Genomic DNA, 144179 nt, shown 5'->3' on the forward strand with positions numbered 1-144179 from the left:
TCTCAATAAATCCTCTACTTAAAGAAGTTGAAGCGTGAGCCAAAGCATCTCCCTCCCAAAAGCACAAAGCAGTCAGTTTCGAAAAACTTCTAATTAGAGAAATTGAAAGATTCAGCTGGATTTTTAAAAGCACTCCAGATATTTAGGAACAGGGCTTCCACCAGATGCCATTGATTCTCATAAATCAGTAAAAAGGTAAAGAAAAGCCCATTTCCTATCCTTCCCTATTGTGTAAGTCACATGACAGAGACCACAGATTTTTGCTTTCTAGAATAGACTTAAAATTCCAATTATTACACAGAATGTCACTGAAATGCATAAGTTAATTAAGCTTCATTTTCAGTCAATCCAAAAAGCACTGCAGATCTAAACCCACTGAAGTTAGTACCTCTCTGTCATCAAGGTAGCAAAATTTAAGTCTCATCTCCATAGTAAACATAATTAGTCATTAAGAGTTTAAATAGAAAATCAATAAATTCTTTATTCTGCTCAAAACGTGGTTAGAAACCCACACTTCCATTTCTGTGATAGACTTGTATGAGCTCATTTGCACCATTCAGCCAAGAGAGACAAGAAATATCAAACCCTGGGATATGGCATCCAGTCCTGGTAGATACATTAAAATAGGCCTCCTTTTTCCCCAGGGCAGATTACAGTGTCGATTCCTTTGGTAAAATTAAAGGGTGAATTAGTGGTAGGCTCTCTTTACAGAAGTGAATTCCATACACAACCAGGAGCCACACTCAGCTGCCCCATGAGCTCCTTGTTCTCTCAGTATCAATGGTTAAAGCTGATTAATGAAGACTTTAGGCCAAGCACTGTGTCTTCTTGACTCTGCATTCAACAAAACAAGTATGTGATGTGATATGACAAGATCAGAAAAGTGTGTTTGCATATTTGCTTTACCTGTTACTGATTTGGCCAGCAATGCCAAAGTGGTGCTATTGTTTTGTTTAAGAAAGTACTTGACTAAAATATTAAAGAAAGCATAAATATTTTTTTAATGTATGAAAATGACAATTACATAGGTATGGTTATTAAAATAGAAATAAAACTAGCCATAACTTTTCAACTTTTTGTCACTCAGAAAACAGCAAAGTAATCTTATAGCAATGCAGATGGGGCAGGAATAAGAGTCAAAATGCCACAAAACTTCATAGACTTTAAATGAAATTCTGAACCTTTACTCCAATCAGAAATTCAGATGAAGAAAATTGTTAGAAGTCAGGGAACAACAGATATGACTGAAAGCCTTTCAGATTATGTGAGTCCTGTATCATAACAGATTTTTAAGCCACACTCTAGCCTGAAATCAGTGTAGAGTTTGGCTTGGTCAGTGGCATGATATGATTGAGATTTTCACTGAGCACCCATTTTTATAGTTTTACCCCATTACTTTCTCACTCATGGCACATAATCCAAAACTTAATGTCTTAAAACCTGCAAAAGATGCAAGCACATCTGAATTTAACAAGGAATGAAAAAAAATATTCCTTACAGGAAATTGATGGTTTTTCAATTCTCACCAGTTCTAAATTGTGAGAAAAAGTTGAAATATATGGCTAACAGTCTGTGAATTTTTTTTTTTATTATTACTTTATGTGGTCACTATGAACATCCTTATGTGCAAAAATTCACATTTCTTTTTTTTTTTGTTTTGAAATTATGCTAAGTTAAGCCCAAAAAGAGATTCTTGGAACCTATAGGCCAGATAGAATACTTATGTTGTTCTGATGAATCAATATATTTAAAACATTTTATTTTTAGTCTGAAAAGGAATAGTAATAATTTATTTGGGAGGTCTGCTTATACTGGTCCCTCTTTTTAGGATACTGGTCAGTGGAAATAAGTCTTCCAAATACCCAACTTCCAATCAAAACCAACATTTATTCCTCCGCCCACCAAATCTAGTTAAAACACTATTGCAACATAATTTTGTTGTTTGTCTATTTGTTTGGGAGGGTTGTTTTGCTTTGATTCCCTTTGTTTTGATTCCAGGGGCGAGGGGTAAGGATGAGGAGATGAGGCTTTTGAGTGATTTTTTTCTCTTGGGTACAATCTGCATAAAATAAAGAATTTTTCTTAATGAGATTACTAATTATCCAATTTATGTGTGGAAGCAGCATTCAGTAAAGCAACTAGATTAAATTTGTCTTGAAAGAAGGAAAAAAAGATTTGAACACAAAGTTTTTACCCATTCTACTCCTACACTAGACATTTTGCTTCTGACAGCATTGGAATATTCTACTGGACTATAAATGCCCAAACACACAGTATCTGATATATAGAAATCTTTTTTTTTTACACCAAAGGCGTTATGGGAATGTTTGAAATTTGATTACATGTCACACAGCATAGAGATATCATTGTAGCAGAGACCAAAATGAGCAGGATCTCCCTGATGCTTACATTAGGAAACCTTATACTAGTTGCAGAAAGGGTGTATGTGTGTATATATACACATATATAGACACATGTATGTATATATGTGTATATATAGGCAATGTTACAGTGTGTGCATGTCTATGTGCATGTGTGTGTGCACGTGTATATTATGCTTTTCTTTTTGCTGTCAAGTAAAATTTGAAATGCTTGCTTTTTTCTCTTCAAGTCTTATGGGTTATATTCAGTAATCCAACTGGAATCTAATTTTAGAAGAACATTGTGTAACATGGATGTCACAATTTAGATCCTGTCTTTGTTTTTCCTACCTAAAGACCAGATATTTAAACCATAAGACACCTCTTCATTGTCATCAGGCAAATATATTTATCTGTTTAGATACAGATAAAAAAAATACTAACTCTGAGGGCCATATTATGAAAACCTTTATTAAAATTTTATCTTTTATGTCATTTTTCTCCATAAAATTTCTATTAAGTGTGATATTTTTAGGTGTAAGCATCTCTTCAAAGTAAGAATATTGGGTAATATAAACAGAGCAGAATGAAAATTTCTGTTATCACCTCAACTATTAATTTTTCATTTATGTTTTTTGTAAGAATAATTTATCCCTCTCTACAGCACCCTTAACTATATCAGAAGTGGAAAAGGCTTAGCAAATTCCTATATCCCAGATTATTTATAGTAATTCTTGACTTTTTGTGTTCTTCAGTAACTCTTTATTTTGCCAGCTTGGCTCACAAAAGTCATAAAAAGCACCAATGTGATACTTCTGCTGCTAAACATTCTTTCCCACAAGTACTTAACATACACCCACCTAAAATATCTACATATTCAAACTTTCTTGAGGTTCTTAAGAAACAAAACAAATACCATTGAAAGATCAACTTTTCCCACCATTCTTCAACTAAATCAAAGGCATTGCATTTTATTGTATTTTCCATTCATTAGTATAATTTCATTCCTCTAAAGCAGCAACAAAATACCTGCAGAACAAAAAGGACTCTATCATGACAAATAGGATCGTGCTTCATGTACTCATTTTACAGAAAAAGGTTTAGCCAAATAACTATATACACAACTGATTAAATGAAACTCATATTTTGTAGTGAAGTATTTAACTTCATAAATTTAAAAATCAAATGAATGTTCTACTCTTCCTGGTACACTGGCATTAACCTGACTTATGGTGTGAAAAAACCCTCACTTTAACAATGATCAAAGAGACAAAGGATCCAAAACCAACAGACTGAAGTGTTATCAATAGAGGTAAAATGTCCTTATTTTGTGCACAGTGATGAATTCTATCCTATTTTTTTACATTAGAATTTCAAATGAAATTGATACAAATACTGCAAAAGAATTATGGTTCTCTTCATTATTTCCACCTAGAGACAAGTTTGAATATAATAAAGTACATGCAAGTGACAGTGCATGATACAGTATATAAATCATACCTTTTCATTTATTACCATTTCTAAGGAATTAGTCCAACAGAATTCTATAGAAATCCTGTGCAAGGTGAAAAAATAATTGTCAAAAGTGTATAACGATAATAGTTGCCTGATTAAACTGAGTCTCATCAGACATGAGTCATAAAACACTCCACTGAAAGCATACTGGTACTTCATAATGTTCTGAACAGTTTCACCTGTAGTCTGACACCTCACGTTGCTTTTATCAGAATGCGATGATTCTGTTTCACAGTTTCTTAATCCTTGGAGTCTTTGGGTTGAATATTAAACATGTTTATCAAGACTGAGGATTTCAGGAAACAAAATGAAAGTATAAGAAGCAGCACCACCTGCTGCTGATAATCAAATTGTGTATAAGCTTTCTTTTCTTCCAAATTACTGCAAAGCCACCCAGAATGCTCAATGAAGAGATTAATAGCTCTTGGTTTTCAGGACAGCCTTTCCATAAGGAGTAACTGTCCTCCCTTTCTTCAGTGTTGGACCTCAGTTGGTATCTTGACTAAAACTGGGGTTCCCATGATGCAAAGCATGAATGTGGATACATGAATTTCTGATTTCACTACTGAATAATCCTACTATTAACATTTCAAGTCATTATAACCAAACAGTGACAAGTGTTAAGTGTTCATTTACTAGAAACCATTTAAATATCTATTAGAGTTCTAACTGGATTTATTCTTTCTTTTTTATTTTCTTGTGCTTACTCATAATACAATGTCACTACTTGATGACAAATAATATTTCATACTGTGTATGTAACATCATTGTGTTGCAGAATCCCCCAAATACCTCAACAATGTCTTTGTTGCGCTATTCTCCCCATTTAGCACTTACAAGCTTTTCTAGTAACAACCAATAAATCAAAAAAACGGAGCTCTTGATATGTACAAATATAAAAAAATTTCAAGAAGTTTTGCTAGTTTGCAGTTCATGTAATGCCATCTTGACCATTCTATTCCCCTCTCTCTATGAGCTGTCTAGAGCAGTAAACGTTGCTCCATAAATAATAGTGTATTCATGCTTTTAAAGGCTTTTATATGCATTTATGGTAGGTAAAGGTTGGAAGAGGTAGTTGACTGATTTTCACTTTTATCTACTTTGATTTCAGTAAAGGGCTTTGTCACTCTGTATACATAAAGGCTAATGCACCCTTTGGTTTGTAGAATGTACTGAAATGTTTGCAACCCTCTTGGTATCAGGTCCAAAATGTGAAGCATTACTGTTAAGAGGGTATCTTTCTAATGTATTTGTATGTATAGTTTACACCTCTGTGAGGTCTAATAAAGGATTATGGTTAATAAAAAATGCGTTGAAAATTCATCATCCATGCAGATTTTGCACCAATTTGCATTCTTCCTTTTTCTTCCCTGGCATATATATTTCAATTTTCTCAGAATACACCAAAATCAGGACATACCTTAGCAGGATGAGCAGGCTTCATTCATCCTAAAATAGAACTGACATGGAAAGTGGCCCAAGAGCCTCGATGAAAGGAAGTGTCAGCAGATGAAATTATGGAACCTATAGATAAAATGGATAGAAGTGAATTACCAGGAACTGTGTTCATGCACAAAGGAACATGACTGAACTCTGGGATACAGAGGTCTCTCAAAAGTTCCTTGCCTCAACAGAACAAAGTTGTAGCCAGTGGATATAGACTATTTAAAAAATATCCAAGGGACATTTAAGGAAGTACAAAATACTGTGCCTTGTCTCTCTATCCTTCTGTTCTCAAGAACAGAATCTGTGGGTAGGTGAATAAATACTACATGATAAATATGGTATCTTGCAGGAAAAGGAAGATGGTTGTTGTGAAGTTAAGCCTCAGAAATCTATTGGGAGTTCTTTGAAAAAAAAAGAATGAGAACTTAGTCAAGGAAGATCAGGGTGATCTTGTATTCTCTAAATGTTTGTAAATTAGGACCCTCATCCAAAGTTCTTTGAAACACTAAACTGTCATGAAAAGGGGCAAGTTCTTCATACCTGCACACTGCTGATTGAAAAGCAAGAGAGACATCAGCAAGAATGGCCAGTAGATAGGTGGAGTGGCACCATATGTGAAATCTTGCTGCAGTCTGTTCCAGAACCCCCACTGTTCAGCCTTTCCCTAAATGAGCAGGAGAAGGGGTAGACAGTAAGAACACAGTTTATTGGTGATATTAAGGCAATCAGACTGATTAGGCACGATGAGGGCAAATCTATGCAGACTGTTCCCAGTTGTCAACTTGTCCTTCATGTGCTTCAAAATAGCTTTCAGGAAGATACTTTTCTATAATTTTCCAGGTACTGAGGCCAACTTGCACCTCCACAGATCATGGCCCTCTTGGGTGGGTGCAGCATTTGCCTTTTCCAGTCACTAAACTCACACACTTTCCTTAATCTTTCTAATATGATAGAGAACAGCCTCACAACAGCACTGTGCATCTCCCTTACCTCCCTCCTATGTATCCACGTTGTCCCAAATGCTTGTGTATCTCCATTTGGCTGAAGTGCTTCATAATTCCATCTGCTTTAGTTGTGGGAAATGTTTCTCTCTGCCAGTGTACTTTGGTCCTGGAAGGCCTGAGGACAGCCTTAACACTGCAAAAACAGACTAAAAAAATGCCTCTGGCCCAGGAAGACCCTGAATTGTGAATCAGTGGAGGGTAGGAGCTTCACTACATGCTGCCTTGTTCTAGTATTTTTCCCCTAGATACTGATTTTGGCTAAAGAGCAAAACAATCTCCTGGATTGGTTACCCCATATTATCTTTACTCTGACTCCTTGTGTTTGTATCTTGCTGTCATAGTAGACATTATAGATTCTAAATGCACAATCTCTAAGTGTACAATCCCTGAAGTAGTGTTCTTCATACAAAATTCTCTATATTTAAATATTTACAGGCAATAATGCTTAAACCCACACTGTCTTATTGTAATACTTGAGCAATTTAGGGAGATTTTGGTTTAAAAATAATCACTCAACAATATTCAACAAATTTTCATTTCATGCAATTAATAGAGATCACAAATTGTGAGTTTGGCAATGTAGCCAAGGAAAAGTTAAAAAATTCATTAATTTGTAATCTTAATCACAGTTTTTTAAGGTTGTTAATAATACATATTGCATTACCACAAGTTTTTAATCTTACATCAGCAACCTGTTATTAAATACGACTGGATGGTAAGCTATGCTAACACAAGCAAAATAAGATTTTTCTTATTGATACATGCATAAATATACATTCCCTCTATCCACAGGGATTGAGGGAACATATAAGAAATTACTAGCAGTTCAGAAAATATAAAAACTACTGTGTTCAGCTTCTTTCTTCAATTGTGTACTTCGTCAGATGCAGAGAATTTAAATTACAGGAATTTTGATCTAAGAGTTGCTGCATATTAACCAAGGCTGGATATTGACTTACTTGAAAATCATCTTATTTACTGCCCTAACTTGAAACAGTTTTTGGATCACAACTAAAGAGAAAAATCAGTCTAGAAATCCACTGCTACATGAAGACCAGCAGGACTTGTGGAAACTTAGCAAAAATTAGGACTATCAACACCAGCAGTTAATAACGTCATGGAAGACTTTCTTATTTTATTAGTGCAAAGTTTACACTGAATATAGAGAATTAAACTGATTTTTTTTATACATGTACAACTTCATTAAGCTATGTGTGGTTTTGTCCTATGTTTTCATACTGCTCTACACTCGGTTAAAAATACCAATTATTCTCACATTATTGCCTAAATTTTGGCTCTTAGAACTTTATCTAAAAAGTGTATACAAGAGATACAATAAGTAAAAATATGAAGTCGATTAGTGGTGGTTTTAAGCCAGTGATTCATCTCTGTGAAAAGGAGTTACCTCTGACAAGTGTTTTCCCAACTGAGAGGGTGACAGAGCCATTAACATTCTCCACGGTTCACACATGTTGCGCGATGCACCAGCCATACACAGATTTTCTGCCGGCTTTCTGCAAAGAAGTCATTTGTCATCTCTGTATTTTGACAACCAAAAGGCTGAGAAGAAATTGAACAGACCAGGAAGAGAAGTGTTAGTCAAACTGAGATAAAACAAAGATTAAAGCGGGATTTTCAGATTACCACTGGGCTGGTTTTGTTTGTTTGGGGCATGCTTGGACTTAATCTTTAATAAAACAACCATTTCAATTACAATGCACTGTCTCTGTACCAGACTCCAGGTTCTCCAGGACTTGCTTCTCAGTATGTGCTCTCTCCACTAAGTAATGTTTTCATTCTTTTTGTTTGCTTTTTCCTTCTGTTCCATATACCACCTATTCTTGCTACATGGTGACCCGATGCAATAAGGAAAATGGCAAATATCTTCCCAGTCCTTGCGACGAAAAAAGCTGGTAAGTCTACTGATTTGGGCATGCTGGGAGATAAAGATTTGAAAGCCATCAGGCTGAACACGGAATGAAACCACATTTCCCATTCATTCTAGACACACCACAATTAGCTTAAAATCTGGGGGAGAAGGAGGCAAAGCCACAATGCCAGAATTTTTGGGGTTCCCAGTGCTACAGCATTAAGCATGCCCTCAGCAACTCATGGCACATAACACAACTGTAATCACTTGAAGATATTTTGGGTTCAAAAGCAGATGGAGCAGGGAAAACCAGTTATTTCTACCATTAACAGACCACAGAGAAGCTGCCAATTTTTTTTCAGTTTTTGTCTAGGCTTTAGTATTCCAGATACAATTTTCCTTAATTCTTTCAAATTATTCAAGTTTCAGTCACATCCATCATTTTTATTCTAATTCAAATTACAGAGAATCAGTCTCTTACCTGTGCTTGAATTCACATGGTTTTTATTAAAACTACCTGCCTGCAGAATCCCTACCAGATTGGTATTCACATATTGTGCAAGGGGGAGATTTTCTTCATTTCACATTCTTCAAATCCTTCCTTTTCAAATAATGCTTTATATCATTGCCTTTCCTGCATATCTTCATCTGGATATTGTTATCATTGTTGGTATTTCCCAGCTTCAAATATTTTTTTGTACACAACTCCTAGAGGCAAATCAGTCAGTAAATTTCTTGGTAATTTAACATGCTGAAAACAATCCTGTACTTCTTTAAGCACATTCTGTTGTTGTTTTAGTAATCAATAAATGAGCAATTGACTTCAGACAAAACACTTAAAGTAGCCTTTTCTGCAAATAAATCTTGCTATCAAACACATTTCCCGCTGTTCTTTTTTTAAACAGCATTTATCTTTTGTTATCCATCTTTTAATCTTCATTCCAATATTACAATATTCTCTGCTATGCCAGCCAGAACCACTGTACCAGTTAATATTCAAACATGTCTTCCTACACTTAATATCCCTTTTTGCTCTACCTATTTCACCATCCATACTGTTTCTAATCTCAAAATCAAGATAATTTAATGGCTGAACTTGCAGCATGCTAACCCTATCCAGGGCCTCCCATGAGTCAAGTAATTTCACCATCATCCTACAAACTTAGATCTCACGTTCAAATGTGGACACTTCTACTGCCCTCAGAAGTAACCACTGACATCTAGGGTTTTCATTTATATCAGTTCATAGCTTGTATTTTTGTACCCTGTAGCATGCCAGTGGCCAGCAAGTCTGGCTCTGAATACTTCTTTAATTTTGAGGATAAAGTCAACCCTCTTTCTAACCATTCTATTTTGAGATAGACTGGAACTCTCCTGGGCACTAAATAAAGAAAACCCCTGGTTTGAATGATTTCTCTTTTAGTCTTTCTGCATTTCTATTTCCTTTCTAAAAGGAAACAGACTGGTTCTTTAAACTCACTTATTCTAAGCTCCAGTGCAGTAACAGAATTATCAGGATAAAAATGCCATCCAAGTCTTTGGCCAAGACTCAGTAATGTATTTTAATCGATACATAAATATATATCATAAGTGGGTTCATTTTAAGAATCTTTCCCAATAATGAAAGTGATATTGATAAAATTATTAAAATTCTTACTCCAGAAGTATTTTTCCCTGTAATAAAAGTCTATTAGTATAGATGTATTAAAATATTTTTTGTGTATTTGTTGTGCTGCTTCAACAGAAGGCTTTGCAATGAATTTTATTCTTTTTTAATGTCTCTCTTCTTTTTTCTTCCTTCACTGACATTCTTCAACAATATCCAATATATGGTACATTTAAACAGTATTTCATTTAAGGCTTTTAAATTACTATATGCCTTTCAGATAAATTACAAATTATAAACTTCAGGCTTCCTATATTTCATATAGCTCAAAGTTTTTTCCCTGCCAGAGTACAAATCCTTTAACTAGATTTTGCTTGGCTATTTTCCATTTATGCTCACTTTTCTCTGTTCCTTTTCTTTCTTCTATTCCCTTGTTCAATGCAAAAACAAGAAAAAAAAACAAACCCAAATCCACATATGCTCTTTCATTTTTGCAAGAGGATTCTCAAAGAGTAAGGTTATTCACTGACTCCTAGAAACACAGATTTTTAATTTCCTTACAGCCTCTGTTTAACTTATGCAAGTGGATTTTTACTTTTCAGGTAACATTGTTGATTGAGGAGCTGTCCCCACCATTTGCTGAAGTCAGCTTCCTAGAAAGTGTCTCTATAGTCACATGAAGCTAATACAATATAGAACCATATAATATTCTGAATTGGAAGGGTCATCAAAGTTCAGCTCCTGAGCCGGCACAGGACAACACCAAGAATCACATCACGAGTCTGACAGCATTGTCCAAAAGCTTTTTGAACTCTGATGACCACTCCCCTGGGGAGCCTGTTCCAGTGCCCTTCCACCCTCTGGGTGATAAACCTTTTCCTGATCTCCAGCCTAAGCCTCCCCTGGCACAATTTCATGGAGTTCCCTTAGGCCCTGTCACCAGAGAGAAGAGAACAGTGTCTGCTCCTCCTCTTCCCCTCGTGAGGAAGCTGTAGACTGCATGAAAAGAACACTCTGTAAATGTGTGTTTGAATTTTCATCTGCAAGTAATTTTCCAGTACCTTAACAAATACTGCTTCAGAAAATGCCATTTATTATGTATCTTGTTCTGAAACTATCCTTGCTGGCATTATCTTTAGCATTCATCAGTACTGGAAGCACTTTCTTTTTTACTCTCTGCTTCTTTTTCAACTGTTGCATTCTGTGTGAACAAGTTTCTTCGTACAAAAAAATATCAGCACTAAACATCCCATCCCTCATGTTCTAATAATTATACATCCAGAGAATCTCTCAGAAAACATTTACCACACTATATGCCTTCTGTGTGAGATTAAATCTAGGCCATGAGCAAGAAACTTTGTCTTTCTCTTTGCAATGCTTACTATTTCTTCAAGCTTCCCAGCAACAAATAAACACAGTAATTTATTTACTTAAAGCTGAAAATTTCCAAATAATATTTAATAAACCTCCTTCATTATGCCTCTTACATTCCCATATGTGAGAAATGAATCATACAGTTTTCATTTTGTTATGGATTGGATGGAATAACTTCCCAATATCACTCAGCACAATAGTGTCAGATACAGGTAAATTGTCCCTGGGACCTTGATTAAAAAAATCAGAATTTAACCCATGACACCACAGTGCTTTTCCAGTATCTTGTGATTTCTTCCTGACTTGTTACATCAGTTTCTTAAACTCTCCAAGCACCAGAAAGACCAAGAATCATTAGATGTATGCAGCACATGCTTGTGCAGATGAGAGATTCTCCAGCTGCACAAAAAGCTGACTTAATGTACAATATATGATTTGAAAAGGGTTATCAATCTATCTGTGCAAACACTGGAACAAACAAATGCAATTTTTATTTGGAATGTCTCCTCCATTCTAAAAAATTTTGTTCAATATTTGGCTGAAAAGAATCCTCGATAATTTATAATAATACAGAGGATTCTTTCCTATCCAGTTTGCCCCCTTATGCAGAAATGTCTATTATTTGCCCAATTTCAGAATGTTCATACCATTACAGATGCTGCTCAGGAAGAGAATAAACATGAAAAACTTTAACTTAAAAAGTTTCAGGAAACTGAAAGGCCAAATGTAAAAATGTAAAAGCTAAAACATAACAGTAAATACAAAATACTCTATGATAAAAGCCCCTCTAAGACACTCAGTTTAGAAATGTGTCATATGGCACCTCAGATTACTTAAGCCTGAACACATTATCAAGGTGATATGCCATATAATTTGAACATAACAAAAAAGTTGACAGTAACTAGTACAGATAATTACGTTATGAGATCATGGAGGAATAATTCTTTCTACTTCTGGAACTTATCACAGTGTTTTTTCAGAAGAAAATGAAGCAAAATTATCTTCATTTTGCATCAGACAAAAGGGAAAGACCAAATTCTAGCTAATTTGCTAAAAACCAGATAATTAATAACAAAACCAAGAGCAGCACTCAAGAATTCCAAGACTGGTTTTATATTCACTGTTAAAACCAAATATTTTGCTGCAGCCATTCTACTAGTCCCAATTTGGGAAATAGAGCATCAAGTGTAGGATAGACCTGAGGAGAAAGGTACTGAAATCAGGAGGAAGTGCTGTAAAGGCCTTTGACATTTTTACAATGTCTGTCCAGTTACAAAGAGATTATCTATCTCTATATGTCATGGGACAAGGCCAGTTCACACATTTAAATTCGTTGCTTGTGTCTTTAAGATTGCCACCTTTGTTTGCTGAAGAAATTATCTGTGTACTAAAACACTTACATAAAGTCAGCCCAGGCTTTTAAGAGTAACTTCAAAGAAAAATAAAGCTATTGTATTCATTTGAACATGGTGTTAGATAAACATATCAGATGTGTGTGTGTATATACAGATATGGAATATATTTATCTCACCTATAACATCCTACAAGTATGAAAGTCTCAGCCACTGGAATCTACCAGACTGCAAATTCAGAAGGTGACAGTAAGCTGCTGTCCTGACATGAGCCTAGAAATCTCACTGCAAACACCACATAGCACCATCTTCGGGTATCACCGAGCCCTTCTGAACAGGCCTGTAAACAAAAACATACATAGTTTTCTACAACCATTGTAAACACTTACCATGCACCAGTTTCAATTGAAATCTGAACTATATAGCTACCCATAACAGGTTCCTTTTTATTATTCTTCTGCCAAAACATAGTCTCATTGGTCTCCTCAAAAAACATAGATAGAAATTCAGCTACAAAGAAATGGTAAGGGGATTTTGTCTCTCTCTAATAGTCATTTGAGAAATCTATGTCGAGATGGGATCAAAACAGGAACTTAAATCATGAAAGTAATCAGGTGATACTAAATTAGGAGAAATCAGCAATGGCTACATATTTCTCAACTCTTTCTTTGTCAGTAGGGCTGCACAACAGAGATTATGCTGTCAAAATGGCAAAAATTTTCAAAAGAGACAAAAAACCCCATGATAGTTCAAGAAAATAAACCAATACTTATTGAATTGCTAACAGAGACCCCTCTTCTGACCATCTGGTCAGTAAGATTATAAGAATCATGTATAAGGGAAGCAAGATCTTCAGCCAAGCAAGCTGTAACAAGTACACTCTAATTTACCCACTGATTAAAGTTTTCAAGCTCAATTGAAAAAGAATGCTTAAATAAAATCTTATTGTGAATACAATTCCTCCAGTCTCTGGAGAATAAAACTTTATTCATATAAGAGGAAAGACTAACATGCACTTTAAAAATGACTTATCAAAACCAAATGGAGACAATGAAAATGTGAATATACATGAATATTCCTATTGGAATTCACAGAGGGTTTTTATGCTTAATCAGATGAGATTTGGGCAGTTTTTGAATATGGAAAAGTCAATACACTAAATTCACGTAATTATTTGTCATGTTCTCTGCTCAGAGGAAGACTGAGATTTTGCTTATTTTAAAGGCTTAGTAATGACATCTCTGTTTACATACTGGGTCAAGAAGAAAGCAGTAAGAACATGGAAGCATATCATTATAGATTGAAGAGAAACATTCACAGAATCATGAAATGGCTTGGGTTGGAAGGACCTTAGAAACCGTCTGGTCCCAACCCCCCTGCCATGGGCAGGGACACCTTCCAGTAGACCAGGTTTCTCAAAGCCCCATCCAGCCTGGCCTTGAACACTTTCAAAGATGGGGCATCCAAAGCTTCTTTGGGCAACCCGTGCTTGTGCCTCACCACCCTCACAGTACAGTATTTCTTCCTAAAATCTAATCTAAATCCACCCTCTTTCATTTTAAGGCCATTCATCTCACCTTAAGTTCAAGATCTGAAGATCAAATTTACAACTAAGGAATTATAGTCCAAATTTTCAGATGGCTGTCTCAAACTTATATTTGGAAAATACACTACAGACTATTTCAAGAATTTAAACTTATCCTTTAAAAAAATGTTTTGCTATAGAAGATCAAGTGTGCAGTTTACATGTTGGCAAAGCAGCATTTTGAAGTGGAAACATTTGTCTCAAACTTCTCATTTCATTGTTCTAGAGCAAGCAGAGGACTTCATCCAAGGCAGAAACTTGAAAAAAGAATGTCAGCTGACCCAGTTACAGCTTTAGAGTAAAACAATTAATTTGGTTATCTATATAAACAAATACACACCTATCTCTGTAGCATTTTAGACATCATGAAGCACTGAGCAAGTGATTTCTGATTTCCACTAACTTTAACTTCCAGCTTTAGCTTAGCATCTGCTTGATTCACAATAGGAAAAAAAGAGAGGAATTTCCAAGAAATTTCTATCTTTCTCCCCTGTGCATTTGCACTCATCTACCACAACTACTTGTAACTCCTGAAAATTTTAGTTTTCAGGCCTTGCTCTTAAAGCAGTAGAAAAAAATGTCCTCTGAAAGTATCATGAACTTATTCTGCCATGGATAGGATGAGGTATTTTAAATATTAATGCTTTGCCTATTAGACCAAAATCTAGGCCTGAGAAATCGTGACAAGGCTTCCCATACAACAACTTATCGCACGTGTAACATCATGCTATAGATTCAAAATTACAACCCCCATGTGAAAATGTCACACATCCTAATACAAAAACACCACAGTGAAGAAAAAAAATGAAAAAGGCTCTCATGTTTTGCACATAAATTTCATTAAATAAGGAGAAAAATTCTTCATCTTTAGCAAAATAAATTTACTTAACTATTTATTTCATTTCCAGTGGAGCCAATTCAGAGTAAAACGCATATTCAAAACTAGGGAAGGAAGAATAGAAGATAGAATTTCAGAAGCATTAAGGCTTCCACTGGAATGCTGTACTCAGTTTTTGCATCAAAGTCCATAAACTGCATCAAATGGAAAGTACCAAAGGGATGCAAAACTGACCACTGATCTGGGAAACATGACATACAACAAAACATGAAAAGCTTGGGTTCTTTCAGTCTTGGAAAGAGATGTCAGAGTAAATGAAACACATTAAAAGACTGCTGCCTTCCATTAAATGCATTGTCTGACAGGCAAGTGATATCAATGAACCTATACAGCACAGAAGCACTATTAAACACTTAGCAGAATATTACAGATATGCATAAACTTGAGTTCAAAATTCAGATTCTGCACATTTTTTTTAATTCTTCAAGGAAGATGTTTAAATCTGCTTTTGGTATGAATTTTTAATTCCTTTATGAACACAGCATTATGAAAAGCTATGTAATTTACGGAAAATTAGAAATAATCTGCCTACAAATTTTTTAAAAATATTAACTCTACATGTATGTGACACAGAAAGCTTTATTTTACATCTGACAAACAAGAAAATATTTCCTTTGTGCAAAACCAATAGCTGAAATTTGAAGCAGGCAGAGATTTCATATTCATACAGTATCCTTTCTATGGCTATATTATTTTAGGTTCTGTCTCTGGAGCAAATTGTCGGCAGAGACTCAGGGCTATGCAAGGCATGAAAAATGTTTGGCTCTCTAAAATAAAAAATTTTCTTGAAAATGTATGGTTTTGGTGACTTTCTATCTTTCAGTAACACAAAAATCAAGGCAAGTTCCCTACCTCCATAGCAATGGAAATCCTAGGAGTTTATACACACTTATCAGAGTGTCAGTGTGAAGATATTTACAGTTAGTAGGGTATTTCACTGTTATATTTTTTATTGATTAGAAAAAAAAATTGATTTCTCCCCTTGGAATTCCACAGATATAAAGCAGCCAAAAGTGAAAATTTCTGCATAATACAGAATTAGAGAAAACCAGACAGGAAAGGAAAAATCAAACATACCAAGAGGAAACCTACAAATGAGAAAGCCTCAGCCTGCTCTGAGCAAGAAAGAGGAGCAGTGGCACCAAGGAGGAAACAGCCTGAGCAACTGAAGCACAGGGAACATTTGCCTGGGATGACTGATCAGGCTATCTCTAAGGAAGCTTAAGCAGCACACATTTGGTTTCTCTGCCCCTTGATTTTAACAAATTCTTTTTTGCTTGCTTGCTTGCTTTCAGCCCTGCCTTTTTATTCCTCTTCTACCTCACACTACCCCTGTTTGCTCCTTAGCTTTACTTCTCTAACTTCTTGCAGCAATTTTAGCCTCACTAAATTCAGTGAGCTTCACTGAATTTGGCACTCACCTGATGATTTAATATGACAGACACAGAACCTTAAGAAGGTTTTGAGAGAAGCTGCAGCAGCTCCCTGACTTCAGTATAGCTCAGTGTATGACAGTTCAAATGTGCTGCAATTCTGACTAATGGAGTAATACCACTCATATGTTATGTGCAGTAGATGACAGCAGCTCGGAATATTTCAATTATACATCCCTTATATTAAAAACCTAAAAATAGTTCAGCTATAAGCCTGCCTAAGAGCCTCATCCAAAATAAAGTATGATCAGTTGAAACCTCTCCTATTAGTGGAACCAAAGAATGATTTCAGGTTGACTGGTGTTTGGTTTTGTTTGTTTTACTAGAAAGACATAGAGCATGACTATTCTGCAAAGCAAATATTTTTACAGTCCATCAAACTTGTAACAGATAAGTGAAAACACAAGTTGGGGAAAAACAGCTACAATCATTGTGAATGTATTCATGGCATTCAATTCAGCGAGGAAATCAAGACTTTCAGCTTTGATGTCTTGTTTTGAGACTGGTTAACCGAACACATAGTGGCTTTCTGTACATTACCAGCTACAGGTTTAGCTCCTACATATAACAACTGGTGAAGGCACTGTTAAAAGAAAAATCCTGAGTCTGTGCACAAGAATAAACTGGAAACTTATCCTTCCCAACATTATGAAAAACACACTCATGATATGGCACTGAGCTTTAGAGTGCTAACATTCCAAGGCTCATGCACCAGGCAACATTCCTGTCAGCCAATTTTACATGCCAGATGTCTTAGAGGAAATGAGATCCTGGAAGGGAGAAACCAATAGAAAAGAATACTAGATTTATTTCATGAAAACATGATCAAGTTCTTTTAGTACAGAGAAAACTATAGACCAAATTCTGAAGGTCTTAAACTGAGCAAAAATCCCACTACAGTCAAGAAATTTACTGATCATAAATCATAGATTTTGGCTTGATATGATTGATGCAAAACAAGACCTGTAGTATCATGCAGCTAATGAAAAATGTTATCTGGATAATATAACATTTCTCACAGTCACTAAGCTCATAAACACATAGGAAATGGGATTTTAATCATTATCTTACGTGGGTTTCTAAATGAAGCTGTATTGATAAATGAAAATGTTGCCTGAAAGTTAATATGAAGAAGAGCACATGGGACCAACCAATAAGATAGAACACCCCCCCCCCCCCCCCCCCATTTCCATAGCTAATCATAGAAGGGTTTGGGTTGGAAGGGACCTTAAAGATAATCTGGTTCCAACCCCCTGCCAAGGGCAGGGACACCTTCCACTAGACCAGGTAGCTCGAGGCCCAACCCAACCAGGCCTTGAACACTTCCAGGTATGGGACATCCACAACTTCCCTGGACAACCTGTTCCAGTGCTTCACCACCCTCAATGAAGAATTTCTTCTTAATATCTAAATGGGGTTCATGCATCTCCATTCTCAAACCAATCTAAAAAAAAAGTGAGGATGCTGTATCCCTGATCCTGAATACTTGATCAGTACCTTGATATATTTCAGAGTAAGGTGTTTTATTACTTATTTTTATATCCTGCTATTTTTATGAAATTGTGATTCTTGTACGTCATACTTCAATGGAAAAAAAGGTGTTCTACTATTGATTCTTCTGCTGTTTTCGTTTGTGTGTGTAAAATTTTGCAGGAAGGAGACTGAAAGCCTTCCACACATTTCTGCAGAATGAGATGCCAAGATGCTTGACCAGAGTGAGATGTCTCCAAGTAAGAACCTGAACTAGAGTAAAAAATCTTAACATTTAGCACTTGTTACTCTATGCAAGCCCCATGAAAAGAATTTTGCCTGATCTGTTTCATTTGAGGTCACATTTCCTGTCCCTCACTGACCTTTCTCTATTGAAAGTGCATAGAGAAGAAGAGACATTAGTGCAAATTTGCAACTGGAAAATATCTAACACCTTAAAAGTTAAAAATGAATCATGGGGAAAGAAATTTTGGAGAAGAAAGAGTCATAAGAAATGATAAGTGTTACTGAAAAAAGCTAGGAAAAACCACAGATACTGTCAGTGGTTTTGCAGTTTAGAAAGGTTAGATTGGAGATTTTTTATTTTTTATTTTCTGAGGTAATGCAGACATGCTGGAAAAGGCAGAGGGAGAAAATGCTTCTCAGTCATTTTGAGGAAGTGAAGAACAGACTATCAACCAAAAGGAAATGATTGTATGAACAGGGTGAGCCAATATAAGTTTTTCTAGTGCTGTTTATGTGAAAGGACACACACCTCCTAGTCAGAGAAATCAAAATACCTTTTAAATAAGTGTACTTTAGTACACCACAGTATTAGTTACAACCACTGCACCTTAAACATTACACAACTGCAGACACTTACTGTATTTTTTTTCATTTTTTAAACCATAATGAGAAATATTTAATGATTTTACACACTTTGCACACTAAAATGACACGTAGAGGTCCTAGGAGAGATTTTAATAGAGAGGGGCAAAGAATGTGGTGGTTTTAGGATCAGCATATCTATAATAAAATTATTAGGAATAACAAAAATACATCAATAAGGAAGTTGGGATAAACTTTAGAATTGTATTAAAAAGATTTAAAATATGGTTTCCTCACCTAAATAAAAATAATTTCCAATTTTTGACATATGAGGAAAGGGTGAGAGAACTAGGACCACTCAGCCATGAGAAGAAAGATTCAGGGGAGAACATGTATAAATCTCAGATGCAAGGCGGTAAGGAAGACAGAGCCAGGCAATTTTCAATAGTAACCATTGAAAGTTAAAGAGGCAACATAACATAATGGAAGTTGCTGCCATATTTAATAAAAATCCTTTTTTACTGTCAGAGAGTTGAACACCAGAACAGGTTGCCCAGAGAAGCTGTGAAGTCTTCACCCCTGGAGATGTTCAAGCCCACCTGCAAATTGACGTGAACAACGTGCTGTAGTTGGCTCTACTTTGAGCAAGGAAGTTGATCCCTTCCCACCTCGATGATTCTATGATTTTGTAACAACAGAATAGAATAAATTAGGTTCTTTGGGAAAAATTATAGTATCTAATTAATGACTTGAATTTATACTTACCAAACGAAGTGCAATAGAAGTACAGATACTTTAGCAAGAAGTGGATTGGTGGACAAATCCAGACAGCAAAGTTTGTTGTGTCTCTTTCCAAAATGACTAGCCTCACTAATTCTAAAAGGACTATGAAAGCAAGAATTATTTTGAATTTCTAGGTCTAACAAGTAGCACCAAGATGTCATCTTATAGTATGTTCAAAGCAATTTAGCTGTATAATTAATGGTATTCAACATCAAGTGCAATGTGTTTGGCTTAGCTACATTAAAAATATGACAGAGCACTGAGATAATCTAACATTCTTCTGTCCCATAAGGTCTTTATTACAGTTTCTTACCTATTTTAAAGCATTAAGTGTTGACAATTCTGTATCTGAACTTCCCCAAGTTTATGCTGGTTTGTTGTTAAAAAGAGGTTACTGATTAGCTAAAACAGCAACTGCCTCTTCATGATACCTATCTTGATAGCTTTGCCATAAAAATGGAATCCCATTTTCATGTAAGAACAAACAAGCAAGGGAAGTGCCAACAGTGTGATGCCTTCTAAATGGAAATGTCCAGATCTTTTTGGTTTTACTACCAAACTTCACAGAAGTGCAATGTAGCCTGGTGGCTATCAATTAAGCACGATTTTTAGATGTTCCCCATTGCAGAAGAATTACAGGTGGCTACAATATGCCAAGATGTCTCTTTGAAGAAGATTTGCTTGTGTTAGACCCACATAAATCCCTGGAGTGAAGTGTATCAAATGTAGACATTTTATGTCAACATGAAGATTTAAAGGGACCAATTTTATTTCTAGTATCCCTAGCAAAATAAAAGGTAATTATAAAGAAGAAAACTAAAACTATCAAAATAATGGAGAATCATCAAAATTACAAGAAGAATATTCCATTGCTTCCAAGAAGATGTTCCATATTTGGATTAACACACACATTCCCACAGTGGATGAGCCTTCCCCAACATTTTTTAACATCTTACTTGACCTACATTTAAAACCAACACTCAAATTCTCACATTCCCGTGTTTGCAAATTAATAAAATTCTCCTAGAAGTTTCTAGTCCAATGTCCTTGAAAGCACTTTGATGATGAAGAAAGCAGTAACCAGCTGCTGCTTCACAGATGCTGAAAACGCATGGAACAAATGATACTGATTGTAATGATATGTTGCAAAAGCAATAGCAGTGGAGCACTTCTGTTGAAGACAGCCTTCCTGTTAAACAGAAGACCAAGCACAGACTCTTCCTCTTGTTCTGTATAATATGACTGCTACAGATTGCAAATCTCTTAAAAAGCCAACAGGGTTTCTGACTAAAATTGAAAAGAAATGAGAAGAAATCCAGCTAAGGGCCAAACAATATGAGCTGAGACTCCAGTGTTAGTGGAAATTATATAAAGCTTTCAGTTAGCTTGTAGGAAATGGGAATTGCAATCAGACAACATCCAAGTACAGATTTCCTAAATTTAAGTTAATTTACTAAAGTTATTTTATTTTCTTTAACTTTTGCTTGAGACTCATTTCTACTGACAGCTACAAATCTTACTTACTTTCCTGTGTTCTGAAAGATATATCAATTTTTCTTAAAACATTCAAGGATATTTGATTGAAAACTGGAGGTTTTCTGCTGCCCAAAAAATGCCAACACCAAAAAAAAAGCCCAAAAAACCAAACCACCCAACCAAAAAACCAGGAAAATAAAAACCCAAGGAAAAAACAATATAAGTACCAATTAAGAATTAACTACACAAGATTTCAGTTTTCCAGTAGAGAAAAAAGTGTTCTTACATAGTGTTTGTTGGCCCAGACTAAAAACATAATCTGAAATGGTGCAGAATGAAGTCATACTAAAATCTTGGAGGACACACAAGATGTTAGCCATCTTAGGAGAAACAAGTAATTCAATCTGTTTGCCAAGTTTAACACATTTAGAAATACTGACACTGACAATAACACTTAACATCTTTTAAAAAACATTGCATATGCTGAAGTAAACTCCTTTGTGGAGTCTTTCAAAATTTATCACATTTGTACAGTGAAGGTAAACATGCAAACAGTTATTACCATTGCTGCTATAAGTGACAGTTCTCTGAATATGTAACTTATAAACTGGGAATGGTGAATTGTTAAACACCGATCTTACCTTCTGTACAAAGGAAAATGAAGTTTTGGAATTGATTGAGTGGTAGGTAAATAGTTTTATAGAAAAGAAATTCATCTTCCTTGCTGAGAGACGATTCCAAAGTTTGCACCGTCTCTGAATAGTCTAAGACCATTGGCTAAACTACAAAGAAACACATTTAATAACAAAAAGGGAGGGCAAAAAGTGGGAATAAGTGAACACTTATTTCAGACAAATTCAGATCACCAAGAACAAAATCATGTCACCAAAGGGCATGTAAAGAATTTATCTCCCTATCACTTGGGCTCCTAGAACTTTAATACAAACTACAGCTGGCATTTTTCATTTCTGAACCCATATTTAATGCAGTTGATATTCACAAACCTGACGGGATCAGCTGCATGACTGAGCAACATCCTCACTGGGTCTAACCTTTTTAAGGGGAATCAATCTGATAAGAAGGTAAGAGCAACATTTTCTGTCAAAAAACCCCGGTTTTGAGATTACTGACAAACCCAACAGGTAGTCTTCCTAAAGGTTATTGGGAAGTCCAAGATGCAGTTACTGTAGTAGTTGAATGCCAAATCAAGAAAAATCTCTCCAACCTTGTTGTGACTGAGTTATGACACAGCTGGGGCAGTTTCAATCTCTTAATTCACTGACTGATAACAGGTAAAAAAGAGAGACCCCTTGGGGTGAAACTGTACTGCTTATTCCTGAGAGAAATATCACCTCTCTGTGCTGTCTGTGCCTGGTTTTGGATAGGTCATACTGTATGAACCTCCCAAAACTAGTTTTGGTGGGCATGCAGGTATACTTCTATTATCAACAAGGCCAAAAGTGCTGCCAGACTTTATACAGAACTTGACAGAGGCAGGCAGAAGGTGAGCCTTGATTTAAGGTCTTTTAAGTTTCTTCTGCTTCTAAGTTTTAAGGGCTGTACTTGGCCATCGTACTGCACTAGATACTCTTTGATAGGGCTCACTTGACCTTATGTTTCTCCTCTTTTCCTGACAATCTTTTTCTTCAATTTGCTGACTGTATATGAGATGCAGTAAAACTTCAGTGACCTTAAATAATTTTGCTTCACTCAGGAAAATTCCACCTTGGTAGCTACATATACCCACCAGCTGAAGGGTTCCAAAGCACAAGCTTCATCTTGCTGACTTAGCTGTTCACAGGGGGAAGTTGCTTCCTAAATTCTAAAAGAAAAACAGCTGATTAAAAAAAAATGAACCCTGGTTTTTAAACCCATTGCCTGCTTTCCATAATTTAATTGACATTTCCACAGGATTCTCTCTGACATGTATTTTAACTGCAGAGCTTGCCTCTTGCCTCGGGACCCAAATCCCCATGCTGCCATCCAAAATCAGATCATGCAGTAGAAGCAGGTGGCTCTCAGCACAAAGAACTACTCTGACAAAGTTCTACACTGTAACTCTTCAAAAGAAACTGTCAAAGGTAGTTGTTTTTCCCTTATGACGGTCAATTTAAAATGCTATAAAATATTTCCTCCAATTGCAAGTTTCTTACTACATTTTCATTAAAATCAAGATTTCAATTAAAAAATCTCACTCTTTATATATATATACACACATGACTAATTCTTACTGCATCTCGAATTTCTAACTGCTTTAATAGATTCTTTAAATTTTTAGGACATTTGCTTAGTAAAGGTTATTGTGGGCAGATGAGACAGACTTCTAATGCCTGTATCTAAAATTTAAAAAAAGAGGACATAATGAGTCAGAATTGTGAAATAATAAAAGAAACTAAATCTAGTAGTTGGGTCTACGTTTAACTAGAGTTATTTGAATTATTTTTGGCAATATAAAATATAAATATAGCTATTTTTGGCAATATAAAATACAAAATATGGCTAAATATATTATTTATTAATTGTCATAACAATGCATTCATCTGGAAGAGAGATATAAATGTCTCTGGGCCAAAAAAATTCAAAATCTAAGACAATCCTTCCCCTACAATCTTTTTCAGTGTTTTCCTATCACACTGAAATTCACATTACTCCAAGAAAAAAAATATATTATTCTACTAAGTACAAAATAGCCACACTCAGTGCAAAAGTCAGCTCTTCTGACTAGCTCTTTGTTGTTAAATAGAAAAAAGTTTAGATCTCAACAACAAAAAAAAAAAAGGAAAGAAAACAAACCTGTCTTACTTTCAATTACCAAATTAAATAAATTTTTCATCATCATTAAATAAATAAAATGCTCATCTTTGTTGCTATCAAAATGCTACCATGACAAATGGAAAACTTAAGTGATAAGAAGCAAAAAAAATAGTCCATGAAGAAAAGTAGCTTCATCTCGCAGATCAAGTAGTCTCACAGTCATAAGTTATACATAAAAAAAAATAACTGCTGTGGATTTTCTATTTCGGCAGCTATTAATCTGAAAAACTCAGTAGTTCGAGTATGCTTTTTACTTTTTTAGATTTCTAGTAACTTTCTAGATTTTTGACAGTCATCCAAATTCAGCAGTATGTAGCAGCAGCAAGTAGCTGCAGAGACATTAATATCCTTTCTTGTAAAAGTAATACATTTAAAAGTCATAGTAACTTCAGCAGGAGTAATTATTTGTGCTTCCAAGTACTGTGAGTTTACACAAGTTTCAAAGACATATTTTTGGACTATACTTGAACACTTTTAAACAAGATTTGGAGCCCAGTTTTGATCCAGTCTAAATTTACTTTTAAGCAGCTCTGGCCCACCCAAGGTACACTGATCCCGGCTGATTCAGTAAAGGTTGGCTTTTTGGGGGTTGGGTTACAATTTTTGTTTTCCTGTTTAACGAATTAAAATTGTTTTTAAAATAAACCAGCATATAAGCATGTTGTAAGAGATGTTAGAATAGTATAACTTCTTGTGTTTTAAGTGTCTAGGCTAAGACAAAAAAGCTGATATATTCCTTCTATTTCATGCTCTATATGGCTGCAAGCATAAGAAGTCTCCAGGAAAAAAAGAACAAACCATGACAGTGTTGTGAACACTGGGCAGAAGAAGTGTTTGTGAAGTTTGGAGTAGAAAGAACTGAGGGGTTAAAATTGGTGTTGGGGATATCCTTTCAGTTTTTCACCAGACGTGTATAAGAAATATATTCATATGTAACAGCCTTCAGTAAACAAAACTCTAGATGTAACTTTATCTATATTCATGATCCTGAACTATCTGCTGCTAAATCACGTTCATATCTATTTATGCTGACTATTTCCCATCTACAAAAAAATCATAATATATAGGGCTGTAGCATCAATTTCAGTGTAGGATAATCAAAACTTATAACTTTGCCAAAAGATTTTGTTTTATCTGTATTTGGCCAAAGTATTGCAACTTACTCAATTTTCAGAAAGTATATTTCCATGGGATGGACTCTAATTTTTCTTTTTGTTCCCTATGAATGAAATTACAGTCTCTTTCACTTCTTTACTTCCAAATTAATGCTTGCTTTCTTCCTTTTAAATTATCTTACATGAAAAACTATATACACAGTGAATTCAAGGGAAAGACCTGTGTATATCAGAAAGCAATGGAGGTTACACGTCTCATATTCCCAGCTAAGACTGCCTAAAAGTCAGAAATGGAGGTATGCCCAGTGTCCTTAAAATTTTGTCTTGCCACTTAAAGGAATGCAGGGTTAGCTTTATTTAACCACCGCTAATATTGCCATTATCATCATATCAGTCCATTTAGCCCATTAAAGCAACAAAAAATGAAAAAGTGAACTCTGACACAGCAGCAGTAGAGGCACCACTGTGTCCTACTGACCATGGGAACACATGACAACTTCAACTTGCAACCCAACCCAGAAGCTGATGTGCATCTGTCACTGATCTAAAGCCATATTCAAGGTATAGGACTGAGCTGCAGGAGGAAGATCAGAGTCCTGCTGCCTGTGCTACATCTGTTCACAGACACAAATTGCTGCTGCCTGTGCTGTGTCTGTTCAAGGACAGAGGAAAAGTTTCAAAACTGAGTCAGGACCTTTTACCAGCACTAAATTCATGTTTTGAAAAACAAGACATAAAAAGGCAATGATTATAATATACTAAATGAGAGAACAGTACTCTAGGCCAACCATTATTTTTTCCTTCAGGCTGCAATTCTTTATGCCACTAAGCTTCTGGTGACTCACACCACCATATTGTACCAAAAATGCTCTCAAAATGTAAATTGCTAACGACTTCTTTTAGCCCAATACAAAACTAGGAAACAAGTGCAATTCAATGCAGTATTTCCAGTAGCATCATAAACATCTTTCCACGCAAGTTTAAACTAATGGCACTCAAAGTTTTATCTCCTGCCTAAAGCTATTGTCATACTTTGAATAGCTATGATATAATATTTGGAAAAGAGTAGCATTCTTGCATATGGCACACTGCTTCACAGAGTTAACATACCTTTTATGTACTTGAATGGGTATCATTGGAACAAAAAAAGTGCTTTCCCTTCTTAAATATATTTCTATTATTTTTATGACTCTACTATTTTAAAGTATTTGCCTTATTGTGAGCAACAATTTCTGGGAAATCAGTACTCTGATACCTGTTGAATTGGGAATAAGCATGAGGAATTAAGAGATCTGTGTGCAGTTGCAGGACCATGATACTGTTATGATCATAGAGACATGGTATGATGGATCATATATCCATAGAGTTGAAACAGATGGAAACAGGCTCTTTACAGAAAACAAGCCACAAAGATGAAGCAGTGAAGTTGTCCTTTATGTGACAGAATATTTGGAATGCATGGAGACAACTGAGAGGACTAAAGGGCAGCCTGGCATGGGTGACATTACATTGGATATCTGCTCTAGGCTACCTGGCAAGGAAAAACAAGCAGATGAGACCTTCTGCAGACAGGTAGAACAGGAACTCTGATCAGGTGTACTATTTTCACTCAGTGAAAAGTAAAATATGTTCCTACAAAACTATAAAGCATGCAGATCACCTGACCCTTGGGCCACAGGCAGAAGACTAGCATCACATTAATTTTGTGCCTTTTCCCCACTATTTTCAGATCAGACAATGTTAGGTAATAAATTCAGTTTCTATTCAGATACCATGTTAAACCACAAGTACATTTCTCAGTGAATAATCTGCAGGTGAATAAAATACTTGGGTCTAGTGAGGCACATGTAAAATATGCAGTGCAAATGTGCTCGCTTCTCATCAGTTTCTGAAGCCAGACAGATATAAACCTAAGAACTGAACAGGATGGTGGGTGTCAGAGAGAAGTACTTGTTCCCCAGCCTTCTGCTAAACAATGGGGTTTTTTGCAAATCAGATGTTAGATAGTATTACATTAATGTAATTTTTTCTTTTGAGGGTAAAATCAAATGCCAGTGACAAGAACCACTATTCACCATCATTGTACTAAATTTCCCTGATTACATATGAAATCATTGAACTGGAACAGGAAAAGACTTGTTATTATGTTGCTGGCAATAGTAGTATACTACCTGTCCCAACTATGCAACAGCAGCTGATGAACAGATATACAAAAAAAAAACCTTTTTTAGGAGCTTTGATGGAAATAGAGCAGTGTAATCATTGTAACATAGAGTGTTAACACAGCACCACTGCTGCAAAATCACAAGAGTCACCAGAGTTAATCACTGGTTCTACTGTTGACATGAATAAGTTAGAAATGGGGTTAAGTGCTTTGTTGATATAAATCCACTTTACTTTTTATTCTCTAAACAGGATGAACCAAATGTGATTATTTACCGTCTCATTTACAGCAGTTCATTGTCACCCATTTCATAAATAGCATTTCTGCTACTGCAGTTTCTCTCTTTCAGAAGCACTTAGCACAAATACACTTCAACAGAATAAATTCTTTACAAAAAAATATTTTTCTGGCTGTGTTTATATGTACTTTACATGAAAGGTCACACTGTAGCAAGTGTTCTAGTTAAAATCTGATAATTGTACATCTGTGAGTGCTTCAGACAGACCTTATTTTGATTCTTTTGTTTAGTGCTTAACTAACACATTCAACTTCTGAAAGTGACAAATGAACCCCGACAATAAATTACACAAAACCCAGTCACCTTATTTACCTCACCCAAGCCACTGTACACATCAGGGAAGTGAACAATAAAAGAATGAAGTTACATGATTAAGCTCAAAGCTTCTCTTATTAGCTAAGTACAGGCTCAGTTCCTCTTTTAAACTTTGCCACTCATAGTTTCAACTCCTACCACTGAATTACTCATTGCCTTATTAGTTTAGAAGGCATAATGCTCCAAACTCAGAATATTTTCAAGGACTGCAAATACATTATGTGGTAGATAAATGAATTTAAAAATGAATAAAATGTGTTCTATAATTTCCTAATGTTTCTCTTTGTCAAAATTATCCCCCCAAATCCCTTTTTAACCTATTTTAATTCCTCATTTTAAAATTATCTTAGGTTAAATTTGTAACCTCTTCCTTTAGCTTAAAAACAGGTATTGTATATATAGGCAACTATAAAACCTGGTGTTTCTTCACTAGCCTAAAACTAAAACAATCTAACCCATATTTTAACATTTTTGAAAGTGAATTTGAAATATGCTAGAATAATGGCAAATTACTAGAACAGATACAGAAATTACTTAGAGAATTTTACAAGCTTTATTACACACGGAGAAAAAAACTCCAAACAAAACTGCCAGAAATTATCAGGAAACCTTAAAACTACAATGCTTCTTATGAAAAATGCAAGAATGCTGCATTGGAGAGATAATTCCAATTCTATGAATACACTATATAGAAGCAGTGGAGCATGTTACACTAATGAAAAAATGACCATAGATGTAAAGAAAGTTCAAGCTGTAGAAGTGAAAGAATGGATCTTTGCATCTGGAAACATAATTTTGTACGTCACATGCCAGAAATAAAATTAAATGTAATACCTCTTGCATACCCACCTATGGCAGATGAAAAAATAGCAGAGTTCTGTTAAACTTTAAAATTTAAAAACATAGCCTCTATTCTCTTCACTCCAAAGAGTTTTGCTAATATAAAAAAAAAAAAATCAAATACTGGGCTGCAGCCACACTCTCAGATATGTTGTGCATGAACCTAATCACCTTTGCAGGTATTTCATCTGTTTACAGGACACATTTTCCAATGGGTGAATATGCAGCCAGTCATGCTAAAAGAGGATTGTTAGGCAACTACTATGCAAGTCAGCTTCTTGCTTTAGTGTAGCCACTGAGATGCTTCACTACCCAAACACAGGGACTGCACAGACTGAAGAGGGTTGATTTCTCATTAGTTTTGTGACTATCAAGAACCATGTGAAAAACTGTATATAACATACTTCATGCTGACCCAAGCTTTATATGGAAAAATAGAGAAAATAAAATATATTTCTGCATTTACTTTTATTTCAGGCATTAAAGTTGATTTGCAAATTAAATTTCCTTCCTAACTGGAAAACCTACAGGAACAGAAAGTGCCTAATTTACCATAGGTGTCTATATGAACCTTTGATTAAACTTTGACTTATCTATCAAAGAAAGAACTGATATCTCACCTATTCCCAAAAGCATAGGACCATTAACCCACAGAGTTCACTTCCATGAACTTCCAGAGTTATCTTGCATTTTCAACTCAATGCCAGTTTGAAAAGTGCATTTCTTTCCTAGGTTCTGCAAACAATATAATTAAACAAGATACAGTTCCAGCAATCTTGATTTTAATTTACAGAAGAGCCAGAAATATTAGGGAAGGGGACACCATTTAAAAGCAAGCCATGTTTCTAAGAAAACATTACAGAAAAATAAAGGAGGAGGAGGATAATTTTTGTGAAGGTGAAGAAGAAAGGAGCCATGGTCCTCTTTGCAGCTGCAAAATGATGTTAGACATGCAGGTACACAAGGTACTATGAGTAAGTAGAGAGAGCTTCTGTTTGCTCAGTATGCAGGGGTCACATCAAGAAAGGACTTAGAGATGAACAGAAAAAATTAGCAGTTATGAAAGGAACTCAAACAACAACAACAACAAAAAAACCAAACAAAAAAAGCACTCTTCTCCAAATAGGGTACAGCGTAAGATCAGCTTGAAGGGGAAAAAGTCACATTTACTTCACAGCACAACCTTTCCTCATCAGCAAGACCTACAAGCCTCTAAATCACAAAGTAACTCCTACAAGCTCCTGACTTGGTGCTTTCCCACAGTACCAGCTGGCAGAAGTGATCTTCTAGGCCTTCCCTTTGGAAGCCTTCAAGGACATGTGTTCTTCTGCCCGGAGTAGTGAGCACAACCCTTTCCTACAAACTAGAGTGCTCACAATTACAGTCAATACTTACATGCTTATCTTACATCTTACTCTTAGAAAAGAAGCCAGCTGTCTCCAAGATCCAGTATTACCAGACATTCAAAGGGGATGCAATGTAACAAAATTTATCACTGACCTTTGACTGCATTATCTATCTTTTGACACCCTTTGTCAACACTAACATGCTCAGCACTTGGGGATTCCAATAACTGCTGCTAATAATTTCATAAACCACATAATAACCACTAAATTTCATAAACCACATGACATTTCTCCATGTGAATTTCCCCCCAAATATTCTGACTCTAGCCTGAGTTCTATTCAGTCATATGCCAACAACATTTGTTTTTTAAGCTTGTGACATTTTAACGTGAAAGATGAGATATTTCATTCTCTGGCTAAACTAGAAATGTTAAGGCAAAAAATCTCAATGAGACTCATCTTTCAGTCCTGGAATACTCAAAGAAAACTAATGTTACTATGTTTTTAATATGTGTACTTGTACACAGTCAGTTTTACCTTAATGAAAAGCTATTGCTGGTCAGTACCGGAAGTATTTTGGATTTATATTCGTTTTCTACCTACAAGGTCTTTTGGACTACTACTATTTAAATATTGTGTCTGCTTTTTTGACCAAAGAATGCAAAAAAGATGCATTCAGACCTTTTAATTCTTAAAACAATTGCTCTATAGCAGATGGTATACAGGGAATGCATTCAGTGACCCTACTTATGTACGTCATAGATTTGACATTTGTGAGACCCGCCTCCAACACATGAAATTTCTATATAACAGAGACACCCCATATTTGCAAATTATTGTAAATCTTGGCACATACAGGTTACAAAACACTGCGTTTTCATTTGCAGACTTAGTTCAACATCTAACATACTTTTCAAAATAAACAATGGAGTACATTATCCACATAAATTTCTTATATTTGTATTTTAAACTATAATTCACAATTACTTTTAGTATCAATAAACCCTACTATTTCTCTACTTTTTCACTATTCTAGTTCAATATCTCATGATATTGAACTAGAATAATGAAAATAAATAAAATTCTGTTGCTTCCTAGAACAGGTATATGTTTTACAATTATATAATTGTAAGTTTAACTTCAGTCATCTCTTCTGGTTGATAAAATGCCTACTGATTTGACAAGCTTCATCTCTAAATTATTTTGAGAAGAAACAAGTTAGTGTTTAAAATGGGAGGAAATGTTACTCAGCTTCTCTTGATAATTAAAACCAATTTTTCATTAAGCACTACAGCTCTCACAAAAATATGTAAAGTTTATGACAATACCTAGCAAAATGTAGAGCTTGATTATTTCTAATGAAAAATTATGTAAAGAACTGCAATTAAGTCATCGGAAGCATGATTTTGCATAATCATCATGTGGAAAATACTGCAGGGATGATCTTATTCAATATAATCAATGTCATATGTAACTGTTTAGCTTTTGTACCCATTTTAGGATGCTGATGATAAACAATTTCCTTACCATTCTAGAAATGTTTGCCTGTTTATGAAAGAAAATTCGACAACAGGAAAAAATCTAGATGATTGCAGTTGACACATATTCCTAACATAAAAACACTGTTGGGTTTTTAGATTATCCATTACTTCATTTACAAAAATACTCAAGAGATTATGTAACCAGAAATAATGGTGCAAGGAGAGTGCCAAAAAAGGTCTAATACGTAATTGCACTTAAGCAGCAGCTTACTATCAAAATATCATAATAATGGTTTGCTACAATGGTTAGAAACCTTTTTTTTTCTCTTTCAACTTACATATGCAAGGAGGCAAATAAAAGAGCTTGGCATCTAACCTGGACATTTTCATCTCTTACCCCAGAGCTCTTAACATATTACTCCATGACCTTGAGAACAAAAACATTCAGTTTAAAGACAATATTAGATATTATATATAAATCAGAAATAAAGTCAGATTCAGAAGTCAATTATGGCATATTCTTTGTACAAAATTGCCCAGAAGCATAGACCTATACCACATCAGTTAAATTCTCTTTATTTTCTTCAACTTCTGTTTCTATGCATGCTCAGCAACTCCACAGAATGTAATAAATATGAACTTGTTGCACATTCATCAAATATGAAATGAAAAAAAAGCTCCTCACCACTTTTCACCCATGAATATATGGCTAAATATGTGGCACTTCATCATTTCCCACTAACAAATATAATGTTTCCATAGTCAAAAGTCTTGTGTTATATTTTCTGGAATGTTCCATGGCTTTATTAAATATAGTAACATAAAATATGCGAATGCAATTACATTTTAAAAGAAACATCATGATAAATGTGTATGAATTAGAACCCACAAATATAAATACTGAGAAGAGTTGTTAATGGTTAAAACTCTTCATGCAGAAAGCAGTGATATTGCAACAGATTTTTTACTTGGAAGACAAAGTACAAGTTTATCACTTCATGTTAAAAATACTTATGCTAAATGTTAAACTCAGACATTCATTCATTAAGTAAATGAACAAGAATAATTTTCACACAAAAGATCAGAAAGAAAACCAATTCATCCTGATCACTTACAGATCATGTTATTAAACTTGTTTCTACTCACTTTTACACCCTGAAGAAAGTGTTTTTGTTGAATATTACAGATTATTTGCTAGATGAACTAATAAATCAGGTAGGCAATGCAAATTAAATATACATCTGCTGAAGGAGGAGATATAAATGAAAAGAAAGTTAAACTAAAAGCATATTAATAATTAGGAAAACCTAAATTTAGTGAACATATTCCTCTGCGGTGTAAAAGTGAATTCAGGATTTTAAATTGGGTGAGGTTGGATTGGACCTCATGATCTTCTAGTCCAAGACACTGCTCAAAGCAGAGACATTTCCCTTATGTATGGCCAGTTTGTTTGAAGGCTCCCCAGTTCGATCCTCCTCTACTGAGGAAAGTTCTCACTACTCTGGATGCTCCCTCTGGACTCAGGAGTGTGGCATCCTTGCAAGCAAATCTTACCAATAGAGACTGAGGCTCTATCAGATTTTCCAGATTTTCTATCCCAGATTTTCTATATCCTTTGGTGCCCAGCACCCTGCACCCATTCAGCAGCAGACACACATTTTCCAAATTCTTTCATTTTTTTCTGCTGGTAAAACTGTAGAACTCACTTTTGCCCTTCACATCCCTCACCAGCTTCAGCTCCATCTAGTCTTGGCTTTTTCTAAGCCAGTCCCCACACCCGCAGGCAGTGTTTCTCTCTTGTCTCCTAAGTCCCTACTTCCACATCCTATATGGTTGTGACTGAGCTTTCTTATGAGCTTTCCATCAATTAACACAGGTCTCCCATCAGCTTCCCTTGACATTCAGATGAACAAATCTTGAGTTTAGTGGAGGTGATCCAGCAATTCTGGATCCCTCTTCTCTCCAGAACAATCACATGGGTTTGCCCCAAGCAAAACTCTAACCAGAGCAAAGTTTATTCCTCTGAAATTCAAAGCTGTGATCTTATTTCCCCTGGTCTTTTCTTCCAGGGCTCTGAACACCATCATTTTATGGCCACTGCATACAAAGCTAAGACAACCTTCATACCCAGCTCCTAATTACTGACACCAGGTCCACTAGAGTGCTTTGCCTCATCAGGTCTTCAGTCAGCCTGTGTCAAGGAGTCATCCTCAGTGCACTCCAGATGTCTCCTGGAATGCTTGTGACCTGCTTTGTTGTCCTTGCAGCAGGAAGGAATTTATAGATTTTATGATTAAATCCAATCTTAAAACCTGATTGTTCCTCACCAGAAATTGCCTAACGTGTTTATTTAAAATTAATGTTTGCAATTATAGATGGCAACTCTGAACCAACAGGTAGTGGTCACCAAATCTGATCGTGACTGCATATTAGTAACATCTTAGAAATTGTAAACTAGTCCAACTGAATCCAATCTTAGCAGTTCAGAAATACACCTAAAGGCTGAAAATTCAATAAACACCAATGTTTATGCATGAAACCTATGAAATTATTAATAGCTCAAGTTTCCACGTATTTTTACTTTGACGTGGGTAAGCAATGGGTAAATGTAACCTCTGCCTCACATTTTGGTCAAGAAAAGCATTTGTCAAAAACATACATGAGATTTCAAGATTGTACCTACGTAATATATCCCTACATAATTAAGACAGTGGTGGGCATGGTTTTTTACCCCTCAACAGTCCCATTATTTTGAAGGGCTAGCTGGTTTACAGTGTGATACAGTGAAAAAGGATTCAATACATGGTAAGGAACATTCAGATACTAAGTAGAACGACACAGGCAAATCACTATAGATCCAGAAAGAACTACTATCCATGCAAAGTAGCAACAAGTCTTCTGGCTGAAGCTGTAATCCTTGTTGGCTCTATTCTTTGCATACATGTAGCACTTTCGCTTATAAAAAGCGATCTCACACAGAACTATCATAAGTACTCAGCTGCCTCATCCCCATATGCAGAGCACAAAGGGCAGGAACCCTTGCTCACTTAAAAGTCACTTACAACTCAATGTCCACAGCAGGCAGTGCCAGTCAAAATGAAAACAGTATGATATGGGAAGTGTGCTGATAACATCTCAGAGGATCCGACACGCTGTCAGCAAATAATTATTCCTTGCATGAGAGTCAATGTGGATGCAACTATGAATGGCAGACAGCATCCACCAAATTTGTGAGAGAGAATAATTTCAGCTCCAAACAATACTTCTTACCAAAACTTGGCTACTAAATGAATGACCAAGTTGAAGTCATAATGTTTGGCAAAAGTCATTGCAGCAGTACATTTATCAAAGAAGGTAGTTGCTGATTGCCTTTGGGAAAATGACACTTAATATTTTAAATATGACGTACGCAAAACAAGTGCTAAACACAGGAATATCCTAGGCTAACTATTTTAATATATTTCTTGGAAATAACTGAGTCTGATAAAATACAAAACTCTGGCTAAGGTAAAACCTTTCATGATCCTATAGCAGTGCAAATGATGATTGATATTTCACTGACAGCAGTGCTATCTTCCATAAAAGCCATCTCTGATTGAAACAGCATTAGATCATAACTAGAATAAGATAATTTGAAAGCAGGTTGGTTTTGCTTCTAATTAAATAATGTCTGGGATAAGTCTTTACCTTGTGGTATTGTTCTTTGTAGACCTTGATGCTTGTCTGTCCAGTGGACTGCTGCCACAGCTAACAGTCCTGGCGCCAGTGTATATAGACTTGTTCAAAGCCTGCAGAAAGCACTGGATAACAATCCACCCATCTGGATTGTCAACACTAAAGCAGCAGACATCTGCCAGAGTAATTTGGCTGACTCTGACAGGCCCTCATTTATGGGAATTACCAGGCATGCTGGCATAGAGGGATGTAGTATGTCCAGAAACTTAGTTGATTTCTCCTGGACAGCTTCCATCAGAATCTCCAGTGTGACTCCCATTCTGTGCAGGAGCTCTTGAGAGCTTTTATAAGTATCTGGCTGTACTTTTGAGTATCAGTGGTAGCACAGTCTCTTCTGCAGACAAAGGTAATACACAGTAGAAACCGTATGATTAACAGCCTGCAATTTCTCTTCCTCAGAGTCTGTAAGACAGATGTTTCAATCATAGACAAAGTTCACATACTTGGGATGAAAAAGACCTGACTGGAATTGATATAACAGAAGCAGGTACAATTTGGTTACATTTCTGGCATAGATAATAAAGAAAATATGTTCAAGGATACGAGATTCACTAAATCATAACGTCACTCCTAGTCCTTGGATAGCAACCACAAGCATTGCAGTAATTAGGAGAACACATACTGTAATGTTCTGTACACCATTGTGCTAATACCACATGAGTAGCACCACAGAACAGTTTGGGTTGGAAAGGACCTTAAAGATCATCTGGTTTAACCCCTTGTTGCTAGAGTAAACAGTAGAACAGCCAAAATCACAGACTGGTATGGCAAACCAAAGAGAGAATACCTGGTGGATCTTTCGTAGGTTTTACATTTTACTTCACAATAACAGAATTAAAAGATAACTGATTCTTTTTCCAGACTGCAGGAAGAAAAACTCAGACCCCACCTTAGGTATATAGGTCAGCTTACCATGTGAAAACATACTAGAGCATTTCTGTGTATAAACACCTCTGACTTTTGTGTTTATTTAAAGAATAACTTACAAAATAGCATATCTCAAAAACGTACCTGACATCCAAAACAGTGTAAAAATATTTCATGGACTCATAATGCAACATTATTGTGCAATAACTACCAAGACTCCAAACAACTGAGGCTTATACTCTATCATGAGAAAAAAGCATTAGTAGAAACAATTCAGACGAAATTCAATTGTACTTAGAGTATGAAATGCAAAAAAAAAAAAAAAAAAAACAAACCAAAAACTGAAGAAAAACAAACAAACCCCCAACAACAACAAAAAAACTTAAATAAAAATTGACACTATTGGTAAAAAAAAAAAAAAAAAACAAAAACAACAGGCGACAAACAGTAAATTATTTGGATTTTGATGAAGTGTCAATTTACTGAACACTTGCTCTGCAAAAAAGGAATTGTGGTAGAGTTGGTTTCATTCTTCTTATGTCTCCACGACAGCAGCATGTCAACTCTCATCACACAAATTGACTCAGATGAGTCAGCTCAGTAAGAGAACCTGAACTGACATGTGTGGAACACAACTACATCATCAATAGGATCCAAGAACAATATTGATAATATTCCTTTAACTTAGCCAGACCCCTTTCGTACAATAGCAAAGAAAGAACTGCTGCTCCTCTCAAACACCAGCTGTGGTCAGTCTTAGAATTGCTGTGTACCATCCAGAACACTCACTGCCCTTTAGGGGGCTTAATCCACCAATGGTTCCAGCACCATTGCTAAAGGACTTTCAAGAGTCAACATTTCTAGAAAAGTTCTCCTGCCTTAGTGTTAGTTATGCAAAACAAATTACCTCAGCACTATCAAAACCATATGAACAGTAATGGTGAAGAGTAGAAATCACAGGAATTTTAGAAGGCATGCACTGGATAGCCAGCTTCAAAGCCTCTCACAGACATCCTGGGCTCAAATGAAGCTCAAAATTGCAGTTGCACCTCCTGCTCTTTTCCTGTACTTTTTTCTTGGCTGAAATCCTCTCATCTGCCTGCAAAGGAAAGAGGCCCTGTCTTTCTTATCCTCTTTAGTGTTCTCATAAGGAAGTTCCTGCTGTTGGTTGGTTACAGAATAATTGACTGTGGCTTGTCCACAACAGTTTTGTGGACTTCTCTCAGAAACGCAGATTTTTACATGAAAAGAGAATATGCCAGTATCACCTCTGGTTTTTTCCTTAATTAAGATGCTACTACTGCTTGAGGAATCTTCCTTCCACTTTTCCTCTTTCCACTTTATTGATTAATTGGGCATCATTAACAGACTTGCATATGGACAGTTCTGCAAAAGGTCCTTCAGAAGGAGAAACTTAGTTGTTGGGGGGGGGGGTTAATTTGTTTTTAAACAGTGAAAGGAACAGCTCAGTTAATTCTAAACATAGCATTCTGGCAAATTATTCCTACAAGAACAGACCATTTTATACAACAAAAATAATTCTAAAAAAGGACAGACACAGTAACCAATATGCTTATCACTAACTTTGCTAGAAGAAACTATGCATAAATTATTCTCTTCTGCTGCTGCACAATTCCTTAAGAAATATTTACATTTCTATGCACTTCCTGCAACTGAAATTCTGAAATGCCTTTCAAAACAAACAGCAGAAAACATTTTGAAGTCTTTCCAACTATGAAATTAATTTATAACAAACAAATGTAACATTTCATTCTATAAATATACATACTATAATTCAACAGAGGACTGAAATGGATATCCTGGATCTTGGGCAGAAATTTGGTAAAAGTCATCTTATTTGTGGGGTTTCACCCCCACCCTTTTTTTGTACATTCTCCTGACAAATTTATAGAAGATAAGTTTTAAGTTCCCCAAATATTTAGAGCTGTGCTTCTGCAGAAGTCCAGATCTGTCCTGTTAAATGCAGAATTGTGCCTATTTCATGGTAAATCAATTTACTGATTCTAGGTGACTACGAATTCAGCAGGAGGAACAACAACACAGTGCTAGGCAAGAGTCTTAATTTCCTACAGTCAATAATGAAGTGTGCTAATTACCTCTTATCTGCCCTGTGAACTGCTGATACACTCTTTCCATTATTAGCACAGAGAATCTCCACTTCAACACCTGCTCGTTGGGTTTGGTGGGAGGGGCTTGGAACTAAAACACTGAGGTATTTAGACTAATACACAAGAAGGGATTAGTATTTTCACAACTCAGACTAAAATACAGCTGTTTGTATAAAATGTACAAGATTCAAACTAAAAATAAAACAAATAAACCAACCTCCACAAATCACCTTTTAAAATCAGAAGTAAGCCACTGGGCAAATTAACATTTATTTTTGTGCTATTTTAAGATTCAATAAATGATTTATTAAAATGATTTATTAAGGTCGCTTAAATAGCTTCTCTTGCATTGTGAAGCTTTTCAATTCTAATAGAATATAATTGACTTTATACAATACATACCTGCTTTATTTACTCTTCAGTCAATACTAGGCATTAGGTTCAAGCCTTTGTACATGGCAGTTACAGTAGTTACAAGATTAAATGATACTATTACAATTGTTATGTAACCCATTCCAAGAAGAATTCAAAATGAGTATAAGAGAAATTCCAGGCATGTTATCACCTAGATTTTATTTACTTCCATATACCACATGAGAGTTCAGATGTTAAGAGTTCATATTTTGTTGTAACTAGATGCAAAGTAGATGCTAGAAGAATTTCTCAAAATAATTGTTATTATTCTGAAAGCAGTACTGGGTTAATATTTTCCATTTAAGAATTAAAAAAAAGTCACAAATAATGGTAAAATATAGAGGCTGATGTATCAGAACATTTTACATTTTTACTAAAATTGAAAGTTGTGGGATGAAGAAATAGAAGTGTAGATATCAGAGTGCTAGGATTCCCCAAGGTATTATGAAGAGCTGTACACAACACACACATTGCAAATCTGCAGGCGTACAAATGTTTTCTGCCTGTTCAGAGCAGTTGATAAGTCACTGAATTTACAAACATGTGCTCTGGATTTCTTGATACCCTAGTTAGAAGTTTCTACTCATCACTAGAATCACCTTGGATCTTCAACAAACCTTAAAAATGAACAACTAGTTCAACAAACAGTAGAAGATCCTGGGCCAAGTACCATAAGTTTGCCTTGATTTCGTATTCTTTCACAGACATCAGCTTGTGTCTCATAGTAGACAATTAGACAGATGCTGTAGATGGACTTTGTGAATGACTCAGGTCAGTTGTACTCATTGTAGCTGTGCCTTGTATTAAATGACAGAGGCATTTGAAAGTGAGCCCCATGTGAGATGCTGCACACTTGTGGGTGCCAGAGCTTCAGAGAAGCAGAAGCTCCAGCCACCTACCCAATTACTGGGTTGATAGCTTGTTCTCCAACCTTTAATTGACAGACCAACATATAAAAAGCAAACCTTGCTGCCGACACAGCTCCAAAGCACTCCTCCTGTTCTGCCAAGACTGAGCTAAATGAAAAGTACCTGGAACAGAGCATACATGGATTTTGCTTTATTAATTGAACAAAACTGTACAAATACTTAATGTGAGGGAAAAATACAAATTAGCAAACAGAGATTGGATGAGAAGTATTAAACCATGTACAATCAACACTCAAATTTGTCTCCTCTGTAGCCAGGCAATTAAAGTCAAAGAAAAGAAAACACTTAATTGCTCAGAGGCAAATACAGGCTCTATGGCAAGGAAATGAAAATAATAAGAAGAAACAATTCTGTTTGTGAGAGAGGCTTTGCCCGGAAAGGATTAAATGCACTTTCTTCATTTGGAGAAAAGTGGGTACACCAAAAATTTTCCTTAGTCAAAATTTGCTTAGTCCAGCATGACATTTTCCTATGAAACATCTTACCAAGAAGTTACTTTGGCAAGGTAGGTGGTTTTCCAGGAAGTTTAGCAGTGAACAGTGGCCAATTCCCTAGTGCTTTGCCTTGAATGGCAGCATGCTTAGTGCCCTGCACTAACCTAAAGGAAAAAACAAACATGAAGTAAGAGGCACACAGCCACTGAATGTGTGGTTTCCATCACTGACATTAAGAGATTAGCTAAATTTCAGCTGGCCCTATTTGCTTTCCAGATAAGGCAAAAAACCCCAAACCAAAACAAACAAAACCAGCCAACAACAAAAAACCCAGACCCAGACAACAACAACAAAATGACAGTATGCAGACACCTCTACCTTTTCTTCCACAGGATAACAGACACATTTCATTTTTTAAATGAAAAACTGAAGTTTAGTTTTCTTTCTACATTCTTAGCAATCATATTTGACTATGTTATATTTGTAGCTGAGAAAAGTCCACTTTCGGTAAGAAAATACAGGCAAACATAGTTAATTAGGAATTAATAAATATTTCTAGCCATTAACTGTATAATGCAACTTGACATAATAGACATGAAAATACATATTAATTATTTCAACTTTAACACAATAGCAGTTTAAGCTATCATCAAATTTCAAGAATTTCAACTCTTTAGTGAATCCAGTTTTGATCAAAAGAGGTGATACATCACACCTTTACAGCAATCCTGCTTACTTATGTAGATGAGTTCTTCTTTGTAAATTGCCTTAATCAGAGGTAAGGCTTTATAAACGACACAAATGGACATTACTTTTTCTGGTTTTCTGTGAACTTTGTTATACTAATCCACCAAAAGGAACTAATCTGTTCTAAAAGCATACAAAGAAACAAATTATCCATGACAAAGAAATGTTTTAGTTCTAAACAGCTGGGATTAGATGGATTATTGAAAAGGTTACTCTTTAATATGAGTCATTTTAAAAGAATGAACTCATCAGCCATTGAAGTAGTTTCCATTCAACCCACAGAATATATAAAGTGTGCCATTCCAGAAATGGAAAACAATTATTTACCACTGGAAAAGCTCTCTTAGAATTTCAGAAGTACCAAACCTCTTAAGTTAAATAACTAAAAATGTGCATCACATCATACATCCTAATTCTCTCTCTTCTCTCTCTCTTTTCTCAAGGTTTTCTACTCTCAGTTTCAAAATCTCTGCAAGAAGTAGATGAAGATATATTGCTAGCTGCATTAAATCTAGGAAAAACTCTACGAAATGGAGATAGAACTATGAACAGGGGAGTGATACCTTTGCTGAAGCACTACAAGACTGAAGACAGCACCGTTTTCAATGAAAAGAATGCTGGAAAAATGAAGTTTTTGGTGAGTTCAGCTTTACATTTTGGCTTAATTGTAAAATTGAAACTAATTTATACCCTTTTAGAAAACAAGTACAACGATTTAAAGCAATAACCATGTAAATATACAAAAAATATCAGTTTAACATAACATAGTCAAGAAAAAGAAATTCAACTCTATGTATCTAATGCCAAGATTCTAAATGTGTAACTTGGACAGTTGAATTAAATCTGATTTTTACCAATAGTAGCCAAAACTTGGAGGATGGGCAGGGGGGGAACCTATATTTATATTTGATGCTTGTCCCTATATGCAGCAACAGGTTTTTAACTTTGCTGAACATGACACCCACTATTTAATTACGTCCATTAAACCATTTTGGCCAGAGATGTAAAGGAGGCATTACTTTCAAGATATGATCTTGAAACAAAAAATAACTGCACTGTTGAAGTATAAAGTACCAAATGTGAACACAACTCACTTTAAAGATAAACCTCTTGTCTTCCCTCAAAACAGGACAGAGGTTCCAGACATGATTTCTTCAATCATGTTATGCCAATCAACTTAGGTAGAAAACAACTACCTTATCCTGCACTGAAGGGAGCCATGGCTTTTCCAGCTGACACTGAAATTCAAAATATTCAGTCAACACAGGAAAGAGAGACCACAGATGAAGAAAATTCAGCTAAATTCCCTATAGGAAGAAGAGATTTTGACAGTAAATATATTTTATTTTTACACAAAAGATTATTTCATTCTGGTAAATTACAGTGCAATGTCAATATAGCAATTTGATAAATGTTCATTTAGAAGCTCCATGTCTGTTATGATTCGGTGCACAGGGGAGGGAGCATTTTGTTAAATAAATATTTCCAGAGGCCATAAGAATTCTAGTTCTTTGATGATATAAACTTTCAGACTTTTTTTTTTTTTTCTCCTGTAGTCCTCAGGTGTATGCTGGGAAGAGTCTATCGACCTTGTTGGCAAGTGTGAAAACTACTGATCTCCACCACGTTCTTTGAAGATTAAACATTTTATTCTGAATTTAATGTAATTTGAAGTTACTGAGTGTTAGTGTGGTTGTACATATGCATCAAAAAATAATTTCCCATCAAATTGTAGAGGGATACATAATTCATTACCAAAAATAAGTGTAATTATTAACAACGCATTGTTACTAAAAAATAAAAGACTTCAGCATAATCCAGACTTGTAAGCAGTTGTCTAATACAATACACAAGATACTTTCAATTACTTACATATGAAACGAATTAATTCATGAATTTCACCTGTTTTCTTGCAAAATTTTACAACTGTCAACATACCACGTACATGAAAACAAAAACTTAGAGTTGAAAAAAGCGAGTTAATTTTGCCTGACCAGCAATCAACTTATTCTTACTTGCAGTTTTCGTCTGTTTTCTTTTTTTACCAATTTTGCTGTCCAATTCCTTCTGAGAGCTGTTTGAAGTCTTAAGTCTTTTAGTATTTTTTTGCAAAGATGGTTCACTTTCCTTGTCACAGATTATTTTGTCGTTATTCAAATCCATCTGTTCATTCTTGGAGTTCTTGTTCCTTGGCTGACAACTCAGCTTTCCCATTTCTGTATAACTTCTAGTCTGGTGAACACTTTCAGAAATAGTTCCAAGCACTGGTACATCAAGACATGAATTTGTACCTTCTGTCATGTAAGAATATCAAAAACATATGTGAAGAAATAAAAAGTTACCTGGGAATATACATCCTTTTTCTATAAGGACTACCATGTTATTTTTTTTCTTTTAAATCAAAACTAATGTATTACCAATAAAACTAAGCTATGCTGGTCATTGCTATTACATTTGCTATGTGTTCATAAGTGCATTGCCAATTTAAAATTACACTGCTCAAAACATGTGATAACTGACTTAGGAAAGTGGATTTATAACTTTAAGATATTGGAAGAAAGGGTTAAAGGGCATAGAAATTTTATATATTGTATAGTTTATAGTGCAGTAAAACATTTCCCCCCATTTAATGTCAAAAATACAGATTTCACTTGGATTACTTTTGTAGAATAACAACAAATATGTCATATATGCAACATATATTTTTTTTTTTACCTCAAGATGCATCAACACATTTTTCAAACATTTCTATTTTCAAAGCATTGACATTACAGTTTTATTGCAAAAAGATTTAACTGGCATATGAGACATTGAGAACAATGAGATGTTTTTGTTCTTTTTGTTGAAAACATTTATACTGAGTTCTACTAAAGGCTTTTCGGACAGCATTTAAAATATTACCTATCACATTTATTTATTCAACCCTACCACAGCTTACCTGTGCATTTTCCATCTTTTGAACATTGCTTTGGTACAGGATGTTTGCAGGTTGGAATTGCATGGGAATGCTGACCACTCATTTCACTCAAATCATTTTTATATGTACAGGCAAACTGGGATTTAATTGAAGACTGCTTCATCTGCAAATACCAATCTGCAATTAGCTTTTATTATTTACAAAAGAGAAAGACAACACCTGCAAGACTAGTAAAATAATAAGCTTTCCCATTCTTCTCACAGAAAACTGGATATGCTCACATTAAAAAAGAAAATTAAGTATTCATTTACAAATTGTAAGGGCTTTCAAGGAAAATCATTTACTATTCTATTAGAAGTCCTAAAATAATTAAAAAATCTCTTCTTCAGCTCTTTCAGAAAGTTACACATTAACTCTCAGAGCTTCAACTTAAAGTTTTCTCTCTTAAGTTAGGCCTTAGTCTTCTGATAGACTCCACTGTTTTGAGTAGGAGTCCTAGCTACCACAGTCAATTTTCATACTTCGATAGATCATCAACTATACTTACACCTGAAAGGGGAATATAAAGTGCTATTTCAGATTTCCCATTTATTCACAAAACAAAGCCATTTCACCATTGAATGCCAATGTCTAACTCCACATTTGTCAAAGCATACTCATATAGCTCAAGTCACAGGTAAAATTTCCTCAGCTTATTCTTAAGTTACAGTTTCATATCACCTGAGAATTTCAGGTCAAGCTTTTTACTTCCCATACCATTGATCATAAATGCTATAGATTCTGCAAGACAAATTCTGCCCCCACTTTCATCTGAAAGTGCACTGGATTATACAAATTACATTGAAAGATGTAGCACAGAGCAGATAATTACAATACATTTGGATTTTTAGCTAATAATTTTAACACAACAACACAGGTGAATTTAAATCAATTCAAGCCGAACAGGTGCTATAGCAAAAACATCAGAGAAAAGAACAAGCAATAAACACTGTTACAAAATAAATATTGCTATACAAATAGATAGCAGGAGTGATTTTGTTGAATAAGAGGTTTACAGCCACTTTTCTGATTAAAAGGTTTGCATTATGTAAGTCTACTTTTCTTCTTAGCACAAGCAAGATTAAACCTCACAGTTCAGATTTGACCCTTAGAGATATAATTTTCTTCTAACTCAAATTCTCAGATTTAGAAGGGAAGAAATTAATGTTTCCAGAAGCTACCTTTCACAGAGAACTTCATCCACAAAATTCAGTCACAATTTATGCCACTTTCATCACATCCTGCTTTCATACATATAAGATAACAGACTCAAGCTTATCACTGACATGCAATCTAGTTATCTCTTCATGGTACTGCTGTTGGCCAGGTGAACACACTGGGTCTATTTGGAAAAAAATATCCCATTCATTTACAGAAACATAGTTGTTCTTTCTGGTTTAATATGCCTGGCCATACATAGTTTTACTTTAATCCTCAGTATTCCCTTCAGGAGTCAAAAAGGCCAAGTTTTCCCTGTTGTCCATCATTCTTAAACTGCAATTTATCTGGGCCAGATTACAGACTGAGACAACATCGAAAGAAAAGCAGATTTAACAGGGCAAACTAGCAAGCCTGACTCTCAACAATTTAAATCTCTTTCAAGTGTTAATCTACTTTGTACTTAAAATATTTACCACAAAATAAGACTATATACATAGACATTTACAAGGTTTGTGTGCTTCAAGATTAAGCCTCAGCTCACTGACTCTAAATAGAATCACAGAATATGCTGAGCTGGAAGGGACCCACAAGGATCATCGAGTCCAACCCCCGGCCCTGCACAGGACAGCCCCAAGAATCACACCATGTGCCAGAGAGCATTATCCAAAGACTTCTTGAACTCTGTCAAGCCTGGTGCTGTCACCACTGCACTGGGAGCCTGTTCCAGTGCCCCGTCAACATTCAGGTGAACATCATTTTCCTAATATCCAACCTAACCCCCTTAAAAAGCTTCATGCCATTCCCTCATGTCATATTGCTGGTCACCTGAGAGATCAGTGTCTGCACCTCTTCTTCCCCTTGTGAGGAAGCTGTAGACTGTATGCCATTAACTTTATACTCTTTTCAGAAAGTGTTTTGAAGTATAGAGCAGCTGTCTAGTTTAAATTTAATCAACATCGTATTGTACAATTACAATATTAAGAAAATAAAGGGTTGCATCTCCTTTAAGCTTCAGGTTACTGTAATATGAATGAAAAACATTTTCAGTACTTGATATGTTTCTGAAAAACTTCATCTAAATGCTTTAAAAATTCCTCCATTCTCAATTATTGTTCAGTAAATGACACACATCAAAAATTATGCAATAACTTGAGGAGCTTTCTATCACATTCATATTGTAAGAGGCAAATAAGTTATGATTTTGCTAAGCTGATGACTCTGTAATAAATACAGCATGAAAAACAAAATTTGAGCAAGAAAGTCTGATAGCTACCATTCTATAACCAACAGTAAATGCAGTTATTTTTTTATGAACAACAGTGTTTCTTTTTTACCACTCCCATCTGACACTTCACTAATTCAGTTTGTAGGGATAGAAAATGTGGAGTCAAGGGACAGAAGTCAAGCTCAAATACTGAAAAACAGCATAAACTCATCTGTGTTTCAACTTCACTGAAGCTTGAAATATGTCTGTATTGCATCACCTACCATTCAGGCAAATTTGCAAACGGTACACAAACCTCTACCAAACCAGACTGTTGATGCTAGAACTAATCTAGGGGGTATATATAATGTAAGACAACTTGTTGAAGCAGTCAAACATTTCAATTAGTCTGGGAATGTATATTCACTAGTATAAAGAACTGTATTACATTGGGTGAAGTAGCAACAAGCAAATTTTAACAGCCTGAAGGCAGCACAAGGGAGCACAAGTCTAGCGCTGAATTAGGAAGTAGAGCTTCACTGGAATGTTTTTAAGAAGAAAGATCAACCTAAAATTTACTTGAAACACACAATGAAGCCTGTCAACAGCTTGAAAAAGCTCTTAGGAAAAAAAACTCTTAGAGTTCTTTTAAATTAAATTCCCTAAAACTCACTGCTTTAAGAGCACCACTCCAGTGACCCACAGCTCAGGGAGAGAAAAAATGTTGGGAGATCACTTTGCTAACTGAGTAGCTGCACACAAATGGCATACAATGAACTCAGCCTTACTATCCCCCCTTTCCTCTTCACAAGCAAGTGGGATGTTGCTCTTATTCCCATACAAAGAAAAATTCTGCTTCATTTCAGAAAAAAAAAAAAGGTTCACTGTTTTCACTCTTCAGCTGCAAGAAAGTAGGAGAGAATTACAACTGGTTCAGCATAAGTAGGTCAATCAGAAGTCCTAATAAGCAGATAAAGCAGTACATTCTCCCACCTTGACATCTGTACCTCGAGAAATTTTTCAGTTGGTCAAGATGCCCATATAAAACATTCACTTTTATGTGAAATATTAATGGTGCATGCTCTATTTATTTCTAAAAGTCAGATTATAATCTGTTCCAGATCTCCTTCCAGCATCTGCATACAGACAGTACTGCCAATATTTAGTCACTAAGAATGTTGAGATTTGGGTTTTATACACTGGAATGGCATAATAGAATTTGAAAACCTACATCAGTAACAACAAACACATGTTTTTATTTTCTAGCCAAACAACTAGAGTACTATCTGGAAGAAAAGAAGAGATAAAAAGAAAATTTATTTTCTCCACCCTTACCCTTTTCCTTTTAGAAAAAAAATCCTCAAGGTAAATTGAAAGAAGTTGAAAAAGGGAAGAGAGTACAAAGGGAAGAGTAACAAAACAATAAATGATCTTTCCCAAACCCATGGCATGTTATTAAAAAAATATCCTGGATAGCTCAGGTAATGGCAAGCTTTTATTGTACTGAAACGATCTTTTTTTTTTTTTTTAGTGTGATATTGTACCAGCCTTTTGCTATCCCAAAATAACCTGCTACTGTTTTGAGAACATAAACCTCAAATCACCTAATTATTGGCTTTCAAACAAAACTCACAGCTATGGATCCTAAATAAAATAGTTTAGGGGTTTCATAGAAATAAAAATGGTATTTTCTACACAAATGTGGGTTCTCAACCAACACCAAGTCTTTCTTCAGATTTTGTACTGAACTTACAACCTTTTCCTTCACTTCTCTAATAAACTATCAGTCAACTTTGGTGTTCTCCTTAATTATATTCCACTTAAAAAATAAATATTTCTTGCAACGATAGATCAGACTACTACCTGAAGAAGATTGTTTTCTCTATTACTATGACTCTTCTGCTCACAATTACAGTGGGCATACAAGAAAACTCTTGGTAACTTCCTGTTCGTAGTTTTCCAAGTCACAGTTTATTTGTACTGGAATCACAAACAGGCAAAACAATTCTCTCAAGTAACAGCATTTAGAGAACTAAGCAATGAAAAATAACAGCAGTGCATGAAGCTAGATATTAAGTCATTTTATAGAGACATGAAAAAGTCACATGAGAAAGGCAGACCAGGATTTTTGCTTTGTGGAGCTTTTTTCTTGGAAGGATTTCTATACACAGTAAAATTACAATGAACTTCAAGCATGCCAAGATTTGTTAGATTTTTTAAGCCACAAATTCTTCTTAAAACTAAAACTGCAGCTATGTTCCCAATTGGAGGGAAATAGTGCCTCATATAGGAAAGGTTGTCTCCGGTTACATTAAGAAAAAAACACACCAAACTACTGAAAGTTCTTGCAGCTGTTTCAGGGTAAGTCTGTTAACAATACAGCAGGATTTCTAAAACAAAATATTAAAAGGCTAAAATAATCTTAACTTTACAAAAAAAAGATCTGTTACACTCTCATATATTGCATGCTTACAGCCTAATAACTTTGGTTCATCTCTTCTTAACTCCTAAAGTTCTCAGTTTCACCCATTAGTGAAATCCCATTAGTTCAGGAACAGTACTTCACCTACAACTTGAAAGTCTCATTAATATTTTGCAGTGCAGAAGAAAGATAAAAATCTTATTATGCAACATTTTTGTTGTCCTAAGTTGCTTTTCAGCCTAAACAAGGCAGGTTACTGTAACAGCCTGTTCATTCCCCTCTCACACCACTAAGCAGGGTTTTAACAACACATTGAAATCAACAAAATAAGTAGTCAAAAAACAGGGTATCTACTCATTTCATAGAAATAGAAATATGATTCAAAAAAGCAGACACAAGGCTGGACAAGCCCTTTTCAGATAAAATAAGTTTCTCCTGTCCAATTAAGCTTCTTACATATTTCTGTAAAGCAGAGAGGAGTGGTAAGGACAGCTGACAAGAGACATAACCTGTGTTCCACAGACCTTTCTGAATTAAAGACTCCTTCTACAAAATATCATTCACCAGAAGACATTTCACTTAAACAATAGATAAACTTGAAACTAAATTATCTCCCAAAGCAAGACCAAGTTTCATATTGTTATTCTTACTTACTTCTGCTATAGGAAATGAAACAATACAACATGCTTGTTCCCCAGACTTCTTTCTTATCAAGCAATAAGAGCAACACTTTTGCTTCTGAACAAATGCCATTATAGCTAGGTGATCTTTCTGTGTTTCTTCCAGTGTTTAATGAGGATTGAGAGACAAAAAATATTTCTTTGTCATTCACTGTTGCCAGGAGTTTGTTTTGGCACAATGGAAATATCCACAAGATTTATTTTATTTCTGAACACCAATTCCAGTTCATAGCTACCTGTTTACTTTATCCACTGTCCTTATTTTTAGATACTAAAACACACACGTGTGATGATGTATCCTAGTTCCAAATATTATCAAACTGCATTCCTCCACACAATTCCACAGAAGCTGAGAGAACAGTTCCTCTTAAGGAAAGAGAGGACACAACAGCTTTTTTCTCTTATTTTTTTAAAAATTTATTTTTAATTCAGGTGTTTCTCTTTTTTCTTTCTAGATTTTACTAAATTTCTTCATTTAACACATGCATATTGATGAGACTCAGCATACAGCCAAACTAATCACCACTACTGTGTATTTCATCCCTTCTCAAATATCATGGAAAAGGTAACTTTTATGGGACAAGTCCTAATGAAACATCATTAATTTATACTATAGACTAACCACCTAACACCTATCAGAGGCAGCATGGTAAAAAGGTCCTTCAGGCAACTTTTTTTGAACTAAAGCTACCATCACATATATGGCAAAAGAAACTTCTCTGAAGGATCACAGATATTGAGAAGAAACATCATATTGCTATTCCCTTATTCAAAGAGCAAATATCTGGTACATCTTCTGAATCAATTCCTAACATGAGTGTAGTATGCATCACAAAATTTGTAACTGTGAATTTTACAAGCAACCTGCACACATTTCAAGATGGTTTCATGGAATAACACTGGAGACTGACACTCACTGTAAGAAGGTGGCAACTATTACTATAGTACTTGAGATCTGTAGTCATGGACAAGGAATTTTTTGTGCTATATGCCATACAGTAAGGACCAAACAAAAATTATTTCTACCAAGAGACATCACAATCCTAGACAAGAAATATGATTCATAGAGAAAGGAACAGAAATGAGTCACTGTAGTATCTCAACAAAAAGCACTACTAAGGTTTGGGGAAAGGTTGATTTAAAGGTACTGAAAAAGGTTTGAAAGGAGTTTAATGAGTTCTGCAGATAGCTATAGGAAATCCCTTCAGCCATAAGAAACAGTATAAAAGACAGCTAAAAGGATTCATCTGAAAATTAACAAATGAACAACAAAGACTGGTATTGCAGGCCGAATATAAGCAAGGACAGAGCAAAGCAGCAAATCAGAAAAAAAATCACTGGATTCAGACAGGCTAAAACAAGTAGTTTATATGTACCACAACTTAAATGAACAGACTGAGATGCAAACAGTAGGATAGCATCTAGTGGCTAATAATCACTTTGATAAGAATGTTTTGGATAGCAATGTCCGTGAAGAAAGGTAGGCGGAAGTTGCAACTACCAAATCCAAGAAAAACACACAGCAGCACTTCAAAAAGTAAAATGGACACCTAACAAATTACACTTGAGTAGACACAGAGACAGAAAAAAATTCCAGAAGTGTCATGGAATGAACATATAACACATACAATACCTAACACGTACAGTACCTTCTTCAGTGTTAATATACCAGGAAAGACAGACTTACCATCTCAAGATCAAGAGCTGGCTATCCACAGGATAGTATAGAATTAATAAAAGATGTCAGTTTCGACACAAGAACACTAAGGTCACTCTAGATCTGTGAATTATTGATAGCTGAAGTTGCTTGTAGATGTATGCAGCCACAAAGAAAGTACAGAAAGAGAAAAGAGAAAGATAGGGGACTTAATTTCTTCATAACAGAAAGAATATGGAGGAGTAGAAACATGCAAAATAAACTGTAGAAATTGTTAGAAAAGTAGAGAGAAAAAAAACAAAAACAACATGAAAGATCAACATTTTAAGAAAGAAGTAGGATTTTATATGAGAGGGTGGAATTCAAATATGAATGGCAGAGAACTGAGTTTTAGTTATAGAAGTCAGTAGTTGTTTGGCACCAACTATTTTAGTTGACTCATATTTTTGCTTGTTTCTGTCAAAAACTTGTCAAACCAGCAAATGCGTCAAATGTGACAGGTAATTACTTTTAATTAATTTTAGCACTTCGATACAGAACACAGCTCTTCTTGCATCCAATTACAAAACTTCCATTAATATAAGGGAATGATGTATCTCAACATTTTATGCACACACCATGATATGTTTTTGCTATTTGATGAGTAAAGCTGCAATTTAAATATGTTGTTTACATAAAATTAGAGAAGAGCCTTATCAATTTTTCATAATTTGCCTATGAGTTTTAAACTAAATTTCACCCTAATTAGTGCATGTATCCAAAATGCCCATCATTGATCCAATCCACAAAAAAGGACTCAGAATGAAGTTGGAGCATATTTAAAATGCATGCTGAAAACACTGACAGTGCTATTCATTTTAATGTCTTTCTACTTCTTAGGCATGCACTGTGTGTTCAAGCTTATCTAGTGTCCAGTGACAAAGATATTTTCCATTGTGCTGTTCTAGAACAGTTCTGATGACTTAAAACACCTCTTCCTTAAATACTAATTAGATATGTGTTTTTACATAGTCAGGACAAAGTTTGCAAAAAACATTATGCCACTACTTTTATATAGCTTTCTGTTGAAATACAGCAGAAGACAAACTCTGCTTTCATCCATAGTCTCAACATTCAGGTCTAGCAATTTTAAGGAGAAATACTATGTAAAATGAAGTACACTGAAAGACATCAATTTTCAGAAACATTGTTTTTTTGAAAGATAACAACACACTCTTGTAAAGTTCCATTTCATCTACAAAAAGCAAACATTAGCATCTTTATTTTACTGTTCACAAAGCAGTGTTATGGAAATGTCCTCAGATTGATACAAACAAAAAGCATCAAAAGAAAAAAAGCATTGAAAATGTCATTATTACACCTTTTCAATGTCTGTTTTATCAAAACTAAACCAGTTTTCTCTGTTTTCAGATAGCTTGGTTTATTTCTATGGTCCTGAAATACACAGATAGGTAAATGAACAGAGATTAACCCACTAAGAAATCTTCATTAGGAAGTACTTTAAAGCGTCTTTTTTCTGGAGTTTTAGATATTTCTATTCATATTACAATACTGCTCTAGTTGGGCCAATTACTGCAAGTTAATCACAATTACATTTCTTTAGCTATGGGGTAAAAATCTCAAATATCTGGCTGAAATGTAATGCTGCTATTTTTATTTTATCACTGTTATTACAATACCTCTATAGTGGCATAGCAATTACTATAGAGTACCTTAATTACTTTTTCATCCATAGATTTCAGAATACGTTGTCTAAGAGGTTTTGGAGAAGATCCATCGGATCGTGCCGGAGAGCTACATTAAAAAGAGATAAGTATTTAGAACATGCAAAAGCAATTAGTTAATAAAAGTTTTTGCCATACCAGGTTCCTCAGAAACAGGAAGGCAAATATCTTCACTCTCCAAGCTTCACTTTGATTTCTACCTTCCTAAAGAACCACGTACATTGTGACAACTGAAGAGAGCATAAAGAAACCAAACCAACAGTTCCAATTTCTGGTACTCATTTTGCAGTATATTTCCAATACTGTAGCTCTGCAGACACAGTGTTATTATTAGTAGTAATGCTGGTGATGAACCTCTAAGCCACCATTCTACTTACACCCCCATGAACAGCATCAGATTGATATTCAGTATAATTTTCCTCATATTTGCAGACTTCTCAATAGAAATATTCACACAAAATGTTTCCACTCTTACATGCCATTATGTAACTAGTTATGTGTATCAATGAAAAAATTTGATGCTTATGATGAAAAAAAATTAATGATACACATAAAGGGGGACTTTTTGGTCTTGCAATAAGAACTAAGCTATGCTTCTGTAAATGATTACTTCTCTCTTTAAGCTCATGGCAGATCAATGTGCATATGAGGACAGGTTTTTCATTAATAATTCATTCTTTATTTACCTCAATTTATCCAATTTTTTTCATAAATAAAATTTGGTTTCTTTAGTTTGTTCTTTATTTTATTTATTTCTAGTTGTCCGTGGTGCAAAAGTTGTGCCAGCCTAGCAATGGTTTTCCTATTTTAATTGCCAAAATATATAGCTTCCAAATAGCTTCATCATGTTACTGTCTACACTATTGTTCTGGGTCATGAATCTTCTTTTTAACCCATGGTGTCAAAATTCTTAGCATTCTGTTTTTTCAACAACTGATGATTCCTCAGGACCAGTGACCAAATAAATCATCACTGCTTCTTCAGTGCATGGATAGGTGAGTTTCCTTTTCAGTGCCCCCAGAAATGGGTTTTCAAGAGTCCTTCATAGAGTCTGCATGGCCCAGAAATGTACTCTCTCAAAAAGTCCATATTACAAAAGTATCTTGAAGATACAGAAAATGCAAATGAAGACTTAGAAAACTTTTGAAAACTCAAAACTGTTCTAAAATTGCTTTCCTTTTACACCTAATCTCACAGCAGACAGCACTGTGCTTATTTGCTTCGTCGAAGTAACATCAATGCCTTGTTAGACACTCAGATCCCTTAAAAAAATCCAAACAAACACAACAAAAGCAACCTCCTCTAAAACTCACCTGAAAAGTGTCAAAACAGAGGTGATGCCAAATAAATTTAAACTTTCACTGTCACATAACAGATCTGCTTTGTTCTGGGTAGGAGGACTGACAGCTTCTTCGTCCAGAAGAACTAGCAAGACCTTTACAGTGTCTCTGCCACAATATGCAGTGCCATGATTTATGGAATGCAATTTTGGCTGCAAGGAAATAAAAAGGAACATAAAATGGCAAAGTTCAACAAGCCAGGCCAATAGCTCACCTCCAAAATCAAGCCACATCAGCACAACATGTGAACATGTGAGACCCCCCCCTCCTTCCCTTTTCCAGTAAGCATTTATGGGAAACTTCTCCATGGGAAAGTTTCTCATCCCAAGCAATTAGTAGAGTTTAGATCACTTCCAGCTACAGGTATACACTAATGAGTAAGTCACATAGAAAAATATACAAATCTATGCTGAAACTGTGCAGCAAAAATGAGCATTCTATTTTCTGGTACACAAACACTTTCTGGTGAAGTCCAACCACTCTGACAAACAATCTGCTAAAGCTGTTGGTTAAAAGCAAGATTTCCATCAAGATTTGACAACAGAGGTACTTGGCACAATTTCCTGTTGTTTGCGTGAGTTCCTCATGATTTTCCCCAAGAATAAAGAATTCCTTAAAGAAAAAAACAATCCACATCTGGAAGTGCTCAATACAACAGTCAGCAGTACAGATGGAGAAATCCATAACCACTGTGGGACTTTACAAATTGAAAGTTTGCTGTAATTTTCTTTAAAGGTACTAGGAATTCCATAGAGAAATTCAGGGCTTAATACACAGTGGTAGTTTTTAAAAAACTATAGGCTCTCTTATTTACTAATACACAGAAACATTGAATACCCTGACTTTATTCTGAAGGGCAAGACAAGCAATGAACTGCATTTATCTAATCAGTTAACTGCTTTTAAACACAGTCTTGAAAAGATCAAATTCTATTTTTCTCTCTATTTGATTACATCAATTAGTGTATGTAGCTTTCAAGAAACCATAGCAACACATGTCAGTCAGCTACTATAAGTTATAATCAATAGCTAGAAATAGCAATTACAGAAATGGTTGTTACTTGGCTTTACAGAATTGGCCTATTTCAGTACCATTTAATTTCCTCAAATTTTATTCTGAGTCTCTTCAGTCATTACATCACCATAACATAGATTAAATGTCATGTGTGCCATTGTGAATTTATCTTAATGAAAAAAGTACAAATTTGGCATCATCTTGACTGATAATACACAAAGGAAAAAAATCTTTAGAAATAACTTTCAGAAATCTCAAGTACTACAACATCAGAGACTCAACTCTGTGTACTAGCCATGGACAAAAGTCCAAGGCAAAATAAGAATTCTAGGTAAGACAACAAAAAGATCTTGGTAAGATAAAAAAAAAATCTTGTTTATAAATAAGCTTAAAATTACAAATGAAATTTTTTTTAAAATAAAATAGTTACCCAGTCTTTCAAGAGTAGTGACCATTAGCTACTCCAGACTATTCTGGTTAGTTGCATCCAGAAACACCAGCCAGATTCCATTTACAGCAGTAATTTTCTTAGGAAGAAATTAATCATAATTCCTATTAGTCACACATGCAGGCTTCAACACAAAGTAGTGCTTCCTGCTGCATAAAGTAATAACTTTTCCTGGAGCTCTAGATTCTTATAAACCAGGTATTTGCAGGAAAACTGAGCAATCATGGAAGAAAACTGCCACTGCCAGGAGAAAAGCAAATATTTTTCTAATGAAGTTACTCTTTTCAGGTACATTTTATGAGGAAACAGCCTTACTGGGAACTAGTGGAAGTATAATTTTCACCTCTATACCGAAGATATTTTAAATTTGCACTCAAAGAAATTATTCAATCTCTTACATAGGAAAAAAAACCCTAACATCCTATTGAACCACAACTTACACTAAATTTAGATTTTTTCTGAAAAATTATAGCATCATGGAGTTTCTTTATTAAGTGAAATCAAAACAAAACCCCCAAGATCTATGTAAAAATCAGAACAAAGCATTAATCTTTGCTGTCCTGAGATCTTAATAGAACAATACAGATGTTCTAATTTTTTATAGAGTTCAAATTAATTTGGAAAACTCACAGGACTTTCTCAATTTTGCTTTCTTTTTTCATTACAAATGACCTATCCCTCTATATGTTTAGTAAAACGTTCTTCCACACCAAGCCCCACTAAAATATAACATTTGATATCACTATCTTAACATTTTTCTAAGTACCCTTTTCCACCCCTCATCCCTGTGAATCATATGTTTAAGGATAATTGCTCAAATAGACCTTCATCACAACCTTCACAGGCTTCGTTTACATCAACAAAAAATTCCCCACACTAAAAACCAAAATAACAAACAATGCTGACAAAGGCAAACAATTTACACATATTCTCTCATCCCTTCACAATTACAAAAAAATAAGTTTCCCCACACTTAGTCTGTTCTCTACAAATGTTCAGTCTACATTTTGGTCATTACCTCTCTCAACTACTGTCCTTATCTCTAATTCCTCAGGCCCCACAAAGGACTGTGGTGGTTGACCTTAGCTAGTTGCCAGGTGCTTGCCAAGCTGCTCTGTCCTTCCTCCTCCTAAACAGGACAGGAAGTGAAAAAATGTTGAAAAAAGCTCATGGGGCCAAAATGAGGACAGGTTGTTCACTCACCAATTACCATCATAGGCAAAACAGACTTAACTTTATGAAATCAATGTAATTTATTGCCATCTAATCATAATGGGACCACATCCTTCTTCCCAGACTCTATGTCACTCACAACTTTTCCACCTCCTTCCCTCAAGTGGCACAGGGGGATGGGGAAGGAGGACTGCAGCCAATTCCTAACACTTTTGTCCCTTCTGCTTCTTCCTTGCGCTCTTACTCTACTCCTCTCTGTGGATACCTCCCATGGGATACAGCCCTTCACAAACTTCTCCACTGCAGGTCCTCCCCACAGGCTGCAGTTCAAGAACTGCTCCAGTGTGGGTGATTTCCACAGGGTGCAGTCCTTCAGGAACAGGCTGCTCCCGAGTAGGACACCTATGAGGTTGCAGGTCCCACCAGAAAATCTGCTTCTGCAAGGAATTCTCTCCATGGGCTGTAATTCCTGGCAGGAAGCTTAGCCCATAAACCCACTACAGCACTAGATTTGTGAAGCCAAGCGCCACAGGCACATCCAGACGAGTCATCTCCAATGGCTCTCATTACATCCATACTGGGGGGAGTATGGATGTACTGTGGGGAGTATGGAGAAAAGGTTTAGCTTAACACCCACCATCTTCTGCTGTGCACTCAAGTGTCCTCGCTGAAAAAAACAACAGCAGAATCTTCCCATCCCCAAGGAGGTGGGGTGTTCCAGCAATAACGCTGACTCAAGAATTGACAAAAAACCTCAATCTAGAACCACAGACTCACAAAACTGAGCTCATAAACTTCCCTCAGTTTTGAGAAAAATATTAACTCCACTCTGCTCTCAACAGGATTAGGTATTTATCCACATTCCTAACATCATCAGGATACAACCATCTTTGCTATCTTCTGCCTCAACAAGGATATCGGTAAACACTTCTACAGAGTCGTCAGACTATGAACTTCTGGAGAATGGTAAGAAATAAGCATCATTTTGGAAAAGCAATGGTGAAGATCTCTGAAGAATGAAGTTTTAATAAAGTGCTTTTACTTGGCTTATAATGATCTACATAATTTTTTAAAATTTTATTGGTAACAAGTAGCTAAATGAAGACAGAAGTGATGATATTTATAATTTTCTCAGGTAAGAAAGAAACAAATAGAAGGATATGAAAGGGAAACAGGGAAATACAGTGAAGAAATATTCATAGCACACAGGAAAATGAGAATTAAATATATACTCCAATATACTCAGCGGAAACACACATTTAAACCAGCTTAAACTGGCCAACAGGCTCTGGCTGGTTTTAGCTGTTTTAAAAAAGAAAAAGGATACTGAAGGTTTGATTAAAATTTGTTAAAAATCTTTTGCTACCATGGCATAATTCCAGTGACTTCACAAAACAAAGCATCCTAACAATTCTAAACACATTCAAGGTGTCTATAATTTTTTTTTTAATTTGCTAGAAAAATACATGGCATTAGGTATCTTATACATTAACAATGTAAAACAAAGTAATTCAAGCTGGTTGATTTTTTCATCACAAAAAGATTATTATCGAAATCTGAATAGATTCAAAGTACATGAACCACAACTAGAAATCCTGTATTATACTCTCAACACCTGACTTACAGAACTTTAAATATCCTGATTCCTTCCATGAAAACAAAATCATTGATAGTTTCATTAGTGTCTTGAAACACCAAAAGAAAAAAGCTTACACATGATTGTTTGGGGCTTTAACTCCCCTCCCACTCTACATTTTACCATATTTTAGACTTTGCTCATATTTAACCTTACTTTGAATGCCTTAACCTTAGAAATACTTGATGTCGAACTAATTAAAACCTGTGTGTTTTAATAAGAAATTACTGATACATGTTCTCAAATCCTAATTCTACTTTCATGAGGTTCTTTTGTTGGGAAATTTGTTATACATTTACTTCTTTGAAATTAATGGCAAACCTGACACTTCTAAGTATCTACATTTATAATAACTGGACAAACAAATTAAGCTTTGAAGATTATTTTATTTACAACTCTGAGGTAAGAAATTTAGGTTATGCAAATCAGCTATTTGAAATCCACAGTGTAATCCTCAAGTATAAGTCTTTCAACAAGTTTAAAACCACAGCACAGAGGAAATTACTCTACTTTTGTACTGTTAGGAAAAGATTATACTCTATAGATAGTCCTTTAAAAATGAAAAAGAAACAAAACAGGCAAAAGACATTTGCTTTCTTATAAAACTAAATAGTAAAAAGAACAAAAGAAGTCCCATTACCCGTGCTGGACTGACTCCAGTAGTGCTAGCAGTCAAGGTTTCCTGTTGTGAATCGATAATATTTTTAATCTTCAAATCCAAATCTTGTACAACTTCCTCTACTGCCTGACAGAAAGGATCCCCATTGCTTCGGCCTTTTATCAAATGCATCTTCACTGTTGACAGAATTCGCCCCCCTGCAATTCTGAAAATAGGCACAGGGTCATCTCTACATTAATCTTGGCAACACTTTAGTATACCTATTAATGCTGAACATAGCCAGTCTCCACTGTTAATCAGAGAGAACAGCTTTGATCTTTTAAATCAAACAGCAGTGTAGATGTATTGTCCAACACAATAGTTTGCTAAAAAAAAAAAAAAAAAAAAAGATTATAAGGAAAGGTAATGAATTCAGCATTTAGTAATACTCTGAGCTGCAACACAAACTAACTTCTCCTTAGAAGTTCAAAGAAAAGTACTTTCTTTAAACCTACATTTACAGTTTTGCTCATAAACTGTTAAGTTAAATTTTTCACTCAAACATGCATTCCTGTTTAATATCCAATTAGATTTTTGAGTCTTTTGTGCTTTGAGAAGGTGCTCCAAAATCCCAATCTTCTTTCAATTTTATTTAAATAGATAGTAATAGATAGTACTTTAATCAAGATTTTATGAAAGAGAGCATAAGCTCCTTTAGCTAAAAGCATAACATTTTTTCCAGCACCTAAACAGTATGTTTTACCATTGCTTGAGCAAAGAAAAACAAGCATTACAAGAATCACTCAGCCCTCCTATATTATAATGTATCTCTTCCCAACAGCTTTTTTTTTCCTAAATTAGGTTTACAGTCCACACCAAAGCAGAAATTCAGCATCCTGAGCTGCTATAGGTACCCACAGAATAATTTTTAGATACATTTATGATGCTGCAAGTGACAGTTCTGTCAAAACCCAAAAGCAGTGGCTTCATTACTCCAGGTCACATAGCCTAGAGTGACATGACTTATTTTTCAGCTTCCTCCATGCTTACTGGTTTCCTTCATGCTCCTGGCCAGCTTGCCCTAAAAGGGTATCTTGCAAATAAAGATGTATTTTGTATACATTAAATTCTGAAGATAAATTTTAGAATTACAGTTCGGAGAACCTTCATCGAATGAACCTCTCCATGTCTACAACCATAAAATATAAAATAATTGGGCAGAACTAGATAAGAACAGGAGTTAAGTCAGACAAAAAAATAGTTTGTTTATATTGTTTCCACTTTAAATACATGGAGGGAACTGAGCCAGGGACCTTACTGTTTTGGCTTATTCTGGGTGAACAAGACTCCTGTAAATAACTTGAATAACGTAAACATGCAACTTTTTTTGTGGTTTTTTTTTGTTTGTTTGTTTGCTTGGGGGTTTTTTTTATTGTTTTTTGGGTTATGTGTAAAACCCAAATATCTCCATGCAATTCTCAGCTTCAGCTTTTACAGACTAAAGATTATACAATTCACATTAGATTTTTCAGGCTTCATTAAACAGAAAAACTTATGCTTTGAAGAAATTTAAGAACAATGTATGCACTTGGCCAAAAGAAAAATCACCATGTCAAGTCTCTCTGTAGACTTGACCCTGTAGACAGATGGGTCTGTTAAGACCCATCCAGATCTTGGAAAAGACAGTTTAAAGAAAAAATTTTAAAAATCTACTGTACCACTGCTCCAAATCCCACAACTCTATCTAACCACAAGAAAATAAAAAGTTCAAAGGGAGGAAAAAAAAAAATCCACTGCAAGTTGTCAAAAGGTAAGAGGAGAGCATTGTTGAAGAAGAGCTCTGTTTCAGAGATTCATATAGGAACTGTAGCCAAGTCTCCTGATACCTCTTGCCAGACTGATCTGTTTTCCTCAATCCTAACCTTACATTTTCCAAAATAATATCCTCAAATGAGAAAAGTATTGTTTTAAATTAGGAGTATCTGTTCCATAAATACTGCACTGAACCTAGAACTCCAAGAAAAATGAGCAGGCGAAGGGATTGACTGAAATTCCCTGTGAAAACCAGGATCACTTATTTCTATCTACAGGTATGTTGAACTTACATCTTTATCGTTTGCACATATTTAAGACATATACACATATGTATGCTGGAAGAAAAAATATTATGGTACAACTAGTGCTGGATACTAGCACAGTTAATTAAGATAATTATGCCCTTAATTTAAATGCTTTGCTCTGCATGTGACTCAATTACCTTATAGATTTTCACTGGGAAAAAATAACAAACTTTTGACAAAAACATTTTCATTTTCTATGTTTATTTTTTTGCCTCTATTGTCCAATGCCAACTAAAGATACTAGAAATAAAAGTTCATTTAATATCTTCTTCTCCCCATATTCCTTCTCCTTTTCCAGGAATGAGTTCCAGTCTCCTACGAGATATACAGAGTACTAACTGGAGCAAAGAAAAGTTTATTTACACTTCAACTAGAATTTATATCAACAGGCCAAGACCTAAAATGCTGATTCAATGTGTGCAGATTAGTACTGAAATGCCCTGCTATAGCTTATGCCATTTTACACCAGAATATAACATAAGTCGTGTTGTGTCATTAGTCTTGCATATATATGTATGTTGAATATATATAATATATATTATAAATATTATGAATACATATAATGTCATTAGTCTTGCACATATATAATGTTGAATCTAGTTATTAGATCCATTTCTAGTGAGGTTCAAAAAGACTAACTAAAAGCATGATGATAAAAGTAAAATGTGGTAAAAAAGCACCTTGGGGTGTTTGGGATTTTGGGGGTTTGTTTGTTTTACAAAGATTGGCTTTACAAAGATTTACAAACCCTATTCCAGATTGTTCTGATATTACTCTTTTATAGATTTATTTTACTCAGAAGATCAGTTGAACTTAAACAAACTTTAAAATATCTGACATCGCACTAAAAAAAATATTTATACTAATAAAATAAAGTTGGAAACTGTTATCCACTTTGCAACTCCTAACAGCCAGAAGGACCACAAAGGTTTGTTTTAAATATGGAATTACATATGCAATATGCATCTCACGATAATTTTTATAGCAGCAAAAGTGAAGAATTTTTTCTCTTTTTAATTCTGAAAGTGGAGCAAGAAAAGTAGTTGAATTCAAGAATGAACTTGTTACGTTAAACAAAACAATGCCATTTGTCTAAGGCAATAGAGAACTGGAAAGACCTTATCCCTTCTAGTCAGTGCTCCTGCTAAAAAGCTTTTTGGGACGTTTTATTTAGATCACAGGCTACTGATATGTGGTATTCTAGGATAAAGTGCTTCAGTATCACATCCATAGTCTTTTAAACTGCATTGAAGGAGGACTCTTACCAAATTCAGTCAGCAAATACAGTCACCAAATGCCACTATGACACATTATAAAATAGCTTTTTTTTTTTAAGCTAGTAATACGATTCTGTTCAGAGTCACATGCAGCATTTCTTTGTTCCAAATTTATGAACCAAAAGAAAACTCAACTAGAAAACCAAATTCTATCTGTATCTATGATAGAAATAACAAAAGGAAATTCATCAGTGTAATTTTAAATGGAAGAAAAACCCCAACACTTTAGAAACAACCATCTTCCACTGTCCGACAGAGAATGTTTGAACAGACGCCTGAGGTCAATAGTACAGTGGCAACCTTCCAACGAGTGGATCCAGCAAAGTCCAAACATGACCATCAGCATGAAAATTCACAAATATTTTAGACCAACTGACAGAAGGAATGGCTTAACTTCTTCAGCTTTAACCAGCACTAAAACAAGCAGGATTCAGCTCACCTGTCTTGTAGCTAAACAAGTGTCTGCATATAGATAAAATGAATCATATGTAAAGAACGCCTTCTTTGCACCAGTGCTCCTAAAGAGAGTTTAAAAAGAATAGTACAATGTAAAACTCCACCTGTTACCCAGGCACTGGACAAATCATATCTTTTGTCACTGGTTTCTTCTACTAAAAATATTCCTGGATCTTGTGCCCACTTGAAACTTTTTGCCTTACATCATCTGAGGCCCAACCTGACCCATTTCTATCTCATTTTCCTTACCAAACCATCTTTACTTATGTAGAAGTAACTAATTTATAAGACACTAATAGCATACCTTGTCTATTTTGTTCCTACTGAGCTTGCCAAATTAACAAGCTTCTCTGCTTACCAAAAATCTAAAGGACATCGGCAAGAGCTCTTCTTACAGAACTCAGGCCTTAGTGTGAAAAGTTAATACAATGCAGGGGCACTTCTATTTATTTTCTGGAAATACATCTTTTTTGGAAAAGACTAAAATAGCATGAACAAGGAAAAAAAAGTTGAGAATATGGACAATACTCAAAACCTGATAAAAAGCAGAACAGACTCCTGAAGTCTATTCCAGGAACAGAAAAGAATACATCAAAATTCTATTATACTAAGTTCAACATTTTTATTCATTTATTTCAAGTTCAACAGAGGTAAAAAAAAAAGGATGACAAATATATAGCTATCTGATTTAGGTAGTGGGAACAAGTACCAGAAAAGAGATCACAAACACCCAGTGATCACAGGGTGGGAAGAGATCACAGCCTTTTTTTCCTTGTTATGGATTTAAAAGATGTTTTAGAACTTGACAAAAACTGATCAGTTATCTAATTTTTTGGTTTAGAGCTATAGGAAGAGATTAGCAGTAACTCCATTCTCAAACACTAAACAGCAAGATGTCAACTAGAACTTGATCTACCTGGGTAGAAGAGTGAATCAAAATTTATCTAGGAAACAATACAATACAAATGCTTCTAACAGGGCAGTAACCATGCCTTTAAAGCAAATCTAAAGGTTTAATTCTAATTATGTGATATGCATAAACTAATAAAAATTAGCAGTTCATGTTAATTTAGATTTCAAAATTTCAACAATAAAATCATATCAGTGAACTTATCTAGATTTTAAATACGTCTGTAAAAAAAAAACTACATCAAAGCACTCAGTACTCAAAAATTCAACCTCAAGCAATAGATGTATGATTATTAATCTAATTTCCTAACATATTAACATTAAGTGAATACTCCTCCTTAGACCCTTTGGAGTTTCACAGTTTATAATATCCATAACAAAAACACAGCAAAAACCCAATCCTGTTGCAGAGTATTTTTTTCATGTTGCTGCTGCTTTTGCTGTATTGGCTAAAATTTCTCTTTTAGCTTGGTGGAAGAAACTAGAGTGACTCTTCTTATTCTTCATCCCAAGCTTTGCTACCCAAGTCTGGTGACAAAGTTAGTATAAAAGTAAACAAGTAATCTTCCCAGAATAAGTCTTGATAAGCAGTCATTGAATTCCCTGTGGGAAAGCTCTGAAAGGCAAAGGAGCTCAGGAAAGCTGTTATTAACTATAATATAAATGATACTATACTATAATAATATGAGCACAGGATAAGTCCATCACAATACTTAGGAAAATATGCAGAAATATCAGCAGACCAGCTTGGCTAAACAGTGAACTGATGACAGCTTGAAGGCAAAAGGGCTTCACACAGAACGGTGAAGAAGGGGCAGATCACAAACGATCTAGAAACATCACCCTAGAATTTAGGGATGTTTTCAGGAAAACCAAAGCTCACCTGGAGTTGAGAATTATAAGGAAGGTCAAAGGAGCTTCACCTGCTGAACAAAGAAAATGAGGGATTTTGCTGAAAGACATATTTTGCAACAGTGTGGACACAGATAAAATAAAAGTACTCTGTGCCTTCTTTGCCTCAGTCTTCACCAACATGGTCTCCTGGGCCTCGGATAAGAGAAATTTTTCAGAAAAGAACTGCCAGCAGTGGATAAAGATCAAATCAGGCTTCACTTGACAGTACTGATTATACTGAAGTACATTGAACCAAATGGACTGCATCCAAGAATCTTAACAGAACTGGCAAATACCCTTACATAAGACAACTTCATATCATCTCTGAAAAGTCATGGTGACCAAGTGAGGTCTCCGACAAAAGACCAGACAGACAGTTTGGGGGACCACAAGTTCAGCAGCCTCACTTTGTTCCTTAAGAAAATAATGCAAAGTCTTCTAAGAAAACATATCTGGGCATATGAAGGATTAGGTGGTGGCTGGTAACTATAAGCATGTATTTATCAAGTGTAAATTATACCTGACCAATCAGTTTTCCCCCTATAATTAAACTACTTGATTTGCAGACCAGGGGAGAATGGTGGGTGCCATTTAGCTTGATTGTAGATTGTAGCAAGGCTTTCAACACTGTCAGAGAATACTCTTAACATACAAGTATTGATGCTACAGTCTGGATGGATGGACAAAGAGAGGAGTTAACAACTTGTTGGATGACCATGCTCAGAAGGTAGCAAACATGTTGTAATAATGCAGTAACACAGGGGCCTATCCTGAAACCTGTGTTTTTTCTATTATCTTTGGCAGTGACTCTCTAGAAATACATGCTCATCAAGTTTGCAGATGACACCAAATTGGATGGAACAAGTCAATACGCTTGAGGGCAGAGCTGCCATGGAAAAATACCTAGACAAGAGGAACGGGCTGACAGGAACCATATGAAATTCAACAAGACATGCAAAGTCTTGGAAAGGAATAACCCCTTGCAAAGATACAGCCGGGGAGCAGCTCTGTGTAAAAAACCTGGGAGTCCTGGTGCATGTTCAGCAAGCGAGCCGTGAGCCAGGAGCATGCCTTGGCAGCAAAGAAGGCCTACAGTATCCTTGGCTGCATCAACAGTAGCGTAGCCAGTAGTCTGAGGAATGTGATTATCCCTCTCTAATCAGCACTCGTTGGACCAAATTTAGAATACTGTGTCCAGTTTTGGGCCCCCAGTCCAGGAAAGACACTGATAAACTGGAACAAGTTCAGCAGAGGGCTGCCAAGCTGGTCAGGGAGACATGCCCTTTGAGAAGCAGCTAAGGGAACAGCTTGTTCAGTCTGCAGAAGAGAAGGCTTCAGGGGGATTTACTAAACAGCTTTCCAATACCTACAGGGTGGCAACCAAGAAGATGGAGACAGACTCCTCATGTTGACAGACAGTGAAAAAAGACAATAGGCATAAACTGAAACAAGAGAGGTCCCAACTCAATATAAGAAAAAAACCCACAACTTTTCACCATGAGGACAAAAGCAGTGGAATAGGTTGCCAAGAGGGAGATTAAAAACCTCCAAGGATGGAGACTGTACAAAGCTTCTCTGGATAAAGCCCTGATTAACCTGAGCTGACTCCATAATTGACCCTGCTTTGAGCAAGATGTTGGACCAAAAACTTTCTGATATTCCTTCCAACCTGAATTATTCTATAATCCTAAATTTAAGCAATCCTATATACAATGTTTTGCATATGCTTGCACAACTTTCCAGCAACTTTAGACCACAAACCTCCAGGGCTGTGTGAACACAGTCCAATTAACTCAAAGATCCAGCACAAGCCCAGACAGAGTCCAGTGTGCTTTCTCTCCCCAAACACTACTGCACCCCGAGATGCAATTACAGCTTCTCAAAAGAAGCCCATAAGAAATAGCATTTTCCCTGTCGAGGGGAAGCTGAGAGCACTAATCCACACGATGAAGGCGAGCTATACGATGCTCCAGCAGGCTGCGGAGGCTGCAGGGGCCCGGCATGCAGAGCCGCTCCGAAGCGCTGCGCTCACTCCGATGGGGCGAGCTCGACTCGGCTCCAGCGTGAGCTGGGCGATGGTGACACCCAGTGGCCACTGCCTGCTCCGAGGGCAGCGCCCAACTGAGGGGAAAACATGCTGCCAACCTCCCAACTCTGCTACTCTATAGAATCGGTGGGGATTTTTGAACTGTATCTGTAAGTATACACACCGCACACACCTCCCCATACGAGCCATCAAGCACAGTAACCAACACAACAAATGACCTTCCATCATTCAGCTTTAAGTCACACGCATTTTTTAACAAACTTGGGAAAAGTAACTTCCAAAAGTTCTCTTGGCCTAAAAGAAAAGGGTTTCCAGAATGATGGATTAGCACTGCAGTTTCTCATTTATACCAACAGGAAAGAGTTTTCAGACCCTAAGGTGTATAATAATCATTCACTTCACTGACAAATACAACACTGATATGCTCCTTGTCAAGAAACAGGTGCAAAAATGAACATCGAAGTTCTCCATTTACTGTATAAACATTGTCAAAGTCTTGTATGTACATATCTATAAATAGTTTTAGCATTACAACTTCTATGGCACCTCCAAAAGTTAAGGAATATTCAGGCTACTGATTCTTGACAGACTAGTGATTTCTTCTAGTCTTAGACATCTAGAGAGTGAGGAGAGGCAAACAATTTCAATACGCCAGAGATTTGTAAGAACATTCAGTCTTCAGTGAATACACCTTGAAATTACCAAAGTTCATTTTGTCTTTCCATTTCTCCTGCTATCAGGAGTGCCATATTTGAACCAAACTGTCGGATTCATTAAATTTCCACTCTGTTTGACAGATTTCCCTTTGTCCATCTAATCTACTTCACTTTCTTAGTGAAGTAGCTCCTCACTAATCTAATTCACTTCCTTAGCTGAATGATGGGGAGATGAGAAAGACATCTTTGTTATTCTCCATAGGTTAGCAGATACTTAATTGAGCAACATCTACTATTAAGTTCAGAATATTCTGAAGCACTTCCCACCACTGTCCAAGATCTTCAATTTGGCTTCCAGATTCCCAAAGCAAAGGAATCAAGCAGATGAAGAAAGCCTCTTTTCAACTTGTGTCCCACAGTGACCCATCATTTTATTGGCTACTTTGTATTTTGTACAATTAAAAGTTTCATAAGATCTCCACTGAAACAAAATCAAACCAAAATAACAGACTTATTGTTAAGTAAATAACAAAGTACAGCATTTTTCTTGTGGCATAGCCAATAGAGAGACCTGGTTAGGGCAGGTTGGCTAATCTTTGCATCAGAGAAACAGCAATGCTGCAGACAGGTCGTCTAGTTTGCTCTTGGATTTCTCAGTGGGTTTCTACAGATGAAGCAAGTCAAGCTTCTGCTGCATTGCTGCCTTTTTCCCCTCTGGTCTTTAGTTTGCAGCAGTTACAGAGCTAGAGAAAAATTTTTTGCATAGAACTGCATCCTCTGGAACTCCCAACAACTGCCACATGACAGGGAGAACACAGAGACACAGTCATCATCCATGTGACATACCAAACACTTGAAAACATCTATAGATACATACATGAAAACCGTATTTTACATTGTGAAGGTATAAACCCCATATGGAGTATCAGAGGTACTATAAACACCACAGTACAGCCACCTTCCACTCCTGATCAGCAAGACACAGTGATACTTAAATGCATACAGCCAACTTAACGCACATGCCAGTATGTGACATTAACAAGATTTCTATCCCAAAATAAATGGAACAGCAGGTGCAGCAGGGAAAGCTACACAATAAATATCTGAATGCTAAAAAGCATTTCCAAGCTCTAGAGAATTCACCCAGTGAGAAACTGGTAACTCCCAGCAACTATCCAAATATTCTCACACTTAGACATCCTCTCTTTTAATCAGAGAGGTAATTACCAAGAGATAGCATTTCATGTTACACTTTTCTGGACTGTATTTACCTGAAAAAGTGATCTTTCCATACTAAAGAGTTCATGCACAAATATTTTTCCATTTCTCATTTTTTATCAATATACAGTGCCAGATACAATTTAAACAACAAAAAAGAGCATATACTACATATGTTGAGCTAATAGTTTTCTTTAATCACCAGCACAGACAGTATGTCTCTGGCATCCAGGATGTTGAAATGAAAGAACAAAGAAGCAGAACAAAAAAGTAAGACAAAACTGCAAAACAACTTCAGAAATATTTCCCGCTTCCAGCTTCAATGGAAACTGAACATTAACTTAAATAAAGCTTACTTATAACATTTTGTTTTCCACTGTGAGGATTAGATTCAATTCAAACAAAAAAAAAAAAAAAAAAAAGAGTCTTTAATATCAAGGACAGAACTATTACAGCTGATTTGCCAAAGATCTGTATGGAAAAATTATTGATTATCAATGAAAAAATTATTAATTTCTATGAAGCTTAAGAAAATAGCTCTTCTCTCAGTAATAATGCCAGCACTTACCAATTCAAACCCCTGTGTTACATTTACACTTCTCTAATTAATCACACATTCATAAGCCTGCCCAGAAGACTAACTTCAGTTCTTCAAAAATGTTTAAAATCAGTGACTCCACCAGAGCCTCCCTAAGAAATAATTCTTATGCATCACTTATATAGCTAAAATGAAAGAAAGAAACGGCTAAATAACCAACACTGTCATTTGTTAGCAGCAATAAAGACTCCTTTACATAAGGGTAAAACAGAATATGACCAAAAGGAAGCAATTAACTAGCAAGAAGTAAAGCACATATCAGTTTATGTACTTACCAGACTTCACAAGGTGGAATTCTTTGTAACTTCATTTACAACCAGGCAAGTAACCAAACCACCATACATACGTAATTTGGTAAAAATTGAATACAAAAAAAACCCTCCAAAAATTCATAAGCTTACCCCACTTGTTCTTCAATTGTATTTCCAAATAAGGTTTAATTTTTAAACATTTATCTTTAGTAACTCAATTATTTTAATTTCTTTTGTTCCTCCTCATTGGAACACAAGCACAAGAAAAGGAGGTGCTCATCAAGACAAAAATGTAACAGAAAATCTATTACCTTGTATTTAAGATTTCACCAACAATTTCTTGCAGCTTGTCAATAAAATTAACAAAGCTGGAAAGCCCTTTTACATGGGCTCTTAAAGGATCATATAAAGAAGATGCAGAGTCTCTTCCTCCAAGTTCCATGGTCCGGATAAAAGATGTTGCCATCTATTAGGAGAAATATTCAGAAATATCAAACTGTAGACATTCATGAACTGTACACATGTTGAAAGTAAGCCTCTCCTACAGGTCTGCAAACTGTGTAACAGCTAGCTGATGGCAGAAATAACTTACCTGAAATCAAACAATGCCTCTTAATTGCAAGCTTTGTACATCTCACCATAAATATTTGCAAGATCAATACTTAAACAGTACAGTAGTATTAAAGAACACAAGCCAAAGTAAAAATGACCCAGCTAATTTGATATTTACATCAGCCTTTTGAAAGCTTAGGACAAAAAACTTATTAAAACAGGGTACAGAACTCTTTTATTGTTGTGGCTGTTTAAATGCTCCTGCTGGCCTCACAAAAACTATTTTCATATTCAGAGGGCTGTCTGTAACCCAAGAACAATTTTAACATAAGCATGTAGAAGTTCACTTCAGCATTATAACAGTTTTCAGAGATACAAATAATGTATACTCAAATCTTATCAAAAATGATAACAGCTAAGGCTTCTGTCATTCTGAGAGTATCCATATATTTTGATATGCTGCAAGACATTGAAAAGAGCTGCCAAAAGTATACCTTGGAGTACAACTCCCAAAATTTTAAGGCAACAGGGTAAAAATAAGGGTAACAATCCAATGCACTTCACACAGATGCAGCAACATTAAATCTACACATAAATTTTCATTTCAGACTACAGAGCTAAACCATAAAGCTCTTAGGACAGGAAAAACTGGAATTACTCTAGCACAGAAAGTAAACCTGCCAGTATTTTGGTCTTTGTGCTAAAGATTTCCTATGGATCAAGTACACAGTTCATAGGACCTTGCCTTCCCAATGGAAAATACTCCACTTCTCCAAGATTTCTACAAGACACAGATGCCAGAAAAGATGCCTTCTTTACATGGTAAAGAAGTTTCCCCCTCTGGCAACTGTGAAGAAGATGGTAAATCCAGTCCACACATGTACAGGTTTTTTATACAAAAAACAACAGAGCATTAGGAACTAAAATAATTAAACCTGAAAACAAAACTTCACAAATTTTCCATATTTATTCAACCATAAAAGTTTGAGAATACAGCTGCTTCAGTGACTACATACCCATACTGTTTTTAACTTGGACTGCTGTTGTCTGTAATGAGGTTACACTGCACACAAAATTAAATGACTATTTTGAATATGAGGGAGTACACTGGTTCTGTGGACAAAATTCTTATTTACCTTTTTTCAACTATTTTTGAGATGGCTCTGTGCTGACAACAAGTATTGCAAGTATAAATGCACCTCACATACCAAACTAGACTATTTAGCAACCAGGAGCACTGGATGTGGATGCTGTAGCTTTTTTAATTCCTACACAAAGGCATTGAGAAAGACTATGCCCCTGTCTGGTGGGGTTTTTGTCCAGCTCTCTGCCTCAAAGTAAAATGAGCTGGGATATCCCACATCAGTCTCAGAGAATTTCAAGACTGATCAAGCTGCAGGTGACATGAAAGTTATCACCTTCCCCAAATTCTGAGTCAAAGCTGAGAGAAAAAAAAAAAATGCAATAATGCCCTTACAAATTTTGGCTTCTGTTCTACTCTACATTTCAAAGGCAGGGTTTTTTCACCAGCTTGCTCTAAGAAATTTCTACACAGAAATACTTTAGGTTCCAGATGTCCAAGGTTTGACAAACACACATAAAAATGCTAGTTTATTCTTTAACCAAAATATTTACAGCACTTTATAACAAACATGTTGTAATGCATGGTTAACAGCTTGATTTTGTTAATACCATACTGTGATACTGAATGAATTCAGCCTCATTTCTATATTGGGTCAGGTTTTGGTAGGCCCAGGAGATAGAGGGGTGGCTGCTGTGAGAAGCTGCTACAAACTTCCCCTATGCCTGCTAGAGCCAATGCCAGGCACCTTCAAGACAGACCCGCTGCTGGCCAAGGCTGAGCCCGTCAGCAACTGTGGTAGAGCCCCTGGGATAACATACTTGTGAAAGAAAAAACAAACCAAAACCTGCCCAACAGCTGCTGAAGAGAAGAGTGAAAACAAGTGAGAGAAACAACTCTGCAGTCACCAAAGTCAGTGAAGAAAGGGGGAAAGGTGCCCCAGAGACCATAGCTGCGATTCCCCTGCAGCCTGTGGCGAAGACAATGGAGAGGCAGCTGTGCCTCTGCAGCCCATGGATGTCCACAAGAAAGCAGAGATCCACCTGCAGGCTGTGGAGGAGCCTATTCCACAGCCTCCACACTGGAGCAGGTGGATACCTGAAGGAGGCTATGACCTGCAGGAAGCCCGTGCTGCAGCAGGCTCCTGGCAGGACCTGTGGATCTGTGGAGAGAGGAACTCCTGCTGAAGTAGGTTTGTTGGCAAGACTTGGGAGCCTGTAGGGGCTTAATGCTAGAGCAGTCAGTTCCTGAAGCACTGCACACCTTGGAAGGGACCCACAGTGGAGCAGTTTGCAATGAAATGCAGCCCATGGGAAGAAGTTTGCAGAGGACTGTCTCCGATGGGAAGGAGCCCATGCTGGAGCAGGGAAAGAGTCTGAGCAGCCCTACCCTTACAGAGGAAGGAGCAGCAGAGGAAGTGTGTGGTGAACTGAGTGCAACCCTGGCTCCCCATCCCCAAGCTACTGTGGGATGGGATAGAACAAATCAGGAGTAAAGTTAAGTCCAGGAAGAAGGGAGGAATGGGTGAAAGGTGTTTTAAGAATGGGTTTTATTTCTCATTACTCAAGCTTGATTTGATTGGCAAAAAGCTAAATTAATTTTTCCTAAGTCATGTCTGTTTTGCCTGTGACAATACCGTTGAGCAAACTTCCCCCATCTTTACCTTGACCCATGATCATTTTGTTATATTTTCTCTCCTCTGACCAGCTGAGGAAGTGAGTGATAGAATGGCTTTGGTGGGCATCTGGGCAGGGTTAACCCAGCACAATTGCTTTTAAAGGGATATGGTAAGCAGAAACATCTTCCTTTTTTTTGCCTATTTTATTTTATATGCATACTCACAACCTCACTTGACATGATTAACCACGATTTCAAAATTTTAGAAGCAGTAATAAAAGCCTATCTTATATTCAGGTTTAGGACAGCAAATCTTTTCCGGACTTCAGTCACTGTTTTGGATGAACAGTCTCAATGTCTTTTTTCCAAAATCCCATTTTAGAACTCTAGACATACACACACAGACTTTTTTCTGTCCATCTTGAGATCTCATGACCAAATAAGCACCCATTTTTTCCAACAATCTATTGGCTTTTTAGCTTTAAAATTTTGTCCATGGTGCTATTTGACTTGCCTCGCAAACAGTGTTGAATATTAGATTAAAGCCACATTCGCTGTTTAGAGAGCTACTTCATTGACCTCCAGGAAGTTTCATTTGACACACATACCAGGAAAATGGACATTTTTCTCTCCTGTGAGGCATGTTTCAGGTTAGTGAAGGCTTCTCTACCAAGTCCTCTGTCAGGAACATTTAGAATATGAGCCAATGCCAGATCATCCTTAGAATTCACCAAAAGGCTTAAATATGAACAGACAGACTTCTTTGCCAGGATTGTCACCTGCATGAGAAAAACATCACACAAATTGGTCAACCCATTGCTAAATTATGTTCCATTTTATGTTAAAGTTAATTAGACATGTACTGATGTAATTTTTGGAAGAGTAAGAATTCACCTTGCATCATCTCAAAATGCTACTTTATGCATGAGGGTTCTGAAGTCTTGATGAAAACAAACATGATAAATAAGTTAGAATTGCACAAATGGACTTGAATATTCATAAGGTGTTTGAGGGCTGGATCTCTAGTCATTAAAATTGGTTATAAATATCTATTTAGAAACCTCCTCACAGACATTCCTTTTCTATCTCAAGGCAAATACTAGCACCATTAAACCATGTAAGAATTTGCCATTAACTTCAAAAAGACCAAGATTTTAAACTACTTGCCAGCTCTGCCACAGATTCAGTAATTTTTTTCTCTTGGCATTCAGGGGATTTCAATCAAACTCCACTGACTGAGTTTGGACATAAATTGTGACCCAGCCCTACCCAAATAACCAAATCATATTGTAATCACTAATATTGCAGCACTGTTCTGGACCCTGTGAGAACAACAGTCCCAGAACAGAAGAATTTGCAGTTTTGATACACACAAAGGGAAAAAAAAAAAAAAAAGGCCATTAACAAAAGAACATATAACAAGAAAACTTTTATCTGCTATAGAATATCTTCTTATACCACAGAATGTATACAACAAGATGCAGTAACAAAATCAAACATGTACCATTGACAGGCTGCAAAAACAGTCCTCAGAAAAGGAAAAAAGAGCAATGAATATTTTTACTGCACAAGTCAGAGCAGCAAGAAAGCCACTGTGGTAGTGGTAGAAGTGCTATTTAGGGGGAGAACCTCAGTTCAGAACATTATCTTCTTGTTCAAAAATATTCTGTGTTATACCCAAATAAATGGCAATTTCAAATCAATATTAAGAGAAAAGCAAGTTTGGAAATGACTAAAGCTCCAGCATTTCAAACACTGTTAGAGAACATTCAGAGATTCTTATTTTGGTGGTTGAAAGGGTAAAGGGAAAGAATCAACCCTTCTAGAGAGTCCTTAAGTCCTTTATTGGGACAGTCAAGCCTTGTTTGCTTTGCTACAGCTACCAATACAGTGGCTATTCAGATTTCATCCATATGTAAGAGTACTTCACTTATTTAATGCTTAGTCCAGACAAGGTTTGAGTGATGGTGTACTTGCAGAAAAATTTATCCTACATCAAGTATCTGCCTTCTGGACTGTCTTCCAGAACATATACTTCAGCACAGAGCCCCATACACACCCATAATATACTCAAGAGATAGAAAATTTGAATATGCAGGTTGTTTTTTTTTTAACCCAGCCACAATTGAATAACAACAATCGGAAAATAAAACTATGTTATATTTCACCTTTTCAATAGATACAGAACATTACAAGAGAAAAATAATTTTTACCTTCATATGCTCCTGGCCCTGTCTGTTGATTTGTGTAGGAGTAGAAAGAACAGAACCATTATTTTCTTGTGCATTCAATACACCAGAAATAAATTCCAACAGTTGAACCTTTAATAAAAAGATCAGAATAAACTTAAATATGCAGATGACTAGAAAGCAAAAGTGGTTTTAAAACCTGGTGTAAACCTACCTCTCTGCCACTTTGCTAGTGTTTGAGGTTAGCACAGCCCTTACAACCTACTTTTAGTTTTAGTCTTTAAAAGTAAAACTGTTCTAGTAGAGAAATGAGGTATAAGATTCATATTAACTTAGAAATTATCTCAAACAGTTATGTTATACACTTGCACTAAAAGCCTCTGCTTATGTTCTGGAGAACATTTAATATGTTATGCCAAGCTTAGAAAGAGCTCATTAACTGACCCAGGTTCCCTGTCTTTCCCACAAAAAGGGGGAGAAAAAGAAAGATACATTAAAAAGACTAACAAAAGACCTGCAATAAGTTACAACAGAGCTGTGACTGAGTGGCTGAACTGGAACTTCTAAAAACAAAATCTAACATGCAAATACATGTATTGTACAGAAGTTTTTGTTTAAAAAGCATGATATTTTCAGAATGGTAATCATTAAAAATATTTTGGCTGCATATCAACATACAACCAAAACTCCATGACATGTTAATTACTAAGCTTTGTTCCAGTTTTATTAAATCTCTACAGGTTATTTTCCAATTCAATTTATGGCAAGGAGTGATTTATTCATCAGTTGAATCAGAGTTGTGGGACTGCACTATCCAGCAGAATAACAGAGAGAAATAATTTTTGAGTGAATTTAAGATTTCTTAACAACATTTAGTAATTTAAACTCAAGGGCTTCCCCAAAAGAAAAAAAAAAGTAACTTCTGAATAACCCAGAGCTCCTGCGTATAATCAGAAGTGTCATAAATCCATAACGGGAACAAAAAATATGTCAAAACAAGATAAGAGGTCAAACAAACATAATACTTACAGGGGATATGCTTTCATCTTCAGGTAAAAGTCCAAGACTATAGCACTTCTGACATATGTCGATTAAATCTAACATATTGCTTCTTGATAAGAAGGCATGATAGGCTTTTTTCACATCAGCATAATTTTCAGGTTCTTTCATGTTTTCATATGATAATCCTAGTTTGTCATGTAATAAATACTTCCAAGTTTCCAACACATCACTAAGTGATACTGTGAAGTCTCCATGGTGCTAACAGAACCAAAATAAACAAAAAAAATTATGTTTCATATTCAGCATAGCTTTGAAAATAAACTTAAAACAAGCTGCATATATATTTGAAAATCTATTATAATTTAAATTTATCTCAAAGTCTTACTTATAGTTGAAGTTCTTCCACTGCTTTGCATTTACAGTTAATTCTGTTGTATTCTGTCAGTATTGGTTCCTGATCTTTAAAATACCAGGCATGTATATCAAACTTTACTCATGAGAAAATACTGAGTGTTGCATGACTACTTCTTGGATAAAGTTCTTCATTTGCAGAAATAGTTTTCAGCATGGCAGGCATTTCCTTCCCAAAGGCAGAAAATATGGCTCCCTTACCTTGCTTCAAGCAGTGAACTGGGAAAACATATGTCAACTAAAAAATAGCTTTTCTTTCTTATGTTAATAGAGTTAATACTTTAGCCTAACATTGACAGTGTTGCTACATAGTTCTAATAAATACATTAAAGCCATGCACACCCCTCTGTTACTAGTACTATAACTAACATTGACTATACAGTGTAGACTACACTCATCCTCTCAAAATTATTAGATTATGTTCTATGTGCCCCTCTTCCATCTCCTCCAACTACTTGCTCTTACCACCGTCTCTTTCAGTACTTGACTCCTCATTTTTGTCCACACCCTGCTCTTTAAACTGAGTACCAGTCCCCACTTCCTGCTGGTAAACTTCTGTCCACACTACTGGTATCTAAAGCATTCCCCAATATATGGAAGCAAAAAAAAAAAAAAAGAGTTGTAATTTACCATGAAACATGATATAAATGCCCTGTGACCAAGTAACAAGCCTTGCTTTGCACTGTCCATAATGGCAGATGGCTCCTGTCTAGAGCAAGGATTTAATTCTGTTTTGTGACATTTCCACATTAAGCAAATTATTTATAAACACCATTAGCAACAGAGCACAACATGAAATAAGAAAACATGAGACATTCTAATAATTTAAGTTATTCCAGCCCAAATTATGCCTCCTTTGGTTTCTAGCATATTTAGTACAACTTTCTCAATAGACCTGATTAAATACACAATTCCAAAATTGTGGAAGTCAGCTATTTTGATATTGTGTAGGCAAAGAACTACAAGTGAAAATTAAAGAGCACTCCCACATATTAGCTTCAGAGCACTCTTTCGCCTTTTAATTTGTGCATGGGTTATGATAAATCAGCACTGTGAGCTTACATGTTATTCCACATATCACCAGAATATTAAAATGGCATATATGTTTTCTGAAAAGCACCTGATTTTCATTTCAGCCCCTCAAAAAATTAAACATATAATCATATTATAACCTAATTTAAACAGATCAAAGCAGCAGTAGATGGGGGGGGGGAAAAAAGTTGTTTTCTCACTTTATTTTGAATCAAAATCTTTCAGGATACCAAGTTAAAGTACAACTTCATAAGGTATCTAATAAATCAAAACCTTTCCTCACCAGATCAAGGGCCTGCAGAGATTAGCAAAGTTTATATTAGTGCTGCAAAAATATTTTAAATCCAAATACTGCATTCCAGATATTAACCTTTGTGATCAGGCATTCACTGTGATGGCATATTCCATTACTTACACAGTCAATTTGTCAAGCCTCTGGTTTTAAAATTAACTTTAAAAATACCGTGGTGTTTTACAGTAAGCATTTGTCAACTGGCTAATAGCTTAAGGAAGTTCAAAAAGTCACATGTTTTCATTCTATTATAAGCAGAACAAGTATTTTATTGCATAGGAATAGAACCAATAAGGTATTATAAAGCATCTTTACTTCCTGGTAGTGCAGTATATTAAGTTTCCTTGGGACTCTTGTCTTAGAATGTCTGAAATCCAGTACCAATATTCCACGCTTAAAGACACCATTTTTTACTATTTTCTAGGTATTGCAGGTTTTCTAGTGCTAGCTACATAGCAAATCAATTTCTATTTTGACTGCAAATTGTTTTAAAAATCAGAAAGTTGTGCATTTCAGCATCAACATGTTGGCTTCCACCTTCCCCAAACAAATGCTCATTAAGCCTTTTTGGAATATGGTGTAAAAGACTGCTCTGCTTAACCACCAACCCTGCATTGGGTCTAGTTCTGTTCTTTTCAGGCACACTCCTAGACTGCAGTATTGTTTTCTGGCTTTGTCCTTGAGTTGGGCAATTCTGCACTCTTGTCACCCCTAGTCCTGCTCAGCCTTCGTTGTTTGCCTACAATCTCACACAGCAGAGGAGTTCCTAAAGTGTGGTACATAAAGCACATTGAAGTAGGATAATGCAGCATTTTCAGTAAGTTTCACATCGTGTTGATAGTGCTGTGTACAGACTGAGAAACTGGTTCATGTGAACACGAGTGTGTGGACATCTGATAGTTGTTGGGTTGCAATGTGCAGAAACAGTGAAGTTACAGGCTGACAGCCCAACCTTAGAGAAATGACAATAGTATAAAATAGTAATAAATAAAATGACAATGGCATGGGTACTGAACCCCTTTCTCATTGGGTGGGTGGGGGGGTGTCAAAGGAAGAAGTACCAGGGCCCAAGAAAGCAGAGGTATGCTCTGTTTAAGGAGGACTAGAGAGCTAACGTATGTATGGGTCAGTAGAACAGTAGCTGCAACAGCAGAATCACAGAATAAGCAAAGTAAAAATATTACTCATCCAAACAACAAACCAGCACATTTCTAAAGTGTTTTATCAATTATAGTGATAATAAAAACACAAGATTGAAAATTTAGAACGCTGCTGGTTAAAAACACACAAACCAAAAACCCCCACACATCCTATCCTTGCTCCATCTTCTACCCCTCAAAACAGATACCTGCAATACTACAAAGAGAGGGGTGTGAGGGAGAAGTCCTATTGATAAGCTAGGGAAGAAGCATCAAGACTTAAGTAGCAAGAGTTTTAACACAGTTAAAACAACTCCAGTTGTTAGGCAAAACAAAAATACATGAAACTAACTTATAGTTACTTTTTAATTACATAGGGTATAGGAAAGCCAGTAGAACAGCCTCAGTATATAATTTTGTTTAAAAAGAAATCCAGGGAAATTCTTATTACTCCAAACTTTTTTCTAAAGAGCCTGTCCATTGAGGAGAAGGCTACTCAGCACTGCTGAGACCACATTTAAGTACTGTGTCCAGTTCTAGGTTTCCTCAGTATGAGGGAGCCACACTGACGGGAGTCAAAAAAAGTTCATGCATCATCCACAAAGATGATTAAGGAACAGGAGCACCTCACATATGAGGAAAGGCTGAGAAAGCTGGGGCTGTTTAGTCCAGAGAAAAGAATGCTCAGGGAAGATCTCCTCAATGCATACAAATATCTGAATGGAGGGGGTAGAGAGGATAGAGCCAGGCTCTTTCCTAAGGTGCCCAATAGTAGGATCAGAGGCAATGGGCACAAACTGAAACACACACAGAAGGTTCCCTCTGAACATCAGGAAATACTTTCTTACTTCGAGGATGCCTGAGTACTGGCACAGGTTGTGCAGGAAGGTTATTGATTCTCCATCCCCAGAGACAATTTGAAGACACCTGGACACGGCCCTGGGCAACCTGCACTGCCAGGTTGCCCTATTTGAGGGAGGCTGGATAAGATGACCTCCAGAGGTCCCTTCCAACTTCAACCCTTCTGTGATTCTGTGAAAAATTAATCATGCTGAAGAACAGCCCAGACAACGTCTCTTAGTAGCATAATTACAACCTACTACAACAAATATGTCATATAAAATTTCTACAAAGTTAGTTTGGAGTGTCTCATTACCAAAAGGGAGACGGATAGAAGAATTTAAGGGAATAACACTATAAAACAACTCTGCATTTTTCTTCATTTGCCAGCATGGAAACAGGACAATTTGGGAAAACATTTTAAAAAATACAAGACACTGAACAGAACATAATATTCTTCAGACAGCATACAAAATGCACTCATGGAAGCACAGAATAGAACTAAACCACACACCAAAACTGCTTTTATGAAGAACCAGAAATACACAAATACAAATTTCTAAAGAGAAAATATATTTCTAAAATCAACAATGAAGCACTTCTTCCACCAGTATCAAAGCTTTCATTCTAGAACAGATTTAAAACACATTTAAGACAAGTCTGACAACTTAAACATGCAGATTCTGGAAAAATAATTGTTTTGTACACTTCGGTTTCCCATCCCACTAGCTAAAACAACCATAGCCTGAAAATGACAGGTAATTATTTGACCTGATAACTCATCTTCTACCCCTTCTGATCCACAGGTGCAAACAGTCAATGCAATTACTCTTAGCTGAACTTCATCTTGAAAACTGTTACTCCTATTTCAAACCTTGAGGAAGGTTCTTCTCCTTGAAAATGTTCCTAGATTCTTGATCTATACTAATCAATCTAAGTAAAAGGTATTTGCTTCCATCACAGACCTTATGCCACTTGTCTTTAAGTCACATGGCCAAAACTGTGCTACAAACCAAAGTATTTTCAGAGGAATTGAAAGTATAGAATTTTTTTTCATTCATCCCTGATATTTGATCCATGTTTATCACATTGTTTGCTACCCTTACTCTGGTGAAATTTAAGATTAATTTATTATAAAGCTTTCAAACTTTTCTGGGGTTCTCCAAAAAGCTTTGTTATTTTTCATTTCCACTGCAGATACAGGTAACAGTTAAAACACCAAATCCATTAAAGTTGTTCAGGCTTCTAAAGAAAGAAGAGCATTTTGGTTGTTTGTGATAGGTCGGATATGTTGGGTTTTTCTCAATACAGCCACTCAATAGCCTGTTAACAAAATTATTTTTATTGCAGTAATTGACTTCATTGTAATAGATTTCTATTCTACAAGTGTTATGTTGACAATATAGAATTATTGTATTTAAACCAGAGACCTAACAAGGGACATGCCTACAGCTGTAATACTCTGCATCTTAGTTTGAAGTTTCAGTGCTGAACAAAATAAACCAGATATATTTTGCTTTAATACTGTGAACTTCAAAATGGATAAAATCTAAAGAAATTGTGCTTCAGAGGAAGCATATGCAAATGCTAAAATAGTTTTAATCCACATATGCAAGCCAAGGTTTGTCTTATTAGACCAACTAGTATAATCAGAAAAAAACAAATCAGGTTTTTGAGCACTTATTCTTTCTTCAGATCTGAAAGAAAAGCTAAATATTTTGATACTAAATTAATTGAAAATAACTGCTATAATTTTTGTTAGATCATCTCTGAAAGAAAAGAATTTCTAGGAGAGAGGAATATTTTCTGGAGGAGAGAAAAAAAAAAGGAGAAAGTAGAATAAATTAATTGCCTCTAGCAGAAGGGAAAAACTTATTATAAGGAAAACGGAGCAATGAACCATAACCTTTCCATGTCTGTAAGTTCTGGCATACAACAGGACAACACATTATAGGCCCCAGAGCTGGCTTTGGAAAACTGTAGTTTTCCCTTCAGAATCACAACAAACATGACAGACAGTGACCACCTCCATATGTAGTTTTGCATCATTGTCTTTTATCAGTTCTCCAAGAGTTAATTTTGATGCACACTAATTTTCTCATTTTACCTACACAGCTATTGTGAGGACACCAGGACCCTGGCTGGAATTTACTACATTCTATGAAGTATCTCGGGATTCTAGTATCCTTGCTGTAATGTTTCTGACAGTGGGGGATGACTTAATCAGTTTTGTACTTAATGTTTAGACAAGAGACACCCCCAGTCTGCACATTTTACACTACAACATTTTTTCTGATGCCCAAACTGAAGCAGGTTTTCTGTTTGTTTGGGTTTTTTACTGGCTTAGGGATTTCACTTTGATGTGGTTCTTTCATTTCTGGTATGTTTGTTGATTTGGTATGTTTGCTTTAGTTTTCTTAAACTAAAGCTTTGTACTACACGTTTGATTTACTATGCAACATTTGACTAAGTCTTCCAACAACAGTCATTTGTTTTCATCAATAATTAAGTTAATTGACCTAAAAAGATACCTTCAGGTTACTACAACAAATATTGCAATAGTTCTTGTTCAACGAGACACAGGCAAAGGCCTGATTGTATATTGCAACTGTTTCTGGTATGTTTCAGACATCCTCCAGCTCTGACAAGCCGTAGCGCTTCTTTCGGAGACACTTTAGAGTTGTACCGCCCCTTCACCATTTGACAGACACTCCATGTACTCACACAGAGAAAGTCATATAATTCCTGCTGGTACTGGGTACACACTCACAACTTATATGTGTATATATAGATCTTCACCTGACAAGCGTCAGGAAAAGCAGCAGCCAAGAATGGACTGTGGCAAATATGACTCAGGCAGACTATACCAACTCAGTTTTATACTCATGTTCTTCTCATGTCATTCCATAACATTTTCTGAGCACTCAGAAAAAAAGATGCACCCCAAATGCCCTAGTTCTCCCACCCTTATCTACAACACAAAAGAAACACTGGATGGAAATAAACAGAAGTTACATGATCAGCAGAAATACACTAGTGTTTAATGTTTGGAGCTTAAACATACATGTATAGCACTTCCATACTCCCACCTGTCTTGCAGTTCCTTTTTCTAAGCCCTGATTCAATAGTGCACTTAATCATATTAATTTTCTTGCCTTGCTGCAGCTTGCCCTCAGACACACCTTATTTTAACAAACAGCAAGGAAGTGACCAAAACAGCCATTTCAAGTTGGTGCCTAAGCACTAAGTGCAGCAAGGTAACCAAGTCTGAGATGTACCAAGTACCAAGAACACACTGAAAAGAATGCTAACCTGCTTGTTGACTTCAGCCATGGACAGTTGTAATGCCATCAACATGCAGTCTGCTCCACACACAGTAGTCCTTTCAGAGTTGGAAAATAAAGGCCATTGTCTTCTGAAACACTTGACCAAGTGTAAAATTTTTTGCTGGGAAGTAGCCATTGCCACGAGTAGAAGATAGAGATAACCAAGAGAAAAATGAATACAATTATGCCAGAGGCACATGCAAGTCTTCACCTCCCAACAAGCTGTGCAAACCCTGCTGTATCTTCTTAAAGTTCCTAGAATAAACTCTTCCAGCTAAACCAGACTTGCCTCACTGTGACAGAGCAACTGTGATGATAAGGGGTTAAAAGTGCTTATGTATGTAACGCCTTCTTGAAGCCCTTAATTTCCTTGTACGTTATGCCAATATAAAGGAATGTTATCACAAATATGACAGTCTTTTTGTCTCCAAGAGCAGCCTCAGAGTGTCTTCAGTACTTTCTGCATTTGCTGTACATTCAGATGAGTGTCTACGAGGATGTTTCAAACCTGGAAAAAAGAGACGTAATATTTCTAAGACTTACTAACACAGACAACTCTAAACACCTTTGTTACCTTTATAGCCTTTTTTCCTTTTTTTTTTTTTTTTTTTTTTTTTTTTAATTCTATAAGCCATTATCTCCCCTGACAATAATTGGGAGCACTTCATGCTTTGGATTTTCTCACCTTCTTGCATTTGTCGAGACAAGGTACATGACAATGTAGTACAAATTTGCCTTTAAACTTGTTCTTTTCTGAAACGAAGTCCCCTAGCACTGAAGTAACAGCACAGGAGCTATACCCATTCCATTTACTTCCAGAAGACAAAACTCAACCTTTGACCTTTTCTCACACAGCTGAAGCAGAACCCATAGCGCGTTTGTTTTTTGGTGATTGGCAGGACTCTAATAAGTGAGGAAGTGTGGGCAAGGGGCAGGGAGAGCAGGAGACATTGGGAAGCAAGCACAACTGTAACAGCAACTTCTTACTCTCCAAAATATTTGAAGCGGACAACCCACTTCGTAACGCGAACATCACATGGGGGTCACAGAGGATGAAACAGGCGAGCTGCAAGACAGCGTGGGGCAGAGCAAAACCTCTCCGGAGGCTTTTCTTTCTCTGCACTCTGAGAGGTTTCCGAGGGACAATACCTGTCACTCCGAGCGAAACAGCCCGAATAAGCCAAAACCCCTGCGAACCAGCCCTTAACTCCCAGAAGCCGGAATTGGCATTACCCTTGCCGCCGAACGCTACCGGCTGCGGCAGCCCAATGGCCCCGCTGCCGTCCCTCAGCGCACTCCCGGAGCGCTGCCGCCGAGCCGGCGGGGCCGCGGCGTGTCCGGGCTGGCGGGGCCGGGGCGCGGCGGCCGCGTTCAAATCCGCCGCGCTGCCCAATGGGCGCGGGGCCGCTGCCCCGGAAGCATCCGCGCTGCTCCCGCCGCCCAGGGGCGGGTCTTGCTGGGGAACGCCGGGGCCGGTGCGGGAGCCGGGGCCGGTGCGGGAGCCGGGGCCGCGGAGGTGCGTGTGAGGCGGGGCAGGGCCACCCCCAGGCCGGGGGAACTGCGGCAGCCTGGCTGGGGAGCAGTAGCTGGACCCTGAAGGGAAAAGGAGGAAGTAGGAGGAAAAATGATGCGCGTGGATGGGGGGAGGTAACGGGCGCCCACGCGGCTCGGTTGCCGTAACCGTGTTTACTAAAGAAATGAAGGTAATAGTGCTCTTGTATTGTCAAGCTGGTCTGGTGACCGATAATTCAGGCTGAGAAAGTTGAGGTTGTTCAGCGTGGTGAAGAGAAGTTTGCGTGGAGACCTCACAGCACCTTCCAGCATCTACAGGGAAGCCGGAGAGGGACTCTTTGTCAGGAACTGTAGTGATGGAACAAGGAGCAGCGGGTACAAACTGAACAACGGGAAAGTTGAGTTAGATGTGAGGAAGAAATTCTGTACGGTGAGGATGATTAGCCACTGGAACAGGTTGCCCAGGGAGATTGTGGATGCCCCAACTGTGGCAGTGTTCAAGGCCAGGTTGGATGGGTCATTGATAACCTGGTCTAGTGGGAGATGTTCCTGCCCGTGGTAGCGGAGTTGGGGACTAGAGGATCTTTAAAGTCCATTCCAACCCCTTAACATTCTAAGATTTTGTAATAGCTTGTGTTCATGGGAAGCCTTAGAGGAAGAAAACTATGGGTACAGTTAAAATTTGCATTTAGCTTTAGGAGCAAGGGTATGCAAGTTGTATGGCTAAAGTGCTTGTGGTAATATGGTGGTTTGTTGTATGACTTAATAAATAAACACACAACTATGGAGAGCGTCTCTGTGTTTGAGTGATGCCTGTGTCAAACCTGACTGGCTCCCAAGCAAAACATTCAGTCTTGGATGCTGAGACCTCCAGATCATTTACACACCAAAAGCTGTCAAAGGTCAGAGATTTCAAGCTGGTTGTCCACGTGGTGTATAGTTAAAGGTCTGATTTCCCAAAAAGACGTAAACTAATGTCAAATCTGTACTGGCACTGAAAGGAGTGATTCTGAAATCAATTGTGTATCTTGGCCTCTTGTGTTCTAGCACAGGAACCTGATTTTCTTGAAAACTGGTTGAATACATGACACTGTTTTCATTTACAGTTTTGCAACCCTGGTTAACTTGGTTTTTAGTTATACACGCAGTCTGTAAAGAGGTAGACAAGAGAATTTGAAGGCAGCGATGTATTGTTTTCTTGTCATTTGGTTGAAAATGTTAAAATGCTCTATGTGACTTCTCTGGCACGTGCAGTTACTTGGTTTTCTGTATTGGTGTTGGGTTGCCAAGGGTAGCACAAAATCTGCAGTTATTGTTGGAGTCTGTAGAGACAGTTTTGAATGTATGTTAGGTTAGTAAATATTTTGATTGATGAAACAAACATGCTACATCTGAAAATAATAAGCGTAAGTGCAGATTTTGTGTTCTTAAAATTTTCATTTGCTCTGCCACAAATACTCCACATTTTTTATTTATGCAAATGAGTAATTTTTTTTTTTTTAATTTTTGTGTAGGAATGTAGATTTTCGTCCTGGAGAAGACACTGCTTCTGTGATTTAGTTCACGTTGATTTAGTTCACTGAAAATGAAGCAAGATTCTACTAGAAACACTTCTTACACTGTGGATTGCGAGGATTATGTGCACGTGGTAAAATTCAATCCATTTGACAGTGGAGATTCGTGTTCCCTCATTGCTTATGGTGGCAACAATTACGTGGTTGTTGGGACCTGCAGATTTCAGGTTAGTCTGTGTTATTGTTGTTTTTGTTAAATGCCCTTGAAACTGACTTTGCCAGCACAGCTACTGCAGGAAGACTGGTCATTTTCCTGTTTCCTCCTCTCTTTGTGGTAAGCAAAGGAGAATTTTACATGTTTATTACACTAACAAGACTAGAATACTTGCTCTTCAGGAAAATATAAATATATATATATAAAATACACACTGATATGTCTGCGCTAATTTTATAGGTATTTCTTTTTAGGGATGAACTGTAGAAATATTTACCTTAACTTTTTTTTTTTTATCCCAGTTGTTTTTACTGGACCTCCCTCACAGACTGTTGGAAACACTAAAATTTCTTACCTTGAAATTATTTAGAATTACCATATTGTGAAAAATTTTTAATCATAAAATATTGAGTATTGTATATTTTTATACTGGATAAAATGTTTTTCATTAGATGGGGTTTTTTGCCTAGATGCTTGATAATCAGTTGGAGATGATTGCTTGGAATTTCTAAGCTTTTTTCCTTCATCTTGCCTCTTTATTATACAATAATTTTTGTAATTTTTCCATTATGAAAAATAGCATAGCTGATATTATTATTATTATTATTATTATTCCCCATGGTCTTACTGTTGGAAATTTTCTGAAGAGCACCTAGTGCTAACCACAAAAACATACTGACATTTGTGTTGCTCTCTATTTTGTTTCTGGTGTAGGCCTTGAAAGGAAGTAATTAAAATTTTGACAACCACTGGTACAAGGTGTTTTTTCTATAATTTTCATATCCTCCCTTCCCTTCCTCATGTGGAGTCAATGAGTATTTCAAAGTAGGAGAGGAAAATGTTATTCTTTCTTCCTGTTGAGAAGCATTGAAAAACTGTGGATAATGTCATGCATCCTCAGCTGGGTTCTGCTTGACCTCTACGTTATGCTGAGGGCATACAGAGGTTTTTTACCTTAAAGCAGAATTGTGACATAGAGAAAATTGTGTAGAAATATCCTTTGAGGTGCTCCATTGGATGTTCTGAAAACTTTTAAAAGCTTTTTAGAGGTCAACTTATTGATGGAGTCAGCAATCCCAACTCTTGTTTCATTTTTCCTTATCATGTGGCATTCTCACCAGTGGGAAGAAAAAGCAAGCCTGTAATTAGGGTTAGATGATAGAGGGCACCTTTGTATCTCCTGCTGTTTGAAGAGTGATGCTCTGAAAGCAGCAGCGTTTTTTCATGGTGTAAAAACAACTCAGAGAGAAGACAGCTTAAATTACATACTTGCTTTTGTTCCCATTGTTTCTTCTCACTGCAGTTATAAGTGGATAGGTGTTATGAGTGGATTTATCTGTGAAGATACTACTTCGACAGAGAATGAGCTCAGCATCTTTGTAGCTCAGTTCTGATTTTTGTGCTCTGCACTGGCCTCTGGCTTGAGACTGAAATAATTTAATGTATTTTTAAGTACTTAAATATTTCAAGTTAATACTTTCTTTATGTTCCAGGTTTTCATTTTTAAGGTGTTATGATCTAAAAAGATCCCAGTATGTATAATTTTGAAAGCCTTTTAATTTCATAGCAATCTGATTTGTTAGACGTCATCAAGGCATTGTTCTGAATCAGCTGACTGCAATATTTCTGTAGGAGGAGGATGCAGAAGTGGAAGGCATGCAATATAAGACACTAAGAACGTTTCACCATGGAATCAGAGTTGATGCCATAGCGTGGAGTCCTGAAACTAGACTTGATGCTATACCTCCCCAGATAAGGTACTTAACAATAAACAACTACAGTGAATCCTTGTCTCTTACCTGTTTTCCCTAAGTCCTTAATATTGGACAGTTCAAAGCTTACAAGTGAAATCTAACTCCTTAGAAATCACGAAGTCTCTGAACTCTTCAGTAATACATTTTTATTCTTATAGTATTTTTTTTGTTCATTTGCTTGTTTTTTTGTCCTACTTCTTGTGCTTCTTGACCTTCTTCCCAGTGAACAAGCAGTAAATAATATTTTTTTCATTATTTTTATGGACCTCAGACAGACATAGTTCTTTCCTTGTACATCTGTGAAGAAGGATTTCTTTTAAGAGCTTTGGTAAATGTGAGATGATTTGAATGGCCTCCTTTATAAAGCTATTTGTACTGGTTTGTATAATATGTGCTGTATTTCACAGTAGGTCAGATACTATTTGTGAGAGCCATTGAGGTGTAAATCTAGAAAATCTATAAAGATAGGTATTAAATGTGAACTTAAGAATTAAAATGTACTCAGTAGTTTGTATGATTCTTCAAAATTACTATACTTGCTTACTGCTCCATTCTGTACAGTCTTTTGGGTTAAAATATGTTGAATAGAAATTGGTTTATGAATTTTATATTTCAGTATTTTAAACCACTGATAATGAGGGTTGTTTTTTATGCTCTACCACTTAACTTCTTCCAAGGAAAGTTTCAGCGGCATTTATGAGCGATAGTTCAGGTAATTGGTAATTGATCCAGATTTAGCTTTGTAAAATGTCTTGCATTTCTTTCTGTGAATAAGTATTCTTGGCACTTGATGCACACTATTTTACAGATAAGCTCCAGTTATAACTCTGCTTGTTGCCAAAGCAGAAAAGTTAAGATAGATGCTTTTGGTTTTTTTCAAAATCTGATTTTTTCTTTGCATCTCACTTTGCATTTTTAAAATGAAGGAATACTGATAAAAAGTCAACTATTGTTGATTGACTGACGAGCCTTATTTTGTCTGTTGAGTGTAGGTTTTGTACTGCAGCCTCTGATAGGAAGTTAAGGCTGTTTACTTCTGACCTGCAGGACAAGAATGAATTTAAGGTAAGGGCAGATAATGTGATTTTTAAAAGATTATTTTGTTTTTAGCGAAGTCTAATCTTTAACTATCCTTGTGGTCCATTTGTGACAGATCCTAGATCCATCATCTCTAGGGATAATCACTGTATTGTAAATACCTTTCTGTGTTTCAAGAGGGAATAACTGTAATTATCACCTACATGATCTTCTGATTTCCTTCAAAATTCTTCCTGAAAAACAATGTCCCAGTCAAAGTACTACTATTAATTAGATGTTTTTGATACCCAGTTTGAAGTGGCTTTGGTGAGGTCTTAGCTAATGATAAGCAAAGCTAATAAATAAAAAAAACTGGGGGAGAGTCTTCCTTGGTTTTTATTGCTTTAGAATATGATAATGCCTGTTTTCATGAGAGGGGCTTATTGGGTATAAAGGAGAAAAAACCCAGACTTTTATTTTTGGTGTGTTAATTTGTATTAGTAAGACAATGAGATTTGTCATACAGAAATTAGATGAATTGTAGATGTCATTTATGTGGCCATACTGATAATAGAATGAGTAAAGGCATGGCATAAGAAGTAAAGATGGATGTTACTAAATGTCTTGAAAGAAAATGCTCTTTATCTTGCTTCATACATGCACATACTTTTAATTTCCTTCTTTCAGTGTTGGTCATCTTACATGAATTTGCCACTGAGCAGTGGGATAACTGACATAGTTACAGTCAGCTTGGTGGGATTTCTGACAAAATAGTTCTAAAAGTTCTTAATGCTCTTTGCTTGTGAGTTGATGTCTATCATTCCTTATTAAAGTTATCTATTTATGTAGTATCTGCCAGTTTTGTGAATTTCAGGCGACATGCTTTAATGTTAACCTGTGAATTAAATCTTTTAACTTAGCAGAATATAAAGTTTCTTCAACATTGTAGGTAATGGATGGATAATAAGTTGAAATAATGAAACAATGGGATGAATTTGATACTACAGACTCTATTGAGCTAAATTCTACATCTCAGTTCTAATTTTTTTTAACTTGATTTGCATTAATAAGGCCACAAGAAATAATGTGGGCAGCAAGAGTAGAGGATTGTTCCTCTGTACTTGGCACCTTGAATCCTCTGTTCAGTTTTGTGCCACTCAAGACAAGGGAGACATTGAGGTGCTGCAGCATGTCCAGAGAAGGCAGTGGAGCTGTGGAGGGTCTGGAGCAAAAGTCCTGTGAGGAGCAGCTGAGGGAGCTGGGGTTGTTCAGTGTGGAGAAAAGGAGGCTCAGGAGGGACCTTATGTCTCTCTACAACTGCCCTAAAGGAGGCTGTAGCCAGGTGGGGGTCAGTCTCCCAGCCAAGAAGTGATAGGACAAGAGGAAATGGCCTTGAGTTGTGCCAGAGGAGGTTCAGATTGGCTACCAGGGAAAAATTCTTCTGTTAAAGGGTGGTCTAGCATTGGAACAGGCTGCCCAGGGAAACAGTGTGATCACTGTGTTCAAAAACCTTATAGACGTAATGCTTAGGGATGGACCTGGCAGTGTTAAGTTAATGTTTGGACTCAATGATCTCAGAGGTCTTTTCCAACCTTAATGATTCTATGATTGCTCAGTGCATATGCAATACAAATGAGAAGTGTTGGCTTGAATTTAACAGTAAAGCTATTAGCTTTATTTATGCCAGCTCCACCACTGAAATAAGCTGTCCAAGAAATTTATTAAGGATGTACTCTGGCTGAGGAAAAAGTAAAAATATGTATTGTTACTGGGACAGGCTTGGTCTAATGTTAGAAATAATCAGAAAACAGCTAAAAAGATATATTTTTACTTATTAGTGAGGAACCCATTAATGAAAAGAAAGAATGTGGACTAGTGTGTTTATGTCAGTAAAAGTTGTCTTTGAGACTGTCTTCTGAGTTTTTTTGATAGAAAATATGGAAAATCCTTTCTCTGGGCAATCATCTTAATTTCTTATACCTGGATGTTCATTGTACTCTAGATTTCTTGTCAAGAAAAGTAACACCTAACTGATTTAAAGCACAGGCAAAATCCCAGATGTTCACAAATTCTGTGTGAGCTCTGCTGATCTGGCTTTCAGTAAAGTTTGATGGCTTTATTGTGGCTTCTTAATAACAGTTAACTGATACCTCACAAAACCCATTTCATAAACCTGAGGTTGAACTCAGGATGACCACGTGGAAAATTTTGATCCATTATACGGTGCACACTTGACACGTGGGATCTTCAGGAGAGGTACAGAACATGGAAACAAAGCTGAAGGAAGTATGTGACTATGTTCAGAACGTAATCTTCGAACATTTTGTCTTTTATAGTAAACAATTAGTACATGTTGCTTCTGGAGGGACAGATGGAGTAATCTTACTCTGTTTTCCCGGTGGAAAAACTGTCTTGATGTAATTATCAGCAAGGAACTTGAAGCACACTTGAGTTTTCCATTACTTTGTCGACACAACTAATCCAAAATTTATGGGTTGGATCAAGCCCAGAACAAAAAAACAAAAGGTAAAATATGACTGATGGATCTTCATGAAACCTTTTTCTTCTTTTGAGGTTTTCATTTGGAAATGAATTATGGCTTCCTTGTCCTGCTTCAAATTTTCCTTAATGAAAAGCATATTTCATCAGAACCGTAGAAGTAAAATGAGGCAGGATATTTGAATTCAGAATGCTGAAAATTGTCAAAAGACTTGGCATTCTATCTAAATAGTTTAGCATCATCTTAGGATCTATTAGTTGTAGTATAATCCATTAGGTTTTAATAAAATAACGACTTATTGGAAAAAAATAAGTTGGCTGCTGCAAATGTTTCTGTGTTGAATTGATGAGGCATTCATAAAACTTTTAGAGAGGGGGATTTAGTTCTTGTGTGTGCTTGAGATTTTTCTTTATCAGTTCTGCGTTTGTTCCTCAGAATAGCTACACTTAAAGGTGGTGTGTTTTTCTTTCAGAAAACTGTGGAACTTGTTTTCATTCGACCTTGTTTTCCTCTGCAATCTCTCAGTCTCATGCTGTTAACCAGAGGATATTTTTGTCTCATTTTTATGATACCTTGCTGAGCAAAACAAAAGCAGCTATGCCTTGAGATTTAATCAGTGGGACTGAATAGAAGAGATTGGAACAGTAACAGATACATACACATGAACATTTGCCTGACTTAAAATTTTGTGAGATTTCTGTCAAAAACACCATAGATATTTTTAATGAGAGAGTCAGAGATCAGAGTTCTTTAATATAGGTATATCATGCATACATTCATTTCCTGGTTATTCTCCTCTTTCTGTCTGAGATTTACTATCTTCTACCTTCAAAATTCACAGGTTGAAAAAATGATAAAAAGCTCTGGTCTGATTCACTTATCTCTGTCAAGCAAAAGCATCAAAGTGACCTCTGGGCTAACTACAAGGAATAGTGGGGAGGTCTTTCCACCTACAGTATGAATATACATATGAATTAGATATTTTAAAGAAATCCGGTTACCGATAAAAACTTTCTTTACCTTCTAAAAATGATAATTTTATTTTAACACACATCTTTCCATTAGCAGGTCTGTTAAGTACATTGGTGGAACAGTCAGCTCTAAGGTAAAAGTATTTCTCTTTTCTGGTTGGCAGACATTTGATGGCCACTCAGATTACATTAACGATTTGGTGTTTGCTCCGAACGAAGGTCAAGAAATTGCAAGTGTAAGTGATGATCACACCTGCAGGTATGCATTTTTGTTCAAAACACTATTAAAAAGCTAATACTGGATTTTTACTATGTGTGAATGCTTTATATGTCCACTTAAATAAATAAGCTTTATTTATTATTTATTTATTTTTAGTATGCCTTCATGGCCCTCTAACAGGACTAGTCCACTAACAAGACAAGAAATGGACTATTCTTGTTAACTTAAGTTGTGGACTGGCTTTTTGTTGTGATTTGTGAGTGGTCTTTTTTCAAAGCAGTATTTTGAAACACCTAGATTCAAAATTAAGAAAACTATTGTCTTGGATTTGCATACACTATTTTTCCTCCTTCTGGGATAGGAATACAGTGAGAATAGGAGAGAACAGACATGCATAGCCGGCACTGAATTATACAGACTCTCTGTATACTGTCATCAGGTAGGTCAAGTCTAAAACCAGGGTATGTATGTGAAGTTGTCCACTTACCCAAAGTTATTAGCCTTACCAGGAGATGGGATGACATAGCCTGAAGACAGCACCACACTAATACAGTTGTACTGGCAGCTCAAAATGCCATGATTACAGCTACTTCATACCCAGGTGTTTGGATATTTATAACTGGAAGTAGAGGGAAATATGCTTTAATGCTGTGCAGCATGCTGGGTAAATTTTTGATGCATGAGCTTGTCCTTGTCAAAAGGTCACCCCTCTTCCACTTCTAGTAGTGTGCATGAATCTATTGTGCTGCTCTTCTTACCCCTCCAGTGCAGTTGGAGAGACCAAGAGAGCAGCTGTGCAGGCTTTGCAGGTCATCGCAGTAGAGCAGCAAGAGAGTTGAGAAAGTGTCATCTTTGACTTTCTTTACTCTGATGAGTAGGCAGTTTTTCCATAGATGTCTAGTCCATATTTCCAACAAAATCATTATGAATGAATAGTAGAAATGTATGACTTACCTGTGTCTTGTTCTGATTTATTTCCTATCCTTGATTTCTTTATTAAATTTAAACTCATATTCGGCTTATTCAACAAAAAACGGTTTGACCGTGTGGCCTTCTCCTGTTTATTTTATGAAATGCTCAGCTTTCCTGGGATGAAAGAAAACTGTTTTAAAACCAGTTGTCTAATTGATACTAATTTAAAAGGAAATATAATTTATGTAATTAATATATACTAACACGATTTCAGCTTAGTAACTATGAAAGATATTTTATGCCATAAACCATGAAGTCTTTGGTTAAAAGCCATGGGAAATAAGTAGGATTTTTTTTGGCTACTTGAATTCTTATTTTTTCCATTCACGCATGTGGGGCATGAAGACTTTTTCTATTGAATTTAAAGGTTACACTTTCAAAACTAATGGAAAATGCATTCCTTGGGACTTACCAAAATCATTCTTTACTTACTCTGTAATTTGCTTCAGTAGTAATGTAAGAAGAGGAATAATTCTTATGTCTGTACTGAATTTTTTAGCCTAAAATTGTTCTCAGGATACAAAATCTGCTAATGCCTGTGGAACAAAGTTCTAGAACAATTAGTCCAAGTCTTGAGTTCCACTTTTAAGTCTTAAAGTTTTAAAACAACATTTGAGTATGTACTGACTATATACAAGCATGTTTAGGTCTTCCCTGGTTTTTACTCAATAGAAAGTTTAGGTTTAAGTTGATCAGAGACCTCTAAGGAAGTGAAATTTCCCGTTTTCATCCACTAAATAGTTTTGCCACAAGCTGCTGCAGCTGTGACATCTTGGAGTGGGGTTCAATCATTTTGGTTGGAGGACAGACAGTGTAAGTGGGATACTGGTTATATTCAATGTTCCTTCCTTTAAATTGCTGCTGTGTCACTCTGAAATTCTTGCTGTTTCTTGCACCTAGTCTTTATTGGCCTTGATCTCACAGCACAAACCTTTTTTACAGCTGTGAAGTAGAACTGAACTAAAAATGCTCTTGCATAAAATAGTTGCAGTGGTCATGTGTGGTAGGTGGTTGTGAAGGATGGTGTTTTCATCATGCCAGTGTCCTCCCTGACACAACTGGCTCAGGTGTAAAACTCCCCCCAGCCTGGGGAAGGTCCCATCCACACAGGACATTCACACACAGGCCTGAAGGTTTTCACCCCCACTGCTGGGCCATAACTGGCTCAACTACACTGCCGCAAGAGGCAGCTGTCATGGCATGGAAGGGGTCACAAACCATCACAGACACGCAGAGCACCCCCAGACTCATTTCTGGGGCCTTCCACCTCAGGACTGCAAGTGATCCACAGTGTTGCAAAAGATCCACAGTGTTGCAAAAGACAGGGTAAAACTTCCCCCCAGGGCAGGTGCCTGGGCATTCCCACATAAAACTGAACATGTATTAACCCATCAAACTGTGTTGGGTCTCTCCCATCCCTGATGGCTGGATACTGCAGCCATCACTTTGACCAATGGCATCAAAGTTGCAACAATCAAGTTTCATCACTGGATCCATGGGTGATGGTATCTTTCTACTATTACCCATTCTTTTTCTTTCTTTTCCTTATACATTTTCTTGTTATTTTTATCCTTTTATATTGCTATGTTACTATAGGTAATAATAACAACCAAAACAACTACATATCTCCTTTTCATTGCAACCAAATTGTTCTAAAATAAACCCATATATGTGTATTTATGAACACCAATCATTAATTATCCTTTCACTCTAAGCTACTGCAAGGGGTCTAGTGACAAGAACATGACTTACCCTTGCCTTCTGAGCTGGGTTGTAACAATGGCAGAGGAAATAGCTAAAATAGCTGATGTTAATAATGTCATAATATCATAAAAACATGCTTAATGAATAAGAAAAGATATGATAGCTTTAAGGAATATTTCATTTAATTCTTTGAAACAGCAAGGCATTGTACACTTCTTTGAACGTTTGCATTAAGTGTAGGAACGTGTGCATCCCACTTTGTTAATGAGATCCATGTGTTTGCAACAGTCTGTGCACCACTCTTCAAAAAAAAATTACTGCTGGCTTTTTCATTATGATTTGGAAACGCAGTCTAGGAGTCTGCACAGATTCACATGTACGAATCATTTTGTTCTGATACTTAATGAAGCCAAAAAATTGTGGGAAATGTTTGGAAAACACCATGAGTTCAACTGACACCCTCCGCTGTTGGTGGTTATAGGCACTATCTGACATTTCTGGAATTACTTAATGCAAAATGCCATCCTGTCAAAACCCACTAATCTCATATCCGTGCTAAAAATGAACCTCTTGATTGTTAAAAGGTTAATTCAATCTTACTGATAATTACCTCATACTCCCTCCTTGTGTGGAACTGAAAGGTTACTGACAGTGTCAGGCCCTTAATAATACCAGCACGGCAATTTCTTCTGGTCATTGACTACTGGAAGGGCTTGTATTTTAAAAAGCTGAAAAAGACTCATCCATCCCTTTCTCTCCCTCAGTCTCTCTTTTAACTATTTCTTAAACTACATCCTCTTCCTTTCTTTTTGAGTGCGAAAGAATGTACAGTTGAATTATCTTCCACATCATCTGTGAATATACTTGCCCTTTGGTTTCTTTCTGAGTTCTGTTCATTTCCTTAGGCCATGGCTCACATCACTTCATAGAGAACTTTGTGAATTTATCAGTCACTGTGAATTTCAGCCTTCTCTATTGCACGTAGGATAAATGCCAGTCCATGAGAAGGTTGATTTTGCTCTCTAAACAGGGATTAGGGGGAAAGGTTTGATGTCACTGAAAGCTAAATTAACTAGAGTCTTAGAATGTATTGTAGTGTTTCATCTGGTTTTAGGGGGGGGGGTTATCTGTAATGTGGTTTTTTACATGGTACTCTCATGCCCTAGTTATTTTGTGTAGGTTTTTCCCTAGACAGTAAGAAGGAAAGCTACTGGTAACTCTTGTTTATTTTTTTTGCTCTTATTTCCTTTAATGTATTGCCAGCACACGTTGTGTTTGAATCTTACCTTGTTTATTCAATAAATATTTCAGTTTTTGGCTATACTGAAAAGTTGTCATTATCACTTATTTCTGCCTCCAAAACCATATTCCATTTGCATCCTCCCATTCCTAGTCCAGTCAGGTATGGATTTCTGTCAAAATTTTTATAAAAGTTCTCTTATTCCATGTTGTTCTTCTTCATCTGTTTGTATGATTGGATTTTCCAGTGTTCCTTCATATAAGAAATGTCATACCAAAATACTTGTTCCTTCTGAGGTGTGCTGGTTACATTTTATCAAGCTAATTGTGCATTATAATTTATGAAAATAAAGAAGCCTTGAACTTTTTTCAGAGTCCAGTCGTTGAATTTGCACACTTTTTGTATGCATCCCTGTATGTCCCCCAGATGTCGTCTTACACGATTCTGTTACATTGTACAGCCATGGTGCAAGTATTAACCAACTGGTGTTGCACAGTGCAAGAATTAACTGGTCTCCTGGTCAGCTTAAAAAAAAAAAACAAAACAACCGAACTTTCTGGATCAAATGTTTGGAACATTATTTCAGTCTGGTCTTAATAAACTTTTAGTTAGGAAGTCTTCAAAATATGAGGATGATGTAGTAATTTCCTTTGTGACACATTATGGCTTATGTTAAGAGTCACACAGCCCTAGAATGTAGTCTATCCTATAAATTGGTTTTAAATAGAAATCATTGCATTAGATTTGTTTAGAAGTTACTTTATATTTTAGAAAGCCATTGATAGTTGAGTTTCCCAGTAACAGTCATACCACAGAAGCATTTAGTTTTACATCTACATTGGGAACAATAAGCTGATAGCTTTTAACAGCCATTTTTTCTGTGGTTGAAAGGACAGAATTGAAGCTTCACATTTTTTCAAAAATGATGCGTGGTCTCTGGTTTTGCATTAGATAACTTTAAAGGTATTTCAGTAGTGGTAGTAGAAGTGTGTATTTCTTGGACTTAGTCCTGAGTGTGCATGGCCTGAAATGTATACTAGTGAAGAACAGTCCGTGGAGATACTGCACTGCCTCTCCTGCCTCCACCAACACTGCAGGGTATAATTGCAGCATACAGTTAGCAGTGAGAAATAGATCAATGCTTGCATATCCAAGTAGATATTACAAGAATCTAGAGATTACATGTTTTTTAATGCCAAGATCTGAAATACTCTAATTGCTAATTGTTTAGGAACAGTGACATTTCCTTTGATCACCAAAAGAAAATGGTGAACATGGGTGAGCTTTCTGAAGGAATATTTGTACATTTCCTCTGTGAAAAGACTTCATAAAAACTTCAATTCTTTGTCAGTAAAATAAAATTAACTACTAGAAATTATCATGAATATTACACCTTTCTCTACTTCTGACCAGACAGAGGAATTTCTATAGTTTACTTTTGCTTTTCATGTCCTGCCTAGTACCCTCCAGATCTTTGATAGCCACATCCATGTGGAGCTGGCAGAAGACCTTAGAGAAAGTTCTCTGTTCCATAGTATTTACTAATCTCTGCACATTCTCGTTCCTTTTCTGAGATCTCCTCATTCCTGGTGCTCGGTGAGGAACAGCTTCACTCTACCTTTGTGTGATCTCAGTGACAGGAATCTTCCCTTTTCCATAGTCCTCTAGGCTTTTCAAGAGTGATAGGATTTTCTTCACACAGGGAATATGTCTGATGCAGATATAAAGAAATATATTAAAGTTAGATATTAAAAAAAAACCAACAAAACCATGTTGGACATGAGTAATCTTTGAATAATGGATCAAATATAGATGATCAGGCTTTGTGGTTGGGAATCAGATGTCAAGGTTTATTCTAGCCCCTACCCACTCACTAAAATTGTTTGAAATCTTTTGTTGGAAGAATTCCCATTTTTACTTCCATCTTCTGGGGATTTGAGAAATGCCTGAAGATTGCAATCTGGTTTAGTTCTTTTACTATTGCAAATGATGATTTTTATCCAGTTAGCATTTGATTCTGCTAGTTAGAATTATTCATAATTCAGAAACTTAGAACATAAAATAAGGATCATCTCCATTGCAACAAGACAAGTTTTCAGAGTTCTAATGAGGTACTTTGCCAGCTGTAATAAAAGTCCACTGTGTGAAGAAATTACTGTACATATGCATCCATATTCATGCATATGAGATATAATATAGCTGCTACAATGGAATTTGAATGCCTTCAAGCTATGACATAACTGCAGTTTTCATTTGTTTGTTAGTTACAGGATTTGAGTGACAAGAGAAATGTACTAGTATCTCAAGAATTTTCTTTAACAGTATTTGCAACTATCTGTATTTGAGTTGGTTTAAGTTTTCTGAGTACTGCAGTAAATAATTTCTCAGTCCTTAGTTACTTAAAAAATAATTGTTTTACTGAGCAGATTTCATGTTATTTTTGAAACTATACATTGATCAAACTTGGGTGCTTATTTCAACTGTGTTTATTCAAACTTTTCTGCAATAAATTTTTTGTGTAGTTTTTTTTTAAAATGTCAGAAAAGAATACCACAAGCTCAGTGACAAGTCTATGCCACGATGGTTTGTGGGAAGAGAAGGAGAAGTAAGAGAGTGACACAGTGCAGGGTTACAAAAGATAAGAATGTTTGGAGAAAAACAGACAGTATTTTACTTTGGTATAAAATCACGGGAGTTTTAGTAAAGCTTCAAGAGCTTTGAATGGGAGACAAAATCCTCAGTCTTTTTGGATAGATTTATGTGATAGGAATGTGGACAAAATGGGGAGGCAGCATCTGTAGCTGATTTGGTTATGATTACTGAGTAATTTAGTAATTGAAAATCAGTTTGGCTAAATTTTTGGGGTTTGCACATTTTTTACTTGTGTTTTTCACAAAGAAACATTGAAAAGAGTTAATTGAACACATATGTAATTGTATAGACATGATGTGTTCAGACAAGGATCTATGTTGATATGTATTTCTTGGTTTGGTTTTGGGGGGTTTGGGGTTTTTCCCTCCCAAAACTAAGTTATACCATATTTGGTATCAATAAAGAAAATGTAAGAGGGGGTTTTATCCCTTCCCTCCCCATACTGTTTGTTGCTAACAGTCCTGCCATTCTTACAAAGTAAAAAGTACAAATTTGGTAACTTTATAAATAACAAAGTTAGGGAGGTAAAAAGCATAAATTTCTGTCTCAACACCTAATAACATCACTCATTTCAGGGAAGGAAACATAATGGCATATTCCTTTTGCCAAAATGATTCACTGTCTTCTGTTGTATCATAATTTTCTCCCTGCACAGTAAATACACATGGGAAGTGTTGATTTGACTTGGACAAATCTACAAGGCAAAATTTTTGGCAGTAGAAGAAAGTATTGTATGTTTCTAAATTACCTAATCAAGTAGATATTTCATTTTTTAAACACTTGTCAGGTTTTTGTTTTGACTTTTTTTAGTAAGGACACTGATTCTTCAAGATTAGAGACCCTGTGTTTTCTACGGGGAGAACAAATATTTGATCTGTTGTGGTTTGGCATAAGAAAACAACATTGTTCATTAAACATATTTACTTTATTCCCATATATTTTGTCTAGACTTATGATGTATTAGTTAAGAGTTTTTTTTAATCTCTTAAATATAAGGCTCTAAGCACCCTGGTGAGATATAAACTGAAAAAGTCTGGAGGAAGTCAGCAAAAATCCTCTAGAATAAACAATAATAGTACGTAGCCACTCATCTAGCTCAAAAGACTGGGCAGAACACTGCTTTAAAAATTGGCTGTTTCTCAGGTTTTGCATGTCAGCAAGGAAGGATATATGTGTATGTTTCAGTATCCAAATGCATATAAATAGTATGTGGTTCAGACTGATGTTCACAACTGTGATGTCTTTGTCCTACAACTGAGATACTGATTTTGTAGGAAAAGAGGGAGTTGAGCAGTGGCTGTGAGGTAAAATAGGCTCAGTTTTGGGTTTGTTGCATTTTAGAAACAAAGTAGCTCCATGGCTCATTGACACTCATATTGAACACATCCAAAGAAAACTCACCCATTGCCTAACCTAGTTTTGGTGTTTCAGCATACACTTTCCTGTCAATCCATATTGACCAAATAGTGTTGACTTTTAAAATTTTTTATAGCTGCCAGATATGTACTGTAGGTGTTTCTAAAGGAAAAGGTTCAACTGGCACATGTGATTTATCTAATGCTCTCCAAGACCCCTTGTTGGCTAGTGTTACCTCTGCCATGGATCCTTCTGTTTGCCTTAGCTTCATTTCTGGTTTCTTATATTTCCATTACTCAATCTTGTCTTACTAGGAAAAACTGGAAACTAGTATATTGGGCAGTCAAAATACTTTAATAAAGGGTCTTACCCTTTACATGGCAATATAGATGATTTAAGTTGTTTGGTACCTCACTTTAGGTTCCTTGTATCAACTGGACCAACACTGACCTTCCTGATTTGTACTGCCTCACTGTTATTTATGGTACAGTACAAAGACTGTAGTGTTGACTCATGAAAAAGTGGGAAGATCTCATTGAGATTTCATGTCTAGGTAACTAAAATGTCAAATTATTTGAACAATTAGTTAAACAGAATCAAATTAGTTAAACAGAGCCTAGCTCATCAGTGTTAAAATACATTATCTGTAGCACTGGCCACTTTCACTGACCTTCAAATGATACAGCATGAACACTATTTAATTTGGTCACTTAGTTTGTGAACGTATTGTGGCACTTGAAGTTAATGTATTTGCAGTCAAATGGCAATAGTTTAGTACTTTACTTTTTTTTCTTTCTTTCTTTTCTCTCTAGGGTCTGGGATTTGGAAGGAAATGAGAAGGCCCATTTTGTTTTACGTTCTCCTGGAATGAGTGTTTGCTGGCATCCTGAGGAGGCTTTTAAGGTTGTGGTTTTCAGCTTTTCTCCCTCACCACCTTTAAAATAACAGGAGGGGGGACACACCTAAAGTATGAATTTTTGATGCTGTAGTAACATTGAAGTTTGAGGAGCTGATTTACACTGTAACTGAATATTGGTTGGATCTGCTAATATGGAGTGACTGTAAATGAATTCTCATTATCATTCTTGTCATTTTACTGTCAGTCCCTTACTCCTCCCATCAGAAATATTCCTTCTTGATTATGTACATCAGTTGTTGATAACTGTTCTGCTGATTGCATAATTAACTTACAGTTACCAGAGAAGAGCTCAAGTTTTTCTCAGTCATGTTAACATGGTTCACCAATAACACAGACTCTTTATAGAACATGCCAAGCTTTGAAAAGTATCTGTTTGAAGTTAACAAGGGATTTTTTTTGTTGTTGTTCTTGCTTGAAGTGTATGAAATATGTTCTGAAAAATCAAATCAATAGACTGTGATTTTATGCTTATCTCTTTATTGTACTGGAGAGGATTAATCAGCTGGTATGTAGCCAAATATCCAGCTTTATTAATGGTCTAGTCCCTGCAGTCTTGGATTTATTATTCCTGTTGTGCCTATCAATAACTGCCTTAAGCAGCTACAAATGGTTGTTCGGGTTACCACAAAAACACATACCAGAGAAAAGCAGTCAAATAAGATATCAAAATATTTACATAGCAGTAGGGAAGGAGGCTCTCTAATCTCATCACACTTTCCACCAATATCAATATCCATCCTTACAAAGAAAGGAAGCTGTTCACTAGGAAAACTGTTGATTCAGGTGGCATCAGAATTGAATGGGTTAGCTGCTGTTTGCTACTGGGCAACTTTGTTAGCACAAAAAAAATTAATGGATTTTCCCAAAAATATTGCAATAATCCACCAGTCTTACATATTATTAGCATGTCTTTTCTTAGACCATTATCAAAGGCACAGGGTTTTTTTGGTTTTTTTTAAAGAAAAGCCCATTCCAAAAGCTCATAAAACTTGATAGATTTAGTTCTTCCTGAAAAGCTTATTGCAGGTCAAAATGCTTACTGCACCATGACCTTTAGTTTTCAGAAAAGCATGTTTTGGTGACAGTTCTGTTTTCCCAAACAAACTTGGGTGATTGAAGCACTGGTTTTTTTATCCTTCTCTGTCTTTCTTAATTATTGTTCATGACTATATGAAAACCATTTCTTCTCATGAAGACAAATCTCATTTCATCATCTGATCATTGGAACGGGTTGCCCAAAGAAGTTGTGAATGATCACTCCTTGAAGGATTCAAGACCAGGTTGGATGGAGCCCTGAGTAATCTGGCCTAGTGGAAGGTGTCACTGCCCATGGCAGGGGATTGGAACTAGATGATTTTTAAGTTCCCTTCCAACCCAATCCTTCTATGATTTTATAATTTAATCAGGAAACTCTTTCTATGATATTTAAAAAACAACTGCTTGAGTGTGTTACTGTAAAGGAAAAAAGTTTAGATAAAATCTAAATCATAAATTTAGATAAAATTTATGGGAATAAAGTAAATATATTTAATGAAAAATGTTGGTTTTTTTAGATAAAATCCATGTTACAGAATGAAGTAAGAGATGTTACATAAAATCAGTAAGAATGAATCCAGATTCCACAGCCACAGTAATTAATACTTTGCTTAGAATGATAGAACCACTTAGGTTGGAAAAGAGCTCTAGGATCCTTGAGTCCAACCTTTGATCAAACACCATCATATCAACTATACCATAGCACTAAGTGCCAGTCATTTTTTGAACACCTCCAGGTGACTCCACCACTTCCCTGGGCAGCCCATTCCAGTGCTTGACAACCCTTTCTTTTTTACAGCACTTTGTCGGTCAGTTCTTTGTACTCAAAACAGAAACTGTTAAATGTTAAAACAATAACTTTTTTGCTTTATAAAAGCACAGTGCCTTGGTGGTTATGAACTGCTGTTTCTAACCACCGAAATTATACACATAGATATCTACAGATATAGAGGGATAAAATAATGTAATCATTGGGTATAACAGTGTAACAGTAGTATAGATTAAATTGGTTTTTATTTATTGGTGAAAGAGCATCCAGGAGAATCTTTTCTGGTATGAAGTGAAAAACTGTATTCATTTAGTATTATTAATATTTGATTGAATGAATTCTAGCTTTTCTATAGAGTAGAAAAGATTTAAGTTCCATTACATGCTAAGTTACCACATTTTATAAATTTCTTTCAACAGCTGATGGTGGCGGAGAAGAATGGAACAATACGATTCTATGACCTGATTACACAGCAGGCCATTCTCTCCCTGGAGTGTGAACAAACACCACTGATGTCAGCAGACTGGTGTTTAAAAAATACTCTTAAAATTGGAGCAGTTGCTGGAAGTGATTGGCTGATCTGGGATATCACTCGCTCCAGGTCATTTTATACCCATGACATAGGTTTCTTTATTCTCTTCCTAATCAGTACATGAGGAGATGGAGGTACTTGGCTAATACAGCATGGCAGTCACAGAATCACAGGATGGGTCAGGCTGGAAGGGACCACATTGTGTCAGCTGGTCCGACCTCCCTGCTCAAGAAGGGTCATCCTAGAGCACAAGGCACAGGATTGCATCCAGGCGGTTCTGGAATACCTCCAGTGAGGGAGACTCCACACTCTCTCGCTGGGCAACCTGTTCCAGTGTGTGGTCACTGCTCAGTAAAGAAGTTCTTCCTCATGTTCAGGTGGAACTTCCTGTGCATCAGTTTGTGCCCATTGCCTCTCGTCCTATTGCTTGGCAGCATGGAGGAGAGCCTGGCTCCATCCCCTTGACACCCCCCCCTTCAGATACTGAGAAACATTGGTGAGGTCCCCTCAGTCATCTCTTCTCAAGGCTGAACTTCCTCAGCCTGTCCTTGTAAGAGATGCTCTAGTCCCTTACTCATCTGTGTAGGCCTAATGCACTATATATTGTATAAACTGTTCAGTAAATAAATGAACAATTATCAGGAATTTTTTAGCCTAAAATTGTTCTCAGGATACAAAATCTGCTAGTGCCTGTGGAACAAAGTTCTAGAACAATTAGTCCAAGTCTTGAGTTCCACTTTTAAGTCTTAAAGTTTTAAAACAACATTTGAGTATGTACTGACTATATACAAGCATGTTTAGGTCTTCCCTGGTTTTTACTCAATAGAAAGTTTAGGTTTAAGTTGATCAGAGACCTCTAAGGAAATGAAATTTCCCATTTTCATCCACTAAATAGTTTTGCCACAAGCTGCTGCAGCTGTGACATCTTGGAGTGGGGTTCAGTCATTTTGGTTGGAGGACAGACAGTGTAAGTGGGATACTGGTTATATTCAATGTTCTTACCTTTAAATTGCTGCTGTGTCACTCTGAAATTCTTGCTGTTTCTTGCACATAGTCTTTATTGGCCTTGATACTGATACAAACCATTCCCTGGTATTCTTTGTTTCATCTTTATCAATATTTTCTGTTAAAAATAACATCATCTGTCTTTTTGTCCATTTGAGATAGCATCTCGCTACTGTTTACCTCTCACTGTATGCGTTTGTTAAAATTTCATTCCAAGTCATAAATAGATAACTATTGATCCATAATAAACTGGACAACCACTTCAGTTTTCCTACTCCAAATTGAGATTAAAGCTGCAGGAATGCTGTGATTTTCCCTCAGGTGCTTCACAGAGAGTAGACAATGTGTCCCCTTCACTGTACTTTTGGTACTTAAGAGCTTAGTTGTTTGCAGAACAGTTTTTTACCCTGAATGTCTGTTTTAGTTATCCACAGGATAAGAGACCTGTCCATGTTGATCGAGCCAGATTATTCAGGTATAAGTGTTGTCTCTATTTTGTGGGTTTTATCTATTTAAATCTATGTCTGTGCAGGCAGTTGTGAGTTTAGTAACCTGGTTGTGTCTCACTTAAGTTATTTTTAGGGGGACTTGGTCTATAAACTGTGAAATTTGTGAATGACCCACATTTATGTGTAGCATTTGTGTGAGTTTTTTTGTTGTTGTTGTTTGTTTGTTGGTTTTTTTTTGTTTTACAACAATGTGCATATGGGGCTGTGGGTGGGGAATCATTTACAAGCCAGTTCACTAAATGTATTTCTCTGCTGTTAGTAGAATATGTGACATCTTCACATAGTTAGTGACAAGGGAGGGAACTCCACTTTGTGTGCACTTCTGCTGGTATGACAGGGGTATTTGGAAAGTACATTCATTTTACTCATAGGTGGATTCATTCTATTCATAGGTGGTCCCGAGTGAATGAAAATCTGTTTGCAACCACTGGATATCCAGGAAAGACAACTACTCAATTGCTGGTTCATCATTTAGGACATCCCCAGGTAAATTTTTAACTGGAGTTGCATCTGTTTTCTGGAGATCAGACTCATGTTACTTAAAAGCTACAATAAAAAACTAGCCCAAACCATCCAGAACTGCTGCTGGGTGTACCTATTTTATTTTATTTTATTTTGTGTTGTGGCATTCATGCTAAGGAAAAAAAAATTGCAGCACACTTAACCTGCTCTTTTAAAAGCTGTTTGACCTATATGTTTTAGTTTGCTTTGCCATATCGGTTCTGAGGGGAAGAAAAATACCTTTAACCTGATATTTAATAAATCTGGCAGTATTTCTAGTTCCAAGGAGGCTAAAAACAGCTAGTTGTATATTTTTCTGGTTTTAACTAATTGTATTTTAAATCATTAATGAAAATGCGAAGCATAGGAAATATTTTGGTTTTGCTGGAGTCAGTATGTATTTGTAATGCTTACAGTAAAAATATTACATCCAAACATATTAGTTGTGAGTACATTGAAATAATAGAAATAATTTCATTTAAAAAGGTTTCTAAGTTTAAGATCATGCCTTTATAATAATAATGTTTATACTAATGTAAATAGTTGAAACTATTTGTTATTGTGGAATATTTTGCTGTGTGTTACTTAAATGTAGTAAGTAGCTACCAGAACTATGTTGCAGAGAATCAGATTTTTCAGTTGAATTTCGGTTGTATTTTACCTGTATTTGTTTAGGAGTATTTAATCTGTGGTGTTTATTTGTCTATGCAAGTTGGTATCTGCAGTATAGAAATCGTTTATAAGGGCAGTTGTATTGATCTCTCTCTCTCTCTCACTCTCTTTGTGTTTTGAAGCCCATTCTTACTGGAACTGCAGCTGTAGGATCTGGTTTGACATGGCACAGAACTCTTCCATTATGTGCAGTCGGAGGAGATCATAAAATTTTCTTTTGGGTAACTGAAATGTAAAATAAGCATTTGCCTTCAATATGAAACTTGACAGCGTAATGCCTTTTTTCTAGTAAAATGAAGAAATCTACTCTTTGTAGTGGTTTTCTCTTGGACAACAGAAGAAAGAAGCAAGCAAGATATAAATCATTGGTGTTTGATTTTTAGCTTGCAAGTACAAGAGCTTTTGTAAAATTGGTTATCATACATCTGATACTTGGTTATTTCTATTAAAATAAAATGTACTTTTTAAATATGATATTTGGTGTGAAATGAATTTTTAAGGGATTTTAAAAGAGATTTTGTGTCCCAGCATCTCAGTCTGACAATGTCACTCAGTTAACACAGCTCAAGTACTCTGAAATTGTGCAGAGTACCTGCAGAAAGAACACGTCTCTATATTAGCTTTCCTAACCATGACTATCTTACAAGAAAAAAAATATGCAGTAATGTACTGTCATAAAAAGTTGTCCCTGGACATTTTTGAATAAACTAGTTACCACTACCAGTGAAGAAGCTAATGGTAAAATCAGAATGAGAATTTGAAGCAGTTTTATTTCTCTAAAGATGACAGAGGGATATACTTCAAGCCCGTCAAACAGCATAGTGAGGTTTTTTTCTGCTTACAGCCTTTTACTTCCAGTCTTTACAGGAAAATCAAAAGCATTCTGCTTTCTAGAAACATATTTTTCCTGTCCTTCCCATACAAGACCCAGAACTGAAGTAAAAGAAGAAAAAGACAGAGATAACTCCTGTTCTGAGTATCTTTTTTGCATGCTTTTGCAAATGAAAGGATGTCAAGATGTTTCAGCTAGTGTAACAGCTCATTACAGTATCATAGCCATCCTTATTAGCTGTAGTTAGATTTTAAAATATTCTTTTGTTTGTTCCTATTTATGTAGGACACATAAAACCAATTCAGAAGAAGGACATCAATAAGTGAGATTAGAGTCACCTTTTAAAACAAAAACCCGTATTGTATTTCTCATAATCCTTTATCTTTGAGAACTTTTGCATTCCAACTGCCACCAAAATTTACCTAAAATGAATATAAAGTTCCTTTAAAGTTCCAGTCTTGACTCGTGTGTGTTTAAACTGTAAAATCAGCAGACTGGAGGATGCTTCAAGGTAACAGTGCTCTGTTTATCTTGTATCCATTATCTCTGTTTGACCAGAGATAGCAGCCTAAAGGGGAGGTTTAATTCACTTGTAGCTAAAAATCTTTGTGGGTCTGGAAGGAGGAATTGGCCTGAAGCACTGTTATCCTTTTGGTGTGTAGTGAAACTGAAACAGATGTTTTTCTGTCCTCAGAGAAACTTCACACAGCTCCTGCCTATGCAGAATATACACACTGTACTCAGGACCCATATAGACAAGGGCAATTTGCACCAGGTATGTGCAGGTGCACTCTTGAATGAGACTTTTTTGGTTTAGAATTGCTTAAGACCCAAGAAGGACAGAAATTCTTTTGTTCTGAGTTAATTCAGAAACAAGGATGTTTGCTTTTCATACTCTGTTTTTAAGGACTACTTAAAACTGTTTAGCCAGGAATGATCTTGCCAAGTTCAAGGCTCTTCATTTTATACTGGAAAGAAGCAATATGGATATTTGAAAAAAAAAATAAATAAATAAAAGCAGCTAATGTTTTTAGCATGTTCCCCATGCTCTTTTGTACAGAACAAAATAATTAGTTAATCCTCTGATGTTGCCTTAGCACAGTACTTGGAAAACTGAAACTTGACAAACCACTTTCAGAGAACTGCAAACCATTTATCATTCAGTTTCCATTTTCTCTCTCTCTTTTTTTTTTTAAGAAACCTACATAATACCTCATATTTGTGTTTCTCAGTCTATTTAACTGTCAAGGGTTGATAATTCTCTGAACTGTTTGCAAGATTTGTACAAATTCTGGCACACTGAGATTATTGAGATTGGGGGGTTGCTGAAATTCAGTTGAGAGAAAAATCATAGAGGCAGTATCAGTTTCATAGAGAAACTTTACTAGAATACCCTTTGCAAGCATGGATTTAGAAGACTCCATGGGAAATCAAGTAAATGTTAATCCACACTCATCTTTTCAGCTGTTCATTGGACCACCTTATTAAAAACAACTATTGCCCCTTGTGGAGGATCAGGTGACACCATGTCTGGAAATTTTTTGGATCAGCTTTTTCTGTTTAATTTGTCTCTCAGTTGTATAGCTATTTGAGTTCTGGGCTGATTCTAACCCGGATGTGGTGTCCTGGGATCTGTAACAGTGTACAAGCACACAAGATGCATATGAACACTGTAAGCTACAGTAGCACTTGCCAGTTTTTCTCAGCTTGTGCACTTTTGTTTTGCAGTCGACCTGAGGCTCTGGGTTTGTGCAGTATATGGAGCAGATCAGTTTCAATGCTTTGAAACCTGTGTTCTTGCCTTTACTTTCCTGTGTACCCTAATCACAAGACAGGTATTTTTTACTAATGATGAAGATAGAGCTCTGATCAGTTTTCTGTACACACGGCTTTTCCACTCCAAGTTAGCCTCAGCATCTGCAAAGTTAACATCCTCAAAATACTAATGTTCAACCAAACTTCATTTTGCTAACTCTTAAACACTCATTAATCTATTTTCCTTCACTGGACAGTGGAGCTACACGACAGGGCCTTTAAATGCCAGCATATATATGTACACATGCATAGGGTATTAACTGCTAGCTGTTACATACTGTACAGTGCTTTTTCCTCAGTCTGACATTTATCATTCAGTATGGGTGCTGGTATGAAATACACTTTCAGTTGTACACACTGTAAAACTGGGTATTATCACTCAATTATAAATCCTCTCCTTGGGAGTTCAGTCATTTATAGTTACAGTTGAACAAGTTAGTTCAATTAAAACTTTTTAAAGAGGTTTTGGAAAATTTGGATCATTTTCCTCTGTTCTCTGTTTTTCACTTTTCATACCCTGCATTTCCTAACTCAAACTGGGAGGAAAAAGTGCTGTGTTGCACTTTTCTATGCAGTATTTTTGGCCAAATTAAAAGCAGGAAGTACCAGAAAGTTCACAGAAGAGCATATTCTTGGGAGATTTCTTACCCAGCTTTACAGACTAAGACATTCTGATAAGATCTGACTATGCATTTACATTAATTTTCATTTCCATTGCCTGGAAAAATTGTATTATAGACATGATAAATGAGATTAATTCTTCTTGAATATAATTTAGTTGGATTTTAAGGTAATTAAGGTGGCTAAATAACTCAGATAAGTTAAACAGCTCTGTTGCCTAACACAAATTTGCACAACTCCTGTAAGCTAGGAATTGAAAGCTAAACCCACTGAATTTTTTAGGTTAGTCTGCTGCTCTTCCTTTGGGAGAGGTGAGAGATTGCCAACAACATGTCAGTGCTCCAAACCATAGTATTGATGCCTTGAGGTGGCCACCTAAAAACAGAGACTAGACAAAATAAGAGAATAAAAGTTGGTATGTATTTGAAGGGCCTTCAAAGGTACACCCTGGGCAGTCAAAAGGCTACACCTAAAATGGACCCTGGGTCACGGGTTCTTCACACTTTTATAAGTTTGGTCTAGTAAATGATATAATTACCACAAGATCCACCCCCAGGCTTTAGTTTACACATTTTGGGGCCTGCTGTCCTTGAAGAGCAAACCTAGAGAGGCTTGTTATGTCTAACCAGCATGAGAGAACAGTAGCTAACAGGCCACACGAAACTTCAGAGTTACCCACTAAGCAGTGCAGGATTTGAAAAATACAAAAATTAAAACCTAAGGCATCAGTATGAATCACAAGTTGTTCAACAATTCAAGCAGTATGGACAAAAAACTTTGTTACACTATCTTAGTAAGAGAGTAATAATGATGTGCATAAGACAGTAGGTTAGTAATAAATACATTGTGAAAGCAATAAAGTCAAAAAAAGCTGCTTCAGTAAATAAATGAGAATTTTATGGAAAGTTGAGTAACAGAACTAAGTGCTCTGTGTACAGCCACCATGGATTCTGTATATGAATTTGTAGAATGCTTGGCAAACTGTAGTAATTTGTAAGTAAACTGAGAATTTTAAACCAAAATTAGCATAGCACATTTGGGGTCTAATCTTCAAAGTATTACAGTAATTAGTGTGTCTTTATTTATCTCATCACATTAGAAGGTTCCACTGGGCAACCTCAGATTATGGTGGTTTCTTCAGTGCCCTGAATTCAGGAGGGTTTATTAAATTTATCAGTGTTTAGATGTAACCATGGAGAATTTCCACCAAATATGGAAATCCATTACAATCTATTTGGACTTACTGCTGTAAACAGGGACTTCAGATCACCCCAATCTTGTCTTTTTCAGAAGAACCCAGGGCCATTCCATACTCCTTAGTTTTACTCCCCACATCCAACGTGTGGCACTTCCCAGTCAAATTTTTGTTTATGGGTACAGGAGCAGTTCCTTCACTGGCTTTTCTCATTATTTCCTTGAAGTTTGACCCCAGGAGACGACACTACCCAAACACTACTATGCAGGGCCACGTCCTGAGGCCTGTGGAGTGCTGGGTGTCAGTGTGACCCCCACTGGCATGGCCGGAGCCCCTCAGCGACTGTCACCAATAGCACCACAAAGCGGGTACCAAAGCAGGCACCCCAGAAGCTCAGGGTTTATACTCGGGGTTCATCCTTGGGGCACGGCCGGCAATGAGAACTCCGGCCCAGGACTGCGTTTCCCAGGAGGAAGCGCGGGGAGCGGGCGCGCCCCGCCCCGCGGAGCTCGGGGTTTGTTTCCGGGCCGAGGCTGCGGAGCGCGGCCGTGCTGCGGAGCGGGGCTGCGCCCGCCCCGGCCCGTGGGCATGGACGAGGACGGGCTGCCCATCGTGGGCTCCGACATTGACCTCACCAAGGTACGGGCTGCGCTCGCCTGGAGCTCCGGGGCTGCCGCTCCTCCTCCCCGGCTGCGGCTGCGCTGGCCCTGGTGCTGGGCGAGCCCCGCGTCCCCCCCAGCTCCGCGGCCCGGCCCGGCGGCAGCGGGCGAGGGGAGCTTCCTGTGCGGTGGCGGTGCCGCCCTCGCACCCGGGAACGAGCGGACTCTGGTCCTCAGCTGGGTCTCCAGCTCTTTTCCAGAGGCATTTTGCTACAAGTTCTGTGATAACGTTGTATTTAAAGGCTAAGCCGTTTCAACATGGATCTGTGAGGCAAATCCCCTGCAAAGTTGTTTATTCGTGTCTTTCAATGTTGTAGAAACTTTCTTTTTAAACTTAGTTTTGTAAATACCGAGCATAAAGACAGGACAGTTCCAGCTGACCCAGTGATTCTTCCATGCTCTGTGCCACCCTGCAAATTTCTGCTAAGGTCATAAGCACTGCTTGACAAGTTTTGGAACCACAGAATTGAACTTTAGCAGATCCTGTTGTAGAGGTGCACAGCCTGAAGGCTCGAGATAGTAGCAACAAAAGTCTCACAAAAAACCAGGATGTTTTAAGATTGCCATAGTGAATTGTATATTGAATGCACTGATAAATCAACGACTAAAGAGGTGAAGACTAGAGAGTCACTGTATTCACCAAAAAAGTGCTGCAGAATCTTGGCTGCCAGTAATATTCCTTGTGAATCTTCCACTTAAATCAATGACAGTTTCATAGGCTAATTTTGTCTGTGAAGTTTAGGACTTAAAGCAGTTGTCCAAGGTTATTAACTCTGAGGCACTATAATTTTATACTTAAAGTTTTGTGTGTAAATTCCTGATTCCAGTCTTCTGTAATGGTTTAAATAAAAATGCCAACTCTGTGTTACAATATGACCACCATTCTTTTTGGCAAACATGAGATTCTACATTTTAGTCTGAAAAGTATGTGAGCATCAAAACTGATCTGGAGGATAATTTTTGGTAATTTTAGGGTAGTCTGGGCTTGCAAATAAGAACCAGTATGGGTAGCCACTAAATACTTAGACAGCAACATCACTACACTTTAGTTTTCATCATGGTGTTAGTTGTAACTGAGTATTAGTATGGCTGGCCAAGTTTGCTTTTCCTTCTTAAACTCCAGAAGGAAAGATTCTCATTTCCTCACTGTTTTTAAAAAACATCAACACTGATTTTCAGGAATATTCACTATTTAATCTAAAGGCAGTTTCTTTGAGGTAACAGTCCTTCATTTATTGGGTCTTGTTGCCTTTTCTGTGTGTCCTGTAAATTCGCAGCTGTCATGTTAGTAGATTTTTAGTGGCAAGGGATTTGTATGAATGCATATGTAAATCTGTGTATCAGAAAATGGTTTGTGTATGCATGCATTTGTAGTAGGCACACTTAAGAGAGATTTCCAAATAATTTCTTCTAAAAAATGTGCATTTTTTTAACAGATATTTGAATCCAAAATGACATTGGTGTGTAACCTAATTTTCTTATATTTTTAATGCAGGTTCCTGCTATTCAGCAGAAAAGAACTGTAGCATTTCTAAACCAGTTTGTGGTTCACACAGTGCAGTTTCTCAACCGCTTTTCTACTGTTTGTGAAGAGGTATGTTTATTATTTTCCCAGCTGTCCATTTATACAGTTTAAAAAATTCTAGAAATGAGAACCATTCATTTAAATATTTTTGATGCAGTAATACTGGTAGCTTAAACCAAAAAATACTGTCTGCTTTCTGTTCAAGGTTTCTCTTGAGTAAGCGCTTAAGACAGAATTTTTCCCCGAGGGATCCACATGAACTCCTGATTGTGCCACACTCAATCTTGTTTCCTTAAACTTTTGCTTTTGGCACAGTCTTGAACTTTGTGATACAGGGAATTTTCTCTGAGCAGCTTCATCTCTGGCTCTTGTCTTGTTATGGAAGAAGGATTGCTGTGTTCCTATGGTGCATCAAAACTTACTTTCAGATTTTATCACCTGTACTTTAAAAGAGTGATACACTGAGCTCTGAGTGTAAATAATTTTTATGTTGAAAAAAGGACATTTTTGGCAAGTGATTAGCATAGAACAAGAAGCCTTTAACTTCAGTTTCCTGTAAAAAGAGAGAAAAATAAAAATATTTAGGATTAGTAAGTTTATGTGGTGACTTGAGAGTCAACAGAAATACAACAGACCGAAAAGATTAAAATTGTCCACTGAACAGAACAAGAGTGCTTCCTCCCTTGTAGAAAGGGTGTTTCCTAATGTGGCTTTGAGTGTAACCTTTTTGTCTTCAGAGGTTTTTTGTAATTTTTCATTAGTTTATTCAACAAAGAATACTATACAGCTCTAGCCAGCTGAGCTAGGGTAGCAGTCAAATCCAATAAGCCTAAGCCATGTAATCTGAGAAATTCTCTAATTTGTTGGAGTTTAGAGCCAGACTCGTGACAAGTATAAAATTTGGCTACCACATGAATATATGGAGCTTCAGAGGAAAACAGTCATTTTTCCTGGGTTTTTAAACTTCTTGTAACGTGATAGGTGGGACAGTGTAACTGCCTGATGCTGTTGTCAGTTGTCCAAAACTCAGCTGTCACCTGATCTCAGTATTCCCTCTTCCACGGGCACTGTGGAAATCAGAGCACATCTATTTAAAGCCACCTTGAGCACGCAGCAGCGCTGTGAAGTCTGCCTAATAAAACAGTTATTAGTTAACCAAAATGTGTTGTTACCCAAGAGACTAAATAGTTGCTTTATGTACTCCTTGAGAAGTTTTTTGTATTTATGAAGTACAGAAGTGTTTTTAATGTGAAAGGTTGCAGTGTAAGTCAACAGAAGCCAAGAAACTCAAAATCAGGGCTGACACCATCCTTAACTCTAAATTTCTTGGCTCTTGTCTAGTCAAATAGACCCATAAAATTGCGTAATTGTCTTTTGTACATCTTTCCTACCCCTTTCCCAGTTATATGTAGGACACACAGTTCCTTCCAATAGGAACTGACTCCTCTTCATGAACAAAGGACCATCTGTAAACAAGTCAGTGCACTATCCAAAAAGACTAACTCCTGTCAGTCTCCTTCTACTTTTTCTAGCATATTGGCAGAACTGCCATTTTCTTAGGGTGTTAAAGTTCTGCTTCAGAGCCAGGCAGAATCTTGCCAAGGTGCCAGAAAGCTGTCAGAGTGGTACATATCTGCCAGCCAGCACTCTAGCCAACTTCACTTGGACAGGTCTGGTGGAGTATGGTAGTGATTAGTTAAAAGACTGGCAGTTCTTATGGAGTAATTTAGAAAAACTTAAGTTGTATTTTAAAAAAAAATCAAAATTTGATTGAGGTGCACCTGGAGCATATAAAGTGTGGTTAGTTCTGATTCATTGTGGATTTTTACTGTATAGGACTTTGAATCACCTGCTGTATTAATTATCAGGTTTTCTCTGATATTGTTTTCGCTTGGTTACATACACACACATCATCTCTTTTCGTCTTCCACATTTGTAAAAAGTTCTGAAGAAAGATCTTTTGGTAACTGGGAGAGTGCAATATGTCTACCATTATTCTCCAGTTGCTTCAAGTAATACTCTACTTACTTTGGCTTTCTTTTGTGCATAGTCTGTCTTCACTTCTGTCAGTCTTTCTATGGGAAAACTAATGCAGAGTAAAATTATTTAAAATTTGAACTGCTGTAGCTACTGTACTAAAAAGGGTTGTCATTACTTCATTTATTTCATAATGTGATAATCTCATTTGCACTATACTCTGCCTTTGGCCAGGAGAAGACAAAGTGATTTTTTTAAACTAGATGCAAACTGGTTTATATGTACAAGTGTGTAAGGGAGTGTTTTCACATCCTAATTGTTTTCTGTTGTAGAAATTGTCAGCACTCTCTCTCCGTATCCAACAAATTGAAACCACACTCAATATTCTGGATGCAAAGGTTTGTATGGATATAGACTTCATCTTCTGACAGTGACAGCCTCCTAGATTATGTGAACTACCTGCCTTTTTGTAGTCTGAATTGAGCAAATGAGTTTTCATAATTATTTGAAGGAGCTAATATAAAATCCGGATATCAAGAATTCTCTCTTTGCATGCCTTGCTACTTACACTGTGTAACAGTTGAATATGTAGTTGATACAGAAGAAAGGAACCAACAGTACCTAGTGGAAAATTTGAGTTTGTTAAGCATATGGAACAGGAAGGGAGCACTTTTTGCCATACAAACTCTAATAAGGAAATTCTTGCCCCCTTTGTAAAACAAAAGTATCTTTGTATGTTACTGGACTGTAAGGACTTCAGCTGATACAAGTAACTAGATAGAAGCCTTGTAAATCTTTTGATGTTGAAATGTGACCTGAACTGGATCTTAGCTAATGCAGATGTGTTTGATTTATCTTCTGTAGCTGAAATGACAAAAGGATCTAATCTATGGTCTTATATAGGAAATAGAGTGTATAATTTATTAAAAGAAAAAAAAAAAACAAATGAAAATAACCCCAGCAAAATCCCACAGTCAATAAACCACCCACTATAAAGTTTTAACCAGTTCTTGTTTCAATAATGATGGAGGCAATTTCAGTTGGCTTTTCTGGGAGCAAGGGTGGAATATTTTGAAACTGTTCATTAAGATCTTGGTGGGGAAAAAATAGTGTAATAATACAAACAGAGCTTACTAACTCTTATTTATTTCAAAATATTTAGGAATGATCAATATGGCTAATTTTTGTAGAATTCTTCATAATCATGTTAAATAGATTTTCCTTCAAATAGATATGCAGTGTGTTAGTATCCACTCTCAGCATTTCCTTAAAAAATGTGAAAGATGTAGAAAATTGAAAAATTTCTAACCAGTCACCCATCTGTTAGGTGATAGAGCTGTTCTTGCCATGATTTCTTTCACTGTAGGGGAAGTAGCAGAGATTGCATGGCTCTTGTGTGGTTGATAAGTGCAGTAGCAAAATGCTAGGAAGGTGTGGAATCCTTTCCTGCTCTGAAACCCTGTGTTAACAGTGAAAGCTCCAATGGAGTGTTTGGGGGTTTTTATTGTAGAAGGCAGCTGAATAGAAAGATTTTTCCCCCCCCAATAAAAATACCAAAACTAGGGATAAAAAGTTACAATTTTGCTGATGTAAAACCTACCTGGACAATAAGTGGTAAGCAGTGTGCTGCAGATTTTGTTGTACATATAGTCTTATGATGTGCTCATTGCTTAATTGATGATGTTTTTTGCATTCAGTTATCCTCAATTCCTGGCCTAGAAGATGTCAAATTTGAAGTGTCCAGTGCAAATGTGAACAGTGTTACAAATGGTCCTGTGGCACAGGCTGCTGCAGATCAACAGACAGCTGTATCACCTCAGTCCGGAGTAAGTAATGAAGCATAACTCATATTTTGAAGGAAAAGAGCTCTCCAGGTCAAGTTTTTAGTGTCATTTGAAGTAGACAGAAGAAGCAAGTCTGTTGGAAGTGAGCAATCAGCTGTAAAAATCTAAAACTAAGTTTTTCTCTACTGACACTGTTTTAACAAGTGACTTAAAAAAGGCTATATGCCCTTTCTTAGCTATGTGGCCTAAATGATTAGAACGAAGTCAAATCTAATGCTAAATTTCTCCTTCCTCTTCTTCAATCACACTAAAATATGAACATGAATTACATCAGGGGGCTGGGAAGGTCATGAATGAAAATAACAATTCAAGTCACATCATTCCAAGTCCTTTCTTCCGAATGTGAGCTTTTAGCTCAAACTGGAATTTCTAGCATGCTTTATTCTATAGACTTTATAACCTTGAAGGTTTTCTATATATTATCCTATATGTATTGAAAATGCCAGCTTATTACAAGCAGTCAGCATTAAGATCCTATCCCTGCAACTAATTTTTTGTCATTTTGGGGAGTTTAATATGTGTGATTGGTTGATTTTTTAACCAAGACATTTAAATCCCGTAGTCACCACTTACCTAAGTGAGGCTTTTGGCCCATTTGTAGATGGAGGTTTTTTTCCCAGTTTCCTCTTACAGTTTCTTCTCATGGAATCTTCAATTCTGATCTCTGCTCATTCTCTTATTTGGTGGAAGCTTCTGTGGAGAAACAGTAGCTGGAGCACTCTGCTGCTTTTGCCTGCCTGTCAAAGATTGTAACTCTGATTTGCAGGCAGCACATGGGAGGCACTGGACAGCACTGCATGTTCCAGCCATGTTAGAGAATGACTCACCATTAGTTCATTTTCTTTAAAATGTTCCTCCTCTCAGATATTAAAGTATATAAAGTATATTTAAGTATATAAAGTTCATTTATTTCTGAAAGGATGTTCCCAATGCTGCTTTCAAGTGATTAGTTTTGCAGAAAAAATACAGTTGTCTGTGTTCTTTTAGTAGTACTAGAACTTCTTGTCATTTTTCATTTATGTGAATTAAATACTTTCAAGGAGTCTTCGATTTCATTGCATTATCCTTTAAATAATGATTTATTCTCAAAAGTATAGTTTAGAAGTTACATGATCTGTATGAAACCCTTCTCAGGGAATCAAATATTCTGAGGAAAAAAGGCATTGGACTACTGGAAGAGATTTATAGATATGATCCTTATAAATATTTTTTATGAAAAGACCATTTACATTTAGTACTGTGTTATTCACTAAATACAACTTAACAGGGTTATTAGGGGCTTTTTGGTTTTTTATGTGTTGTTCGATAACTTAAAATTGTAACTAAAAATAGAAAGACACTCCTCTAACTGAACAACAAAAGAGCTGGATTTTGTGATTTTATATATCTTGAAAATCTCTCTAACTCTGTGAGTGTAGATTAGAATAATCTTGATGAAGAAGAGTTGCACTTTAAATATTTAGTTTTATGGGTTGGAATCTCTCCATGGGTCTGGTGTGTACACTTAACCATTAAAGGGTTTGTTCTTCATATACAGCAGAACAACACACAAGAAGAAGGGTTACAGAAAACGGAGGTAGTCACAGAAAATGTCACAACTGTGGCCAAGGATCCAAGATATGCCAGATATCTCAAAATGGTACAAGTGGTAAGTCAGTTCTCATGTCATTCCTTGGCTATGATGTTATTTTTAGGTGGAACGTTACACACAGCTGTAAGCGGACGTTAAATGTCGGAACACATAGATTGCAAGAGTAATCTTTAGGCTAGGACAACATCACAATATTCTAGCACATTTTCTCTAATAAATGAATTAGTGTAATATATTCCCTCAGACAGGTTCTGGCAAGATCTTTCTACAAAATTCTGCTGGTATACTTGTGAACTGAAGGTGTGAAATGTGTAAATGCAAAGTGATATTAGCCGGAGGCACAAAAGATGCCACTGGAAGTGTAGTTGTCCTGGCAGAATTGGAGTCATTCCCTGCAGACAGACATGATTACAGTTTGATTTTACTGTAGGGTACAAAATACAGCTTTGCAAGTATAGTCCAGAACAGCAGTACTTGATATTTCTGTAAGGACCAAAATAGAGGTTACAAGGATTGCTTCGCTGTTTGGTTCCACTCCAGTTTCCTGTTATTCATGATGCAAGTTTTGTTTACCTTTTTAGCTGTGGTCTGTGCTACAGACAAATAGGAAATAAATGAATGCAATCTCAATACTTACTTGTGTGAAAGCTAATGAAGGAATGAGAAGGTGAATGGGAGACTCTTTGTGACATTTTTAAGAGCTCGTTTCACATCCACATAATTAAAAATTGAATTGGAAACAAAGAATTTATTTCAATTTATTTTCAATTTGTCAGTGGAAATTTTCCTCTAAAATATGTATTATAATTCTGGAAAGTATGACTATGTCATAGTATTAATAAAATTTTGCTTGTGTTAAAACTAACTGCATGGTTTCACTCAGTCTTCAGAGAAATTATTACGATTGGTCTGCTTCGTCCCTTGAACGATGTTCCAAACCTTATTTTTCACTTGAATCACAAATTGGCACTTTATGGGTAGCTTATTACAAACCATTTGGAAAACCTACCAATGGGATGGTAGCAAAGAGTAGAACACTGTGTTACTGTATTGATTTAATGCCAGACTTCAAAGTGGATTTGAAAGTGCTGGATGGTCTAATTACTTTGAATTTTTTTTTTTTTGTGACTGCTAGAGGAGTGAGATCTCACTTTCCACATTTCTCCTGTGTACTGGCAGTTCCTGGTGACTCCTCTGCCAGTTGTAAACAGTGTGGTAGGAAAGTCAAACTAACATACTACAAATTAATGTGTGTTTTTGTATTTGCCAAACTTGTCTCCTTGTCCGGTCAAGTATTTCAGTTATGTCATTTATTTGCCCAAATTAAGTTTCCAGATGAAGATTTGTTTGAACTGATAATTTATTTATTGTTCACAATATTTGTAGTAAAAAAGAGCACCATTCTACACTAAAAGTAGCTCTTCCATGAAATTGTGACAAACTCATTTTGGTGGAGTGCAGTTGAGGATACTAAATTCTTACTTTTTAAAATTTCCAACAATATTCCAAGAAATCATACAAAAGCAGTACCATATTTTCAGATTAAAATTTAGGAAAGCATGAAAGGTAAAGGAATTGTAATGCCCTGATTGTATTCTAAACAGGTACAGGTACAATCTTAATTGTTTTCCTTCAGATAAAAAGCCTACTCTTAAAGGGCATTTTGATTAAACTTCAGATTAGTTTTGTGAATCTATGATATATGAGGACACTGAGAGGATTTTTTTCTTGCAGATTTTAATGCACACAATGTTGGAATAAAACATACTCCAAGTGTGAACATGGAAATAACCCATTCTTAGAAGTCCTATACCAAGTTCCCTTTGATTGAAGCAAATACGAGTTCTGCTTTGCCTGATCTGACTCAATTCTGTTTTCACCTGGTTTGAGTTGATGCATAAACAACTTACCAGTGACTTCTGAGGTGGGGAAAAGTACCTTAAGAGCAGTCAAGCAGGAGGAAAAGCATTATTACAAGATGGTGTATAGACACACAATCCCTCGTGTCCAAATCTGTACTAGAATAAGTGCTTTTTTAAACTGTCATGAAATACTCAAATATTCACCTTTGTAGTGTACATGAGTTGGGAAGTACTGAGATGTTCTTCTATTTCAAGCTAATACATTGCAACTGTTTGAGTGACCTTTTTTGACATTATGCCTGATAGATTGCTAGAACTATGTACTTGTGTGTGCTGTTCCACAATCCTCATGCACAAGCCTTCATTGTGGTTCTTACTGTGGAACTGTCACTAGTATCACATCTTTCTCTGGAACATTAGTCATGGCTGCCCTTTATTTTATCATTATTTTACTTCCTTTTTGCACAAAAGATACTAGTCCTATGCCACTTGCATTTAGAATTTCTTAGACCACCAGTAGCTTTGTCCCTTTCAAATCAGAAATTGTATCATCTTTTTTTTCTTTTTTTGTTTTTTTTTCTGTATCCTATATTGGCATGGAGTGATCCAGATGGTATTTCTGATGGTTTCCAACAGGAGATGGCAAAGCAACAAGTTGCCTTTGAGCAGCTCTAGGGGAAACATAGGAGCAGTTTGTTGGAATGTATCTGATGGGAGGACGTGGGTCTTGGATATGTGATCCAAGATGAGGGGATGTTTAGGTGTTGATGAATAAAATAAAGTGCAGAAGCTGTGGAAGGACTTGCAGTGAAGGGAAGGAATTTCTTTAACACATACATAGTTGGCTGAAATCTGTCCACAAGTCACAGAAGATTCAGGCCTGACTGCACAAGCAGTTGTATTCAGAGAAGTCACTTGTAAATTGTGCTTCTGTTCTCATGTCCTGTTTGCCTTTTTCTCCATGCTTTTTAGACTTCTCCAGTTTTTAGCACTGCCTTAAGAGATCCTTCTGGAGTGGTAGCAGATGTACTTCCCTGATTTTCCTCTCTCTCTTGGACCTTCAGCATTCCCAAGTCTTTCCTAGCACAATTTTTCTCTGCTGTCTTGTGCTACATTGTGCTTTCTTCACATTCTTACCCATACAGATAACTTCAACTTCATGATTCTGTCTGCATGAATTGCAAGTATATCTATCCAGTCTTGATTCTCTCCCTGCAACTTTCTCTAGATGTTTTGCCATAAATGTAAGAGGGGTTAAAAGGGCCTTTAATCTCAATAATTTCTTGCTTCTAGGTTTTTGTTGATGGCAACTGAGATTATTGTCTCATGCTGTTGTTTGACAAGTGACATGCATCAATTTATATGAAAGTGTGGTTTAAAAGTACCTGTGTAATATAATTCACCTGTTTGTGTCCAGTAGTTTTATATTATTCTTCCTCCTGCTACACAGGGTGTTCCTGTAATGGCAATACGAAACAAAATGATTTCTGAGGGGCTAAATCCAGATCTTCTCGAGTAAGTAATTTGTGACTCTCCATAGGGCTGGAGTGCAACCATGTGTTTAAAAAACTTGGAGAAACATGTGCGAAGAAAAGGTTGTTCAAGGTGGTGTGAGTTATAGCAGTGACAAGCTACCATTAGACAATGTGCATTTAGCAATGGACTCAAATGAAAGGTCAGTAGCCATTTTCACTGCACTGTTCAGACTATGAGGTATTTCCCAGATACTTCCTTTCAACACTCCATTCACAAAAGGTCATTACTGTAGAGTAGTAAGAACAAATTCAATCTTATTTTGCCGGATGCACGAGGGACAATGCAGTTGTTTCCAGAGTCTCTCAGTAGATGGAGTGCACTACTTGACTTCAAAATTGACAATGTAAATTGAAGTCAGCAGTTTAAAATTTTGGCTGTTGATTGAGTTAACCTGATGTGAAGACTACTAAGAATAGATAGTAATTTTCAAAGCTTCTCATCTGGCCATAAACATTAATTTTAGTCCTACTTTACAGCTGACATTTAATTTAGTTCTACTAGATTATTTCACAGAATTTGTTAAACTGATGAAAGTATTAACTTTCATGCTTACATTATAGCTCCGAAGTGTTTGAAGTACTTTTGCATTCTCTTCAGAAACTGTCAGGATATTAGAAAGTCCATTTTTCCAGTGAAGTCTTTCTACATTTTGTAAAGGCTTTTTCTGAAACTAGCAACTTGTTAAATAAAATAAACCTGAAGTGTCATCATATGATGAGCCAGTTTAGCTCCCAACTACTTCCTGGTGTCTAAATAAGCCTAAAGTAAGTATTCTTCAGTTGATATTTTTACTGATTGAATGAGAAATAAGAAAAATACCCCGTGCAAGTTGTAAATAGCTTTAGCAAACATGGGTTTTCTATATGTGTGTTAAATGTGTTGTAATTTTTGCTGTGCTTTCAAGTCCATACCTTTTTATAAATGCTGCTATTTCTTCATGTTTGGGTGGATTTTTATAGTAGATAAATCAAAAATATAATAGGTTAAATTTCAAAAGCAATTTTTTAAAAAGTGTCTGCTTTTCGATTGTCTATTTTGCGTTAAGACAGAAACATTATTGCTGTGGGTGGAGGCTCACAGAATGTGTGTGGGGTTAGATCTCAAAGTTCATCTTCAAAGATCTCTGCAACAGTAATGCTTAGTCAGATTTTCTTTAAAATGTTATTGGTTTGAAAACTGGTTAAAGAAAGCTGATGATTTGGCAGGATTCAAAATGTAGAACATTTTAAGGTGTCAGGGGTGACTTAATTTTCTTGCTTTCTTGTCTTAATATTATAGTCTTCTTTTTTTATATATATCTTGCCATTCACAGCACGTTTCTTGGGTTTTCAGGTTCCTTAGGTCTGCTCACTCAGTCCCAGAAAAAATTAGGAAAATGTACACATGGCTGTGTGCTTGGTCACTTGCTGCAGGCTCCCCCAGCTCCTTGCCATTGGCTGAGCATGGGATTTTGTGGCTGTAGATGTGCTAGTTCTAATAATATAGTGTTGTTTCTACACTCTCCTTTTGGCTATTCCACTTCTGTTATTGCTTCTTTCTCAACTTTCTACAGTGTTTTGTAACTGCCTATTCTATCAAGCTCCCAATTTACCTATCTTTGACTTTTGTTTCTTATCCTTCCTCTCTTGCCTGTCTTCAATTCCAGGAGAGTTTGTCCTGCTCTCATGAGCTAAAGGAATTCAGCGCCATCTTCCTCTTCTTAATAAGAGGTTTTGCTCTGCTCTCTCCAGATCACATGTCTTTGCACAGCTCTTCTGTTTTGTCATTACCATGGCAACAAGGAATAATATTGTGAAGTGGTATTTGCATGAGAAAGCAATTGCTTTCTTAATTTGTTTTAGAGGTGTGCAGGGGGGAGGGGGAAGGCTCTTCTGCAGTTCTTTAACACCCTTCTCATCTTTGCATGCAAAATGTTTAGGAACACTTTAAAGTTACCTCAGGGATTCCCAACAGAGAAATTATACTAAACAGAACTAATGTTGGAAAAGAAATTCTATGCCCCCAAGATAAATAAGAACAGGATGATTAATACAACTGTCATCTTAGTTTAAAATGTAATATTTTATCCAAGAAATGTTAACTGTCATATGGGAAGTGCGTTTCTCTGAATGTCATTTTTCCCCAAGTATAATTATGTGTGTATTTTCTACCTTGCTTTCAGACTTTACCAGGCTCTGTCTTCCTTGTAGGTCAGACTCATTACATACTCTCCATATACATCCATGGAGAGCCAGCATCTTCAGGCAGTAATGTTAGTCTTTAGATGGCTTGCTTCTCTCATGTTCATTTCCAGTAGATTCCCCAAGCAAACATTTTGCCACAGTGTTAAGATCCATCCTAAATATTCTCTTTAAAACTAAATACAAGAGGTCTGATCATTTGTAGTCAATAAAAATCCCATGGCTGTTCTTGCATGTCAAATTTAACCCAATGTTCTAGCCAAATTCCACTCTGAGTAATTCTTTTTTGCTTCTCTAAATTATCCCTGCAGTTTTAGTTGGATACAATATTGTTCATTTCCTGTCTTATTTTTTTCATGTACTATTTACACTGCTCAATGGTGTACAGAATGTTCCTTTCAGCCCTAGAACCTCTGAAGATTAAAAAAAATTGAATTAATCATTATTGCCTGCTTTCAACTCTTTCTACAAGTGTTTGCCACTTCTTAATGATCTGTCATCATTTCTGATGGCATCAAAGGCATGCATTCACACTGATGTCTACGGAGTTTTGATGTCCAGTGAGTTACAGTTTGTAGTGTTTGTCTTTCAGTTGTAGGTGAAGCAATACCACTAAGGTGTGAGTTTGTGAACCATAAACAGTTAATGTGTCAAATGTTGTGGAAATAAAGTGCCTGCAGTTGTCGTGAAAGGACAGTGGTGTTACGTGCTGAGTTGCTTGTGTTCTCAGCTGGATTTGCAACATGGAATGTTTTTGTTGCCTGCAGGACCCCAGATGCCCCTGTGCCTGCCTGGGGAGATGATGGCAAAGCAGAAGACAGTTCTGATAGTGAATCTTCATTCAGTGACTGAAGAGACTGATTCCAGCCTTTGGAAACCTTTGTTAGGTGCTCATGTGTTTGGAGCTTTAGCAGACAATGGTTTTACGTGGATCACATGGGTGGCATGGTTTATCTAATGACATTTTTAAGAACTAAGCTCCTCCGTGCTCTCTTCTGGAAGGTTTGAACAGGCAAAGTGTTTCAACCTGAACCCTTCCCCCATGAAAATGAATCATGAGATCCTTGCAGTTTTTAGGCTGCATCATGTCAGATTCATTTCTGATTCTGCTGAAATTACTTTGTAGAGCTCCAAGAATTCCACACCTCTAAACCTCCAGGTCTCTAAAACTGCATTCTGGTCATTGTTAGATTTTCTAGTAACACTTCTAACCTACGTTGCCTTCTTTCTGCCCCTTCTTCGTTTACTTAAAGGTAAATTCACTTTTGAAAATGAAAATGTTTCATTGATGAACTGAACTATTTTTTCAATATTCTATATCTGCAATGGTGCAACTAGAATTACACATAAGTCAGCTCTCTTATGGTGATTGCACATCAGTGATGCTCAGATTTGAGAAAAACTAAAATACAAGTGAAGAATACCTTAAAATGCATTTTGAATCTATTTTGAAAGCATATACCACTATTCAATGCCACGTTAGTCTGTATGAAGTTGGTAAAGAAACTCCTGCTCTCAAAGGGTTGATTTATTGAATTCAGGGTGCAGTGTTGTAGAAAGCTACAGACATGGCAAGGTTGGTTTGAAAATGACACTGGGAAAAAAGCAAGGGACTTGGAGATTATTAATGAAATTTCACTACTTGTTCACTGTTATATGGGTCAGTTGAGACCATTTTCTGACTTCGTTGGCCTCACTCAAAAGCAGCTGTGGCTGAGCAGTTTGCTTAGGATGAGAAATCACCTCCAAGTTGGTGTGTTTGCTGATAATTTCAGCAAAGAAGCTAAAATTCAGTTTGTTTAATGATCAAACTACCTTGCCACCTCTTTGAGCTATGCATTGAGGAACAATATAAAGAAATGCACTAGGAGCCTGACATGTCCTGAAGATTCCCCTCAAAATTACTTAATGTACTCCATGACTCAAAAATGATATTTCATTAAAGAATCTTCTTTAATACAGTTTGTTCCCCATGAAATCCTTCTCAATTTGTTTGAATTCCCCAGATTGTTGTGATTATACCAGAGTGCTGTGTGCCAGGCAGTCATTAACTTTCGGGTATTCCACATTCTTGCTGCGACCAAGAGAAGACAAAAACTGAAGCTCCAAGTGTATAAGTTTGTTAGCTTTTATGACTGAGTCAATACCTTCTCTCCTCGTTGTTTATGGCACTTCAGTAAGTTACCTGCTTTTTTTTTTTTGCTGTCACTTAAGCATGGCTCCCATTTAAGCCTGCAGACATATTTATGCTCTCCATAACCTGTAAATCAGAGTAATGCCTGAATCCCTACAAAAGCATATATGCACTAGAGAATGTCTAGAGATGGTATTTCGATGATGGGTTAATTACTATTGAACACATAAACAAGAATACTTAATAGTTAACACTTGGTAAAACAACAAATATTAACATATTAGCAATAAGTATTTCAAATGTAAATGTGATAATGTTATTTCAGAATGTATATATTGAAACACTCATGACTTTTTAAAATCTATATTTGGAAACTCATTTAAGCAGTCTGTATAATAAAAGCTATACTTTGTAAACCAAAGTTGTGGTTCTATTTTATTGCTATATCTTGTTCTAAACAAGACAATGAAAATTCTTCCAAAGTCTCTGCAATTCAGGTTTCTCCAAAACTAATTTTGCTGAAGTTATATCAACCTGCTAGCCTAAGGGGAGAGTTTTGGAAATTGAGGTTTGGCATTAAAGCTAACCCATGGTGGCACTCTGACTACCGGAGAACTGAATATCCCATAGCCACTGTTCTAAGAAGCAAATTTAAGGAAGATTGAAATTACATGTTTGATACTTTTGAACTGACATGGACCTCTGTAAGGAAGTAGCATGATTTAAAGAGCTGAATTGAGAATTATTTTTTCTAAAGAAATAAACTAAGTTACCAAAAAGACATTTAAGAAGGTATAGCTTCATTTGTTTATCATTCTGTAGAAACTATTTGTGTAAAATTCTTTTGAACTGAGAAAACCCCTAAAATCAATTGTCTTTTACACCACTGCAGATTCACTTTTATGTGGAATGAAAAAGAAAGCCTCTGGCCTACAGATACTTGTTAAAATAAAAGATAATTAATCAGTAATTATATATGTCACATAAGTAATTACGTATGTCACAGTTTCATTAATAGGAGTTGTGAATTTAACTGCTTAAAGACTTGTAGGTTTTTTTCAGTGTAGGAGTTTACTTTGGAATAGTGCAACCTTGGTAGCCTTGCAGAAACATTAAGAAAATCTTGCCACTGTGTCTCCTCTCCCAGCTGAGTGGTGACACTGCCCAGAAAAAATCCAAGTGTCTGAATTGTGAGGAACTAGGTGGACAAAAAGATAAAACCATCCCTTTTTACATTCAGTGTCTCAGCAGCCATAGTGCATCCGCTGCCTTTGGAACCTCTGACCACTGTAGGCTCTTCTGTTCCTAAACACATCCCTTTACTTTTAAGTTGTAGCCAAATTCAATCTGAGATATTTCAGTTTAGGATACACACTGACACAAGGAGCTATTAAGTATAGGACGGTTGGTTTGAGACTGAATTATGTCAGCTGTGCTGGTGCTCCTTGATCTGCAGCAGTTTTCTAGAGATGTGGTGCTAACCCAGACAGCTGGAAAGTCCTTAACCACAAGCTAAATACTATAAGCAGAGAATATTCCAAGGTGCTCGTTATTTGCCATCTGTTTTGGAAGAGAAGATGGAGTATTTCAGCTTGGCAGCACAGTAATCAGATATATGTAATACTTTCAAGGGAAAATGTCCATATTTAAGAGACTTTTATTTTTAAGAGGTTCCAACAGTGAAGGACTTTCTGAAGATACAGTATACATTAAGAAGTGTCAGTAATACGCATCTAATGTATCCAAATTTTGCATGGATTTAAACTCATCATCTGGGGCAGTATTACAACTTGTAGGCATGAAAACTACGGCAGAATGTTGCTGGAATAACTACTGAATGCATCTGTTAATACTAATTATGTGCTACTAGTAAACTATATATTCTTTGTTTAAACAAACTTTTTTAATCCCATCACCATATTCCTCATTTTGCAGGTGAATGGGACTGCAGAATGCATAAAGGTCAGTTTCTTAACGGTATTACAGGCATTTTAAATGCATATAGATGCCCTTAGACTAGATGCATACCTGTATTTTTTGTAAGCAAAACCTCAAAAAACTGTCAAAGGCAAAAAGAACATCTGGACATGATAATGACTTTATAGTGAAGTCCCGGTTTAGCACTTGTAATCATTAATGTGTTCCCTCTCAAGTCTTCTGTTCAGCTACATTTGAAAAGAAAATTGATGGTTCTTTTTCCAAGCTGAGTCTCTTCCTCTCTCTTGTTTTTCTTTCCAGTGTGTGTTATTTACACCAGTGAGTAAGTGTATAGTGACGTTCTGTGAAAAAAAAAGTATAACAAACTATAGCCTGTACTTGGAAAAAGAGAATATCACTAAGATCAGCACTTTGAGCTGTGTGTGATCAGGTCAGTTTTGGTTTCCGTAGTGTTACGTAGCAAGAAACTTAAGTTCATCATGGGCTTAATCTTTCTGGAGATCCCATTTTCCCTCTGAAAAGCTGATCCGAGGTAACAGTCTTACAGTGAATTTGTCTGCAGAACGGGACATGTATTTTTTTATTCTTCAGAAAATTTGGCATCCTGTTGTCTGAAATGTCTGCACTGGTGTCCAAAGTGTTACTCTCCTGATGCTTCGTGTGGTGGTGTCTCCATTCAGGGCCCTTTGCAAGCAAAACAGGAAGTGCCACATTAATTGGGGCCCGTGGCTTGATTAGCTGTGCAGTTCTGTCTCTGCTAAAATTCAGTACTGAGTGCCTTAAGGGAAGATGTGAGGAGCACCACAGTGTTCCCACAGTCCCTTTTCCTGCCACCAAGACTTTACTCAAGCCACAAGCAGAGATTGATGTTCAGTACTAAATTACAAGTTTGTTAGTGCTTCCAAAAATATTTTCGTTCATTTGGGAAGCTGTGGATATTCCTGCTTTGTGTTTGACTCACTAACTTCGCTAATACAATACTGGTTTAAGGGAGTTCCATGGGCTTGTTCATTATGAGGGTAACTAAGCAGAAAATTGAAATAATATTCCTCATGCCATACAAAAAAAATGAGTGACAGAAACATGCTTAGCATAGGATGTGTCACATTCTGAAGAAACAAGTCTGAATGGCCATAAATTAAGATGCACATCATTGGGCGAGGACAGATGTAGCATAAAGCACTCCATTTTATTTGCTTCTTTAAAAAAAAAAAAAAAAGTTAGGGCTGTGTCTTGACCTTAAGCTAATGGATTCTTTTCTCATTCAGTATATTTCCCATTTTTAGGTTAATGGGTGGAAAGGAAAATTCTGAATAAAAATTACTTTGCAGACAGTTGGCTTTCTTTGCTTCACACTTCAAAACTGGTGCCCTCTTCCTGAAGGAATGAAACAGTAAATAATAGTATTCTCTTATTTTGATAATTCACTCTTTTCCTCTCAAGCTCTTGTATGTTCTTCCTGGGCTTCATTATGGCCCTCTGCCATTGTCTGTAGAATCAGAAGCTGTAGTAAAGTGAATGCTAGGCCAGTCTTTTACTGGAAAGAGCATGTATCCAAGTGCCGAAAATACAGGGCAGAACAAAGGGATCTGAGAGTAATTTTTTACATTTATGTGAGCAGTTCTTTTTATAGGTAATTACCATCAACTGATAAACCTTATCTCACCACTCTTGGAGTGGTGAGAAGTTGAGTACACATGAGCCAACCTGCTGTGAAGAGTTGGACAGTGGAAATAAACTTCTGAGGCCCGTTTTAAGTAACAGCTCTCCTAAGAACTGTGATTATCCTTTTTCCTTTTGAACAAATGATCTCTAGGGTTCAGTTCACTCCATGCTCCCAGCAGATTGCATAATCCTGGTGTGATTTCCTATAGCACAGTCTGCACTGCTTTTCCAGGTCATGGGGAATCCTTCCCCAATGAGAGCCAAACTGTTCACAATGAACATCTTGTGGTATTGATTTCTCTTTACTACTACCCAACAACTCCGAAAAAGAACACTTCTGTGTGCTGAGATGATCCTTTGGTCTTCTGGATCCAGTTCACCTACTTTTAGAGTAGATCGTAAGTAGGAAGGGAAATGAACAGAGAAAATAAGTTGTCTTTTTCTAGGCTGTTTCATCATTTGTTTTTCCCTCAGGGGACAGCCAGTATTTTTGTAAAAATGGATTCGGTGAAAAATAGTTCATAGTGCTTTATCATGGGTGTGTTGTGGTTTAGGGAACTGATGTCAAAAGCTTGCCTGCCTGCACAAAAGCATATGTCAAGAACATAATTTAAAAACAGCTGAATTCAGTTCAAATATCATGAGTGGGAGTTTATTAGTAGTATTTTTGCTACTGTAACTTCTTGCCTCTTACTTGGCTTTTGTATTTGCTTCCTTTTCTGTTGTAAATGTGAGGCTTTGTTACTGTTCTTTCAGCCTCCTGGCATCCTTGCTCTTCATTGTTGAGCTGGCCTATTACCATATTTGAAACCAAGCTCTTCTTTGAGCCTTTGCATTTTACAGGTTAACTCTGTGATGCTTTCTGCATATTTTAATTGTGAGAAGTGTTTTAGCCTGATTTACCATGGAAAAACCATCACTTTATACACGTATCTGTCCTTAGTTTCCCTCAACTTTCAGAACCTGTTGGGTAGTTTCAGTCACATTTGAGTAGAGAGGAGAGGAAGGCATCCCAGAGAGCAACGTTCTTATGGATTTGATAAAAATAAATAACCAACTAAAAAGGAGAGATGGTGTAACAGCATTTGAGCTGAAGCATCCCCAGCTGAAGCCTTCTTATACCCCAAGTGGTCCATGCCACAAAGAGGTGTTACCCAGTACCCATTCATGCTTTTCCCCTAAGGTTAGGCCCTCTCAAGAGAAGCCTTTAACCCTCTCTGGTTACAGCCCTAACTCAGCTATAGGGTGCTCAGCTGTATTGTCTTTATTCGAGCTGTGTGTCAATCAGCAGAACACCACAACACTGATTCATTGCCAGTGAGGTTATAACCAGTGGCAACTGGTCTGACCAGCAGTCAGAATCTGAGGTGCAGTAAACAGGGCTTCCTTTTTCCAGGGTCTCCTGTAACTTTTTATGCACATAAGGCTGTGTGGTCTGTAGCCCTGCTGCAGGAAATACCCACAGGAACTTACATCTTAGAAACCAAAGCTAGTCAGGCACATGCTCGAGCTCCCTAGGAAATCAAATTCTGTTCATTTCCCTGAACTTCTTGCTCTAAGTATACAGTTACCGGAAAACATTTCAAAATGTGACCAGCTTGGATCAAGAGAGATGCCATGCTTTTGTGGTGACTGAAGCCTTGGCAGAGAGGACAGGAACAATAGGACAGTTCTCTTTGGGAATTATTTATATTGTGCTCACAAGTGGACCATGCTGTGCTGGTGTTGTGTAAGGCAATCCTCAGGAAATCAGGTGGGAGTACAAACTTTCCTTTTGCCGTATAAACAGAATGTGTTGCGTAACTGAACTTGTCTTTCTGCTGTTAGGGATGGTTTTTTCCATTTCAGTTATTGTGTCTATATTGTCATACATACCAGCACACCCTGCACTAGCTGTTTTTTCCAGGACCTGTCCCTCCTGGGCACCCATCCCTTCGCTCCATTACATGCTGTTACTCTCCACAGGATGTCCCGGCGTTGCAATGAGCCTCAGCCACCAGCAGCACCAAACACAGCTACCCATCGTCAGGCCCCAGCTGGCTGCTGCTCCCTGTGTTGCTAATCTCACCTCTCCCGGGGACTGAATTGCTCAATCTTGCCCGAGTATTTGACACCGGATTCTTTTGTCAGATGCCTTTGCTAGGACAGTGTGATAAGTAATGGACACGCTGTCAGGAGCAGGGTTTGCCAGATGACACACAATGGGGCTCTGCTGACCAAAAACTTGACTTCAGGAGCTGTGAGCCCCACCTTCCCCTGAAAGGGCTTCCTCTTTGAAAGGAGGTTATGGTTTGTGTGTGTGTGTGTGTGTTAGCTTTTAGTATATCTCTGTTGGGCAGCTCACCTACCATTTCATTCACACTCTGAGCACACAGTCAAGCTAGAGCCACAAGTAATGTCACACAATCAACTGAGCTAGCAGCCGTGCAATTTTGGATGCCACACTTTGGCCATTTTCCAGTACATATCCTTGTTGTGGGAGACTCCTTATCACACAGGAATCACCTGCCAAGAGGAATGCCCTGTCATACAGGAGGAGCTTATGATCAGCAGTTGTCACACGGTGCACACAGGGCATTTCATGTCCTTTCTCCAATAACACACGCACCTCAGCTTAGCTAGAGGATGGACAGCTTTTCTGATTTTAGGTTTGCATATCAAATTCCCTTTAGTGCCGGTCTTCACTTAATAGTTTTGCTTGATCTTTTTTCTCTAGCTTACATACGAAAACACAGTGAACTGGAGAGAAAAAAACATTCATTGATGCTTAACTTCATTATGGAGAGAGTCTTTATCCTTAGATTTTGAAAGTTTTTATTACGTGAGCTCTTTCACGTCACAAAAAAAAAAGCATTCATGCATACACATTCTCACATGTACACTCCTAACTTCCCAACATGTTGATATTTTCAGTTCCAATTTGTAACACTTCATCTGTTCCCAAGCAGTGCACATTCTTTATTTATGTTCAAGATCCAAGCAAACAAAATCCCTTCAAACATCCTTCTGAATCAGAGAAGAAATGACAGTGAAAAAAAGCAAAACAATTAAATTCTCCCCCACTTATATGAAAATTTTACTGAGGCTTGTTTTGTTACATAGTGTTATAGTGAAAACAGATGATATTTGAAACTTGGCTTTGAAGCAGGCCTCCCTTCAGCCTCCACAGGCAACCTGACATTCCCCTTCTGCACTTCACTTCCAACAGCTCTTTCCTGCAAAACACTTCCCTGTTTATCCTCCAGACAAATTACATTTGCTGGTCTTAAGTCATTTGTGTACTAAGAAAATGATGTGTTGTCAACCCCGGACCCCACTCCTCTTTCTAAATCCTTTCTTTCATAAAGAATGAAATGAAACAGAGGGAATTAATTCATTGCACTTCTTTCTTTTCTTTTAAGGTGTTAGGGTGGCTGCAGTGGGATCAGCTCCTCGGTGGACAGCGCAGTGAGCAGCACATACATTAGCCTGTGTACCTTGCCTGATGGCCAGGCTCAGGGAGCAGGGCTTCAGCAGCACTGCTGACATCAGAAGAGCAAACCCTACATATACCTCCCCTAATCTGTGCTCTTTGTAAAATGACTGTGAACAGTTTAGCAAAATGTTTAGCCTGTTTTGATAGCTGGACTAAATTGTAAACAAATGGTAACCACTTGCTATTCATGGCAGAATAATTCTGCTTTGTTTGGTTTTATGACAGCATTTACACAGTATTTTTTGCAACCTTAGTGACCTACATGAGGTTTTTGTCTGCAAGGACTACTCTTTTTCTTTAAAAACAAAGAATTAACAAAATAGATTATGGCAGGTTTGGTTTTTAACTATAGCAGCTGGTAATTTGATGGAAACCACCCCCAGTAAGCTTCTTTGGTGTTTTCAGACATCAGAAAATCTCCCAAGAGCCTTTAACAATACTCAGTTGAAGTTCATTAAGTCAGGAAGTGATGGCAATACACATTACTATTCTCCATAATTCCTGCCATCATAAACCATTTTCTGGCTTCTCCTCACCTTGCTCTGAAGTGGTTTTTTCTTTAGTTTATAGTGGTTTTTTTACTCAAGATTTGGGAAGAAGGCGGTACATTGTAATGAAACCATCTGTAAAATCACTGACACCCATTGCTCTGCAGCTACAGCTTTGGTCTATTTGCCTGTAGGCACAAGCCAAGATCAGATGGTTCTAGCTCAGGAAAGAAGAAATGGGGCAGGCAAAGCCACATAAAAGCTTTTCTCCTCCCTAGCACTTCCATTCAAGAGTCCCAGAAGAAATCACAGTTAGGTCAGCCTTACAAAAATTGTTCTTTAGCAAAACACAAGTAAAAAAAAAGTGAAGACCCAAAGCATTAGGGTGTTCAATATCTGAATTATTTCATGGTAATGTTGGGAAAGTAGTAGCTGAATAATTTTGTGGTTTGGTTGTTGTTTTCAAGACAACACAGCTTTGTAAAGTTGCATGAGAGGGAACAGAAGCCTCTTGGTTAGGATTTGTAAATAGAAAACATCCTAGGGCTGCTGTCCCTTTCCTCTTCTCCTGGATCATTATTATCAAGAAGCCACCTGTAATTCTCTTTGTAAATGGTCTGTGCTGCATGTGAAAGAAGGTAGGAAGAAATGGGGGAAAAAAAAATCAACAACAACAAATATCACAAAAAAATTTGCTGAACAGGACACAGTAAAGTAAGTATTTTTGAAAATGTTTGCTTTTCAAGGAGGGACATCTCCAGTTCTTGGTTCTTTACTGTGTGGGGAGGGGAAAGTTACAGCTGCTTTAACCACTATCAGCTCCATTTTACTCCCAAGATGACATACTTAGAAACTGAATTTATAGTTGACTGCAAATATAAGAAACACCAGTGCTACTATTTCTCTGTGTTTGTCTATGATTTTTGTGTATTGTATGTAGAAGCTTTCTGAGTAAAAGACAGAGGATACATCATGAGCAAAGGCTTTCTTTTCCCCATAGGTAAATGAGTCACTGAGATTAAACAAAGGCGGAAGTTCAGGGGTCTGACTTAAGAGTCTCTTTCATTTCTACTACCCCTAGTGTTTTGTCTTACAGGCTGTCATGTTTTCATTCCTTCTAAACCCTTTCTGCGTGGCATTAATAGCAGGAATAGTACTTAGCTCCCTAAACCAGAGCATTCATCCATACTTCGCAAAAGTACGTCAGCTCTGAGTGCGACTGGTCAAGATGCCTCTTGAAATTCCTGCCAGCTCTTACACTGTGGAGGTGAACCTGAGCTGGTTTCAGCAGCTTGAGTAAATTTTCAGTTCATTTTTCTTTCACAGGAGGGACTGGAGCTCCTAGAGAGGAAGGACTGGCCTGCTCCTTTTGCTTCCTCCAGCTCCTCCTTGATGCCTCACTGACTTGCCTAGTGCCCTCTTTCTATGCTTCTCCTCATGCCCTGCATCCATTTCCTGCAAAATTCCAGAAAAGTATTTATAAAAACTTCAGACCCACTTAGAGCAGATTTTTAGACCTGCCATGTTTCCAACCATTGGAATGAAATATTCCAGACCAGGTGCCCTGCTTGAGATGGTTTGTTTCTGAAACTTCTGATTCAAAATTCTTTCTTGAAAAAGTTAGGGAAAAAATGCAGCTTTTTTTCTGTATTTTTAAAGAAATAGTAATTTTTGAAAGTTTCCATGATGTCGCATTTAGATCAGAGGGAAAGCCTTTGCCAGGGAGGAGCAAGGGCAGGTTCCTTTCCCCTGAGGGAGGGCAAGATAGGAACTGGGGCTGGTGGCAAGGCAGGAGCAGAGCTGGTCAGCACCGGCACAGTCCCACAAACCATGGAGGAGAGCAGGTAGGGTCCAGACACTGGAGCCAAGTTGGACCAAAAGTCCAGATCACAGGAATTCCATAGTGGTGAGGCAGGTTTGAAGTCAAGTTGACTTTGTAATTCACATTCCAGTCCAGAGAACACCGAGTCATTGCACATTGCAGGGATCACCAACATGTTTGTAGTGTGGAGGAAGCCAAGCTAGAAAATCAGACCTGAGGGTTTTCCTAATGAATGTCAAGACTGGTGATTGGCCTCCTCAGTTGTCTCTCTCCTCCCAGTGAGGTCCAGCCCCACCACAACTTTACAAAGTTCAGTAAAATCTTTGTTAGCCCCATTTTTCCCCTTGTGCAGGGTGAGGACGGTGCCCCTGGTAGGTCCCACCCTGGCACCACAGCAGCAGGAGTGAGAGGGACACAGGAGCTGTGCCACAGCCCACAGCAGGGATTTCCTGTCCATTTCTGCTACAACATTTTCTGCTGAGCTCCTCTCATCTTAAAAGCATCGGAACACCATGTACAGGAATCTTGGAAGTAATGGCTGCCCCTGCACCACCACCACCCGGGAACAATCATGAAATGGGAGGTTCCCTATGGGAATACAGAGCATAACTGCAAAATTAAAACACAAATGACCCTGCACTTGCAGAGGAATCTCAGATTATACTGTTGCACAGGTAGCTTTAAAACTGAAAATTTACAGCTTGCATGTTTAGGGGGAAAAAATGCATAATGGTGTCAAAGGCCAGTTTTGGCTTAAAACTGTAATACGTATATGCAGCACAGACTGAGAGAAAAGAGTTGACTCATTCTTCTTGTGTGAGGAGGGATAGTGTGGAAAAGATACCAAATAACACCTAATAAAAAATAGGCAGTGATGCATATAAACTAGATGTTGGGAAGAGGTCTGGTAGAACTTTATTTTCTGGCACTAGTAGTACACCCCGAAAGGCTGTCTGAATAGTGGGGGGGTTTCTCGACAGAAAACTGAAAATTCCAATTGTAATAAAAGGAAATATTTTTCTGACAGAGCAGTAAAAAGGTGCAACAACTGATGCCCTGATAAATATACCCAGTTACCACAGGCACCTACAATGCATCCTCTAAACATATTTTTTTGGCGGGTGAAGTGGAAAAATGGGCAAATTTAGGATTAAAGAAAATTCTATTCCACTTCAAATGTCTGGAGAGTGTCTGAATGGTATAAATTGTGTATCTTGGCCATCTCCAAATATATAGGCAGGCACTTGAGGCAACGTGTTAGAACTGCATTTCCTCAGAGGCAAAACTCAGTTGCAGCCGTCAGTAAACTCATATTTTTCCATCTGACATGGTTAGTAACTTGGATTCCTGATGAGGAAAAAAGATAGTAGCAAATAATTAAACACAGAAGTGGTGACATATGCTCCATATGGTAGCAAGTTTTCTCTAATTGGTTACGTGGAACCATGGAGATACGAAAAGTTAGTGTTTCCCTTATAACAAAGCACACAAACAAACAAACAAGAGATCTACCAAAACAACAGTCAGCATGACTCTGCATCATTTGTCTGACCGCTACAGGGGCAGTAGCTTGAATTCCACAACTGCAAAGATGTTCATCTATGTTTGTGCAGCTATTTTGTGTTCAGTGAGTTTCAAAGATTTGATGGAAAGATTTAATGGAAAGCTCTGGAAAAAATGCTTTTTAACCAGTTTTCTGGTTTTGAAAGACTTAAAGCTACTTGGAAGGAGGTTTAATTGATTTGTATGAAACCGTAAAACAATTCTTTTTGTCACATTCCCTTTAGAATATTACAAATCTTTATGGTCAGTCAGAAATACTTGTGTAAATCTGCTAATATTGTTTTAATGAAGATATGATGCATTTTATTCTCTTTATGCTATACTGTGAGTTGTTTTGGCTTTCTTTTTCATCCTAATCCTGTCTTAAATTCAAAAATAGGAGTAGGGAGATTCATATTTGTTCTACATATATAGCTTTTTAGATTAATTCACATGTAATCCAGAAACATTTTATTACCAAAGAGGAACTGAATGATCAAGAGAGCCCATACTTTGTCTCATATTTAAAACATGCAAATAGGAAATATCATTGAGTCATAGAATCATGGCATGGTTTGGATTGCAGGGAACCTTTAAGATCACCTAGTTCCACTGCCCCTGCCATGGGCAGGGATACCTTTCACTAGACCAGGTTGCTGAGAGCCCCATCCAACCTGGCCTTGTACACTGCCAGAGATGGAAGTGTTGTGTGATTCATGTTATGTGATTTTTCCCTATTTTAAAAGCTGTGAGTTTTTCTGGTCTTTATTAACACCATCAGTCTAAGATCTGCAACATCTGCTTATTAACTTCCCCAGCATCCTTTCAGTAAAAAAAGGCTTGTACTTGCAAAAGGATGGATCAGACTCCACACTGAAAGGCATTTCTGATTGACAAAGTTCTCCACATTATTGTGTTCATTCCTGTTCTCGCCTACATAGAAGATGATTTGCCACATGGGAGAGAAAGTCTCGAGGAGAAAGTGGAACTTGTGTGTTGCAGGTAGGAACTTTACATTCTTTCCATCACTTGCTCTGGTCATATACGCATCATGGCAAGACAGAAAGAGAGAGAGAAACCTGCACCAGCATGATAAAAGTTCCTTGAGGTCCCCAGCAGGTAAGGGTAGAGGAGGAAGTATGAGCTCCAGCTAAGCAAACCTTTGTCCTACACCAACACATGTGGATGTGTGGCCAAAGGGTGACTGCTCCAAAAATTTCCTTGGTATCACCTGTTTTAAAATAGGAAGTATAACAATGCCTAAGTTGTTGCAAAAGTGCAGACATGCTGCCTAAAGAGAAATTTCCATGTCTGGTTGTTTCAATATAGTTAGGTGAATATATGACAAAATATGAAATTCTAGATGTCATGTGAGGCAGGGGCTTTCCTGCCATCAGATCATTGTAAGGAGCTTTAAAAAGATTTAATATTACATTTTCATTTTTGTTTTCCTTAGATGTCCTAACTGGGCAGCATTCAGTTCCAAAAGTGTCTGGTTTTGGTACAAATGACTCATAAATAAAAACTTACTGTAGAAGCTTTAAACTGGCGTGTAGTTTTCCACAAAGCAAAATCATAAGGAACTTGCTCTCAAAGTGGTGCTACAAATACTAGAGTAAATTCACAGGATGACTGGGGGAGTGGGATGGAAGACAGACAACCACTTCAGTGCAGAAAACTGAATTTAAAAGGGGGGTGGGGTGGTGTATTTTTTTTTTAATTGCTTCTATGTTGCTTCTTTTAAAAGGCAATCTGTCCAAAATTACTCAAAAATTCACATTCAATCCAAACTAATTCAAATTTGAAATACGTGCATTCCTTTGTTACTGTTTGAATCAGAGATACAAGCCCTGGATCAAGGATGTGTGTGCTCAGAGGTGCCAGCAGAAGTGTGGCAGATGACTCAGTAAGAAAACTTTAGTGATAGAGAATCAGATTTTGCTGCTTTATGATAATAACTGAGGACTGGAAACAAGCCTTTGTACAATTTCAGATTTTCCACATTTCAGACTTTTCCAGCCAGTTTATGGTTCCTGTACTTTAGCTTTCTGCTAAAAATAACAATAATTACCTCCCACTGATTTTAATCCACCAAAGGCAGGAGAAGTTGGAGTCCTCTGCAGGCAGGCTGCAGGGAGTTGCCAGATTTTGAGCTGCCATTTGGTCCAACTTGCAGACAACAGAACTGTACCTGAGATTTATAGAGCAGTTGTGCTGCTTAGCCAAGCTAAGTGTTGTCAGGTAGACACTGGAAAGAGGAACAAGAATGGGAGCTTAGAGGAGAATTAATGCCAAGCCTTGCACTACAATAGCCTCCCATGCTAAGAGTGCCAGAGTGATGAATGGAAGTGAGGATGAAGGCAGCAGTAAGGAAGAATGGCTTTTTTTTGATGGTGCCCAAGAGTGGCTCCTCTTCGGGATTTTGTCCTTCCTGTGCTCAGCTTTTACAAGTGGCATGAACCTTTTTGACAGCTAGAAGCCCACAGGTGTCCATCCCAGCCACAGTTTTATGGGAGCCCACTGGAGACAGCCCCATGTATCCATCCATCCATCCATCCATCCATCCATCCATCCATCCATCCATCCATCTCACAGTGGGCTGCCCTCTGCTCTGCTTCTCATTAGCTGCTGCTGCCAATGGCCATTCAAGTTTTCTGCTTCTTCAAAACCACAGCTGGAACCTTGTTTTGGTGAACTAAGATAAAGTCAATGTAGCGTGGTTCCATCCTTCCTGCCACTGTTAGTCTGGCCAGACATGGAAACACCTGTCCTCCTTCATGTGTCAGCAAGCCTGTGGAAAATAACCCCACTGACCTCTAACTTCAAAGAGGCACAGATTGGGGGAGCAAATTCTCTTTCCAGTTAAATGGAGTGAATCACTCAAATTCTCATCTCTCAGCTTCTGTATTTACTGATCTGTCAGCATATTAGCATTTTAGAAATACACTGTGTAGACTTTCACCAGTTTTTTAAAAGAAATTGCATACACAGTGCAAAATAAAGCCTGTTTTCTCCAGGTAAAGCATTATTTGTCCATGAAAAACCTGTCTTATTTCAAAGTTTCCTGCAGGCAATTTGCAATAGTAAATTACATAGTAAGGACAAAAAAAACCTGTGTTTCCTAAACTGCATTCTGTGGCTCAAACTCAGTGAAATACTTAACTGACAGCAGAAAAAAATTTGCTCTCATGAAGAAGAATTAAGAGAAAAAATATTCCAAGTTAGTAATAATTTAAAAAGTTAAAGCAATGAGTTATTGCCAACCTGCAGATTTTGTCTGTCAGGAGCCCGGACCATCAGTGGTTCTGAGGATTGCTGTGGATGACTAGTGGTTCACAAACTCTCCTTGGCAATCACTTTTCCAGATCATAACTGAAATTATGACAACTTTTAAGCCCAATTTGGTTTCTATATAACCAAAGAAATATGATATCACTATGCAATTATTCACATGTTGTTTGGTTGATTTGGTTTTGTTGGGGTTTTTTTAACTCTAAGGACAACTGACATTCTGTGTTTTTCTCTGGTGAATGAGAGCAGTGTCTGCAGCTAAGACTAGTTATGGATTTACTTGGATATGGAAATATTGATGGGCTTGACTTTCCTTTGAAACCTGAAGAATGCCAAGTCAGCATTGTGACAGCTGTGCCTCTGCTCACGTTTTGAACAAACTTTGTTTTGGATTCCTGGGCCTGACTGCTTCTTAGCTTTATATTTATTTTGCACTTTGAAGTTCATGTTACAAGATAGGTGCTCCTGCCTCTTTTTTCTCCATTTTGTTATAAATAAACAAATCTCAGCATCATACAAAGTTCACAGAGTTTATGGTTTGATTTTCTTCATTTGGTTGGCCTGTCTCCAGAAAAGTTCTTGGGTTTAGGTGTATTCACTAGAATTAATGGACTTTTCTGCCCAGATTGATGCCATTTGTTCCTCAAAAAGCCCAAAGTGATTTCTGTAAGGACATCTTTCCTCTTTTGTCTCATGAGGTCTTGTACCTCATGTAGTCTTGTGTTATCACCCCAAAAAAACTCCCTCATTCACTGGGAAGACTTTCCTTGGCTTTATTAGCAAGTCTTATGCAGAACTTTTCTGTCCTAGGGTAATTAAATGCTGGTGGCTGACGGTGCAGATTTTCATGACAAAAGTTTTTCACCTACCTTTTTTTGCTTCTTTGTGACAAGAACGGAAGGTTTGGCACTGAATGGCATTGGATTACACGTAAGGTAACAACCAGAGAGAATTTTTTCACTGCTCCTTCCACCCTTGTGCAACAAGACTGCAAGATGTTTTCTGAATGAGGGCATTAGTTACTCTCTTCACAGGGAATACCTGTGCCTCATGACTGTTCTGAGACTGCAAGGGAGCTTCAGTGCTGGTAAGGGAGAAAGGCAGCTCTACTCTTCTGGATGCCCTCCAAAAACAAGGCAAGAGCTTTGAAGCCCGTCTGCTTAGCAGCCTTCCAGGGCTTTTGCCACAAGACTATTGAGGCCTTGCTGCCCCAAATAGCTTCAGAAGACAGGACCTAGCAATTTTCATCCAGGCACATGAAAGAATTTTCCCAGTCTTTTATAATCGCAGTCTGTGGAGTTTGGTTTTTCCATCAAAGCTGATGTACATTGGATTTTGGCTATCTGTTCTCTAGTTTTCTGTCCCCATCCAGTATAATTTTAAGCACAAGACTGATATAAAAAAAATTAAAAAAAAAAAAAAGGGAGAAAGCAACCATTTGGAGATTTTATTTCATTAAACCAAGACAAGCTTCTACTAATTAGATAACATCTGATGGAGCAGTTATCAATCACTATAAAGGATACCTTTGAAATTCTCCATCCAGGAGTCCTTACTGTTGAATCTGGATACATGATCCAGCACATACTTAGATAGTTCTGACAGGTACCTATGAGGTAAGATATGTTTTTTGACACTGCTCCAAGAGCCGGGTCAAATAAGGAGTCAGGTATATGGGCTGTACTGACAAAGAGAGCTGTCCCAGACTTCTACATCTGCAGCCTTATGAATGCTAAGCCCTCAGCCTGCCAGCTCTGCTGGGCATTTCAACACTGTTGCCATGAAAGTATCAGCAAGCTTTTTAGAGAAGCCTGTAGCTTTTGGCAGAGTGTAAATGAGCACAAAACTTATTTTAGCTTTGGCTCTGGGTCTTCTCTCACGTGAATACTTGTTATTGGTCTTGCTGTACATGGAGCACCATTTCTGGATAAGAGATTGAAAACAATGATAAATGAAGTGCCAGTTGTAATCTGCTAATTAACCCAGTGTGTCAGGGTGAGTAGCCTAGGGACATGGTGCCAACCAAGCTGATCTCTGTGATACCCTTGCTATTATGTCATTGTATAGTACAGGTAGTTCATTCTTTCCAGGAGAAGCTCATTTTCATTTGTGTTTCATAGCAGTGCACAGAACTCATGACCAATCATTCAAACACATGTAGGGGCAATGATAAGCCCACATATGTTTGTGCAACTGGAGCCAAATTTTCATTAGTGCATTCAACTGCTTGACAGGCGACGATGAACAGAAAACAGAAATTACACAGCCCAGCCTCACCAGCAACAATTGTGCACTGAGTACTCCAGTAGTCAGTAGACAGAAGCAGTGTTGGTAACCCCTGATTACCTGCCTCACAAGTTGCTGTCAACCAAAAACAGTAAGCAGTAGGGTTTGTTCTGCACATGTCCCTCGAAGGCATTAAGCAGATAAGCATGACAGGAACAGAATGTGGTTTAAGTTCAAGCAGCATGGAAAGATTCCACAGGACTTTGGTGTTGTTGAATGAGTCGTCTTGTAAACAGCTTCCTTAACATGGCAGATGCCATGTAGCATGGTTAGAAGATTTTGTTTTCCTCCTTAGGCCAAATTTGAGCACCCCCAATGTCTACTCCTTCCCCTCCAATGACCATGAAAAGGGCAACTTCTCAGTCTGGTTCTCCATCTCTCATAATTGCACCATTATCGTTCATAAGGAACCCATTAATGTGGAATAGATTTTGAAACCAAAGCCTCTCTTTTCAGAACTCTGATCTAGGAATGCTTTAAGGGTATATGCCAGCTCAAGAATCAGATGCATTTTGGTTGTGGGAATCAAACCACAGCCTCTGAAAAACAATGGAATTCAGGAATCCATGGCTTGTTCCAGAAAGTTAAGAAACAACCGCAGTTTTTTTGCTAAAAGAAAGCTAATGCTTGATGTAGCATCAGAGAAGCTAATTCAGAACTAATAACAATACTTGTTTTTTGAACAATTCAGCCTTAACACAAATAATTTCTCACTTCATAATTTTCCTTCCTAGGGCCTTCTTTTGGAATATCCTACAGACAAATGTCCTGTTTAGCAGGAGATCCCTCATATACTTCAAATTTCTAGCTACTTTGAGTATTTACTGAATGAGAACATTTCACCCTAAGAATCCTTTCTCTCTCTGTGTGGGATGCGAGATGTCAGCTGCAGTATGATCTGCAGAGAGACACACTGTCTTGAGGGGACCTGGGCAGTATGATGATGGTCTTAGCCATTCCTGCCCTATTTGAAACAGCACTGTCCCTGTGTAGAGGTAAAGAAAAAATGAGCTGTGTACAAAGAAGTGTGTAATGGGCAGAGTTAGGGGGAAGAGAACCAGTTTTTAGTGCACCAGCAGAAGAATTACCATGAACAATGTGTAGAATCAAAAGCAGCAGCAAACATGACGTGATCTCAAGGGAATGGACACTTCCAAGTGTAACTGGATTTGTATTTCAAATTTAAGAGGATTCATTAGAAAGACAGTTGCTCCCATCACTGTAAATACAGATACCAGAAGTCGCCAGCTACTTTGTTTTTTGATAAGCAGCCAGGAAGAACCATGTCGGGGTCTCCTCCCCCTGCCATGTAGCCCTGGGAGAGGGGCCCTGAGGGAGGCACGGGGTTTCCCTGCCCCTGGTCAGCCTCGTTCCCCATGGGTTGGTTTGTGTTCCCCTGCGTGGGCAGGGACCCTCAGCCCGGACTGTGAGGGTTCCTCAGCAGAGTCCCGGCCATGGGGCTGGAGAAATAAACATCTCTGAAACATCTACCAAGAATCCGTCCATAGATATTTCTTTTCCACGGGACTCCTGGTTTGATATAGGCGTGCTACAGTAATCCCCGCTGTATCAGAACCAGAAGCCTAAATGATTCCAGTTTGTTCTAGATCTTACACTGCAGCCCTGCTAAGGACTTGTAGTTAACGTAGGTGGGGGAAAAGTTCACACCAACTCGAATTCTTTAAAAATAAGCAGGTATAAAAACAAAATTTAAAAAATAGCGAGGAAAAAGGTGACAAAAATGACTAGGTTTCTGAAAGGAACTTGTGCTGGAATTCATGTCCT

The 144179-nt window shown here is 36.9% G+C and overlaps 4 protein-coding genes across 15 annotated transcripts; 3 read left to right on the plus strand and 1 right to left on the minus strand.

The window, feature by feature from the left end:
• Positions 1-39573: 39573 nt before the first annotated feature.
• Positions 39574-42041, plus strand: PMCH (pro-melanin concentrating hormone). The gene is made up of 2 exons (XM_069003009.1): positions 39574-41265; positions 41758-42041. The coding sequence occupies exons 1-2, from the start codon at positions 41017-41019 to the stop codon at positions 42034-42036; spliced, it is 528 nt and encodes a 175-aa protein (XP_068859110.1). The 5' UTR covers positions 39574-41016; the 3' UTR covers positions 42037-42041.
• Positions 42042-42062: 21 nt separating this feature from the next.
• PARPBP (PARP1 binding protein) lies at positions 42063-83900 on the minus strand. Of its 7 annotated transcripts, none has more exons than XM_069003002.1 (11): positions 83782-83900; positions 82535-83056; positions 75536-75766; positions 74531-74638; positions 72926-73096; positions 69379-69533; positions 58684-58867; positions 53746-53924; positions 52421-52502; positions 43567-43708; positions 42063-42922 (listed from the first exon to the last, which is right to left on the minus strand). In XM_069003002.1, exons 2-11 carry the CDS (start codon positions 82745-82747, stop codon positions 42588-42590), a joined length of 1800 nt encoding a protein of 599 aa, XP_068859103.1. In that variant the 5' UTR covers positions 82748-83056; positions 83782-83900; the 3' UTR covers positions 42063-42587. The 7 variants fall into 7 exon arrangements, with proteins under 7 accessions (XP_068859103.1, XP_068859104.1, XP_068859105.1 ...); XM_069003003.1 differs by having other exon boundaries at positions 83698-83783; XM_069003004.1 differs by lacking the exon at positions 83782-83900 and adding an exon at positions 83536-83684.
• Positions 83901-84012: 112 nt separating this feature from the next.
• NUP37 (nucleoporin 37) lies at positions 84013-106590 on the plus strand. Of its 3 annotated transcripts, none has more exons than XM_069003011.1 (11): positions 84013-84064; positions 85575-85801; positions 87421-87545; positions 88535-88607; positions 92195-92289; positions 100987-101077; positions 103317-103498; positions 104325-104396; positions 104859-104909; positions 105336-105429; positions 106239-106590. In XM_069003011.1, exons 2-11 carry the CDS (start codon positions 85646-85648, stop codon positions 106350-106352), a joined length of 1053 nt encoding a protein of 350 aa, XP_068859112.1. In that variant the 5' UTR covers positions 84013-84064; positions 85575-85645; the 3' UTR covers positions 106353-106590. The 3 variants fall into 3 exon arrangements, with proteins under 3 accessions (XP_068859112.1, XP_068859114.1, XP_068859113.1); XM_069003012.1 differs by lacking the exon at positions 84013-84064 and adding an exon at positions 84233-84251; XM_069003013.1 differs by lacking the exon at positions 104325-104396.
• A 4506-nt stretch (positions 106591-111096) lies between these two features.
• WASHC3 (WASH complex subunit 3) lies at positions 111097-134374 on the plus strand. 4 transcript variants are annotated; one of them, XM_069003016.1, is made up of 7 exons: positions 111097-111218; positions 112734-112832; positions 115073-115138; positions 116438-116566; positions 118122-118232; positions 121488-121552; positions 132892-134374. In XM_069003016.1, exons 1-7 carry the CDS (start codon positions 111168-111170, stop codon positions 132896-132898), a joined length of 528 nt encoding a protein of 175 aa, XP_068859117.1. In that variant the 5' UTR covers positions 111097-111167; the 3' UTR covers positions 132899-134374. The 4 variants fall into 4 exon arrangements, with proteins under 4 accessions (XP_068859117.1, XP_068859116.1, XP_068859115.1 ...); XM_069003015.1 differs by lacking the exon at positions 132892-134374 and adding an exon at positions 124521-126324 and having other exon boundaries at positions 118125-118232; XM_069003014.1 differs by lacking the exon at positions 132892-134374 and adding an exon at positions 124521-126322.
• The last annotated feature ends 9805 nt before the right edge of the window (positions 134375-144179 follow it).

Source organism: Aphelocoma coerulescens, chromosome 1A (assembly GCF_041296385.1).
Source record: "Aphelocoma coerulescens isolate FSJ_1873_10779 chromosome 1A, UR_Acoe_1.0, whole genome shotgun sequence".
NCBI lineage: Eukaryota > Metazoa > Chordata > Aves > Passeriformes > Corvidae > Aphelocoma > Aphelocoma coerulescens.

Bases quoted from the DNA above. Each gene is read 5' to 3' on its own strand.
- NUP37 (XM_069003011.1), top strand. From the start codon at position 85,646: ATGAAGCAAGATTCTACTAGAAACACTTCTTACACTGTGGATTGCGAG. The intron at 88,608-92,194 runs GTAAGGGCAGAT...TCTGGTTGGCAG, and splicing joins AGGACAAGAATGAATTTAAG to ACATTTGATGGCCACTCAGA. The intron at 105,430-106,238 runs GTAAATTTTTAA...TGTGTTTTGAAG, and splicing joins ATCATTTAGGACATCCCCAG to CCCATTCTTACTGGAACTGC.
- WASHC3 (XM_069003014.1), top strand. From the start codon at position 111,168: ATGGACGAGGACGGGCTGCCCATCGTGGGCTCCGACATTGACCTCACC. The intron at 111,219-112,733 runs GTACGGGCTGCG...TTTTTAATGCAG, and splicing joins CCGACATTGACCTCACCAAG to GTTCCTGCTATTCAGCAGAA. The intron at 115,139-116,437 runs GTTTGTATGGAT...TTTTGCATTCAG, and splicing joins TCAATATTCTGGATGCAAAG to TTATCCTCAATTCCTGGCCT.
- PARPBP (XM_069003002.1), bottom strand. From the start codon at position 82,747: ATGTGCCTCTGGCATAATTGTATTCATTTTTCTCTTGGTTATCTCTAT. The intron at 53,925-58,683 runs GTAATGGGACTT...ATTTCCTTGCAG, and splicing joins CTGGAGTCAGTCCAGCACGG to CCAAAATTGCATTCCATAAA. The intron at 52,503-53,745 runs GTGAGTTTTAGA...TTTTTAATGTAG, and splicing joins TCTGTTTTGACACTTTTCAG to CTCTCCGGCACGATCCGATG.
- PMCH (XM_069003009.1), top strand. From the start codon at position 41,017: ATGTGCATCACATCATACATCCTAATTCTCTCTCTTCTCTCTCTCTTT. The intron at 41,266-41,757 runs GTGAGTTCAGCT...CCCTCAAAACAG, and splicing joins CTGGAAAAATGAAGTTTTTG to GACAGAGGTTCCAGACATGA.